Source organism: Apium graveolens, chromosome 5, assembly GCF_009905375.1.
Source record: "Apium graveolens cultivar Ventura chromosome 5, ASM990537v1, whole genome shotgun sequence".
In the NCBI taxonomy this organism is placed as follows: Eukaryota; Viridiplantae; Streptophyta; class Magnoliopsida; order Apiales; family Apiaceae; genus Apium; species Apium graveolens.
The window spans coordinates 11,721,756-11,865,934 of NC_133651.1; the positions used below are offsets into that span (position 1 = coordinate 11,721,756).

A 144,179-nucleotide genomic window follows, 5' to 3' on the forward strand; every position below is an offset into this window, starting at 1 on the left:
CTCATCAACTTTGTTATCAATGAGTTGTCAACAGTTTAGGAATATGTGATTTTTTCCATTTGCAGCTAAATTACTTTTGATGTGCAATCTTTGAAATTTTAAGTTTGGTGTTTTAAATTTTAATTGTATTGTTTATAAAATGTTAATTTTTTATGTTATGTTCTAAAGAAAAAAGTGTAGTTTTAGTTATAATTTGTCAATTTATTTTAATTAAATTTATAAAACAAAATATGCATTTATTCTATCATCTTTTTATGATTTTATTTATTTTAAAAATAATAGTTTGTGCTTTAAAAAAATCACAACATCACAATTTTATTAAAAATGTGACAACCACATTTATTTAATAACATTTATATCTTCAATATTTCATACATTGCATCCATATTTCTAATACAAAAATAATAAGAATACTTAGACAATAGATATAACACCTATACTCGCTTATTCTTCTTGTTCACCTAATAATCTTTACTAGTAGCAACAACCTGAAAAATAATCGTGAGATCAATTAAAATCTACATATTATTAAATTACAATAATTGAGATATAAATATTCTTAACCAAAATATTGTATTTGAATATTTATAAAGAATAGGAAAATTTTAATAATTTATTTAAAGTTTTAAAAAGAAACAAAAGAAACTAACCATCACAGCAAGATATGAATATGCTTAACCATTACATGATAAACTGCTACTTCTCAATAGATATGTTTTCAAGTGGCTCAGGTTCATTAGCCTCAAGTATTTTGGGTACCTGTGGTGCTTCATTGAGATCAAAAAATATTTTTATCTGTGGTTCCATTTGATAATGTGTATATGGAAAAAATAAAATTTGTGTTTGTTTGAATACACACCTACGTGCATGTATTTATATAGACTGTTATATAAAATATTAGCATATCAATAACTATTTACATTATTCCAAGAGTCAAGTAAAAGTTCCTAGAAAATTCATTTATTGGAGATAGTAGTAAATTATGAAAAAAAGACGCTTATTGATTAAGATGAGAAGACTTTATAAGTTTTCTTAAGCTATGTGCACAAGTCAAATCAGCCAAGAAATATGGGACGGAGGGAGTAATAAATTTAAGACCATGCGTTGACGGAGGAAAATGGTAAAAACAAATTTGGAGGTTTCTCGCCGAAATTAAGATATGTGACAGTGGTTCTTCGACGGAAATTAAGCGGTGTGTGGTGTTTGTGCGTTAATTGGTGGTTGAGATTGATTAGGGTAAATGGTGGCTCCTTATCAGCTCTAAACTTCTTTCCCCTCTCAATATGCCTATTTACCCTTTATATAGGGATCAAACCTGACGTAGTTCTTGGAGAACAAGATCTAATGGGTTTAGACTATTATTCATAGGCCAGGTAGTAGTCCCTCCAGAATTCATCTTTCGCTAGCTTTAGGAATGTCCAACTATGAGGCCCAACCGCGAAGTCCCAAGGCTCGTTAGTAATCGTAGGACTTCACGGATAGCACATCTCCCTGCGTAAGGATAACAATCCGCTACAACTATCTCCCTTGATTTATGAACGCAAGTATAGCCACGGTTCACCCCAAATGCCGGACGCGTCCTTGTCCCCCGAATGAGGATAACCCACCAGATAGCAGGACAGGTGATCCTAAGCTCTTGGGTGTAAAGTACAGGATGACTCCAAAGTTCTTCAACGAGGACACCAGTTGAATGCAAGAACATAGCTCCCAAAGCACACACCAAAGTTAACCCCGCATCCCCAACAAGAACACCGTTGAATACATGACGAGGCTTTCAATCATCAGGCATACCTCTGGAGGCCTTCGAGTTGTTCACGGACATCTCCCTCCTTGACCAACTCATGGAGGGAATTCTTCAAAGAGTACCTGCAACAAATACATTAGTGAAAATAATCCTCCATTGTTCCTTCCATGCTTGCCTCGTCCTGAACTTATCTTTGTTTGCCTTGTCCTAGGTGAGAACAAGCCCAAACTATGCAAGTGAATCCAAAACCATGCATTTCATTAAGCCAGGACGCGTCCTCACCTTGTGGAATGCACACTTCTTCCCTGACTTACACAGACAATCCATCTTTTATTCTTCATTTCATGAAGGCGCGTCCTCACTCTATAAAATGTATCTACTTCTTCCTGTATCACAAACTTACTCCCACGTCAAGTATTTCTCGGCTTAGGGTGCGTCCACCTAATTCTTCATTCTTTTGCCCTAATTTGATTCCAATCGACCCATTATTGACCCGAAATGACCCAATGCCAAAATTTAGCTATAACACCATCTACTATTTAACCCTTTCAAAAAACTAACCGAAATAACGGACTAAATATGAATTGGACTGAAACGTTAAATATATTGCAAACAAGTAAAACAACTCAGGCTAGGGAGGTAAACAAAAATTCAAAATTCGAAAAGGTACGGACAAATCAATATACATGTATATGTGTTTCTTCAAGAGAGAACCTTCTTATATAGAGAATCATAAATAACCTTGTTTTTATTATAAAATTTCATCAAATTCGTTATTTTTGTAGAATAATATTTATATTTAAATATAATAAAATGTTTAATAATTAAAATTTGAAAAAAAATGATTTTAAATTTGACTCTATTGTAGAATAATTTTTGATAAGTATGATTTTACTGTGATTCTACTACAGAACCACTTTAAACTATTTTACCAAATTTCAATCATTTTTAAGTAAAAAAATTGTGCAACTTTATTTTTAATTTGGTAATTAAAATTTGTAACGATATATGATGAAAAATAAAATTAATTTTATATTTATATTTTTTAAATAATGGTTCTCTACGGACCTAGCACTCCCTAGATTTCCACCCATATAATTTCTGAAATAACCCATCTTTACAAATGATCAAATTATGCCATTGAGTTAAGTTTAACCATAATTAATTTTAATTATAATCAAGATTAAAAATGTCTATTCCATTTTTATTTTCTACTCTCATTCATTCTCTCTCTTCTCCAATCCAACTCTATACTCATTCACTCCCGCTCCCCATCTTTTAATCACTCTTTCACTTATTATCTCTTTTTCATTTATTAATCACCCCTCCACTTATTTTGCATATTCCATTTCTAAATTAGTTTTCATCCACTTATTTTCTCTCTTCCTCATTAGTGAATTATCATTTAATTAATTTTTTTTGTTCTCCATATATATCCAAATTATCCGCTAACTCAATAACTTTTTTTTTTAATATTCTTCTATCTTTCGCATGTCTTATTTTTCTTCTTTATTATTAATTAATATTAATATTAATATTTAATCAAAATACATGTACCCACATTTCTCAAATTATCATTTTTATAATAATCATCTAATTAATGGAATAATAGGAAATCATGTCAAAGAGCGTTTTTCAAAAAACAATCAGTCAAAAGGCGGGCGACACATGATTAAACGGTCGAATCGGGGGAAAAATTGGTTGAAATAGTTAAAATTTATAATAAATATTTTTTTAAAATAATTAAAAAAAGTTTTAATAATCAATATTGACTTATTTATTTACAACTGTTGACTAAGTTTTTGATGGGTACCGAAATATTTGTTAGCTATACAAGAACTTAGTTTATAATAGTAATGCACAAGTATAAACTACTTAAATATCACGTATGAAATAATAATATACGGGTTTTGATATAGATAGAAATAATGTCTAAAGACACAATAAATGTCGCATTAATTACTCTTAAAATTCTTGCCCAAAGCCCAATACAAATGAGGTTGATCAAGACCTGTCACAGACTAAAGACGACCCAAGTAGTCAAGGCCCACAAGCCAAGGTCGTTAAGACCCACGAGCAAAACTGGTCAAGGTCCACAAACACAATCTGTTCACGGACTAGGCCCAACACAGCTAAAAGGCCAAAGACATACCTCCAACATGGACACTAACTCCTACAAGGAAGAATCTAGAATCCCTTACCTTACAAGAGTCCTAATTACCATCTAAGTTGGAGACTTGTCCACCAAGTCTCCCAACACGAGTCTAATCCTAGACTCACCTCTATATAAAGGGCTCTAGCCCTTAATCTAGAACTATGTTTTTGACTTGATTCTCTACAACATAGAGATACGTAGCCATCTTGCGAGGGCAGGCGGTCCACGATCGCGGGAACAACCATTAAAGCTCGAAGTTCACAAACTCTAGAATTAAATATTAACAAACCCTGGTGTTTATTCCACAATATTTGGCATCGTCTGTGGGAAGACAACACAAACCATGGTGAACACACGGAGCAGAACTACTGGGGGAACCACCAATGCAATCCTTACGAGGACACTTTCGGCCTCTATTGAGATTCATTCACACTTGACCTATGCCACTCAAGGTGGAACAATTCCAGCGGCGACTGCTGACACCCAAACTTAAGGGACGAATCCCCCTGATCCTCAAGGGACGAATCCCCCTGCTCCTCAAGGGATGAATGCCCATGCTCATTAAGGGCCGAATCCCCCTCTTCGACATGTGTAAGCGCAGTTGGGCTCCCAGCCCATCGGGTACGAGTACTCAACTGTCGTGACTCTGGGGACTACCAACCCACCTTATGGGATGCCTCTATACCCAGAGGTTGAAGGAAGTGGTCTCTCTAATCAAAGTGAAGGATAAGGGCGGACGCCCCAATACATTCGTGGCTTGGCTCTCATCCCTAAGAATCGAGAGTTCTCTGGACCCTACTCTGCTAGAGGCTCTGACTCATCGGACGAAAAAGTCGCTCCAAGGAAGAGACGTGCTAGTAAGAATCCAATTCCTAGTGATTATCAACAGCCCATGAGCATTTATGTGACGGTTTCCCAAGATGTACAAGAGAGGATCAGGGCTCATGAAGCTGAGATCCAAAGGCTGAAGCGTGATCTCGAGATGCACTAGACACCAAGGCCCCAACAAATAGGAAGACAAATGGATTTTCCCTCCTTTCATAGACTTGGAATGTCCAATGCCAAGGCGGGGAGCTGCAACCCCAAGGGCTGATTCAAGTGATTTGATGCCCCTAGGAGACCCCGATAATCCAAACCCGCCATTCACTGAAGAGATAATGGATGCCCACATCTCAAGAAAGTTCAAGATGCCCCCCATTAAAGCATATAATGGTATTGGTGATCCTACAAATTAGGGCATGACGTTCTCCAACACCCTGTTACTACAGCCCGTGAACGACACTATTAAATGTCGGGCCTTTCCCCAAACTCTATTTGGCATGGCCCAAAGGTGGTACTGCTATCTACCCCCCAACTCGATTGGGTTGTTTAAATATTTGAGTCAAGCTTTCATCAAACAGTTTATCAGTGGCAAAGTGCACGAAAAAAGCTCAGCTTCCCTCATGAGTATTGTTCAGGGAGAAAATGAGTCCCCTATAGATTAACTAAATCGATTCACAAAGGAGGCCTTGAAGGTCCCAGATCTTGATTATAAGGTGGCTATGATCGCTTTACAATAAGGGACTAAAAAAGACTTTTTCAAGATGTCTCTAGCTAAGCGTCCACCAGAGAGAATATGTTATAGCTCCATAGCAGGGCCGGAAAGTATATCCAGGTTGAGGAAAGTATGAAAAAGACGGTAGTAGGCAACGAGGACAATGATGGTAAGAAGCGAAAGATGGATCAAGAGTATGACGCCAAGGACAAGTATCCTCGAACTGGCAAAATCTCTGACTCCACTTCCAAGAAGAATCAACCACCAAGATTCACTGAATATGCAAAGGTTGAATGCTACAATGAGCCAAATCCTTATGAAAATTGAGAAGGACAAAGAGTTCAGATGGCCGAAGCCACTAAGGGGAGACTCCGAAAAAAGAGACAAGGACCGGTATTGTAGTTTCCATAGAGATGTTGGTCATGTTACCGATGATTTTAGGCAACTCAAGGATGATATTAAGTATTTAACCAGAAGAGGAAAATTCAGACGCTTCACCAAGGGTGAAGAGGTTGGAGGCCAAAAAAGAGATAATGATCGAAGAGACGACGACCGAATGGGCAACGACCGAGATCCTAACCTACTGCACCAAGGGCCAGTAATTAACATGATCTCAGGAGGCCCAACATCAGCCGAGACTACAAGGAACTCTCAAAAATCTTATGTGTGAGAAGTAATGAATATAGTCAGGGAAGTGCCTAAGCGTTCTAAGACATAGATGACGCTTGAGTTCGGCGACCCCGACCTTGAAGTTTTGAAGTTTTCTCAGGATGATCCTTTGGTTATCACACCACTTATTAGAAATTATCCTGTCAAGAGAGTACTAGTCGACAATGGAGTTTCTGTGGATATTTTTTTCCATGACACATTTCTGAGAATGGGGTACAATGACTCCCAACTCACCCCTTCAGATACACCCATCTGCGGGTTCAATGGAGTAGAGTGCCAAGTCGAAGGAATAATACAACTTCCCATGACCATTGAGGAAGAGCCAAGAGAGGCCACACAAATGTTAAATTTTCAGTTTGTGAAAGTTGTCTCTATTTACAACGCTATTATAGGAAGAACATGAATTCACGTGTTCAAGGCCATGCCCTTAATGTTGGATTTTAACGCAGCGGGGTCATGGCAAAACACTTTTACACATACAAAATCCAAATAAAAACATATAAATCATGAATAAAAATTCGAGGGATCGAATCTAACCTTTAAAAATAATTCAGAGACAACGATCAGAGATCCTTAGCAGTTGCTCCTCAAGTGTGAAGCACTCCACCGGTATCCACCAAGAAAACGATGTTAAGGAGGAGGAAGGAGGTGGAGAGAATTGGGTTTTCCAAACTTTTTGGGTTTTCGGGTTAGAATCAAATTAGGGTCTATAATAGTGTATTTATAGGCAAAATTTTCAGCTGAAATTTTTCCATAAATATTATTATTATTATCCCATTTATTATTCTCATTAATAATTAAAACACCTTTTAATCATTAATCCTTTTTCTAAACACTTTAGAAATAATTCTCTCTCTTGATTTAATTTCCAAAAATTAAATCCTTTATTAATAATATTAAGAACTTTTCTTAATTAATTTATAATCAATTAAATCTCATTTAATCAATTATTAAATGTGCCAATTAATTATTTATTTCATAAATAAATAATTATTAGCCATTATTAATTAATTCCTCCACCATTAAATCATTCTCTTTTTATGGTGTGACCCTGTAGGTTCAATATTAAGCCGGTAGTAGAAATAAATAATAATAAAACTATGTTATCATTATTTATATAAATTCTCTAATTTATTAAATATAATTAATTAATTAATCACATTTATTCTACATCGTGAGTGATGCTTCTCAACATATCGCGACTATCCGGATAACATGAATTCACTGCTTAGAATACCAAGAACCTGTCAGTGAATAGTTACCGTACAATAAACTCCTTCTACCCTATAATGTCCCGATTAAATACAAGACATGGATCTCGTATCAAGCCTATCTAATTCAATCACTTGCTTACCATTTACTATGCGTAGTTCTATGCAAATTAGAAACTCCTTTCTAATTTCATTTACTCTGGCCAGAGATTCCTGAACTAGCATAAGTGGATCAGCCTTGAACATTCGCTTCCTTCACTGGAAGGGGTAGATCCTTTATTGATCATACACTATCTTCGTGTACAAATTCCTATACCCAGAAGAGCCCTAATAATTGTCCCTGGAGACTAAGAACTAAACCAAAGCATAGTTCAGTGTACACAAGATGACTATGATGACCTCAAGTCTAAGGATACTTGTACAACTATCACTATGTGAACAACTGCTGACACGTGAGTGAATTCCATCAGTTGTTCAGCTGTGCGAGTCATGTTCAGTGAACTTATTCTATAATAAGCACCTACATACTAGCTATAGTGTCACCACACAAATGTCTATGAGAACAGACATCCTTCATAATGAAGCAAGCATAGTATGTACCGATCTTTGCGGATTATTAATTACCAGTTAGTAATCCTATGACCAAGAACTATTTAAGTTTAGAGTTATCATCTTTTTAGGTCTCACTATTATGATCTCATCATAATCCATAAAAAGCTTTACTCTAAACTATGGTATATCTTATTTAAACACTTAAATAGATAAAGCCCGTAATAAAAACAAAACAAGTCTTTTATTAATATCAATGAAATCAAAACAGATTACATAAAAGTTATTCCTAAATCCTCATACATGATTGGACTTAGGACATATTCCTTTCAATCTCCCACTTGTACTAAAGCCAATCACTCTGGTATCTAATACCCATCTTGTCTTTATGACGATCAAAGTGACTTTCATAAAGTAGCTTTGTGAGTGGGTCTGCTATGTTGTTATGTGTGTCAACTCTAATTCAATACAATACAAGAAATGTTACCGCGCTCCCACTAACCCTTTTGTAGACGCATGGTTCATCTACGTTTTTGATAAAATCAAACACTTTGATTGTCTCATCAAAACGAATGTTCCATCTTTCGAGAAGCTTGCTTTAAACCACATATGGTTCGCAGTAGCTTACACACTAGGCTTTCATTTCCCTTGGAAAGAAAACCATCTGGCCATATGCCAGATCTCATAGTCGTAGTAAGCAGCAATCGCAAGCAAAATCCGAACTGATTTTAACAGGGCTATAGGTAAAAAGTTTCATCAAAGTCAATCCATTGCCTTTGTTTGAATCCTTTTGCCACAAGCCTGGCCTTATAGGTCTCCACCTGGCCATCTGCTATAATCTATCTTTTGTATACCGTATACATAGATTCCATTCTGGATTTCATGGCACTATGCCATTTCTCTGAGTCAACACTACTCATAGCCTCATTATAGGTCACAGGGTCGTCATCATCAATGATCGACAACTCATTGTCATTCTCAATGACAAGGCCATAATACCTCTCAGGTTGGCGAGACACTCTCCCTGATCTATGAATGGGCTGTTCCACAAAAGGTTGTTCAGTCAGAACAGGTGTTTCCACTCGATCTGTAGTAGTTTGTGCTTCTTGAACTTCATCAAGTTCAATTTTGCTCCCACTGTTTCCTTCAAGGTAAAACTCCTTTTCCAAGAAGGTAGCATGTCTGGAGACAAACACCCGATGATCGGTGTAAAAGTAGTACCCTAAAGTCTCTTTAGGATATCCCACAAAACTACATTTTACGGATCGATATTCCAGCTTATCTGGGTCAACTTACTTGACATAAGCTGGACATCCCCAAATCTTAACGTGTTTAAGACTCGGTTTCCTTTCTTTCCATATCTCATACGAAGTTTGAGGAACAGATTTTGGAAGGCACCTTATTCAGTAAATATGCTGAGGTTTCCAATGCATAACCCCATAGGAATACTGGAAGATTTGCATAGCTCATCATGGACCGAACTATGTCTAACAAAGTTCGATTTCTCCTTTCAGATACCAATCTGGAGGAGTCCACTGGGAGACTATACCATTTATTTTGAGATAATCTAGAAACACTCCATTAAAGTATTCACCACCTCGATCTGATCGAAGAGTTATAATACTATGTTTGGTTGTTTCTCCACTTCATACTTATATTCTTTGAACTTTTCAAAGGCCTCAGACTTGTGTTTCATCAAACACATATCCGAATCCAGATCTATCATCTATGAAAGTAATGAAGTATGAAAATCCACCCATGGCTTGCTTAGACATTGGTCCATATACATCTGTGTGTACCATTCCTAGCAAATTTGCAGTCCTCTCTCCATGTCTACTAAATGGAGACTCCAGTGCTACTATGAAGTGAGATTTTCATCATCCCTTTTCTTTTCTTAGTTTGTTCAATCTGAAGTAAATCATGTCACATTTATACAGACCATTATTTAAAGCACCACGTCCATAAAGAATATTATCTCTAAGAATAGAACATTCATTATTCTCAATAATAAATGAAAATCCATCCAAGTCTAACATGGGAATAATATTCCTCACAATCGAGGGAACAAAATAACAATTATTTAAAACAATAGTCTTGCCCGTAGGCATATGTAAATGAAATGATTCTACATCTACAGCAGCAACTCTTGCTCCATTTCCTATCAGTAGAATCACCTCCTCTTCCTCAAGAGTCCTACTTCTCCTTGGTCCCTGCAACAAATTGCAGATATGAGAACCACATGCGGTATCTAATACCCAAGTAGAAATTTGATTTAATGACATATTCACTTCTATTATGAACATACCTGAATCAGAAGCGGTAGTCTCACTACCCTTCTTCTTCTTCAATTCTGCAAGGTAAACCTTGCAGTTCCTCTTCCAGTGCCCCACCTTGTTACAACGAAAGCAAACAACTTTGCTCTTGGGGTCTTCAGCTTTTGGTGGAACCGGAGTTTTCTCACCTACTTTCTTCTTCTTGGAAGGGTTCCTCTTCCTTTTCTTAGGATTGGAACCTTCACCAATTAGAAGAACAGAACTCTTCTTAGGGGGAAAATTCGATTCCGCAGTCTTCAACATGTTGTGGAGTTCAGGCAGGCTGACATCCAACTTATTCATGTGAAAGTTCACAACAAACTGCGAGAACGAACTCGGAAGCGATTGCAAGACCAAGTCTTGGCTCAGCTCCCCATCCATGGCAAAAACAAGTTATCCAAGACGTTCAATCAAATTGATCATCTTAAGTACATGGTCATTCACAGATGATCCCTCAGACATCCTACAACCGAACAACTCCTTCGATATCTCATATCGAGCTGTCCTCCCCGCCACATCATACAACTCTTGTAGATGCATGAGGATAGTGTGAGCATCCATATGCTCATGTTGCTTCTGTAGCTCAATGTTCATGGAAGCTAGCATGATGCATTGAGCAACATTTGCATCATCTATCCACTTACGATACACAACATGTTCATCATTATGTGCATCACTAGCAGGTTCAGTAGGCTTAGGTGAGTCAATCACATATTCCAGCTTCTCAATCCTGAGAACAATTCTCAAGTTTCGAAGTCAGTCAGCATAATTAGGACCAGTCAATTTGTGAGCATCCAGTATGCTCCTGAGTGATAGTGCAGAAGACATAATGTATATTATAAATCTGTAAATGATAAACACATAACAACACTTAGCAAATATTCGATTTAATTTTAAAATACTATATGAATCGGGTCTTTATTCAAAAGTGGCTCCCACTAGTTTATCTAATTTATTCAACCCCCTACGTGAAAAATTAAGCATTCATAATGCTAGTGGGAATAGGGATCCTACATTCCATTACACAACCCCGGCTGTGGCACGAAACGCCATGTAATGTTCAATAGGCAGACAACTCTTGTCAATTACATCTAATGTTATTCCCTAATCAAACTTTAGCCTCTTGAATAATTGAGTCACGGCTGTGGCACGACAAACTCAATATTCTAAGTCAAGTCTAACCCAACATTCCGTATAATTGAATCAGTCCCCAAAGGCCCACGGTTGTGGCACGTAACGACCTTTAGATTCTTATTCAATGTACACATCTCTATGTAATAGACAAGTATTTCTTATTTCGAAATCAAAGCCCTCAGCTGTGGCACGAAACGACAATGATTCAAAAATAAGAACTACTTTCTACCATGTTGGAAGGCTATGACCGACACAAGCCCGTTGTATCATTGGCCAATTACTACTTGATATTATTTAATTTTAGAGGGATTATATTACGTTACAATCATAATCATATTATAAAGAAATTCTTCCTTTTAAATTAAATATTTCAAATCAATAATCAATAATCAAATAATTCCCAGATCGGGTGGAGCATTGTCAAGAGGCGTCACTTAATAACCCTTTCTTACAGATAGAAATCTGTTGTTGACAGAATCATCCTTTCTCTCATATCGAAAATTCATATTCAATTACGTGTTTCATAAACACAAGAATCTCATGATTGTATTCATAATATTGTTCTTAAGGTTATGAAATAATTTCACTATACTAGGTTGTCTAACAAACGCCTTATGTTCATTTAAGTTCACCTAAATCTATCATCGCATGATAAACTAAGTATATATCACATATATAAACATGAATAAACATCAAGGTAGGCATGTTACATCATCTAGCATATAGGTCTAAGCATTATACATCTCTATGTATCACATGAAGCATTTAAAAGCAACTAAAACAGTTAAAAATAGCTTTAAAACACTTCATGGAAATATAAACAGTTCAAAAATTTTATATAAACTAAAATTGATCACTCCATTAGATCCGTCTCGAAAAAACGAATCCAACGGTATATTGCACGCCTAAAACGGAGTTACGAAACTCCCAAAAAATCAATTTTAAAATTAACAGACGGGCTGTAACGCATTACAGGAACGCGTTACAATCCCTGTAACGCATTCCGGTGATGCGTTACACCCCTTTTAAGCCATTAAAGGTGTAACGCATTCCGTGAATGCGCCACAGGGGTGTAACGCATTCCCGAAATGCGCGACACCCTTATTTATTTATTTATTTTTTTTTATTTTTTTAAATTTCAGCAGCCGCCGTTGCTTGTCTCTCTCGAACTGCGCGCCTGACATTCCTGTTCCTTCTGTCTTTTCCTCGTGCAGCACAGACAATAGCAGACCACAGAAGTACATATATTGCAGATGATACAAATATATATATACTATATATACATATATTTACTTATTTAATTACAAATTTTAATTATAAGAACTTCAAAAATTCATAACAAAAAATCTATACATCATAAAATTATGAAACAAATACCCAGACGATCTACAACACTTGTAGAACACAGATCAACATTCAAAATTATTCTGAGAAACGATTTCTCATCAGACAAAATTAATTCATGATATAACTTGTAAAAATCATAATTAATTCATACAAGCATATAAAATTCTGAAATTTTTACCACAGATCTATATGCATACAACCTAGGCTCTGATACCATTGTTGGATTTTAACGCAGCGGGGTCATGGCAAAACACTTTTACACATTTAAAATCCAAATAAAAGCATATAAATCGTGAATAAAAATTCGAGGGATCGAATCTAACCTTTAAAAATAATTCGGAGACAACGATCAGAGATCCTTAGCAGTTGCTCCTCAAGTGTGAAGCACTCCACCGGTATCCACCAAGAAAACGATGTTAAGGAGGAGGAAGGAGGTGGAGAGAATTGGATTTTCCAAACTTTTTGGGTTTTCGGGTTAGAATCAAATTAGGGTCTATAATAGTGTATTTATAGGCAAAATTTTCAGCTGAAATTTTCCCATAAATATTATTATTATCCCATTTATTATTCTCATTAATAATTAAAACACCTTTTAATCATTAATCCTTTTTCTAAACACTTTAGAAATAATTCTCTCTCTTGATTTAATTTCCAAAAATTAAATCCTTTAATTAATAATATTAAGAACTTTTCTTAATTAATTTATAATCAATTAAATCTAATTTAATCAATTATTAAATTTGTCAATTAATTATTTATTTCATAAATAAATAATTATTAGCCATTATTAATTAATTCCTCCACCATTAAATCATTCTCTTTTTATGGTGTGACCCTGTAGGTTCAATATTAAGTCGGTAGTAGAAATAAATAATAATAAAACTATTTTATCATTATTTATATAAATTCTCAAATTTATTAAATATGATTAATTAATTAATCATATTTATTCTACATCGTGAGTGATGCTTCTCAATATATCGCGACTATCCGGATAATATGAATTCACTGCTTAGAATACCAAGAACCTGTCAGTGAATAGTTACCGTACAATAAACTCCTTCTGCCCTACAATGTCCCGATTAAATATAAGGCATGGATCTCGTGTCAAGCCTATCTAAATCAATCACTTGCTTACTGTAACACCCCCAAATCCGGGGTCGGGGATCCGGGTTGTCACGAGTTCCATTTCCCTTATTAACACCCAATCTTAATAATTACTCAACTACTCTGTACTGTGACCCCACAATAAACACACACACCACACGTTATAGTCTCAGAGATGAACATCCAAAATAACCACAAGTAATTTTATTCCACAATTATCTGCTAATACACCTTAAAAGGGTTCTGAATAAATTTACATTTCATTGCCATTATTTCAATTCATAAATATACATAAATCTGGTACATCAAAAGTTGAAGCCTAGTCTATTGGTAGTTCCCTACCTCAGCTACAGTGACTTCAATGCCTATAGGAAGCTGCGGAACGCTTCCTATCCGCTCGCGAATTGGGAGCTTGGTCCTGTTCATCTTATCTATCTGATGTTGTGTGATGAAAGAAGAAAGCAAGGGTGAGCAGCAAGCCCACCAAAATAATATGTATAATGATTAACAATATATGAACCTACTCATAATACTCACGAAAGTCTTGGTCAAAAGAAATGAACCAAGTTGATAACTTAATGCGATGAAGTCGCAAAATATTCAGTATATATATATATACATATATACTTTTCAAAATATTGGAAGTCCTCTTCCATGCATAATATACACAAAGTCCCAGTGTATAACTGTATATAAAAAAAATATCGTTGCAAGGTGATCTCATATATCTAACCTTGTCTCAACGTTTTTCTGAAAATCTTTGTCATTCATAAGACAATTATTAACTAGATATAAGTTTAAAAGATGAAGTTACAAGATACCCCAATATACTTATATCTTTCCCAAATACTACTTGAACTACCACCGTTCAAGTTATAATCAGTTTCAAAAGTTCATCACATAGATGAGACTACAAGACAAGATTTGAATAGATTCCATCTTTGAATATCATTATAAATAGTGAAGTTACGAGATACTTCAATAAGTCCCGATATATACATATATTCATATATATCTCCCATACATTTCCTGAAAACCTCCGTCATGTAAAGTATGAACAGAGTTTGAAACATCCAATGAATTTTGGAAAGGAAAAGAATTTTGGCATAAACCCGATATCTTGCTGATCAGGCAAAGATACCAATAAGTAACCTTTTCTACTAGTAGATGGATGAATCCCCCACCGGTCATCACCCTGGCCTCATAAGGACCTTGTGCTGGACCGCCACCCGGCCTCTTACGCGTTGATGGACTGCCACCCAGCCACTTACACAATAATAGACCGTACCCCGGCCTGTCGCTTATGCCGACTCAATTAGATGGGCTTACTTCCCGAACATTGGGCAAGTAATCAATTCATTTACCAAAACTGCAACCTCGTTGCGAATATAAAATACACCACAGAGCCGGATTCCCCAGGTTTTGAGCGAGTATTTAAATCCCCTTAAAAAAAGGAAGATCTTAAATATAAAAATGAGTTTTGGGATCCGCTCTAACTTTCAAAAATCATTTTTGAAGACTCGAAAACACTTTATAGAGTGTTTGGAGTAAAGCTGATTTAATGAAGTAAATCAGTCCCCAGAATATTTAGAAAATGACTGAATATTATTATTTAAATAATATTCCCATAAAGAATAATCTTTATAAAAATAATTGAAGTAGAAGTATTAAAACTTATACTTGAAACGAGTATTAAATAACCAAAGATATACTTATATGAAAGTATTATCTTTATTTGAATAATCAAAAATAAGTTTGATTATTGACACCTTATTCTTTAATAAAATAAAGAATATACCTCAGCAAATAATCGGAGTCATAGATCCTCAAATTAATATTCAAATAATATTCATTAAATATTATAAACTGAGTCATAAGCCTTCGAATGAATATTCAAATAATATTCAATAAATAATATAAAAGAGTCATAAGCCTTCGAATGAATATTCAAATAATATTCAATAATAAAATAAAGTTAAAGTTATCGAATAAACCTTATTCGATTAATAGTTTGGAAAACTATAACCATATATATATATATAAATATATATATATATATATCCATATATACAAAATCTACTCGGGATCCTCGACTCCCGGTTTTAGAAAATATTTTCACCTTTCGGTCCCTATACTAAGGGTATATGCAAGTTACCGCTATCCTCTAGCATAGGTATTATCAACTGAACCAACAGATATATATATGGAAAGAATGCGAAACAGGCATGCATATATATATACCATAGCAGCATGCTTCAATATATTGCATCATTTGCTAATTAACCAACATGCATCTATCGCAAGATAATGCAAATACATATATTCATCACAACAACAGTATAACGGGTAGAAAACTTGCCTGAGCGACTTGGGGTGATAAAAGGCTCGGGACGAGTTTGGTAACCTATAAACAACAAGTAAGTTGGAATTAAACCAAAGTCACTTGTAAATCTATACTTTAACTAACTTAGACTCTAACGCTTATTCTGCGCTTATTGATTCTCTTAAGTCACTCGAGTACCCTCGGCTCCACCATTTTTTAATAATTTAACCTTTACGAGTTTTAATGCGATTCCTTCGCGAGTGTCTTACCAACTGCCTAACACACTTACCATAAATGTTTCATACATTAATTAACCCTTTTTGGTCTTTAACCTATGTTTCAAAGTAAGGCGAGGGGAAAAGTTTCGTTCGCGAAACGCCGTTACTTGAAACGGTCGTTTCTCCTAAACCGTGCATCGGAATCGAACGAACTACATATCAAAACGAAGCTTGTAATATGAGCTATCTAGACATGGCAATTGTCATAATTTAGCAGGGGGTTCTCGGGTCCTAATGTTATGCACAAAAACAGTCTAAAGAAAATCGGACGTTACGACGGCTATGTTTACGCGATTTCCAATATTTTAAACCATTCAAAACCATCCCAAATCAACCTCAAATCCATCATACAACCAACATCCATCCTTATCACATCATAACAACCCCAACCAATTCAATTTAATCATTCATACTTATGCCTAAGCTTAACTTTAATCATACTTAAGTTCTTTTAATCAAAACAACAACATTTACCAATCCAACAACATCCCAAAACTCACTAATCTCTACATACACAACCATCAAGCCTCTCATGAACTACAATACTCATATTATGCTCTTAACATTCAATAACAAAGCTTGGTTAAGAGATTATACCTTCCTTGAAGCTTTTTAACACAACACAAGAGCTTTGAATGCCTAAAGAACCTTGATCCTTGCTTGTATAACCTTAATCTTTCATAAAAATTCAAGAAAACTAAAGTTATTTCTTGAAGGTTACTATTCACCATCTTCTTCCTTGATTTATTGGAAGAGATTGTGAAGGAATTAGGAGCTTAAACTTATAGCATATCCATATCTATGTACAAGGAAGCTTAGATAATTATCTTGTGATTTAACAATGCTTGGAACTTGATTTTTGATTTTTCTTCCTTTGAAAAAGATGAAAAGCCGAGAGCAATGTTTGAAGAATGAAAAATTTTGTGTTTGCTTTGATTTGTTTTGGCTAGCTAGGTTGTTTTGGTTTTGTTTTTGGTTAATTACCCTTCTAACCTTGAACTTTGTGTGGTTTACAATCATCCAACAATTCCTTCCTTTTTTGTCATGCCTATGTCACCTTGCACATGTCATAATGCTCCCACTTGTCCACACCTTGTGGTTTGATGATGTCACAATCCCTGGCTTCTTGTACAAGCTTGTCTCTTGGTCACTTATTTGTTTTACGGTTCGCTTATCTTTCGTTCTCGTTTATCGTTTGAGGGATCATACCCGGGATCTTATTACTTAGGGTCCCTTAACCTTTCTCAATATATTATATTCCTTTTATGATCCTCTCCTATAATCCTTTAATTTAAATCCTTTTTATCCTGTTACCTTTTTCTCAATTCTTTCCGTATCTAGTGGATTTCCGGGAAAAATCAAAGTGTTCGGAATTGGATTCTGACGATCTTTACATACACTTATATACCATATAGAGTACTAATAAAATCTCAGAATATCCATAACAGAACCCCTACATAGTGTGGCATGAAAAGTTTTCTCGTTCAGCAAAAACACTATTCATAAGGGTTTCAAAATTTCTCAAAAATTGGGGTTATTACAGTCTCCCCTCCTTAAAAGGATTCCGTCCCGGAATCAGATAGAAATGAATAGGGATACCTTCTTAATATTGCACTTTCTAACTCTCAATTCAATTTTCCCACATTGTGGTCTTGCCACCAAACTCTGCCTAGTTTGATAATCCTTCCCCTAAGCACTTGTTCCTTTTCACTCTATAACCCTTCCTGGTTGCTCCATATAGGTTACGTCGGGTTGCATGTCTATGCGCTCATATGCCCCTATTTATCTGGCATCTGAATTACAGTTCCTTAACATCGATACGTGAAACACGTTACGAACTTGTTACATGTTCGGGGTTAGGGCTAGCTCATATGATAACTTCCCAATATGTCTTAATATATCCAAGGGTCCAACAATTCGTGGACTTAGCTTTCATTTCTTTCCGAACCTCATCCTTCCTTTCCAAGGGAATACCTATAACAACACTAGGTCCCCTACTTCCTATTCTTTGTCCTTTCGTGTCAAATCAACATATTTATCATGTCCATCTTGGGCTACTACCTGCCGTCCTCTGATTAGATCTATTATATCCCTGGTCCTTTGGACAACTGCGGGTCCGAGCATCTTGCGCTCTACAACTTAATCCTAACATAAGGGAGATCGACATTGTCTTCCCTCAAGGATCTCATAAGGCGATACCTCGATACTAACATACGATCGATTATCGTGAGATAACTTAATCTGCGTTAAGTGATCATTCCAAATTCTTTCAAGTCTATTGCACCGGCTCTCATCATAGCTTCTAGCATTATATCTTTTGCTTCTCACTACCCATCCTTTTCCAGTTCGTAGTCGTTACTATCTTCCGTACATAATATTATACTGGTTACACTTTTGCTCGTTAGTGTTCTATAACCTTTTAATAACCACGTCAACCTTAGTATCATGAACGTGTTTCCATTCTGAATACCACCATAACTTTACTACTCCTTTTTCAGCTGCTTCTATCTTTGGAAGCTTAATCCTTCATATAGAAGTAAAGGAATTTGTTGAGAGATCACTATGATCATGAACACTTGTTATATCGCTTAGTTAGTACAGAAGGTGGCCAGCCTTTAGTACTTGACAAGCAATTAAATAATAGCTGGTATCCTACTAGGCTTCTATCACACAGATAGATAGTCATTCGGCAATACCTCCCCTTTCTGGAAGGGTTGTTCTTCTCAGCTTACATGAAATGAAAAGAAGAGAAAAGAACGAATTGAAGAGAATTGTATATATGAAAAAATATACTGCCACAAAATATCTGGCTTGGAACCTACCTCTGAACTATAGAGGTTTGTCATAGAAGAACAAAACATATAGGTATTTATATCAACATCAAGTATTATAGTATCGCATTTCACGTGCCTAAATATTTTCGCTATCCCGTCCATCATTCTATGGACCCATGCTCTTCCTCGAGCTTATACATAATCACCTTTGAAACTCCCTCGACATCGAAAATCGAATCTGGGATCTCATTCTATATATCACCGTTACTAGGATTCTATGCTCGCACCGCAACCTTCCTCGTATAATAATACAACTCTCTATTGATAAGAAAGAATAATTATTCACCAGGTAGATACTCTACTTAATTAGTCTATCAATGATAACTTATACACTACCACGACCCGATTAGTGGTACTCAATCTCAACACCCATTCCAATACAACTCTCATGGTTGTAATCAGCTCACTACTCACAGAATCATTGCTGCCTTACTATGGTCCACCACTGACCCACTATAGTCATTCATTTTCCCTGAAGTCTTAATAGATAACCATACAGAGTCCATACATCTCGTATCAAATCCTTCTAAGGAGGTAACATAATCACCATTCCTGATTCATGAAGAACACTCCTGATCCTGACATACATACATGACATGAAGCAGATAAAAGTGCAGAAGAGTTTCAATCAAAGCAACGATAGCAGGTTAATACCATTCTTAATCATACGCCCTAAATAGAAGAATTAACTCAAGGGTTCATCTAGTCCTTTTTGAAACATGGTCCTGGCTTATCTCAAGATAGGACCTTCTAAGATAGATAGCCCGTTCATGGCGATTACACGAATTAAACCTTTACCAACTACTATTACGGTTGGGTATTGCACAGTCATCAGAAGGAATGTCAATCTTCCAAACCATAATTCAACCTTCATATTTTTAACCATCATCACTGTATTCTTTTGGCACACGTGCCTATAATTATCCACTTACCTTTAAAGTGTCGGCCACCTCTTTGGCCTTTCCTGATAGTAAAATTTCCTTACAGTCAATGTCATTTTAACCACCTCTAAATAAATTTTCTACCTTATTTCCGATCACTGCTTGAGTGAAGATGTTTTCCTTAAAATCAGATGGGAAAAAAAATATCACCATTTTTCCATAAGTTATTGCCTCATTCTTTAGAGGCTAATCACTGTCAAGACTGACTCTCAATCATACTTAGAACATTTTTTTTTATCTTAAGTCCTAATTGCCCTGAACAATTTCGACCATTACTGGTTCGATCCATACTTTCTCGTGGTTTAACACGTGCCCCACTTGGCATCATTATAATTACGTCATATTTCCTTTATCCACATTTCTATTCTTGAGAATTTTGAATATTACCTTTTTCCTTATAAAACCTCTAAGGTTATCCTTCAATCGTTCCTCCTGTATTCCCTAGATACAGGGCATATCACAATACCATTTACTAATAGTAGAACCATTGTCTATATACTTCTGCAAAATTTCTCCACTGATTCTTAAAGGTTGTTGTTACCTTAACCCTTTCCCAATCATACTGTCAAAACTCATACTGTCCCTATTAAGGGTGACATGCCAACCTTTATGCAGTCCCCTATGATTCATTTTAAGTTACCAATGTTCTATCCTTAATTCCACCTTAAAAAGGTACCTGCATCCTTCCACGAATAAATCAAGTCATATATCCTTGATAGATTATCATATTCATCATTCCCACCTCGATAGTCTATACCTAACTTCATAATAGCATCCTTATTCAAATTGAGGTCAATCCATATGGCCTCCAAAAGATAACAACGGTTATCCGCTTGTCTTGCCTAATTTGGTAATGATAACAAGGATATTCTGGAAGATATTGGTCGTGTTCAACGTGAACTTCTTCTTAATAATTCCTTATTTACTTTTGTTGTTTATCTCAACAGTCACCTCAATGTTGGGATATCTTTCATACCTGGCGTCTCCCTTTCTGGGTATCAAGCCACCGGTCTTACACTTCACATTCTTGAAGGTCACTTCCTTCATCCAATTTTTCCTAATTTCTTACTTCCTTGTCTCCTCAGTCTATCCGCGTCTCATTATTTATCCTTCGAACTATTTCAAGGTTTCCTCGAATCCTCCCAACTTAAAGGGGGTACAATATATGTATCTCTTATGCCTTCAACCATCAATTTTAACTCATGGTGGATCATCAGCATCCTGACGATTACATACTTTTCTATTTCTATTGCTATGAGTCTTTAAGGTTTCCTCATACCGGACTCCCTTATCATACCTCAAACTCTTTTGCCTTTATATCCCTTTCCACTTCAGTTCCTTTTTATTTCCCTTTCTCTTATCATTATTTCATGAACCAACACAACATAAGCATTGATTTCAAACATCCTGTCATTCTGGATTCGTGTCCTTAGAACGAATCTTGACAACTTTTACAACTTAGATTCATAATTCATCATACTCGTCTGCCTTTGTTCTGGCTCTAAAGCTTTTACTCTATCTCTATAACCTTGGGAAGTACTTTCCTGAAAACAATTGACTGAACTTAAATCAGTTTATTATAATCTCTTGCTTTGTGCCTTCCTTGGTCTTTCACCAGCGGGTGGTCTCTCTCTTAGGAGGGTAAGTGATAAAAACAGTCTTTTATGATTCATCAATCATTTAGAATCTCAAATGATTCCTATATTTCCTTTAGCCAGGCTCTTGCCTCGACTGGGTCAGCTTGTTCCTTGGAACTCTGAGAGCTTAGCGACTTAGAGGTCCTGAAAGAATTTCACACCACATTGTTTCCTCAAGGTGGTGGTTGGGAATAAAATATAAGTTTTGTTTAGACAGGTTCATGAATTTCCGTATAGGAGTACCGTCTCGGGTCTCCTTATCTCGCTCGACTTCTGCTGTCTTAGTCTAAATATTTCTTCCTACTCCCCATAATTGGGGTCATCTTTTAATTTAAAATCTTCATTTTCCACTTTATTATATTCCGGATTCTTTATATCTTAATTGCGACCTCCCTGATTATCACATTCGAGGTTTGCCCCTAATCTTATTCCTTGTGGGGGCATATTACTTGGAAAATTTTGAGAATCTCCGGATATTTGTCTTACTTACTTTGCTTAAGTCTTCCCCTCGTTTAGTCCTTGCACGATTGCAAATTATGAATTCTCAAGTTCGATAAACTTCATGACACTCTCTTAAGTGTTAATAGAGCAATTAACAATGTGATTTTATCACAAACAAACTGATCTGAACTGAAATTAATGAATATATACATAACCATTTGTTCGAGGGTACAACAACTAAACATATTAAAGAGGATTACATCATATGAACTTATCGCTCCTATCCCAAAAGTACTACCATAGATAGTCATCTCGTCATTAAAACTAATCATTCATAACTTAGGCTAATCCTCCAAAAGCGGTGCTACATGAAACCCTTGTTTGATTTCTCTGGCTCTGCACACTACCGTGGATTAAGAGATGCGAGCACGCACGACATCCCTAACCTGCTCCATCACAGAGGTTATGAGGTCTAAGATAGTCGCAAGTAGAGCTGGATCAACCTAACCCTCAAGATGGCCTCTAGCTGTAACACGGGTGGTAGCCTCAATCCTTTCCATGCTATACGCTAATCCTGCCGGAAGTATCCCACCCTCAATCCTTGGTGCAGTAAGTCGATCCAACAGATCACTCCTAACATTCCGGGCCTCTGACATGCCACCCAAAATCATATGATAATCAGCGATAAGAGAAGCCTGAGTGGTAGCATCTAGCAGTCCATGGGGTGCAGGTGGTGTAGACCCAGGAGATCCAAATGGATAACCAAGCACGGTCTCAGGTGACAATGGTGCAGGGGATAAAGGTGGCATTTCCTCAGTATGTGCTGGGCTCTGTACAGGGGAGGGAACAGGAATTGGTGGAACCTCATGGATGTCTACAGGAGCCTCTGGAAGAGGGTCTGATACTGGTATAATTGGGGTCGTGGAAGGCCCCACTTCTTCTGCCCTCATTAACCTTTGTGCCCTTGGTAATTCTTCATCCTCTATTGCCACCCTCGCGGCCATTCTTGCTCTGATAGTCGCCCTGACTACGGTCATCTGTTCCTCAGCGGTCCTCTCTTCATTCTCATCAGGATCCTCCATGAGATCCTTCTCAGCCACAATCCTTTCCGGAATAACATCCCCAACCGCAATATTCTCTATCTGAACCTCATCCGGTCCCTCATTAGGGTACTCCATCGGATTCACAATTTGATCTCCAACTTGTAATAAAACATCCTCATGTTGATGCTCCTGAACCTCAAGGTTCGGTGCCCCGCTGCCCTATACGAGAACGAACTATGATACTATCACGATACTTATAAGGGTTCCCATAAGGGTTTTAACTGTCAGTGCTACGTTAGGTAGCCCGACTATGAACTTGGCAAGAGTTCTTATTATCTTAGTGAACTTATTATCTTAACGTCCCATCATCTCTGAGGTTTATAACGCTTAGCTCTGATACCACTTCTGTAACACCCCCAAATTCGGGGTCGGGGATCCGGGTTGTCACGAGTTCCATTTCCCTTATTAACACCCAATCTTAATAATTACTCAACTACTCTGTACTGTGACCCCACAATAAACACACACACCACACGTTATAGTCTCAGAGATGAACATCCAAAATAACCACAAGTAATTTTATTCCACAATTATCTGCTAATACACCTTAAAAGGGTTCTGAATAAATTTACATTTCATTGCCATTATTTCAATTCATAAATATACATAAATCTGGTACATCAAAAGTTGAAGCCTAGTCTATTGGTAGTTCCCTACCTCAGCTACAGTGACTTCAATGCCTATAGGAAGCTGCGGAACGCTTCCTATCCGCTCGCGAATTGGGAGCTTGGTCCTGTTCATCTTATCTATCTGATGTTGTGTGATGAAAGAAGAAAGCAAGGGTGAGCAGCAAGCCCACCAAAATAATATGTATAATGATTAACAATATATGAACCTACTCATAATACTCACGAAAGTCTTGGTCAAAAGAAATGAACCAAGTTGATAACTTAATGCGATGAAGTCGCAAAATATTCAGTATATATATATACATATATACTTTTCAAAATATTGGAAGTCCTCTTCCATGCATAATATACACAAAGTCCCAGTGTATAACTGTATATAAAAAAAATATCGTTGCAAGGTGATCTCATATATCTAACCTTGTCTCAACGTTTTTCTGAAAATCTTTGTCATTCATAAGACAATTATTAACTAGATATAAGTTTAAAAGATGAAGTTACAAGATACCCCAATATACTTATATCTTTCCCAAATACTACTTGAACTACCACCGTTCAAGTTATAATCAGTTTCAAAAGTTCATCACATAGATGAGACTACAAGACAAGATTTGAATAGATTCCATCTTTGAATATCATTATAAATAGTGAAGTTACGAGATACTTCAATAAGTCCCGATATATACATATATTCATATATATCTCCCATACATTTCCTGAAAACCTCCGTCATGTAAAGTATGAACAGAGTTTGAAACATCCAATAAATTTTGGAAAGGAAAAGAATTTTGGCATAAACCCGATATCTTGCTGATCAGGCAAAGATACCAATAAGTAACCTTTTCTACTAGTAGATGGATGAATCCCCCACCGGTCATCACCCTGGCCTCATAAGGACCTTGTGCTGGACCGCCACCCGGCCTCTTACGCGTTGATGGACTGCCACCCAGCCACTTACACAATAATAGACCGTACCCCGGCCTGTCGCTTATGCCGACTCAATTAGATGGGCTTACTTCCCGAACATTGGGCAAGTAATCAATTCATTTACCAAAACTGCAACCTCGTTGCGAATATAAAATACACCACAGAGCCGGATTCCCCAGGTTTTGAGCGAGTATTTAAATCCCCTTAAAAAAGGAAGATCTTAAATATAAAAATGAGTTTTGGAATCCGTTCTAACTTTCAAAAATTATTTTTGAAGACTCGAAAACACTTTATAGAGTGTTTGGAGTAAAGCTGATTTAATGAAGTAAATCAGTCCCCAGAATATTTAGAAAATGACTGAATATTATTATTTAAATAATATTCCCATAAAGAATAATCTTTATAAAAATAATTGAAGTAGAAGTATTAAAACTTATACTTAAAACGAGTATTAAATAACCAAAGATATACTTATATGAAAGTATTATCTTTATTTGAATAATCAAAAATAAGTTTGATTATTGACACCTTATTCTTTAATAAAATAAAGAATATACCTCAGCAAATAATCGGAGTCATAGATCCTCAAATTAATATTCAAATAATATTCATTAAATAATATAAACTGAGTCATAAGCCTTCGAATGAATATTCAAATAATATTCAATAAATAATATAAAAGAGTCATAAGCCTTCGAATGAATATTCAAATAATATTCAATAATAAAATAAAGTTAAAGTTATCGAATAAACCTTATTCGATTAATAGTTTGGAAAACTATAACCATATATATATATTTATATATAAATATATATATATATCCATATCCATATATACAAAATCTACTCGGGATCCTCGACTCCCGGTTTTAGAAAATATTTTCACCTTTCGGTCCCTATACTAAGGGTATATGCAAGTTACCGCTATCCTCTAGCATAGGTATTATCAACTGAACCAACAGATATATATATGGAAAGAATGCGAAACAGGCATGCATATATATATACCATAGCAGCATGCTTCAATATATTGCATCATTTGCTAATTAACCAACATGCATCTATCGCAAGATAATGCAAATACATATATTCATCACAACAACAGTATAACGGGTAGAAAACTTGCCTGAGCGACTTGGGGTGATAAAAGGCTCGGGACGAGTTTGGTAACCTATAAACAACAAGTAAGTTGGAATTAAATCAAAGTCACTTGTAAATCTATACTTTAACTAACTTAGACTCTAACACTTATTCTGCGCTTATTGATTCTCTTAAGTCACTCGAGTACCCTCGGCTCCACCATTTTTTAATAATTTAACCTTTACGAGTTTTAATGCGATTCCTTCGCGAGTGTCTTACCAACTGCCTAACACACTTACCATAAATGTTTCATACATTAATTAACCCTTTTTGGTCTTTAACCTATGTTTCAAAGTAAGGCGAGGGGAAAAGTTTCGTTCGCGAAATGCCGTAACTTGAAACGGTCGTTTCTCCTAAACCGTGCATCGGAATCGAACGAACTACATATCAAAACGAAGCTCGTAATATGAGCTATCTAGACATGGCAATTGTCATAATTTATCAGGGGGTTCTCGGGTCCTAATGTTATGCACAAAAACAGTCTAAAGAAAATCGGACGTTATGACGGCTATGTTTACGCGATTTCCAATATTTTAAACCATTCAAAACCATCCCAAATCAACCTCAAATCCATCATACAACCAACATCCATCCTTATCACATCATAACAACCCCAACCAATTCAATTTAATCATTCATACTTATGCCTAAGCTTAACTTTAATCATACTTAAGTTCTTTTAATCAAAATAACAACATTTACCAATCCAACAACATCCCAAAACTCACTAATCTCTACATACACAACCATCAAGCCTCTCATGAACTACAATACTCATATTATGCTCTTAACATTCAATAACAAAGCTTGGTTAAGAGATTATACCTTCCTTGAAGCTTTTTAACACAACACAAGAGCTTTGAATGCCTAAAGAACCTTGATCCTTGCTTGTATAACCTTAATCTTTCATAAAAATTCAAGAAAACTAAAGTTATTTCTTGAAGGTTACTATTCACCATCTTCTTCCTTGATTTATTGGAAGAGATTGTGAAGGAATTAGGAGCTTAAACTTATAGCATATCCATATCTATGTACAAGGAAGCTTAGATAATTACCTTGTGATTTAACAATGCTTGGAACTTGATTTTTGATTTTTCTTCCTTTGAAAAAGATGAAAAGCCGAGAGCAATGTTTGAAGAATGAAAAATTTTGTGTTTGCTTTGATTTGTTTTGGCTAGCTAGGTTGTTTTGGTTTTGTTTTTGGTTAATTACCCTTCTAACCTTAAACTTTGTGTGGTTTACAATCATCCAACAATTCCTTCCTTTTTTGTCATGCCTATGTCACCTTGCACATGTCATAATGCTCCCACTTGTCCACACCTTGTGGTTTGATGATGTCACAATCCCTGGCTTCTTGTACAAGCTTGTCTCTTGGTCACTTATTTGTTTTACGGTTCGCTTATCTTTCGTTCTCGTTTATCGTTTGAGGGATCATACCCGGGATCTTATTACTTAGGGTCCCTTAACCTTTCTCAATATATTATATTACTTTTATGATCCTCTCCTATAATCCTTTAATTTAAATCCTTTTTATCCTGTTACCTTTTTCTCAATTCTTTCCGTATCTAGTGGATTTCCGGGAAAAATCAAAGTGTTCGGAATTGGATTCTGACGATCTTTACATACACTTATATACCATATAGAGTACTAATAAAATCTCAGAATATCCATAACAGAACCCCTACATAGTGTGGCATGAAAAGTTTTCTCGTTCAGCAAAAACACTATTCATAAGGGTTTCAAAATTTCTCAAAAATTGGGGTTATTACACTTACCATTTACTATGCGTAGTTCTATGCAAATTAGAAACTCCTTTCTAATTTCATTTACTCTGGCCAGAGATTCCTGAACTAGCATAAATGGATCAGCCTTGAACATTCGCTTCCTTCACTGGAAGGGGTAGATCCTTTATTGATCATACACTATCTTCGTGTACAAATTCCTATACCCAGAAGAGCCCTAATAATTGTCCCTGGAGACTAAGAACTAAACCAAAGCATAGTTCAGTGTACACAAGATGACTATGATGACCTCAAGTCTAAGGATACTTGTACAACTATCACTATGTGAACAACTGCTGACACGTGAGTGAACTCCATCAGTTGTTCAGCTGTGCGAGTCATGTTCAGTGAACTTATTCTATAATAAGCACCTACATACTAGCTATAGTGTCACCACACAAATGTCTATGAGAACAGACATCCTTCATAATGAAGCAAGCATAGTATGTACCGATCTTTGCGGATTATTAATTACCAGTTAGTAATCCTATGACCAGGAACTATTTAAGTTTAGAGTTATCATCTTTTCAGGTCTCACTATTATGATCTCATCATAATCCATAAAAAGCTTTACTCTAAACTATGGTATATCTTATTTAAACACTTAAATAGATAAAGCCCGTAATAAAAACAAAACAAGTCTTTTATTAATATCAATGAAATCAAAACAGATTACATAAAAGTTATTCCTAAATCCTCATACATGATTGGACTTAGGATAAATTCCTTTCACTTAACCTACCACATGATACTTAAGTTCCCGATCAGAAACGTTGTTGAGAGGAGAAAGGAGATCTAAAATGGCTCACAGTTGCTATGTTGCAGCACTTAGGCCCAATGGAACCAGGGGCAGGTCCTCCCCATAGAAGATATGGTTGTCATCGAGAACGAAGAACTTTGAGGGAAGCCTTCTGAGGACTTAGTCCCAGTGCCCCTAGACTGCTTAGACCCGGATAAGGTCACATATGTTGGAGAATCTTTGGACAAACCCCTGAAGGTCTAATTGACATCTTTCTTGCAAGATAACGGTGATGTGTTTGCTTGGACAACAACTGATATGCCTTGGATAGACACCAAACTTATAACCCATAAGTTGAATGTCGATCCAACTCAGAAGGGCGTGTAGAAAAAGAAGAGAACTTATGCCCCTGATAGGCTGTAAGCCATTAAATAGGAGGTTGAGAAGCTCCAAGAAGCTGGATTCATAGAGGAAGTGCAGTTCCCTGAGTGGTTGGCCAACCCCATGATGGTCAAGAAGGCCAATTAGAAGTGGAGGATGTGTATCGACTTCACTGACTTGAACGATGCATGCCCTAAGGACTGCTACCCCCTGCCAAGGATTGACACCCTGATCGATGCCCCAGCTGGGCACGAGATATTAGGCTTCATGGATGAATTCAATGGTTACAATCAAATTAAAATGCACAAAGATGACACCTGAAAGGTATCCTTCGTAACTGAATTTGGTATCTTTTACTATCTTGTTATAACTTTTGGACTTAAGAATGCAGGAGCCACTTATCAGAGATTGGTGAATAAGATATTCTCCCATCTAATTAAAAAGACCATGGAGGTCTATGTTGATGACATGTTAGTTAAAATCCTAGCCAAGGCCGATCATATTAACCACCTCAGAGAGGCATTCGAAGTGCTAAGGCGCCATGAGATGATGTTAAACCCCGCCAAATGTGCTTTTGGTGTTAGGTCTGGAAAATTTATGGGTCACATAATATTAAATAGAGGAATTGAGGCCAACCCCGTCAATATCAAATCCATCCTAGATATGAAGCCACCACACCCCATCAAGGATGTTCAAAAGCTAACTGGAAGAATCACGGCTCTGGGGAGGTTAATCTCCAAGTCAAGAGACAAATGTCTGCCCTTTTTCAAAACTCTGAAGAAGGTGAAGAACTTCGAGTGGAAAGATGAGAGCCAAGAGGCCTTTGAGAATCTAAAAAAGTACATGACCGAGGCCCCATTGTTGGCCAAACCAAGTATGGAGGACATCATTTACTTATACCTCGCAGTTTCTAAACAAGTCGTGAGTGCCGTCCTGATAAAGGAATAACAGAAACTTCAGAAGCCTGTCTACTATGTGAGCAAGGTGCTTCACGGAGTGGACTTGAACTATTCCACTACTGAGAAGTTTGCACTTGTCCTAGTCACAACTTCGAGGAAGTTGAGACCATACTTTCAGGCTCACAAGATCGAAGTACAGATGGACTAGCCTTTGAGGAACATTCTTCATAGCCCGAAAGCAAGTGGAAAGCTCATCAAGTGGGCAATTGAGTTGGGTGAATTTGATATCAAATACAATCCTCGAACAGCCATCAAGGCTCAGGCCTTAACAAACTTCATGTTCGAATGCACCATTAACGACCAAGAAGTCGAGGGGTAAGAGATGATAACCCCTGAAGGAGAAGAGAAATAGAAAGATAAAGAGTATTGGGTTCTGCATTTTGATGGAACATCAAAAACAAAATCCAACGGTGCGGGCCTAGTCTTACAAAACCCCAAGGGTTCATGATTGAATATGCTTTGAAGTTGGATTTTCCGAATACGAAGAACGAAGCAGAATACGAAGCTTTGATAGCCGACTTAGGCATGGATAGAGCCATGAGACCAAGAATCTTAAAGTCTGTGGAGACTTGAGACTCTTTGTTGCTCAAGTTAATGTAGATTTTGAGGCCAAGGATGACACAATGGCCAAGTACTTATGAGTCGTGAAGGGAATACTGACTCAGTTTGATGAATGGTACGCTGAACATATTCCGAGAGAGGAGGACACTACGATTGATGCCCTAACTAAAGTTCGCCCTGTCTGAAATCAAGAACTATCTGAAAAGTATCTATTTTCAAGTCCTGAACACCCCTACTATACATTTCATAAATTTGATAGCACCAATAAGTATGGCGAGTTGTTGGATCGATCCAATCAAGACTCACCTTAAGATTGGATGGCTCAATGAAGATGCCCAGGAGGCACGCAAATAGTCGGTGAGAGCATTGAGATATTCGTTAATTGAAGGCCTCTTATACAAAAGGTCTTTCTTCATTCCATACTTAAAGTGCTTGAGACCTCTTGAAGTAGAGGGGGTACTTAAGGAATCCCATAAGGGGATTTATGGATAACACTTGGGGGCTAGGGCCCTTGCTCACAAGATAACTCGATTGGGGTTCTACTGGCCAACAATATTAGCCGATGCAAAGGCTTATGTGAAGAAATATGACAAATACCAAAGGCACACTCCTATAGTACGATGACCCCCATAGAAGATTATATTTATCAGCACACCCATCTCTTTTTGCGATATGGGGAATGTATATACTTGGTCTGTTTTCTATAGCATCGAGACAGAGGAAGTTCATCATGGTCTGGAATGCCACACATCCTTGTCACGGATAATGGGCAACAGTTTGATAATAAAGAGTTCAAGGAGTATTGCAATGATAACTGCATAGAGCTCCATTTCACCTCAGTTCAAACCCACAGGCAAACAGGCATGAGGAAATTGCTAATTAGATTATCCTTGATGGACTTAAGAAAAGGGTCGAACGTTCAAGGAACACTTAGGTAGATGAACTACCGCCTATACGATGGGCATATTGTACCACTTGCAAAGTGACAACTGAAGCTACCCCAATCATGCTGGCTTATGAAGCTGAAGTTGTGGTACCCATAGAGATCACCCATCAATCGCTTAGGGTCAAAGCTTATGAACCAAAGACCAACGAAGAAGGCATGAGGCTCGCTCTCGATCTTGTTGATGAGGTTAGAGATGAAGCCAACGCCCACAATGCAGAGCATCAACGGAGAGCCTCCCTCTATTAAAATGGAAGGGTTAAAGGAAGGTTCTTTTAGCAAGGAGACTTGGTATTGAGAAAGATTGAGGCATCAGGAGTTGAAGAGAAAGGGAAGATAACCCCTAACTGAGAAGGGCCGTATAAGGTCAAGAAAACATTAAGACGAGGATCCTACAAGCTGGAAACCCTGAGCGGTGATGAAGTGCCTCATACTTGGCATGCTTCGAACCAGAAGGTTTATTATATTTAGGACATGCAAGACAGGTTCCTAATACTTAGTAGTAGATGGAAGAATAAGGTCGACCAAGGTACAAACATCTAATGAATGAAAGTCCTGAAGGACCAAGTACCAAAAATAAAAGAGGAATATGAAGTTAAACTACAAATGCATAATATAGAAGATCCCAAAGGATCATAAATCAAGTCACAATGGACAATTAGGTTACACACCGGAAATGTTCAAGTCCACGAAGGACCGCAAATAGATCACTGCTGAATAAAAGCCACACACGACAAATAAATCCATACAAGACTAGAACACTGACGGACAATCTAGAGTCCAGAATCAGATGATTGGCCAATAGTGGCAACCTCAGAAACATCCTAAAGGCTAGGAAAGCCTCGCTGATTTACCATATCCGGATAAGAGCTATGAACAGAGCCAGTGGACATGTTAACAGAGCGCAACTCATCATCATGGGTGTCCATCAGTATGAGAAAGTCTTCTGACTGTTGATAAATGCCAAGAGAGCTCTAAAATCCCAATCTTGAAACTTTCTCTCAAGTTTCTTTATCAAAGCTTCCAAGGCCATGTGCTCACTCCTCAATCTCGCACTCTTAGTGAAGGAAGCTGCAAAGTAGGCGCTGGCCTAATAAAAAAGATATTAGAAAACTAACTTCACGAAATGCATTTGGTCACCTAAATTCTACACTACATACTCCAGCCAACCAAAGAAGGCCAATCAGCCTCCATAGAATGTCTTTGACTGACCGAACATCCCTCGGAAAGGACTCTAGCCGACCGGCCTCCAAGGAGGCCTTAAACCAGCCAGACTCCTCCTTGAACAATAAATTTGAAGTATTGAAAGCTCTAAAAAGAAGAAATGTACCTGATACAAGGCATGAGCCCTGCGCGTCTCCGCTTCAAGTAGTTGTTCGCCTAATAAGAAAAAATTTAACCAAGGGTAAATTAGGAGGAAGATAGGTACCCTCAATAGACTAGCCTCTAAGGCCAACTTCAACAAGCTTCCTTTAAGTTGTGGAGACCCATCACGAACACGAACATGGTAGTTTATGTTCGAGGCTCGCCACGAACATGACCGAGACATGTTGTCCAAGAAAGCGAAAAATATTTCCCCCTGACCGACCAGAGGGGTCACGAATGGACCCCTTAGCCGACCAAAGGGGGTCGAGTAGCCATTCATGGAGGTCTTTGGCCGTCTAAAGGGTCCTCGAACGAGGCCCCACCCGACAAGGCACTCCTCGAACAAAAAAGAAAGAAGAAAGGCTAAGGTATTAGTCTTAATCCAAGACTAATTACATTAATCATTATGATTAGTGAAAGTATTATGGTAAGAGCAAAGTTTAGCTCTTAAACCAACACTTATGGCTATCTTGAAGGGTTTTTATCACATAAACGCAACGAAAAAGTAAATTTAAATCTTAAAAAAAACTGAAACCCTCCGCAGGATCCATGCAAAAAATAATATTTAATTCGTAGTTCAGTATGTTTACCTTAAGAAGCTTTACGTTAATGGAAAGATGGAGGTCTTTAATAGCGATCCAAGAACGATGAACGGAAATCCCTAGCAGCTGCTCCTCAAGTGTGAAGCACTCCACCGGTATCCACCAAGAGTACAATGTGATGGAGGAGTAAGAGGTTGAGAGAATTAGTTGCCTCCCTCTTGTTCAACTTTAGAATTAGGGTTAATTATTTGGGTTGAGGCAAATAGGGTTTATAATAGTATATTTATAAGCAAAATTTTCAGCTGAAAATTTTCCATAAAATATTATTATTATTAACCCTTTAATTGATTATTCTTATTAACCAATTAACTAATAATTAAAACACCTTTTAATCATTAATCCCTTTTCTAAACACTTTAGAAATATAATTCTCTCACTTGATTTAATTTCCAAAATTAAATTCTTAATTAATAATATTAAGAATTAATTAAATCTCATTTAATCAATTATTAAATCAGTTAATCAATTATTTATTTCACAAATAAATAATTACCAGCCATTATTAATTAATTCCTCCACCATTAAATCATTCTCTTTCATGGTGTGACCCTGTAGGTTCAATATTAAGCCGGTAGTAGAAATAAATAATAATAAAACTATTTTATCATTATTTATTTAAATTCTCTAATTCATTAAATATGATTAATTAATAAATTAATCATATTTATTCTACATCGTGAGGGATACTTCTCAGCATATCGCGACTATCCGGATAATACGAATTCACTACTTAGAATACCAAGAACATATTCAGTGAGTAGTTACCGTACAATCAATTCCTTCTACCCTGCAATGTCACGATTAAATACAAGGCATGGAAATTGTGTCAAGTCTATCTTATTTAATCATTTGCTTTCCCATTCACTATGCTTAGTTCTATTTAATGTAAATTAGAAACTCCTTTCTAATTTCATTCACTCTGGCCAGAGATTCCTAAACTAGCATAAGTGGATCAGCATTGAACATTCTCTTCCTTCACTGGAAGGGGTAGATTCTTTATTGATCATACACTATCTTCGCGTACAAATTCCTATATCCAGTAGAGCCCTTATAATTGTCCCTGGAGACTAAGAACTAAACCAAAGCATAGTTCAGTGTACACAAGATGACTATGATGACCTCAAGTCTAAGGATACTTGTACAACTATCACTATGTGAACAACTGCTGACAAGTGAGTGACCTCCATCAGTTGTTCAGCTACGTGAGTCATGTTCAGTGAACTTATTCTATAATAAGCACCTACATACTAGTTATAGTGTCACCACACAAATGTCTATGAAAACAGACATCCTTCATAATGAAGCAGGCATAGTATGTACCGATCTTTGCGGATTACTAATTACCAGTTAGTAATCCTACGACCAGGAAATATTTAAGTTTAGAGTTATCATCTTTTAGGTCTCATTATTATGATCTCATCATAATCCATAAAAAGCTTTACTCTAAACTATGGTATATCTTATTTAAACACTTAAATAGATAAAGCCCGCAATAAAACCAAAACAAGTCTTTTATTAATATCAATGAAATCAAAACAGATTACATAAAAGTTATTCCTAAATAATCATACATGATTGGACTTAGGACACATATCTTTCAATCTCCCACTTGTACTAAAGCCAATCACTCGGGTATCTAATACTCATCTTGTCTTTATGACGATCAAAGTAATTTTGAGAAAGTGGCTTTGTGAGTGGGTCTGCTACGTTATTATGTGTGTCAACTCTCTTGACGTCTCCTCTTTCAATATAATACAAGAAATGTTACCGCGCTCCCACTAACCTTTTTGTAGACACATGGTTCATATATGTTTTTGATAAAACCAAACTCTTTAATTGTCTCATCAAAACAGATGTTCCATCTACGAGAAGCTTGCTTCAAACCATATATGGTTCGCAGCAGCTTACACACTAGGTGTTCATTTCCCTTGGAAAGAAAACCCTCTGGTTGTGTCATATACACTTCCTCTTCAAGTTTCCCATTGAGGAAGGCCGTTTTTACGTCCATTTGCCAGATCTCATAGTCGTAGTAAGCAGCAATCGCAAGCAAAATCCGAATTAATTTTAACAGGGCTTCAAGCAAAAAAGTTTCATCAAAGTCAATCCCTTGCCTTTGCCTGAATCCTTTTGCCACGAGCCTGACCTTATAGGTCTGTACCTGCCCATCTGCTCCAATCTTTCTTTTGTATACCCACTTGCACCCAATAGGCTTAACACCTTCAGGAGCCTCAACCAGAGTCCATACTTGGTTGGTATACATAGATTCCATTTAGGATTTCATGGCACTATGCCATTTCTCTGAGTCAACACTACTCATAGCCTCATTATAGGTCACAGGGTCATCATCATCAAAGATTGACAACTCATTGTCATTCTCAATGTCAAGGCCATAATACCTCTCAGGTTGGCGAGACACTCTCCCTGACATACGAATGGGCTGTTCCACAGAAGGTTGTTCAGTCTGAATAGGTGTTTCCACTTGAACCGTAGTAGTCTGTGCTTCTTGAACTTCATCAAGTTCAATCTTGCTCCCACTGTTTCCTTCAAGGATAAACAGTTTTTCCAAGAAGGTAGCATGTCTGGAGACAAACACCCGATGATCGGTGTAAAAGTAATACCCTAAAGTCTCTTTAGGATATCCCACAAAATTACATTTTACAGATCGAGATTCCAGCTTATCTGGGTCAACTTTCTTGACATAAGCTGGACATCCCCAAATTTTAATGTGTTTAAGACTCGGTTTCCTTTCTTTCCATATCTCATATGGAGTTTAAGGAACAGATTTGAAAGGCACCTTATTCAGTAAATATGCTGAGGTTTCCAATGCATAACCCCACAGGAATACTGGAAGATTTGCATAGCTCATCATGGACCGAACCATGTCTAACAAAGTTCGATTTCTCCTTTTAGATACCCCATTCAACTGTGGAGTATATGGAGGAGTCCACTGGGAGACTATACCATTTTCTTTGAGATAAGCTAGAAACTCTCCATTCAAGTATTCACCACATCGATCTGATCAAAGAGTTATAATACTATGTTTGGTTTATTTCTCCACTTCATACTTATATTCTTTGAACTTTTCAAAGGCTTCAGACTTGTGTTTCATCAAATACATATATCTGAATATAGATCGATCATCTATGAAACTAATGAAGTATGAAAATCCACTCATGGATTGCGTAGACATTGGTCCACATACATCCGTGTGTACCAATCCTAGCAAATCTGCAGCCCTCTCTCCATGTCCACTAAATGGAGATTTGGTCATTTTACCCAATAGACAAGACTCGCATGTAGGATATGATTCAAAATCAAAGGGGTCAAGTAACCCTTCCTTATGCAATGTCCGCTGTCTATTTTCACTAATATGACCAAGTCTGCAGTGCCACAAGAAAGTGAGATTTTCATCATCCCTTTTTCTTTTATTAGTTTGTTCAATATGAAGTAAATTATGCTCTACGTCACATACATACAGACCATTATTTAAAGTACCACGTCCATAAAGAACATTATCTCTAAGAATAGAATATTCATTATTCTTAATAATAAATGAAAAACCATCCAAATCCAACATAGGAATAGAAACATTATTCCTCACAATAGAGGGAACGTAATAACAATTATTCAAAATAATAGTCTTGCCCGTAGGCATATGCAAACTAAATGATCCTACAGATATGGCGGCAACCCTTGCTCCATTGTCCATACGTAGAATCACCTCATCTTCTTCAAGAGTCCTACTTCCCTTTAGTCCCTGCAACGAATTGCAAATATGAGAACCACAGGCAGTATCTAATACCCTAGTAGAAATTTGACTTAGTGACATATTAACTTCGATCATGAACATACCTGAATCAGAAGCGGTAGTCTCACTACCCTTCTTCTTCTTCAATTCTGCAAGGTAAACCTTGCAGTTCCTCTTCCAGTGCCCCACCTTGTTACAGTGAAAGTAAACAGCTTTGCTCTTGGGGTCTTCAGCTTTTGGTGGAACAGGCTTTTTCTCACCTACTTTCTTCTTCTTGGAAGGGTTCTTCTTCCTTTTCTTAGGATTGGAACCTTCACCAATTAGAAGAACAGAACTCTTCTTAGGGGGAAAATTCGATTCCGCGGACTTCAACATGTTATGGAGTTAAGGCAGGCTGACATCCAGCTTATTCATGTGAAAGTTCACAACAAACTGCGAGAACGAACTCGGAAGTGATTGCAAGACCAAGTCTTGGCTCAGCTCCCCATCCATGGCAAAACCAAGTTGTCCAAGACATTCAATCAAATTGATCATCTTAAGTACATGGTCATTCACAGATGATCCCTCAGACATCCTACAACCGAACAACTCCTTCGATATCTCATATCGAGCTGTCCTCCCTGCCACATCATACAACTCTTGTAGATGCATAAGGATAGTGTGAGCATCCATATGCTCATGTTGCTTCTGTAGCTCAATGTTCATGGAAGCTAGCATGATGCATTGAGCAACATTTGCATCATCTATCCACTTATGATACATAATATGTTCATCATTATGTGCATCGCTAGCAGGTTCAGTAGGCTTAGGTGAGTCAAGCACATATTCCAGCTTCTCAACCCTGAGAACAATTCTCAAGTTTCGAAGCCAATTAGCAAAATTAGGACCAGTCAACTTGTGAGCATCTAGTATACTCCGGAGTGATAGTGCAGAAGACATAACGAATATAGTAAATCTGTAAATGATGAACACATAACAACACTTAGCAAATATTCAATTTCATTTCACAACACTATATGAATCGGGTCTTTATTCATAAGTGGCTCCCACTAGTTTATATAATTTATACAACCCCCGAGTGAAAATTAAGTATTCATAATGCTAGTGGAAATAGGGATCCTACATTCCATCACACAACCTCGGCTGTAGCACAAAACATCATGTGATGTTCAATAGGCAGACAACTCTTGTCAATTACATCTTATGGTATTCCCTAATAAAACTTTAGCCTCTTGAATAATTGAGTCACGGCTGTAGTACGAAAAACTCAATATTCTAAGTCAAGTCTAACCCAACATTTCGTACAATTGAATCAGTCTCCAACGGTCCACGGCTGTAGCACGTACACCTTTAGATTCTAATTCAATGTACACATCTCTATGTAATAGACAAGTATTTCTTATTTCAAAATCAAAGCCCTCGGCTGTAGCACGAAACGACAATGATTTAAAAATAAGAACCACTTTCTACCATGTTGGAAGGCTATGACCGACACAAGCCCGTTGTGTCATTGGCCAATTACTACTTGATATTATTTAATTTTAGAGGGATTATATTATGTTACAATCATAATCATATTATAAAGAGATTCTTCCTTTTAAATTAAATATTTCAAATCAATAATCGATAATCAGATAATTCCCAGATCGGGGGGAGCATTGTCAAGAGGCGTCACTTAATACCCTTTTCTTACAGATAGAAATCTGCTTTTGACAGAATCATCCTTTTTCTCAATATTGAAAATTCATATTTAATTACGTGGTTCATAAACACAAGAATCTCATGATTGTATTCATAATATTATTGTTAAGGAAAGAAACGATTCATATTCTAGATTTTCTAGAGCACACCTTATATTGATTTAAGTTCACCTAAATCTATCATCGCATGGTAAACATAGGCATATATCTCATATATAAAATTAAATAAACAAGTAAATGTAAAGTGCAATAAAGTAAATGTGTTTGGTTATGGCCCCATCCTATGTGATCTTTATCAAGCTCATGATAAAGATCAAGGTCAATTTAATATGCTGATGGAAATAAATACAACTACTTATTACATAAGTCTTCTTCTTTGTTTAGACTTCTTGTATGCCTCGTCTTCTTCTTTGTATCACCTCCATTGGATAGTCTTCTTGAGTCTTCAATTACATTACATGATTGAAAGTAAAACTAATCTAATAAACTTACAAGAATAACTCAAGTTACATTCGAGATTTATGATTACAAAGATTGACGACATGCAAGTCCTATTTAAAATCAAAACCATTACACTAAGGTCGAAAGGCCATAACCATCCAACATGCTCATACAACACATAAAAGCATGTTAAAATACATAATGTGATCTTAACATATCATATTATCCATGATCTAATCATAAAAAAAATATGACAAAAATCATAAAAATCAGAATCAAATCAGAAAAACAAGAATCACTGTTTATGGGAAGTAAATGACGTCAAACGCCTTACAGACGAGTCGTTGATAGCTAAAGCTATCAGTTCTGTTCAGACGCTTGTTTACCTATGGAATAGGGTATTCGTTTGCGTAAATCGGACACCAGACCCAGATTTCAGCAAATCTGCAGCAGCCAATTCATAATCCGTATTTAATATGATTCTCATAATTAGAACAAACATAAATCATGTATATATCAGTATATATACAGATTACATAATCATCTTATGATTATACAACTCACATGAATATCATATATTCAAAACCATACATATATAAGCATATTATATCAACATCAAATCATGGTGAATCACGTACATGCTCATATATCAAAAACTGTTAAACACATAAACGAATTAAAAACTTTTCGCAAGTAGATCTGATGCCATTGAAGGGTTTTTAGCACATAAACGCAACGAAAATATAAATTTAAATCTTAAAAAAAAACTGAAACCCTCCGCAGGATCCATGCAAAAAATAATATTTAATTCGTAGTTCAGTATGTTTACCTTAATAAGCTTTACGTTAATGGAAATATGGAGGTCATTAATAGCGATCCAAGAACGATGAACGGAAATCCCTAGCAGCTGCTCCTCAAGTGTGAAGCACTCCACCGGTATCCACCAAGAGTACAATGTGATTGAGGAGGAAGAGGTTGAGAGAATTAGTTGTCTCCCTCTTGTTCTACTTTAGAAGTAGGGTTAATTATTTGGGTTGAGGCAAATAGGGTTTATAATAGTATATTTATAGGCAAAATTTTCAGCTGAAAATTTTCCATAAAATATTATTATTATTAACCCTTTAATTGATTATTCTTATTAACCAATTAACTAATAATTAAAACACCTTTTAATCATTAATCCCTTTTCTAAACACTTTTGAAAAATAATTCTCTCACTTGATTTAATTTCCAAAATTAAATTCTTAATTAATAATATTAAGAATTAATTAAATCTCATTTAATCAATTATTAAATCTGTTAATCAATTATTTATTTCATAAATAATAATTACCAGCCATTATTAATTAATTCCTCCACCATTAAATCATTCTCTTTTATGGTGTGACCCTGTAGGTTCAATATTAAGCCGGTAGTAGAAATAAATAATAATAAAACTATTTTATCATTATTTATATAAATTCTCTAATTCATTAAATATGATTAATTAATATATTAATCATATTTATTCTACATCGTGAGGGATACTTCTCAGCATATCGCGACTATCCGGATAATACGAATTCACTGCTTAGAATACCAAGAACCTATTCAGTGAGTAGTTATCGTACAATCAATTCCTTCTACCCTGCAATGTCACGATTAAATACAAGGCATGGAACTTGTGTCAAGCCTATCTTATTTAATCATTTGCTTTCCCATTCACTATGCTTAGTTCTATTTAATGTAAATTAGAAACTCATTTCTAATTTCATTCACTCTGGCCAGAGATTCCTGAACTAGCATAAGTGAATCAGCATTGAACATTCTCTTCCTTCACTGGAAGGGGTAGATCCTTTATTGATTATACACTATCTTCGTGTACAAATTCCTATACCCAGTAGAGCCCTTATAATTGTCCATGGAGACTAAGAACTAAACCAAAACATAGTTCAGTGTACACAAGATGACTATGATGACCTCAAGTCTAAGGATACTTGTACAACTATCACTATGTGAACAACTGCTGACACGTGAGTGAACTCCATCGGTTGTTCAGCTGTGTGAGTCATATTTAGTGAACTTATTCTATAATAAGCACCTACATACTAGCTATAGTGTCATCACACAAATGTCTATGAGAACAGACATCCTTCATAATGAAGCAGGCATAGTATGTACCGATCTTTGAGGATTACTAATTACCAGTTAGTAATCCTACGACCAGGAAATATTTAAGTTTAGAGTTATCATCTTTTAGGTCTCATTATTATGATCTCATCATAATCCATAAAAAGCTTTACTCTAAACTATGGTATATCTTATTTAAACACTTAAATAGATAAAGCCCGCAATAAAACCAAAACAAGTCTTTTATTAATATCAATGAAATCAAAACAGATTACATAAAAGTTATTCCTAAATCATCATACATGATTGGACTTAGGACACATCTCTTTCACATCTATATCCACAAATTAATATTGAGAAGATTGAAGTTCAAGAACTTCCATGAAATAGGGTCCCGAAGGGTCAAGAAGCTCTAGACATGGAGGTCCCGGCCGACCAAGACTCCTTGGAGCTGACTCCCCCACATGGAGGGGTTAGGCCGACTAGGACATCCTCGAAAGAATGTCTATAGATTTCTGGAACCAATAATAATGGCCCTCAAGTGAAGGTTCTAAGAAAACCATGAACTAGAGCCAAGGGATGCTCCTGGTGAAGTATAGATTGTCCACAGGAACAAGTTTCGTGAAGACTAAAACGTTCACGAGAACAAGTTTCGTGAAGACTAGAACGTCCACGGAAACAAGTTTCGTGAAGAGTAGAACGTCCACGGGAACAAGTTTCGTGAATAGTAGAACGTCCACGGGAACAAGTTTCGTGAAGAGTAGAACGTCAAAAGAATTAGTTTCGTGAAAACTAGAAAGTTCACGAGTACAAGTTACGTGAAGACTCAAACGTCCACTGAAACAAGTTTTGTGAAGAGTAGAACATTCACGAGAAAAAGTTTCGTGAAGAGTAGAACATCCACGAACCTAGTCGTCAAGACGACTCCCGACCGAATAGAACCCTCACGGAGGGAAACAAGTTTCGTGAAGTATAGAACGTTCACGAGAACAAGTATAGAACGTTCACGAGAATAAGTACAGAAAGTTCACGAGAATGAGTACAGAATATTCACGAGAACAAGTACGGAACGTCAACGACCCAAGTCGTCAAGATGACTCCTGGCAGACTAGAACCCTCACGGAGGGAAACAAGTTTCGTGAAGTACAGAACGTTCACGAGAACAAGTACAGAACGTTCACTCACGCAAACAAGTATAGAACGTTCACGAGAACAAATACAAAAAAGTATCGAGAGACTCCATGACTCGGCCGACCAGGACCACCGTGAAGGTGGCTTCTTGGCCTACCAAGAGCAAGAGGAGCCGAGTCCTCTGCATGGGGGATATATGCCGAGTAGACCCTCCTGCAAAAAAAATCGCCGAACGTTTACCACCCGGCTGACAAGGACCACCATGGAGGTGGCTCCTTGGCTGACCAAAAGCAGGATGGGTCGAGTCCTCCACATGAAGGCCTCTAGCCGACCAAAGACTCCATGGAGGTTGGTCCAAAGCCTCCTGGAGGACTTCCTGTGACCCTCCTGGCAATTTTTTGGAAAATTTGTGGAAAAAGTTCTATTTTTTTAAAATTTTCAAGATTTAAACTTAGCCCCGTTTAGGGCCAATTAGTGAAGATTAGCCCCGTTTAGGGCTGATTAGTGTATATTACACATATTTAACCTAAATTAAGGGTAATTAGTAACTTGAATGATAAAATTAGCCCAGTTTAGGTTTGTTTAACTTATTTGCGCACATGATTAACGTGGATTAGGAATACATAATGACTTACGCGTACCAATTAGTCATGATTAAGACCAATTAGCCCTTTTTAGGGCATATTAGCCTCAATTAAGCCCGATTAGAGTACTCTAGCTTAGAATTAGGTTATTTTAAGCCTATTTAACAGCTTGTACATGGGAATTAGACCCGTTTACGGCCGCTTAGCCCCAGTTAGGGCCTGTTAGTAGCTTTCACCCTATAGTTAATCTTGATGAAGGTTAAATGGGGTGAGAAACGCTCATGTTTTAGTCCCGATTAGGATTGTTTAGTGTCAAAAACTATTCAATTAGCCTGTGCAAAGGCCCTATGTGTTTACACTCACACTAAAAAAGTATCGGTCACTGTAAATGTGTAGGTCGCTCCACACTTTACGATTAAAATGACGATACCCATGAAGGGTCGACACCCGTGAAGAGCCAACACCCATGAAGGGCCAAAATTACCCCGAGTCGCGAATAAATCATTATAACTTCCACGAAAACTCGAGTAGTCTTCCTGGAAGTTGGGGACAAATGATATGGATATAACATACGTCTTAAAGACACATTAAATGTCGCACTAATTATTTTTGAAACTCTTGTCGAAATCCCAATACAAACCAGGTTGATCAAGACCTGTCACGGAATAAAGATGGCCCAAGTCGTCAAGGCCCCCGAGCCTAGGTCGTCAAGACCCACGAGTAGAAGTCGTCAAGGTCCAAAAATACAATATGTTCAAGAACTAGGCCCAATACGGCTAAAAGACCAAAGACATGACGTCTAATATGGACACTAACTCCTACAAGGAAGAATCTAGAATCCCTTGCCTTATAGGATTCCTAATTACCATCTAAGTTGGAGACTTGTCCACCAAGTATCCCAACACGAGTCTAACCCTAGACTCACCTCTATATAAAGGGCTCTACCCCTCAACCTAAAACTACGTTCTTGGCTTGATTCTCTACAACACAGAGATAAGTAGGCATCTTGCGAGGGCAGCTAGTCCCCTATTGCGAGAACATCCATTAAAACTCGAAACTCACAAACCCTAGCATTAAATACTAACAAATCCTAGTTTTTATTTCACTACAATTTTTTTTAAAATCTTACGCTTACATTAGGGGTTTAAATGAGGCAAACTGATCGTGAGCTACTCAAACTCGACTAGTAAAATATTTGAATTCGACTCAATAATAATCGAGCCGAGTACGAACTCGAGTTATTCGAATTTTTTACCGAGGCGAGCTCGAGCTTTAAATTACTCGGTTCGTAAAGTTCGCGAGGTTTATCGAGCCTTTACTATTTTTAAGTTTTTAATCTAAATATATTATTATATATAAATAATTTATATATTTAATCGATTCGAACTCGAGCCAAGCCGATCTTATTTCGAGTTTTTGTCAATATTTGGGGAAATCGAATCGAGTTTTCGAATCGAGTTTGAGCGTATCTAACTTTTTTGCGATCCGAGATTCGATCTTGAAATTTAAGATTCGGTGGAATTTGATCTCCCTGACAGTGTTCGATTCGACTCGGTTCGATTACACCATTAGCTTACGTACTAATATTAGACCAATGACGTGGATCATTTTTTAAAATCTTAAAATTTGATAAGGTTTATATAGAACTGTATATTACAATTGACTATAAAAGTTTAGAAACGTGAAGTTCAGTCAATGGAATTCAGTCATGTACACCCAAGCCATCTATTCTGTTAAGCAGTAATTTGAAAAATGAACCGCATTGGGGGCACTGATTTATTTTGTACTCATATTATTATTATTATTATTATTATTATTATTATTATTATTATTATTATTATTATTATTATTATTATTATTATTATACTAACTAATTTTCAACTCTTCTTATTTTTCATTTTTTTCTTCTTCAAAATAATCAATTAATGTTGTTATTAATACTTAATCAAAATACACATATCCTTTTATCAATTGTCATATACATGCTTTAGTTAAACCTAAATTAATTATTATTATAAAGGTTATTATTTATATAATTTAGGATAAAATTATAAATATTGAACTTTTTAGTGAGAAACTAAAATGATAATATATGATAAGTATGCTCTATTATATTTAATGACTTCTATGTATATATAATATTAAAATATTAATATTAATTTGAAAATATCCAAAATAATTTTAAATAATGACATAGAAATCGTTTTAAATAATAACAATAGAAAAAATTACGTAGAGGACGTAACGTAAATGAAAAGTAAAAAAAATTGTTGAAGTGTTGAGAAAACATTGTTAGAGCATCTTCAGGGTATTATCAAAAATGGTTAGCTAAAATAATATATAATAATTAGTTAAAATTTGCTAAACAAGGGGTTGTGTTCGAATGGAATTAGTTATAATTTAAAAATAATGTTTTAATATTAATTTTAAATTCTAACAACTATTTTTTTGCGGCAATATCTTTTTTTAATGACAAAATTTTAGTGATCATAAATACTATGAATTGATAATAAAATCGAGACCAAATAAAACATATATATATATATATAATGGTATAAATTATAGTGATATGTTATAGTTATATCTTATATATAACTTGAGTGAGTGAGTTTTGGTGGTACAGTTTGGTTGTCACCAGGGTGGATTTCACATGCTAAAGTGTAGGTACTGGGTTTTTTATTCATTCTAATATACCATTATTATAATAGCTAATAATTTGTATAATAAACAAAATAGATAACTAATTAACAAGTTAAATTATAAATATTTATTCTTAAATGATATAAAATGATAATAAAAGTATTATATTATATATAAATATCTAATACAAGCAACAATTATCCTAATAAAAATAAATATAAGTAACAATTAACAAATCATTTGTTAATTAAGTTAAAGTGGAATCATTTTTTATAAAAAATTGAAATATGTTAGTTTAATTTAAAATATTTTTGAATAGATAATTTTATTTTTATGTTATAAAATAAGAAAAACATTTAGATTATATTTAAATATAAATAATACATTTGTTTTATTTATTTTAAAAAATTTAGAGTACATCAATCCAATAAAACATAAAAATAAGGAAGAAATATAATAATAATAATAATAATAAACTATTATAATTTCAAATTTAATGCAAATTTAATAAATACATTATATACTATATTTATTTAATTTATTATAATATTCCAGTATAATACTTAATAATCTGTATAACAAACACGATAAGTAATTAATTAAGAAATTAAACTATAATTACACATTATTAAATGATATCATATAATATTAAAAATATTATATATAATACAAGTAACAATTATTTTAATAAAAATAAATCTAAGTAAGAAGTAACAAATTATTTGTTAATCAGGTTAAAGTCGATCATTTTTTAAAAAACAATTGAAATGGATAAGTTTGAAAAAAATTGTAAAAAGAAAATTTCAATTTTTATCATATATAAAATAAGAAACACATTTATATTTTTATATCGTATAATGAACTGAAATTTGAATTATAGGTGGGTTGCATGTGCTAAAGTGTAGATAGTGGATTTTTCATTTATTCTAATATACTATTATAATAGTGTATAACAAACAAAATAGATAACTAATTAACAAATTAAACTATAAATATATATTATTAAATGATATAAAATAATAATAAAAGTATTATATTTTATATAAATATTTAATACAAGCTACAATTATCTTAATAAAAATAAATATAAGTAACAGTTAAGAAACTTTATTCACAAAAAAACACAGTTAAGAAATCATTTGTTATTCAAGTTAAGTGGAATCATTTTTTTTATAAAAAATTGAAATATGTTAGTTTGATTTAACATATTTTCAAATTTTTATTTTGTAAAAGGGAAAAATTAAAACTGTCTTTTAAAAAAGTTAGAGTACATAATTTTATAAAACATAAAATATAGGAAGAAATATAATAATACTCATAAAAAATATTCTAATTCAAAATTAAAAACAAACTATTTAAATAAATTTAAAAGTACTGTGGCAAAAAAATGTAAAATATTTTTTTACAAAGTCATTACTAGAATTGAAAAATTATGAAATATTGTCACGGCAAGATGCAAACTTGACTAATTGTCCTTTAAAAAATTTATAGTACATCAATCCAATAAAACATAAAAACGAAGAAGAAATATAATAATAATAATAAAATTATTACAATTTAAAGTTGAAATACAAATCTAATAAAATATATTATATATTATATATATTTCATCTATTCTAATATTCAATTATAATACTTAATAATCTGTATAACAAACACAATACATAATTAATTAAGAAATTAAACTATAATTATATATTCTTAAATGATATAAAATTATATTAAAAATATTTTACATATAATACAAGCAACAACTATCTTAATAAAAATAAATCTAAATAAGAATTAACAAGGTATTTATTAATTTTTTTAAATTAGATCATTTTTTTTTTTTTTTTTTTGAATAAAAGCAGATTGCATTACTCAGAAATATCAGCCAAAAGAGCCTCCAACAACAGACCTGAAGGAGACGTAAGAAAGTTTTGGCAATTCAGAGAACAGGGTAATTTGGCTACTAAATGAGCAACCCTATTCGCTTGCCTTTTAACAAAAGAGATTGAATAGCCTGGTCTAGAAGCAAAAATAATACAGCAGGCATCCAAGATAAAACCCACTTCTAAAAAATTGTCTGAGGAAGAATTTATAGCTTGCACCGTGATGAGAGAATCTGATTCAATTACCACCTTATCATAGTTCATAGAGTTAAGCCATTGCAGACCTTCCAGAATTGCAAGAGATTCAGCTTCAACGACTGTGTTAACCATACTTCTGGCTAGAGTGATACCTTGTATAAGCGTCCCTGTATAGTCCCTAAGCACCAAACCAATAGAGAAAGCTTGAGTACCTAACTTTACAGCTGCATCAACATTAAGCTTTAAGACTCCCAACTCCGGTTTCGACCACTTTGCTGAACTCTGGGATGTACTGTGAGACCGAGTAACCCCATGCATTGCACTCTTGTCTCTGGCTTCCTTCCACTCCGTAATACCTTTGGTGCTCCATGCAATAGCTACTTCCGCTGGCGCGACCTTGTTTTCCCAAACCCGCTTGTTACGAAAAAACCAGATGCCCCAGAGGACTTTGGCAATTTTCAAAAACTCCTCGTCGGGACCTGTGCTTAGTTTGTTAATTAGCCAAGCAGGGACAGATACCTCCAGAGGGATAATGTAAACTGCATCAACCACCTGCCAGCAAGCCATAGCGAAAGGACACTGAAAGAAGAGATGACGGAGATCTTCCACCCCAGAGTTACAGAACGGACAGCTAACAGGAAGATTTACTCCCTTAGAACTCAACCGGCTTCTCACCGGAATGTTATTCCTGCAGCAACGCCACAAAAACAATTTAATTTTATGTGGAAGCTCTAGTTTCCAAAGCTTGCTCCAGCCTTCAGATTGCGGGACAGAACCCACTCCAATATTGCGCCCATGCCAAAACTGATAACCTGTCTTAACTGAATAAACACCATTTTTCGTCCTTGACCAAGCTAAACGATCAGTACCACGAACACCAGGGATACGGGTTGACAGAATCAAAGCAGCATCAGTAGCAGAAAACGTGGACACCACTTTACTAACATCCCAATCATTTGATCCGGGCAAAAATAAATCCGCCACTCTAATGTTTCTATCAACATAACTGTGAGTTTGATCGACTCGAAAGTCCGCTTTTGCAGTCAACCAAGGGTCCTGACAGCACTTTATTGTTTCCCCATCTCCCAGCACCCATCTGTAACCCTGCATAATCTCATTCCTAGCTGTAACAATTCCTTGCCAGATAAAACTAGAACCAGCACCCAATTTAGCCTGTAAGATATGCAAGTTCGGGAAATATTTAGCTTTAAAGAGACGTGATACGAGAGCCTGAGGCTTGTTGATGAACGTCCAAACATGTTTGGCTACAAGGGCAATATTATACCCATAGAGGCTGCGAAACGCTAAACCACCTTGACATTTGGACATGGATAGACCATTCCACGCTACCCAATTGATGCCTCTCCTATCAGAAGTACCTGACTGCCACCAATAATTATTCAACATAACCTCCATTTCATTACACATAGATTAGATCATTTTTTTAAAAAATGGAATATATAAGTTTGTTTTTTAAAAAATTTAGAGCACATGAATCTTATAAAATTCAAGGAAAAATTTTATTTTATCTTTTAAAAAATTTATAGCACATGAATCCTATAAAACATAAAAATTAGGAAAAAAATATAATAATAATAAACATATTACAATTCAAAATTGAAATAGAAATCTAATAAAATATATTTAAAAGTACTATGATAATTAGGTATAAATTAAAATTTTAAAATCATTACTAGAACCGGCAAATTATAAAATATTATTACAAACGCCGTAAGATGCAAATCCAAACAATTTTCTAATTTTTGATCAAACTTGACAAGATTAAGAAAAAATATATATAAATAAATAAATAATTACGTAAACACATTATATGATATGATTAAAATATTCTATTTACAAATTTATAATGTGAAAAAAATCAAACAATGAAAGAAATAAAATAAATTATAACATATATGTTATATTTAGATTATCAATGTCAAATATTAGAATACAATAATAACTTACTATATAAGTATAAAAAGTACAATTTTTTGAAAAATAGATTATTCATGAAAAACATAAAATTATTATAGCAAATAAAATTATCTTACTAAAAATTAGTTAAATAAAAATAAATATTTCAATAAATAAATTATATAAAAAATAATAATCAACCCGTGCATTGCACGGTACAAAACTAGTATGACTAATTTATTATTATCATTGTTAAATTCAATTCGAGCGAGGTGACAATGAACTAAATATTTATTGTCTTGAATTCCTTTCATGTGTATTTTTTCACCTTGTAGTTTATTAAAATAATTTTAATAAATAATTATGATAAGCAAAAGAAAAATAAAGTCTGTGATTAGAAATAATTGAAGAAAAGAACTATGGAGGGAATGTAGACGACGAGAAAGTAGATATAGAGCACCTACAAGCAGAGATGCACAAAAGACCCACCATACTGGATTTTGACCGGACCTTAAAAAACCCGGGCTTTGACCGAACCGAGATTTTCGGGCTTTGACTTTGACCGGTCCGGGTCGGACCGGGCTTTCCAAAAATGTGAGAGCCTGTTTGGGCTCTCGAGGCGGGCCTAACCGGGCTTTTTTTCGGGCCGGATCGGATCGGGCCGGGGTTTTTTCTAATTTAAATCGGATCGAGTTTTATTAGAGATTCCGAAGACTACGTGTGTTAGCAACTATATCATCTTAAAAATGTATTAGTTTACCTGGAATATATTATGAAAATATTATTTCGTTGAAAACATTTAAATTCTGCAAAAAATAAACATGTTTATAGAATAATATGTTTTATCATTGTTATCCAAATATATATAGTGTATTTACTATATCTTCTTTCATTATTTATGCAATGAAGTGTATAAATAATATTATTAATCACAAATATGTAGATATATACGTGTTTAAAGTATTATTTATATTTACAGTATATGTGAATTCATAAATATATAAGAAAATATATTAGAATACTCATATTTTAACCGGGCTTTTAATCGGGTCGGGCCGGGCCGGACTTTGCCTAAAAATATAGGCCCCGTCGAGACCTGAAGCCCGGGCTGGAAAACCCGGCCCGGGCTTGACCGGGTTTTGACCGGATCAGGTCGGGTCAGATTTTCGGGCCCAAACTTTTTGTACATCTCTGCGTGCAAGGGATCAACAAATTTGGCAACAGGGATTGGAGTGTGATTTTTTTAAAAAAATTTGTATATGTGTTACAATTTCGGTGCCAACTGAAAAATAGCTAACAGTAACAGGTCTATCGTTGTTAACTTATCGGTTACTACTTCCGTCCCGATAGATTGTATACATGTACTGTTTTCACGTATTTCGACACTTTTATAAACTATAATTTCATAATATTTTTTAATTTTTATTTTTTTAATAAAAATTTAAACATAAAACTTTTATTCAGATTTTTTTTAAAAAAATATTGTGAAATTATGTTTTAAAGAAATGTTGAAAAACATGTAAAAAGTGATATATAAAATATAATGGGATATATGAAGTATCAGATAAATGTTATATCGGGAAAATTTTAACACATCAAATTTTCAATCATAAAATTTTGATATTGACTAACCAGATGTACCTGTAAATGATTAAGGGGACCCCTGTGATGGCGTTTTTATGACCAACTCGATACATGGACTATTGCGGTGAAATTACTAACCCTAAGGAAAAAAAGGATTTAGCGAAAAAAAAGAAGGGAAAATACACAGGGTTTATGAAGGGTTCTTGAAAACGACGTCGGATAGCACTGAGCACTTCATCCTCAATTCGTATGCTCAACTTCTTTCGCTTTCTCTTTTTCCAGCTCCAACTCAAGTAAAAATGTCGAATCTTTTAGGTTTCAACACATCAATCTCCACTTCTACAAACAACCCATCTCACCTAAAATCCGCCTTATCATCTTTCAAGACAGAAATGCCCCCAACAATTCTCACAATACCAATCATGCCCTCTTCATCTCTCGTCTTCACATCCTCTAATCACTTCCTCTCCTCCAGACCCACAAAATTCACCAAAAGTAAGCATTTTTATTGGTTTTTTGTACAATAATTTAGTCTTTATCTGTTTATAGTTGATTTTAGTTGCTGAAATGAATAAAGTTTTGATTTTTTTTAATTGGATCAGAAATGTTTTCAAGAAAAGTGAGCTGTGTACAAGTGGAGGAACAAGCTGCTGAGGTTGAAATAGCAGAGGGTTATACTATGACTAAATTTTGTGATAAGATTATTGATTTGTTCTTGAATGAGAAGCCTAGGGTTAAAGATTGGAGGAAATATTTGGTCTTTAGAGATGATTGGAAGAAGTATAGGGATAGGTTTTACGATCGGTGTCATACGCGTGCTATGTCGCAAACTGACTCTGGTATGAAGCAGAAACTTATTACATTGGGAAGAAAAGTTAAGAGGGTAAGAAAAAAAATCAATTGTTGATCATTTTTAGTACAATTTGTTTAGTTGTTTCTTTGTTTTTTAGGTTTAAGTTTAACCAATAATTTAGTGGTTCGAAACTTTGGGGTGTGGTCTAGATATTGCATTATGTATCATCACACTCTACATTCGAAATCAGATTATTTAGCAAATGTTGATGCCATAATGCCATTGATATGTCTTACTTTCTACATAATCACATGTCTTAACTGATGGATATCTGTCTTAGATTTGCTAAACTGCAAATTTTAAATAAATTTATTCTATAGAACTTGAGTTCTTTAACTCATTTATAGTTTCAAATTTCCCTAAAACTTAGCGTATGAAATTAATGTTTCAAATTTCATTGCCAACTTTACAGCCTGGGCATGGTCCAAATTGCATCTTATGCAAGAGCATTCCATTTCAAAATCACATCGGTTTAGCATATACATATGTCATTATATATTAAACATTCTATACAGTGAAATTCATATTGGAGTTGCTAAATAGTGGATGAATAAGATGAAAAGTTGACAACTTTCCTATTAAACTGGTTTATTAGTCTATTAAAATGCGCATATTTTTTCGGATAGGAAAAAGTTACCTGCATCTATATTGTAATCACGTGCTAATTTTATGAATTTAGGCATGCTGCACTTTCTTTTTGCTTTTCCGTTTTGTGTTGACTTGGAATCAGTATTGCAGATTGATGATGAAATGGAGAGGCACACAGACCTTCTTAAAGAGATAGAGGGTAGCCCTTTGGATATAAATGCAATAGTTTCCAAGCGTCGCAAAGATTTCACAGAGGAGTTCTTCCGTCACCTCACTTTACTTTCAGAAACATATGATGGCTTGGAGGATCGTGATGGTAATACATCTTGTGCTGCTGTACTTAGTGAATGCCTAATTTTAACATACGTGACTTTATGAGTTTTTGATATGAAAGTTTGTTTTGATAATCAGTAAATCATTTAGTATATCAGAAAAATAATATGGTTATTGTAACAATGTCCTACAACTTTCAACAACTAATATTGCTCTTTTGTTGTTGAGCAGCTGTGGCCAGACTTGGTGCTAGATGCTTATCTGCAGTTAGTGCCTATGATAATACAATAGAGATAGTGGACACATTGGATTCTGCGCAAGCCAAATTTGATGATATTCTAAATTCTCCATCAATCGAGGAGGCATGCGAGAAAATTAATAGCCTTGCAAAGGCAAAAGAACTCGACTCGTCTTTGATTCTCTTAATAAATAGTGCTTGGGCTTCAGCAAAAGAGTCTACAACGATGAAAAATGAGGTAAGGATGACAGAGTATATCATGATATGCAATATAATATGGGTAATCATTTTAATTATTTGATCAGGTGAACTTATTAAAGTTGAATTCTGAGATATGATATGTTTGTACATAGAGATATGAAGTTTCCCTATTATGTAAATAGTAAATCATGCATTAAATTAGCCTAGGCAAAAGGTCAAGCTAATATTTGTTTGGCTTAAATTATTTACATAGGCAGTCGTTTTGACATCTATGTACGCCACACTTGTATTAATGTATTATTTGGTTCACCTCCGTGTTCGTGCACATATAACGGTTACAAGCAACATGTAAAAGAGCATATGGAAATTGATTTATATACATGAAATCTAAAGAAGGTTGGAATTTCACTCGCTAATAAGAAAATAAGCCCGCATATGCCGAAGCAATATCCAGAGTTATGTCTGTCACTCCGAATAGTCTAGACATTATACTAACAGAAACTATTAGTTTGTGCAATGCCACAAGGATGCTCACAAAATTTAAATCACAACCCGAACTGTAACATTTTCAAGATATTTTATTTAATGATGTCTTTCTTTTTGCACACCGGTTTTGTGATGTCTTTCTTTTTGCACACCGGTTTTGTGATGTCTTTCTTTTTCCTTGTTTATTTCTGACTGACCACTTCCTACCATTCCATAATTGGGTTTTGGTCCTGCCACCAAAAAACCCAGCAGTACTCTCCATCATAGAAATTATGCTATCAGCTACGATTAATATCAAATCCTAATAATTGACCCAACTCCTGGTGCTTTTAGACAGTTTCATCTTTATGCTAGTAGGCAGGTTGCTGGTTTCCCGGTTGGCAGTTTTTTAACATTTGTATTTTGATTTCATCATTTATTGTAGGTTAAAGACATCATGTATCGATTATATCGAGCCACAAAGATTAGTCTAAAGAGCATTGAGCCGAAAGAAATTAAGCTGCTCAAGTATTTGCTGAATATCACAGATCCCGAGGAGCGATTCTCTGCGCTGGCTACCGCTTTTTCCCCTGGAGATGACCGTGAGGCAAGAGATCCAAAAGCTGTATACACGTATGGAAACTTCATGCTGGTTATTATCATTGGTTTGTAACAATGACCTTCGGGTTCTTTTAATAAACCCCCTCATTTTATGTTCTCTTTGCAACAGAACTCCCAAGGAGCTGCACAAATGGATCAAGATTATGCTTGATGCGCACCACCTTCATAAAGAAGATACCGAGATCCGGGAAGCCAAGCAGATGACCCTGCCCATGGTTATTCAAAGGCTATTCATCCTTAAACAAACAATTGAAGAGGAATACCTTCAGCAAAATGTCAACAAGGAAAACCAAACAGAAAATTCGGAGGAATTGTAGTTAATCAAGTATAGGCGTAATCATCATGCGTTTATACCCCCTGGATTATCTGGCAATCTCTTCATTTTCGGCTTTAAAGAGCTTCTGTTTACCTAAGCAAAGGTGAAGAATAGACGTGTGTCTGTGTCATGACATCCTTGTTTGTAAACTCCTGAGGGTCTCTAGTGTTGTAAGTTTCTTACAATTCTATGAACTTAGTAATAGCAAAATATATAGGCAATTTAATATACTGTTGCCGGCCTTTTAACCATAGTGTAGAAGAAATGTAATTTGTCATGCTACAAAAAGTATTGCTTATTTACATTGTTGTTTAACTACTTTCTGAAGTTTATGAGAGGTAGCAAAGCTCTTTTGCTTATCACCCCTGTTTGAATTATGAAAGCGTCCCCACAGCAATATACAGAAAAACATCACGAAACTAAATTGTGAAGAGTCGTTCATGAAACAATTGTGATTCACTTAAGCGCCAATCTCATGAACGATATATTTATTAGTTAGATATATTTTTCTTCGAGCGTGTCTGGTTTTCAATTTTAATAATATGAGGGGAGTAAAAATTATTTTAATTATTCTCTTGCCAATAAATTTTAATAATATAAAACTGAGGTATGGGAAGAAATTTAATAGTATAGAAAATAGTGCTTCCAGCTTGTTTAGAGAAAATAAGAGAATTGGTTCCGGTTTACGACCAAAATAAAGAAAAATAAGAACAAATATTATCATGATTTTAAATCATATAGAGGTAGTATTGATTTTAATATTATCTGTTTTCAAGATGTACGAATATTTAATAACTTATTGTTAATAAATTAAAATATTTGATACCAATACTATTTTTTGTTCATATACACCAGACACTTGAGAAAAATCAAATACTTTTTGCACATACATTCTCAAAAAATCCAGAAGTTAATTAAATGAAGAAAAGTCTGACTTTGACAACTAATAAGAAACAGAAAAAAAAAATTTGGGTAACGGGGAAGGGCCCACTAACCCCTTGCCCAAGCTAAACCAAAACCTCCGTTGTTTTAAAAACCCCTAAAACCCTCACAGCCTCTCCCCTTAAACCCTTTCAATACATTTTTATTTTTCTTGTAGGTGTTTTAAACACACACAAATAAGAGGTGGGAGAGGCCATGGCCACGTCGATGCTATTGCGATCTCTAAGGCGTCGAGAGCTTCATACTTCTTCTTTAGCTGCTTACAGATCGGTAACTTCATTTATATTTTACATATCTTTTTACTCGGTTATTAAATACTCGATAAACGAATAATCTCGATAATTTTTTGTACTTGCAGACAATTTATTTTTTAATCATATTAATGAATTAAAATCAGTATTAATTCGGTGCCAGGTTAATTTAGCTACAGACTTGGTGAATTGTGTTTGTATTAGGCAAATCTTATTTTTGTGTTTAGTGAATTGTGTATTTATGTAGTAGTATAAGATATACTTTGCATTCGTATCATTAGTATGATAATTGTTTTTATTTTCGTTAAATTTCGTTATTATGTATCAGATCTCGCCCTTTTGTAGAATTTGTAGTCGAACTTGACCTTCGTATATATATGTGTGCTCAAGCTAATAGAATATTTACCTGCGAATTCAAGCTTCATTTGTTCTTAATTACCTCTTTTGATGCTCAGTTTACTGGAACCGCCAAGTCACCTATAGCCACTCAGCCTTTTGCTCATAAATTGACAAATTTTGCAAGATACTTCAGGTAATTTATCAGTTCTTTATTTTTTTTACCGTGTAAACTTTTGTTTGCAGTATCAATTGTGAATGTATGATTTTAATTTATTTTATTTTTTAATTAAACAAAATTCTTTTCAGCTCTAAACCACTTGGCAATGAAGTTATTGGTGTTGATCTGGGAACAACAAACTCATGTGTTTCGATCATGGAAGGAAAGGTCAGTTTATATAATGGATTTTTATTAAACCTTAGTTAATATTGTGTCCCTTCAAAAATGATTGTTGAAAATGTGTTATGTTTTCTGTAGTCCCCAAAAGTGATTGAGAACTCCGAAGGAGCTCGAACCACACCTTCCATTGTGGCTTTCAATAACAGAGAGGAGCTATTGGTTGGCACTACTGCTAAGCGTCAGGCTGTGACTAATCCAACTAATACAATTTTTGGAACTAAACGATTGATAGGGAGACGTTTTGATGATCCTCAGACACAAAAGGAAATGAAGATGGTACCATATAAGATAGTCAAAGCTCCAAATGGAGATGCCTGGGTCGAAATGAATGGGAAGCAGTATTCTCCAAGCCAGATAGGAGCATTTGTTCTTACTAAGATGAAAGAAACTGCAGAGGCTTATCTTAATAAGAGTGTGAGTAAGGCTGTAGTCACAGTTCCTGCCTATTTTAATGATGCACAAAGACAAGCAACTAAAGATGCGGGGAAAATAGCTGGTCTAGAGGTGCTTAGAATTATAAATGAGCCAACTGCTGCAGCACTTTCATATGGGTTGAACAACAAAGAAGGTACAGTTGCAGTTTTTGATCTTGGAGGTGGAACTTTTGATGTTTCTATTCTAGAAATATCTGGAGGTGTATTTGAGGTACAATTTTCATTTACTTTACATGGTTATGATAACTTATCGAAGCAGATTTAAAAAAAAAACTTATCTGAAGCGATATAATTAAGATTTTGGCAATACATTTAACAGGTTAAAGCAACTAACGGGGACACTTTTCTTGGCGGTGAGGATTTTGACAATACACTATTAGATTTCTTGGGTAATGAATTCAAGAGAACAGACAAAGTTGATCTAACGAAGGATAAACTTGCTTTGCAAAGGCTCCGTGAAGCAGCCGAAAAGGCTAAGATTGAACTTTCATCAACAAATCAAACTGAGATTAATCTTCCATTTATAACTGCCGATAGTTCCGGTGCAAAACATTTAAACATTCAATTGACCAGGTCTAAGTTTGAGACCTTGGTAGGTCACTTGATTGAGAGGACGCGAATCCCTTGTAATAACTGTCTAAAGGATGCTGGTGTCTCGGCGAAAGAGATAGATGAAGTCCTACTTGTTGGAGGAATGTCTAGGGTTCCAAAGGTTCAAGAAGTTGTTGCTGAAATATTTGGGAAGACTCCAAGCAGGGGTATTAATCCTGACGAGGCAGTTTCAATGGGTGCTGCTATCCAGGGTGGTATACTCCGAGGAGATGTGAAAGAGCTCCTTTTGTTGGATGTAACTCCACTGTCACTTGGTCTAGAAACCCTTGGAGGCATTTTCACCAAATTGATTAACAGAAACACAACAATTCCTACAAAGAAGTCTCAGGTCAGTCCGTCACATTTTAACATGCAGTTATGCTAGGAAAATAATAGTTAAAAAGAGGATGGACTTAGGGCTAAAGATGTTTTCTTAGATGTCATTCATGCTTCCGTTCCTAGAAAATAAACTTTAAATGTGCATTATATATTTCATCTATATTCTATGCATAACATAAAATTTGTCTATGCATTAGCTCATGTCAATTATATGTTTTGCTGGTCAAATGAAGCTGCTTTGCTCTGTGATGCACTTGTTACTTCTAGATTGAGCTTTTGTAACATTGAATTGCTTTTTGTTGTTAAATATTCTGATGCTATTATAAGGGTGTGCTATAGCGCTGAGAGCATGTTAAGCGATTTAAGTTGTCTTACCAGTGTACTTAAAATATTGAACATTATGATACACACGAATTTTGTGTTGGGTATCCGAGTACTTGAGTCTAGTTACTTTAGCAGTTAGATTTCCATCAAAAAAAAAGTTGATATCATATTAGTATATAACTGGGCAGTTTGTCTGCTCCTTGGCTTTGAAATTTGGATGATAAATGCTGGATTATTCACTTTGAACGTGGTATATGTATTTCTTAGGTCTTTTCTACAGCAGCTGACAACCAGACACAAGTTGGAATTAGAGTGCATCAAGGTGAGCGTCAAATGGCTGCTGACAACAAGCTTCTTGGAGAATTCGAACTCTCTGGTATACCGCCTGCACCTAGGGGATTGCCACAAGTTGAAGTGACATTTGACATTGATGCCAATGGTATTGTCACTGTTTCTGCAAAGGACAAGGCGACCGGAAAAGAGCAACAGATTACAATAAAATCATCTGGAGGGCTTTCTGACGAGGAGATCCAGAATATGGTTAGGGAAGCAGATTTACATTCTCAAAAAGATCAGGAGAGGAAAGAATTGATCGACCTCAAAAATAGTGCTGAAACTTCAATATATAGCATCGAGAAGAGCTTGGGCGAGTTCAAGGATAAGATTCCGTCAGAGGTGGTTACAGAGATTGAGGCTGCCGTATCGAGCCTAAGGACGGCAGCAGGCGGTGAAAATGCCGAGGAGATCAAGTCAAAGCTTGATGCTGCAAATAAAGCCCTTTCAAAGATTGGAGAGCACATGAGCAAGGGCTCCGGAGGGGATGCCTCTGGAGGGTCTCAGGGTGGAGAGCAGCCTCCTGAAGCTGAGTATGAAGAGGCAGCAAGGAAGTAGACTAGCCTCCCAGTCAACAAAATTCAATAAATTTTACATTTATATCAAATCATTCCATTGGTTCACTACCATCAGTTTTTGAAGTAGGAGATTTCCAAAGGTAACTTGAAGGTTCAGTATACAAGAATGAGATTTTACATTTACTTTACAACATTGGTCATTCAAAGACGTTTATAATTTTTTCGAAATTGTTTAGGGAGGAGACGCTCTTGGAGCTAAGCCTCTCCCGCTTGTAACCATTATTGGTTTTCTTTAGTGACTTCTTTTATTGTTCAGTCTTGAATGGTTATGGTATCGTGAACATCTGATATGTATAAATGGTACCTCAAACAGGCCAATATGACATAATGTACTTCACAGACATTAGTACAGTTATAACATGGACAATACGGATAAGATTTAACAATTGAACAACTTGTACTACATCACTTGGGTAGTACAATAATATACCATTATTATCCTTTGATTAGTTTAACCAGCTCTTTTCCTTGCACGCAAAAGCATTTGGTGGAATGTCTAATTTACCATTCACAATCCTTTTTCAGAATAAATTTTCTGATCTCTACTAGATAACCAGTATTTTCTATTTTGTTTTGCAAAATTTAATTCAACTATTTTTTTTTATTAAAACAGTTACGATTAATAAACGTCTTCGTATTTTCCGATATAAAATAGCCTTCGGTGTTTCGATTACTTTATGATTCGGTTATGAAAGGGTATTTTAGTCATGAAAGTATAACTGCAGTACTACATTCCACACAGCACACACAAAGTACACACAATACATTGACTAAGAAAGACAGAGACTTCATCATATTCTATTTATATTCATTCATGATCGCCCCTTAAAACCTGCAATAAAATTTCAAGATTTTGATATAAAAATCTGAATATCAAACACCCCAGAAGCCCATTAAAACGATCCACTCCATTCTGATGATCGCCTGAGCAATTTCTTGATTTCTTCGCGTTCTTTACAGTCATTAACCATCTACAATCAATCTTTTTCTTGTAAGAAAAATATATTATGTAGTTTTCAATTCAGTTATTGAAAAAAACCCATTGTGATTTCACGTTAATAATTGTCTTGACATTTATAATCTTTTTATTTACTTGTGTTTTTTTTGTACTAGGGGAATATTGATATGGAGAAAGAACAGGAGATAGAGTGGAGCAAAGCTCAACAGATTGTTGTTAGTGAGGATCTTGTGGCAACTGCTAAACAGCAGCTTCAGTTTCTTGCAGCTGTTGATCGTAATCGTTGGCTGTACAAAGGCCCTGCTGTGCAAAGAGCTATTTATAGGTATTTATGTTAATTGTTTTGTATTGATTATTGTTGTTATTTTTTTAATTATTTTTGCTAATTTTCGAACTCCTGACCTCCTGTAAGAAGTTTATAAGAGCTCAACCACCGCACCAACACCTTGTTGGCGATAATTGTTGTTAATTTTTTTTTTTGCTAAATTGATAATTGTGGTTATTACTTGTTTCTTTGTAAATAATACTACAATATTTAGTATATGTTGATCAGGTTGTTGGTTTATGGTATTAAATCATGTTAATTTTGTTGGTCGGGAGGAATGGAATGGAGACGGAATTGAATGAACTATTGTGATTAAAAACTCGAGGGAAAATAAATAATGTAAGAGGGAATGCAAAATTTAGTTACTATTTTTTTTTTGAAGAAAACGGGGATTTCATTATGGGTTTAGGTTTGAGCTCTAGTATAAATTGCTAGGGATGGAATGGAAAAATGAACGAAAATATGAATGTACTAATTTTGTTCTTTTTGGAATCCAACTTATAAGTCAAATGGTGAATATTTTGTTAGAAGTTGACAAATGGGGAATAAATTTAATAATTTGATTATTAGTCTTAAGTTACTATGCAGGCAGAACAAATTCATAACCCTTAGGAGTTAGGACTTCTGTTTGTTGCTATGCATTTTTAGCAGTGGTGGTTTTGCATGTGAACTTATTGTAAATTAAATTTCAGGTATAATGCTTGTTGGCTCCCACTGCTTGCTAGAAACACCGAGTCCGGGATCTCTAAAGGACCTTTGGTTGTTCCTCTTGATTGTGAATGGGTTTGGCACTGCCACAGGCTTAATCCAGTATGCTTCTGTGCTGTTTTGTTTTAACACATAGTTGTTCTATTCGAACATATTATTTAGGGACTGAAAGATGTGATTCTTTGTTTCTTCTTTAGGTAAGGTATATGTCTGATTGCAAGAAGTTCTATGGAAGGATTCTTGATAATAGCAATGTTGTGTCATCGATTGAAGGGGTTTCAGGAAGAGAGACAGAAGAGATTTGGAAAAGGTTGTACCCGGTTGAACCCTATAGCTTTGACCCCGATACATCTTGCTGGGATGAAACATTTGAGAAAGCAGCAGATGCTGAAAAGCACACCACATATGATCTTGTTTTAGCTATTGAGAGACAGAGTCCATTCTTCTACCAGGTAATATAGGGAAGTGATCGTGTTATCTATATTCAATGTCACAATGTTGGACACAGAAACTCTACATCTTTAATACAATTGTGACCTCCACGCATTATATATGTTTGTTATCAGCTTCACTGTTATAGAATTTTATGCATTTTTTTATTTTTCTACGTATTGCCCTCATTTAGCACTTCTAGCGGAAACAAAAAAAAATCTAGAACTTTGATTAAATGCTTTGGAAAATCTTTAGCAAATTTTATTGCATAGAATAGCAATTTTCTTGCCCTCTATTATGATCAACTGTGGTCCGTGCAAAGCTTGTGGTCAGCCTTTTAGTTCTCTGAGTTTAAGGATTTTGATTAGCCTAGTACTGAAACTGAAGAATCCATCTTGATTTATATCATTTAGGTAACAGAGAGTCAGAAATTTCAATTTTTTTACATTGCAAATAGATGTCGGTTTTAAAATAATTGTAGTTTATGCAGTTAATTCTTGCTAATATCTTTAAATATCATCCAATTTGCTTATTTACATTTGAAGCCATTTAAAAAGAAATCGACTATATCTAAAACATTGCATGTGTATTGTACACTATATCTTCTTTTTAACTAGTATGTTCACCAGGTTTCCAGACCTCATATGAAGAATGAGTTATTTCTTGAGGGAGCTGTGGCCAGATATAAAGGTTTCCTGCATTTAATTAAGAAAAACAGAGAGCATATGCTTAAACGCTTCTGTGTTCCGACCTACGACATTGACCTGATCTGGCATTCTCACCAGTTGCACCCAGTGTCTTACTGCAAAGACCTGGTTAAACTTATTGGGAAGGTTTTGGAACATGACGACGCAGACTCAGACAGAACGAAAGGGCAAAAGCTGGATGTTGGTTTTTCTGAAACAACAAGCCAGTGGGAGAAGACATTTGGCTTAAGATATTGGAGAGCAGGATCAATGTACAGAGGTGCTGCTCCATCTCCTCTAGTAAGCATTCCAGTTGTGTCAAAATCTGTGATCAATAAGATTATTTCAACCAATGTGCAGCAACAAATCATACGCCTTCCCGAGTTAAGGTCCGTGGAGGTAAACTCTTTTCCTAATTAGTACTTCCGTTTGTGTTGTTTCTCTGGTATTCTGGTGAGAGTAAGTTATACTTTGATGAATATTTGCTATGCAACTGCATAGAAGGAGTATAACATATTAACTAGATATATACTCTCTAGTCTTCGTTTGTGCAAGAATGGGACTGGTAATATGTTTGTGGGGTATACCACTATGTGCAAATTAGCAACATTTAGATTTGTCTTCTATATTACTTTTCAAGAATTTAGCTTCAGTGTCTCCAAATTTTTTTTGCTATACCTAGGTCTCAACTCCAGTTATTTCCTTGCGCTAAATACATTTTGTCACCAGTAACTATTGTACCCATAGTAGCTCCTTTCACAGAGCAGCAAAAAAGAAGTAATTTTTCACTTACTCCTATGTCCTCCACCCTATTTTTAGTTTACTGGATAATCTTTTTAACCAATCTTGTTGTAAGGACGCATTTAGAGTGGCATACTGAATTTGCAAAAGTAGAAATATTAATAGGGTTGACATGTTAATAACTTGTTTGACCTCATACATAGGCATGTGATCAGCAATCAGAGTACCCATGAGCCAGATCAATTGGATACATTCACCGTCTTTTCTATCTTTATATGTACTACTACGAGAATTTTTGTGGTCTCAGTAGAATTTGTAATAAACCGAATTATAATCTGTATTATATCCCAAGGTCATGCTGGAGTTTGTTGAGATAAAGAACTTACCTGAGGGACTCAAGGGAGGTGTCTACGTCTCTTTTAGCAAGACGCAGCCAGATGTAATATTTAACACGAAGAGGAAGCTCAATATTTATTCTGAATATGGAGAGAAACAAGTTGCTTTATTCAATTGTCAACCTACAGGACGCTTGCTTTTTGAAGTTTTCGCTCACTCAAAGTCTAACTTACCTAAATCAAAACCCAAAGCTTTAGGATCCACTTCTATCTCGCTGGAAGATTATCTCGTTCCTGTCTCTAGCCTCTCAGTGGAAAAATGGTTTGAGGTGGGTCCTCTCCCTGGCCTTGTCAGTTCAGATCCAATCTGTATTAGAGCAGCCGTCTCATTTAGTATTCCAAGCCCTGCAACACGTGTGCTTCAAATGGTTCGTTCTCGTCCATTCTTGAAGGGTTCTTGTTTTTCACCCCTTCCGGAAGTTAAATTTGCTAAGAGTTGGACACACATCACTGATGAAACTGGAAATGAGCTCATTAGCCTTCAAATGAGGTACTTATATTTGTGTCTACATGTGATAAATATTTGTGTGTTCAGTTAAATTTGATGAACATCTTTGAACTATATACTATATTGTTTTGAGTTTAATTTGATGAATGTCTTTGAACTAGATTACTATATATCATAACATGGATAGAAGGTGAACTTTTACATATTGGTTACTTAGCTAGGAGGGAACCGTATAACATTGACTATTGTATTTCAGAATTTTTTTATGCAACTTTGACATTTTTAAAAAAGTTAACATTCTCAGATGTAGAATACAGTTTATCATGTTGTTATTGCATTAGCAGTTCTGGATAACTGTCTGATTCCTTGCAATCTGCATTATTCGCTGTTGACACTAGTTAAGATCTAAGTAGAGTCATAAACTACTCTTAATTTATTGGTCTCTTGTGCACTACAGGGATAGAAAGTTGAAGGAACCGAATAATGAATTTCCTAAAAAAGAGGTGATCGGCATCACTGAATCAGGCGAAATGCGCACTCTTGCAAAGTTGGTGGGAACAAAGTGGTCTTTCGTAGACTCTTCATGGTCTGTTCAAATTTTTACTAATGCTGATGTCGGCATTCCCTTTTTTGAGCTTAAAGGCCACCATACGGTAAGTACATCTTGTTTTTTCATGCGAATCAACTAGATACATATTGTAATTCTCAAATCGCACAATTACATGACTTATTCTGGTTTATTATTCTTGTAGAAAGACTGTTAAGAACTCTTGCGTATTTAGGTCGGTAAGACTTTATTGAGTTGCTTATAAGCAGTCAGATCTACTTAAGTCAATTATGAATAACATAAAGTATTGCTCAACCTGTTGAAACAGCATAGTTGGTTTTATGGTTTAATCAGAAAGTTTGAGCCGAGAACATAGTCACTATGGCTATGATTGTTTCATGGGAATACTAATCCCTGGACTCTCTGTCTATTTGCTATATTATATAACCATACCTATCGTTTGAGTTATTCCATAAACTAGGTTTTAACCACATTGTTAATCATTTCCCATCATATTTGTATCACATAGGGAGAGAATGAGATCAAATAGTTTCCAGAAAAATAACTAGAAAGTGTTCAAAGATAATCAGTAAAATTTGTTACCACATCTTTTACAAGGGAATTATTCGAAAGTCCAAGTATATCATTAAATGATTAGAAATTGTAAACAGTCAGAATTTAGTCTTTGCCAGCAAACTTGAAATTTTAATGAGCAAAAAAAATCTTTCAATTCCTTTTTATTCTATGATGTATGTACCTAAATATGTTTTTCCCAACCAACCAGCACTTAGAACTCTCTATTATCAGAAGCAGTATCACCAGGAATCTTAACTTATAATCGATAATCATCAATAACCCAAATACTCCATAAGTTAGTAAGCAACCATGATGCATATACGTGAAGATTTTTGCTGCTAGTGATCTGGATGTAACATTCGGCTTAATAATACAAATATAAATATTATCATCATCTCTTGGAACAGGTGAGATATTTCCCTGGCAGAAAGCTGGAATATGAACCAAAGCACTGCGAGAAGAGAAGAAGTGACCAAGATTTTCTAACAGCAGTTGAATTCTCTGCAGAAGACCCATATGGCCGGGCAGTAGCATTGTTTGACTTAAAATCTGGAATTTTGAAGGTAAAAATCTTGTTTTCAAAATATACACGAGACTTTTACCATAATTTGTTAGTTGTGACAACATTAAATAAAAATTCTCTTAAATGTCAGGTACAAGAAGATTGGTTAGTGATCCCTGGTATTATATTGGGTTTCATATATTCTGAAACTTTGAGAAAGGAGGGGTATAGCGGCCTTGCTAATATTGCTAGTGAAAATCTGAAGGAGGGTGTTTTGACTCAAGGAGTCAATGAATGCCATGAAAAAGAACAAGAAACAGACTTCCTTGGTGAGGAGAAAGAAGCGGAGTTGAGCCCGGAAGGTGCTAAAGGGAATGATGTGGCACCTTTAACTGGAGGATGTGGAAGCTGTGGCAGTGAATGCGGTAATATGACAAGGACTGCGGATTCTGGTGGATGTGGTAGTGGTTGTAGTGGTGAATGTGGAAATATGGTGAAGAGTGGTGGTTGTGGAGGCTGTGGTGGAAGCGGAGGCTGTGGAGGTGAATGTGGAAATATGGTGAAGAGTGGTGGCTGCGGCGGCTGTGGAGGGGGTTGTGGTGGCAGTGGTGGTTGTGGAGGAATGGCAAAGAGCGGAGGATGTGGTGGAGGATGCGGTGGAGGCTGTGGAGGTGGTTGTGGAGGAGGTATGTTGAAGAGTGGCGGTTGTGGCGGCTGTGGTGGTGGTGCATGTGGAGATAAACTAGCACCTGCCAGCGTCAATGGCAATCAAGCAAACATGCAGGACTGTGAAGCAATGGCATGATTTTTTTTCCTACTTTGAACTTCCAGGGTCATGCTATGTCTCTGAAGAGCTGCACTTTGTAAAAATTTGTTAATTTTCGGTGCATCTAATAATCAAATTCCGCAAGTCTGTATAAAATTTAATCATTTACGATCTGGTGTTGTATGTTTCTTCCAGCCTGGTACCTATGGTATGGATGAGAACATTTTCAATTCTTCACAGTTGCAAGTGTTTATAAATAAATTGTTTTGCAACTTGTCATTGTAAAATAATCCCTTCAATATTACAATAATGGTTTGTTTATATATACTGCTTACAGATTGTTCTCTGTTTCATTTTTTTTGATAAATACGGCTTATAACCTTACAACTTACAAATGAGTATATGTCCTCACTCAAAAAATTTCAAGTTGAGCGAATATCGAACCGAGGACTGGGACGAGAGAAGATAAACTCATAATGACTTGAGTTATTCAAGCGCGCTCTTTTCTGTTTCATTTAAATATTTTTAGATAGATGGTAAAATAAAATCATTTGTCAGTTTTCACTTTTCATGGCTCATGCTGGTGCTGAAGTAAAAATGTGGGTGAACTTGTAACATAGATTCAACCTCATTCCAATATAATTCCACTTTATTGTGTGAACTTGGAAGTGGTATGTGGTCCAGTTGTGCACATCTCTGAAATCATCTCTCAGTGGCTCAAATTGAGACCACTTTTTTGACCTATCTTCAGTCCATTCAATCCTCAGTGCTTTGCTTGCATCATTATATAAAATATTTTCAATGCACGCACATACATTGTTTATTTACCCAGAAGAAGATAAAATGAGAAAATTTTATTTGCTATAGGGTAGATCTACTATGAATACTTTCACATCTCAAGCTTCTGCAAAATATTTAGTAGAACTGAGGGATCATTATATAGTTTTTTTGTCTTCCAATCTTGAATTATCAAATTTTAATTTTTAGCACCTTTTGATGCAATTGATGACCAAACTTTTTCTCCTTTTTCGATAAAAAAAAACATGCCTAAACCTTGTTAAACTATACAAGTAATAGTACTTGATAATCATACAAATTGCTTTGGAATCCCTTTTGCTTTTTTAATTCTCCTATGATTTTCGATTTGATTCTCTCAATCTACGCAGAAAATTAGATGCTTGGTGATACAGTTTTTGCTTGTTACCGGTCCATCTTTTTTAATCCGTGTCTACATTTTAGATGTTATTTTTTTCTAATCATAGTGCTAATTTCACATCACTGATGACTTTCTTTGGTGCAGGAACAACAGATATTCATTTCTAGCATCTCTCTCTCTCTCTCTCTCCATTCTCTCGTACTCTCTCTCTCTCTCTCCAAGGTCATCATTTCGATGGATTACTGATTGAAGCTTGACAATTCATCGAAAACCCCTGACAACAGGGATTTGGGTTATTTCTTACATGATTCTAAATTAAGGTAATTTTTCTTGTCTTGTGTTCAGTCTCTTGATTTAACGATGCCTATTTGACATGACTATATTAGCTCAATTTTGTGGATCTGTATAAAAAGCAACATGTGATATGAGTTTGACTTGTCTATATCAGATCCATAGACATCCATTGTGTTTATTTTGCTAATTTTTCAATTCACAAGTTTTATTGAATTGTAAAGATAAGGAATTAGTCAAGTCATATTTAGTTTCTGTTGAATAGGTCATTGATTCATTTGAAATCTGCAAACTGATGTCTGTTACTGAAACCTCTTTTTGCCGGTGAATGAAAGTACAGACTGCAGAGAGTCAGAGAGATTCTATTGCATTCATGTCTAGTACTAGTTTACAGTATATGTCTCTTGTTTTGTGTTACATGTATATGCTATTTGTTTGTTTTCTTATGTCACATATTTGAATCTGCATCCGAGTGTTTGAAGATGTATAGTATAACATTGGATTAGATAATTGGATTACATTACATTGCATTAGTACATTACATTGCATTAGGACTTCGCTTGTTGCCTTGTATTCCGTCAATCTTGTGTTGTCGGTTGTTTTTTTTCCAATTGGGTTCCGGTAGATCTTGAAACCAATTATTTTTAAGAACAACTCCGTCTTCTGAAATCAATCTATTATGATATGTAACCCTCTAGAACACACACCCTCCCCAAAAACAAACCTCTACTTTAAACACCATTGTCCATGTCTGCTAAAAGATCCCACCCTCACGAACACACACCCTCGGTAAAAACAAAACTCCCCTGCACATTTACCCGAATTTCAACGCCATTGTCCATGTCTCCTACAAGATCTCAGCCGCAGATCATTTTCAGAGAAGAATTTATAGGCAGTTCTGGTGTGCAAGAAACCTATTCGATGTTTTGTCTCAAAGAATTAGGGGTTTGAATTGAGGCACGCAACCTGTTCGATATTTTGTCTCAGATAAGTATGGGGTTTGAATTGGGGCACGCAGCCTGTTCGATGTGTTGTCTCAGAAAATCAGGGATTTGAATTGGGGCTTTTTCAAAATTAGGATACTGGCGCGAAAGATTGAGTTTGGGGTATCGAAATGAGTGCAATATGAGAAATAGAAGGGTCTTACGACAACTAATTTTGGCTGATGTGAATAGGTAAGTCCCATGTGAATAAAACCATGGGCGGAGGTATTGTCTCGATTACTTTTATTTTACCTACTTTTATATATCATTGTTTATAATTTTTTTACTTAGTTCACACATATTTGTGCACACACAAGCCGGGGGTCTTTTGAGGAAACAGCCTCTTCATTTTTTGGAATGAGGGCAAGACTGCGAACTGTACACCCTCCCCAGACACTGTCATAGGCGGTATTATAGGGTAAAATGATGATGATAGATTCGTTTGTAATGTTACTATGCAACCTATCTCTGGATAGTTAAAATTCTCAGGGCGGAGACCATGTTTTGACCTATGTTCCCCATCTTAGTTACCATTTGGAAAATCTGAAAATAAGTAACTTACGACTTAAGATGAATAAGTGAATTATAAGTGATAAGGAGAAGAATACTTATAAGTTAAATAAGTGTTTGGATAGTTTTACTTACAAGGTCAGAAACTTTTTTTCTTAATTGAACTAAAATAAATAATTATCAAATATAAATTTTCTAAATTCATTAATTTTAAGTTAGATTAACATTTAAAAATAAATATTTTAAAATTGAGGTTAATAAATCAGCAAAAAATCAAAATAAGTTAAAAAAAGTACGTCGTTACTAACATTCAACTTATAAGCTTATAAGTTATAAATTCAACTTATAAGTTGAGTCGACAAATACTCGCAGATAAGCTGTTACGGACTTATAAGCCATAAGTGGCTTATAAGTTATGTGCCAAATAGGCCTTTAGTTTGGTTGAAGCATACATCCTTATTAGGCCTGTCAATGGAGCGAAAATCCGATCCGACCCGATCCGATCCGAGACCATTTTAGCGGATATGGATCGACCTATTAAAAATACGATCCGGGATCCGATCCGATAAGAAATATCCGATTATATATGGAGCAGATATGGATTTAGGCTGATCCGATCCGTTAATAACCCGATCCGGTTATACATATATATATATAAAATATTTTTTAATAATTCTAATTTTAAACGTATTATCCTCGAGTCAAGTTCCATTATCTATATTTCGTTCGGTTCGGTCTCAAGCGTACAGTCCATTTCTATAACCTCATTTCTATAACCCTAGTTCTTTTACCTTTTAGAGCCGCATAACCCAAAGTCTCAATTCAAATAACACTTCCATTTCGCAACATCAATTTTTTCATAGTTAGCATTAAAATATTGTACAACTCGGTATGTTTTATTTCAAAAAGAGAATTTTAGTTTATAATTTATTTTTGAATTTCATTGTATTTTACTTGTATTTTAATATTTTTTGGAATTGTAAATTTTAAATAAATTTTGTAATAAGTTAATTTAAAAAATATATGGAGCGGATATCCGATCCGAAATCCGTGATCCGAACGGATCCGGATATGGATCGGCCTATAAAAAATCCGGAGTCGATCCGATCCGAATCCGAAAAAATAAATGGATATGGTTATGGATTTAGGCCGATCCGATCCAAACCCGATCCATTGACAGGCCTAATCCTTATATAATTAAGAAAACCACTACAAGATTTAATAAAGAAAAATAAATTTTTTGAGTGGAAAGAAGATCATACAAATGCAATAAGAGTACTAAAAACATACAAATGCAATAAGAGTACTAAAAATAAAGATATAAAATTTACCTAAACTACAATTACCCAAAGATACTGATCAATTAGAATTATTTACAGATGCTAGTGATATAGGATGGGGAGCAGTATTAGTAGCTTTTGAAAAAGACGATATTGATAAAGAAATCCTTTAATATGTGGATATGCAGCTGGAACTTGGAAACCGAATGAAAAGAATTATCATATTAATGAAAAGAAATTATTAGCGATAAAATTAGGAATTAAAAGATTTCATTATCATCTATTACCTGTAAAATTTGTTGTAAGAACAAATAACACTCAAGTAAGATCATTTATATTCAATAAAATTGACCCTTTACCAGAATTAAATAAGAGAAGAAATTGGCAAGCATTCTTTAGTTGTTATAATTTTATTATTAAAAATATATCAGGTACTAAAAATATTCTTGCAGATTTTCTTAGCAGAGAAAATGGACAGGGATAATAAAAATATTCAACTGATGGAAATGATATTAAAAGAAATCAAGAGGAAGAATGAACAAATTGCAACCTTGACCCAAGAAGTTAATAACCTTATAAAAACTCTTGAAGGAGTTATAAAGCTTACCAAAAATATTACACCCCAAACTTTTGTATCAAGACTAGATACACCTCCTACAATATCAACCCTTACCCAAACAGAAATATCCAAACCAGAACAACCAAAACCTCAAGTTTCTATATCAGACAGAATTAAATATCCAAAAGAGTATATAGAAGCCTTTGAAAAGATAACAAAATTTTATGACTACAAGTCCAATAATACCATCCTCAGAACTGGAAAGTTTAGTAAATATCCAAGGTATATCTGCAAAGAAGACGCTGATCCTAAAGTGGTAGAAATCTTATTAATGTTGGGATTTATTGATAAAATCATGGTTGATGAAACATTAAGAAACATATCAAAACTTCCACCACTAATAGTTTAAAGCGTTAATGCAATGATGCAATCATATGGACCAAGAGGAATATATGGAGTACAGGTATTTGATGCTTGTACTGACTTTGAAGGAAAACCAATAATAATATGTCAGATATTCAAGTATGGGAGGAATACTACTATAGAAGGCGATAATACTAGTCTCAAGTCTCCTATGTCATGCACAATAGAAGGATTTCAAGAATGGATGTCAAATAAAAGAGCAATAGGATTATCAGTTCTAAAATCCAAACTTGAAGATCTTATAGAAGGGAGGAAGGCATGTGTATTAGGAACAAGTATGAAAGGAGACGTAAAAGAAATACTAATATTATATTATAATAATGATGTTTTGTAAACAGATACAAGTGATTTAGTAGTCATGCATAACAGGATAACATGTGGAAATTACAATCATGGACCAAAAACCAAGGAGTTTTTTAAGGATATTATTACAGGACAAAGAAAGAAGACTGTAGTAGTTTTAAAACCCTTAGTACATGAAGGAGCATGTTCTAATCCTTTCTAGTAAAATTGTAATGCATCATGTTATTTCAACATGTAATATTAAAGTAATTTTATGGCCCAAACAAAGTTTGGTGACCATGACAGATTAGAAAATGTTTTTACGGCCCAATGAAAATTGGTGACTGTAATATATGATTCTACGGCCCAATGAAAATTGGTGACTGTAATATATGATTCTATGGCCCAATGAAAATTGGTGACTGTAATATATGATTCTACTGCCCAATAAAATTGGTGACTGTAATATATGATTCTAGCAAATATAAATAGCCAAAAATTATGGAATTCCAGACAAAAGACAAAAGACAGAAGGCATCAAAAGGAGTGGACGAAATAAAAAGAGGAAGCAGGAAGAATAAAAGCACAAAAGAAAAATTGCAAAAGTTGAAAAAGAAGACAGAATAATTCATAAGAAGTGGACACAAAGAAAAGAGAAAGCAGGGCAGAAGAAAAATTGCAAAAGTTGAAAAAGAAGACAGAAGAAAAGAAAAAGGAATGGATGAAAGAAAAAGAAGGAAACAGAAAGAATAATATGTCAGAAAAGAATATCATGTCAGAGAAATCTCTCCCATATGATTCTTTCTCACTTGTTCTACATTAATCACCTACCTATCAGTTTATTCACTACCCAATCTTTGTTTCTAGTCAGTTCATTTTTACACTGATTAACTATATATATATATATAACTTCGAATACCAAAATCAAATCAATTATATGCCTTGAGGAGCTCATGAGAATTTCTTAGGTGGCTTCATGAGATTGTCCACTTTCCTCAGACTCACTTGCGGATGAGCTATTAGAATCTGCTTCAACACACAAACAAACATGAAATACCCATTAGAAAGAAAATCCCTCTTTAAAGTACAAGCTACAGAGTTTCGAGACACTTTTTTCAAGAAATTGCGGTCCTTACCACTAGAAGAGTCGGATGTAGAACTTGAACTGCTAGAGTTGCTTGATCTGACATTGTTAGCTGGACTTGGAGCATCCCTTTCAATCTCTATTGGAGGGTAATCAATACTTTTTCAACTTTTGCAATTTTTGTGTCCCGCTTTCTCTGTTTCTCTTACATGATATTCTTTTCTGACATATTATTCTTTCTGTTTCCTTCTTTTTCTTTCATCAATTCCTTTTTCTTTTCTTCTGTCTTCTTTTTCAACTTTTGCAATTTTTCTTCTGTCCCGCTTTCTCTTTTGCTTGTGTCCACTTCTTATGAATTATTCTGTCTTCTTTTTCAACTTTTGCAATTTTTCTTTTGTGCTTTTATTCTTCCTGCTTCCTCTTTTTATTTCGTCCACTCCTTTTGATGCCTTCTGTCTTTTGTCTTTTGTCTGGAATTCCATAATTTTTGGCTATTTATATTTGCTAATATATTATAGTCACCAATTTTATTGGGCCGTAGAATCATATATTACAGTCACCAATTTTATTGGGCCGTAGAATCATATATTACATTCACCAATTTTCAGTGGGCCGTAGAATCATATATTACAGTCACCAATTTTCATTAGGCCGTAAAAATATTTTCTAATCTGTCATGGTCACCAAACTTTGTTTGGGACATAAAATTACTTTAATATTACATGTTGAAATAACATGAATTATTACAATCTTACTCGAAAGAATTAGAACATGTTCCTTCCTGTACTAAGAGTTTTAAAACTACTATAGTCTTCTTTCTTTGTCCTGTAATAATATTCTTAAGAAACTCCTTGGTTTTTGGTGCATGATTGTAATTTCCACCTGTTATCCTGTTATGCATGACTGCTAAATCACTTGTATATGTTTTCAAAACATCATTATTATAATATAATGTTAGTATTTGTTCTACGTCTCATGTCATACTTGTTCCTAATACACATGTCTTCCTCCCTTTTATAAGATCTTCAAGTTTGGATTTTAGAACTGATAATCCTATTGCTCTTTTATTTGACATCCATTCTTAAAATCCTTCTATTGTGCATGGCATAGGAGACTTGAGACTAGTATTATCGCCTTCTATAATTGTATTCCTGCCATACTTGAATATCTGACATATTATTATTGGTTTTCCTACAATATCGGTACAAGCATCAAATACCTGTACTCCATATAGTCCTCCTGGTCCATATGATTGCATCATTGCATTAACGTTTTCAACTATTAGTGGTGGAAGTTTTGATATGCTTCTTAATGTTTCATCAATCATAATTTTATCAATAAATCCCAACATTAATAAGCTTTCTACCACTTTAGGATCAGCGTCTTCTTTGCAGATATACCTTGGATATTTACTAAACTTTTCAGTTCCGAGGATGGTATTATTGGACTTGTAGTCATAAAATTTTGTTATCTTTTCAAAGACTTCTATATACTCTCTTTTGATATTTAATTCTGTCTGATATAGAAACTTGAGGTTTTGGTTGTTCTGGTTTGGATATTTTTGTTTGGGTAAGGGTTGATATTGTAGGAGTTGTAGCTAGTCTTAATACAAAAGTTTGGGGTGTAATATTTTTGGTAAGCTTTATAGCTCCTTCAAGAGTTTTTATAAGGTTATGAACTTCTTGGGTCAAGGTTGCAATTTGTTCATTCTTCCTCTTGATTTCTTCTAGTATCATTTCCATCGGTTGAATATTTTTATTATCCCTGTCCATTTTCTCTGCTAATAAAAATCTGCAAGAATATTTTTAGTACCTGATATATTTTTAATAATAAAATCATAACAACGAAAGAATGCTTGCCAATTTCATCTCTTATTTAATTCTGGTAAAGGGTCAATTTTATTGAATATAAATGATCTTACTTGAGTGTTATCTGTTCTTACAACAAATTTTACAGGTAATAGATGATAATGAAATCTTTTAATTCCTAATTTTACCGCTAATAATTCATTTTCATTAATATGATAATTGTTTTCCTTAGGTTTCCAAGTTCCAGCTGCATATCCACATATTAAAGGGTTTTCTTTGTCAATATCGTCTTTTTCAAAAGCTATTAATACTTCTCTCCATCCTATATCACTAGCATCTGTAAATAATTCTAATTGATCAGTATCTTTGTGTAATCGTAGTTTAGGTAAATTTTATACCTTTGTTTTTAGTACTGTTTTTAGTACTGTTATTGCATTTGTATGATCTTCTTTCCACTCAAAAGTTTTATTTTTCTTTATTAAATCTTGTAGCGGTTTCTTAATTTTTGTAAGTCTTTTATATAATCTGAAGCGTAATTTACTATTCCTGAGAATTGTTGTACTTTTTTTTATTTTCTAAAGTTTCTTTGAAATTCTTTATTTTTGTTGATATATGTTCTTGTAATTGAATTATTTCTGAATCTATAATATATCCTAAATATTATATTCTGTTTTTAAATATTTCTGATTTCTTTTCTGATAATAGGATTCCATGTTTTCTAATAATCTGAATAAATATTTCTAGATGTTTTGAATGATATGTTAGATTGTCACTAAATATTAATATATCATCTATATATACTAGAATAAAATCTTTCATTTCTCTAAATATTTTATCCATTCTTCTTTGGAATATGTGTGGGGTTGTTCTTAATCCAAATGGTAGTACTATCCATTCATAATGTCCTTGTGGTACGCTAAATGCTGTTAAACATCTAGATTCCTTAGTTAATTTTATTTTTCAGTATACGCTTTTACAATCAAATTTACTAAACCATTTTTTATTACTTGTTTGATTTTTTTAAATTTCTTTTATATTGTAGGAAATATCCATCAAATATAGTCTTTTTATTTAGTTCTCGATAATCTATTACCATTCTAGCTTTTCCTCTTTTTACTTCAGTATGATTTCTTACTAAAAATGACGGGTTACTATGGGGATTTTTACTTTCTTGTATTAGTCCTAAGTTTAATAATTCTTTTATTTGAACTTCTAACTCCTTTTGATCTGTTGGACTATATCTTATTGGTTTGTTTCTAATTATATCATTAGGATTTATTAGTTTTATTTCAGTGTATATTTTTTCTTTTTCCCATAGCTTCATTGGATGTTCTCCAAAATTTATTTCTAAGGCTTTTAAATATTTTTGTTTTAATATTTCTAAATTAGTTTTTCTTTCTGCTTTGATATTACTTATTTCTATTGATTTTACAAGTACTATTCTTTTTAATACTATCCATTTTTTGCAAGGTGTTACAAACTTATCCTATCTTGTTTTATTATTTGAGTTTTAAAAGAATCTAAAAAGTTATTTTCTAGTAACATTTGTTGTTTCATATTATTTTCTTGGTATATTATAGGTAACCTAAACCTTGTTTTTTCTAATATAAATCTTACATTTTCTGCTATTATATCTATCTCTTTTTTATGGTTATTGAATCATGTTACTATTATTCTATTTTTAGTACGTTTTCATTTGTGTTGAGTAAATACTTCTTCTTTAGCTAAACAGATATCTGCTCCGCTATCTATAAATATCTTTTGTTTTATATATTTAGTAGGTTTATACTCTACATGTGCTTCAATATATATAGCTACCATTTTATTCTATTCAGTAGTTAAACTTTCATTATCACTATCATTTTCATTTATATAATTTATTTCCTCTGGTTCTGTTTCACTTATATAGAATACTTCTTCATCATACCAGTTATTATTATCTTCTCTTATATATTATAATTTCATTATTAATTCGGTAGTATCTATGTATTTTACTCCTTTTTGTTGTAATTTATGACACTTATATGCATAATGTCTTTTTTCATTACAATTCCAACATTTACAATCTGCTATTTTTGTTTTATTTCTTTTTCTAAACTTTCTCTTATATCTAAATCTCTTTCTATTTTCAGGAGTATTTCTATATTTTTTAAATTTTCTTCTTTTAAATCTTCGATTAAATGGTTTATAAGGTCTATAAGTTTTATTTTGTTTTTTATAATATTCATTTTGATTACTATAATATGTTTTTCTATATTTCCTATATTTCTTTCTAGTTTCATAATTTTGATTTTCACATCCAAATATTAATTTTTTCTCTGTGAAATTACAGATTTCTTTTAATCCTTATTTTTTATCCTTTTAAATTCTCTGTTAAATTCTATATTCCTCACATTTTCGAGTTAAATATGCTCTTAATAATCTAATTCTTTATCCTAATGTATTTTTCTTAGGTTCTAGATTATTATATTCTTTAGTTATTTCAGTATTATAAGGTGAAGGTAAATGATCATAATACAGTTGTTGATATACTAATCTTTCATTAGGTAAAAACTTAGCTTCATAAAAGAATTTAGTAAAACTTATAGTATATTTTGGTAATTTACTAATCCTACAGCATTTCATATTATTTAGATACATTGTTATTTCTAATTTTCTTTCTACAGTTATATTTTCTTGAGCTACAAACCATCTTTCTCCTAGAAATTCTCTTTTTAATAATATATCAAATGCGTTTAACGTATCTTTCCAGCTTCTAGCATACGTTCTTACTTGTCCCTTTAATTCATAAATAATATTTTCTAACCAAAATGCTGCCTTTCCTACAATTGTTTTTTATATTAATTCAAAAACATAATCCGGATCTTCTATATTTTTTGAATTCATTAAGGCTATATACATCCCTAAATTCCAATCTTTTATTCTTCTACTTATTTCTTGATCATCGTAGACATTGTCTAAATCTTGAAAATATCCATTTATATTTATTCCTTGGTTCATCGATCCTATGAAATCTTGAAATCTTGTACTTCATTTTGTTGTCCTATAGATATATTTCCTGGCATTTTAATAGTATTTTTAATTATTATATGATCTTCTATTTCTTCTTCTGGGTATGCATCTTCACCCATTATATTATCTGATTCGGTTTCATAATTTGTTTGTTTATGCGAAGTTTCTCTTTCTTCTATATCACTTTCATCGCTTTTTTCTTCATTTGTTATAATTGCATTTACGGTTTTTCCAAGGGTTTCTAATATTTCTTTATTTTCTTTTATTATCATTTCATTTTCCTCATTATCTGATTCTTCTAAGCAATTTAATCCTTCTTCTCCTAGATTACTATCTGATTCACTTGAATTACTACTCTCACATTGTTCTTAATTCGTTTCTGGATTACTATCGTCAAAATTAATAATTTCCTTTCCTTTTAGTTCTATCTTTAATTGATTTATCTCATTTTTTAAATTATCTATTTCTTTTAATACATTTATTACTTCTACTTTGTTTCTTTTAATTCTTTCTTTTGAGTTTTATATTTTCTTTTATAAAATTTATATTTATTTAACCACTCTATATTGGTTTTAGTTTTTAATTTAGCATTTTCTTTTCTTAATTCTTCTAATTCATCTTTTCTTATTTCTTGTTTTATAGGTTCATATTTTTGTCTTTCTTTTTCCATTAACTCTTTTCCATGTTTTTTAAAAAATGTTATAGCACTATGTTTTGTTATAGACATTTTTCTAGAATTTTCCAGATTTATGATTTTAACCCCTATAGTCATTTTATGTTTCGATTTGCTTATATCCATTAATATAGGTTCTTTAGTTCTTCTATTACCGTTATACGTACTATTTCTGGTTCTTCTGTTTCGTCTTTAATTACTTTGTTTTCTTTATTTTGTTCTAAACTATTTTGTATTAAGATTAACTTATCTAATATTTGTTTAAAGATTGAGATTTCTGACATATTCCATAACGCTGTTATTTCTTCCTTAATTATTTTTCTATTAATTTCTTGATTTTCTTCCATCTTTTTCAATATAGCGTTTAAACTTTCTTTTATAAATATTTCGTTCCAAATATCTTTTATTTGGTTTTCAGTATTATTCATATTTATATACTCGTTTTCTCCATTCTTCTTCAATTATCCATGTTTTTTTTTCTTACCTTTTATTTTCTCTAATTCTTTTACTTCATCTAGTTTTTCTTTTTCTTTTAAGTATTGTAATTCTTTTTCTTGAGACATAATTAATTGAAGCAATTATTGAAGCGTACATCCTTAAGAACATAAACACTTGAGTATATATATGTGGTACCTGGGCATCATCTTGGTCTGCAGCTTATCCACATGTTTATTATTTGGTTGTAGACTGGCAATTAATATATACTGGACTAAGCTTTGATTGTAGAATGGTACATTTCATATGGTTAATTAATTTGAATCAATGTTTATTTTGTCGCTGACTGGCAGCTCACGTTAGTTTTCTTTCTCGGTTTCAGGCATCTTTTTTCGCATTAGATTCTCCCCTCCGTTCTCTCTTATTGTAATCTTTCTATCCACTTTTATTCTTATAACCGATTCTATCTGTTCTAATTGCTTCCAGCCCATGTTTCCCTTCTTCTCTTTATATTTGTTTTGCAATTCCCTCACAAGTCAGAACAAAAACTATTAACAGACTTGGAGAGTAGAAAGTAGAAAGAGTCAAGTGCAACAAGGGTTTATGAGGCTTGATTGATATATATATATATATATATATTTCATATTTCATTTGAAACTACTACTATGTACATCTTCTCTGCCATGCTTTCATCCTTCAACCCACTAAACAAAATCACTCCCAACACTTGCCTTTTACTACTATTCAGCCATTCCCCCCAAACTAACAACTCTGTCTGCCTACCATATTTCTCACTTGTTCTACATTAATCACCTACCTATCAGTCTATTCACTACCCAATCTTTGTTTCTAGTCAGTTTTTTTTTTACACTGATTAACTATATATATAACTTCGAATACCAAAATCAATCATATGCCTTGAGGAGCTCATGTTCCCGGGAGAATTTCTCAGGTGGCTTCCTGAGACTGTCCACTTTCCTCAGACTCGCTTAAGGATGAGCTATCAGAATCTGATTCAACAAACAAACAAACATGAAATACCCATTAGAAAGAAAATCCCTCTTTAAAGTACAACAAACTACACAGTTTCAAGACATTTTTCAAAAAAAAAAAGCGGTCCTTACCACTTGAAGAGTCGGATGCAGAACTTGAACTGCTAGAGTTGCTTGATCTGACATTGTTAGCTGGACTTGGAGCATCCCTTTCAATCTCTATTGGAGGGTAGTCAATCATTGGTATCTCATCGCCAATGTCAATGTCCTCCTCGACCTTCAGCATTGTTGGAACTTCCGGTTCTTCCATTATCACGACTGGGGACTGCTGTATACAAAGTACATTAGCCAAACAACAAATATATAGGGGTACATTACAAAATACACTACTGTTTTACTATTACGAGTTATAACCTTCTCGTTCTCCAAATTCAATACCAATTGATTCACTAACACCTCTTTCCTCATCCTATTTTGTGCAGCTTTTTGGTGAAGCCTCACAAATTTGTCCAAATCCCACATAGTCTCGTCGTCGAGAGAATGAACATCAAGCTCAACTTCCCCATCCGGCGGTGAAGTCAATTCAGAATTCCGCTTCGCCACAATCTGCAAAATCTCATGTAAATACTCCCCAGCCAAGTCCTGCAAAATAAGCCCCAACTTCTGCCTTTCCCCATCATTCATTTCTCTTCTTCTAGATGCATTTGGCTGCACCTCAGGCACCGTCTTTCGCTGCACACTCAAAGACTTCTCCGCAGCATCTTTAACAACTTTCCCAGCCACTTCCTGGACTAATGGCAACGCATTGGTAACCGCCGCTTGAAAATGCACATGCGAAGGCTCTTCCACTTTCACCTGAGCCGCCACTATCTGTGCTTCCTCTAACTTAGGCAAAGGCTTACTATGATTCTCTTGTGCAACAATAATCCGCTGCCTTTCATCCTCAAACTTATGATAAGCCGGAACAAACAATTCCTCAAACATATTAAGCAGAACAGTAGCCATAGTATGAGCATCATCTCCTTTCGGATTATAAGTCATAGCATTATCGAAAATCAATCTCACATCAGAAGCAAACTCAAGTGGTGTTCCATAATAATGCTTACCAAGCCTCGTCTTCACCGTACCAAGATCCATCGGATGCTTAATCACTTGATGATAATTATGAAGCCCTAAAGCAACCGCATCCACCGGCTTATTAAACACCCAACCATGCTTATGCTTCATCAATTTCGACAATATCTGCCCACATTTCCTCATCATTCCCGCCTCAACCTTCCTCATCGCTGTCGAATTCAAAACCACATTCTTCACAGGCCGCTTAACTTCTCGCTTAATTTCTCCACTCGAAGATACCGGCATTGTCCTCTTTTGCCCTATAACCTTCCCACTCTTCTTCCCCACACCGCCTTTCTTAACAGAACCGTTAACTTGACCCGAAGACGGAACGAAACCCCGGTTCAATCGAAACTCAGACTCACGTGACTCGACTTCGTAAATGACTCTCCTGACCCGTTCAAGATCGGAGACAAACCGAGTCTTAAGCTCCCTCAACTCACTCCTCGAATACGAGTCTAAACGAAACACCACGTGACCGTCACGTGTACTCTCCTTCTCCACAACACAACAATCCGTCTCCACATCCACCGCCGGTGAGTAGTACATCGGCGGCGCCACGTCAGCATTCCGTGCATAGCTTCGATTACTCACATTCTGAACATATCTGCTAGGGTTAGGGTTTTGAACATATCTGTAAGTAGAATTAGGGTTAGGGTTTATAGCATTGTAATTATTGCCATGATGTGTGTAATTCCTCCATTGCCCCTCATTTATACTCGGTAACACTGCTGACGTCATCCGTCGGAGAATTGAGGTTCCGGCGAGTGGTGAATTGAGAACTCGCCGGCGGACGGCGGAGAGAGTGATGAAATGAAAAGAGGGGCGAGGGTTTCAAGGGCGTGTGTGTATTGTATATATAGGACTCTTTTTGTGATGATATTTTGTGATGGCAACACCGCCTTCTTAAAGAGAATCAGATCTGCCCGTGGGAGTTTTGGGCAGCTTGTGAGACGTTGATTGGGTTTTTAACGGTGGAGATTGATTTGTTGGGCAAGTGAGATTTTGTTGATCTGACCGGTAATCTGTAACGGATGGTTGCGATGTGGGGCTGGGGACACGTGGATAGTTTGATGGACGTAGATTTGCAGATGAACGTTTTTTTAGGGAATTAAAATTCTATTGAGAAATTTAGCGAAAAATAATGGTGAAAGAATTATTTCGGTTTAATTGCGTTGGATAAGGATTTGTAATGCCAGCTGATTGTAGTACTAATGAATTCAAATTGCATTTGATGTACTAATTTTTTTATTTGATTTTGTGATGTGAAGTTGTATGAGATTAAAGTGTGTTTCTTTATTTATATGTTTATATTTTCGATACTTTATTAAAATGTTAACCAAAATTGTCTCTCATAACCATTTTTTAAATTGAACTTTTTTACTATATTAAATAATCAGCTTGGTCATTTGGTTTAAGATTTGGTATCGAGTTGAAATCAAGATCGAGTTAAACTGGTATGAATATCATGTATCATATCTGAAATTATGTGCTTGATTGAGTGTTTTAATAAATATTTTAATTTAAAATATGTTAAGTCAATATTTTAATTTAATTAAATATATTTATTTTAATATTATTTAAATATTTTTAGGTTTATAGATTTCTTTTAGTACTAAACGTTTATATTTAATTGTTTTAAAAAAACTAAAATAGTGAAATAAAAGTTGATACTCGTACCCCTCCCTACTTAGTTATAAAAAATACATATCTTGGGTTTGAGAAATGAATATTAAATTTTAATTTTTTGAACCAAATATCAGGTATGAGGTTAGAATGACTGAAACACATATTTGATTTCAGAATATGTCGTACTAAACGACCCCTTAAAAATATTAAAGTAATGCATTTTTCATGATTTTATATTAATATTCTAACATATTAACCTATTATATTCTAAAAATTACACCAATTACTTTGATACTTTTAATAATGATTGGCTTTGATTTTATACCTAATTTAAAATTTCAAAACAAACCTTTTCTGTAAGAGGAATATTTTATATCTCGAAAATGATCCCCGATTAATATATTACATCTATTTTTATGTGAAGTCATATGAATACAGGCAAAGTTTTATATTATTAATAAAAAAGAACACATATATATGCACTATGAGTCCTATATTATTAATAAAAATAACTAATAATATATGGATTAAGTAAATATTTGGGAACCATTTTGAAAACTGTTCTGTAACTTCCCCTTACAATATTTTAAATAGAGTAGTACAGTTACATGGAGGCAGGGCAGGAACAAAGGATAGAGAATTGATGACATGGGGAGGGTTTGTCGTCTCCGACTACCAAATAAAACACTGGTTCCTTCCTCATCACAATTCTTGATTAATTAACTGATTTTTTTTTTTGAGGAAATATTTGAATTCAGTTACTCCCAGCTCATTCTTCTAGCAACGAGACATATAAATTTGATCAAATAGCGAATGTAAATTATTGCAAATCTGATTGAATACTTGATTCTGGTTTGTATTCGAATTACAAAACAGGTTAAAGTTTGTTTAATTATTTAGGAAAAAGGGAAAAAAGTATAAAAAGTACGGTCAAATTGATGCATTTCAACAAGAATAAAAACGGCCCATTAATGCGATTATTCGCTTGAGAAGAATACAGGTTTTTCTATTCACGGCTGTGTTTATGAAGTAATTATAGTATAGATATGTCAAGTATCTAAGTATGAAATACAAGAGCATCTCCATGATATCATACTATAAATAAAATACAATTTTTTTTTAAATCAAATAAAAAACAAATTATGTATAAAAATCCATCTCCAATATACATTCCTTTTATTTATTTATTTATAAATATAATAACATTTTCATGTTGATTATATTTGTTGAACCACTGCAGACGCGTAAAAAATCTGTAAAAAAAATTAATCTATTGAAGTAATTTTTTTTATTTATAATAACATATTGTTTTTATAATATAGCTAATCAATATAGCGAATATCATCGAAATATAATATTTTACAGATTCAACAAATTATTATTCTACAGGTCCAATTTAGTCCAACAATTATAGTAGATATCATTGGAGATGCTCTAAATGCCGATAACATGAAAGTCGGACTTTTCAAAAGTCATATACAATGGATTTTTTACATGTAAAATTAAAATAATCTATGTTACTTTTGTACGGAATTTTTATAAAAAAATATTTAAATGAAAAATTGGCTGAATGGTCTCCATTGGACCCTTGTACCTAAGATTAAGATCAATTTATCATATTTTAGAGAAAGAGCTAGGTAAAATAAGTGAGAAAATAAATTGTTACTAAGATAGATGTGACCAGTGTTCTAAAAATGTTTGATATTTTAAGAAAATTTTGATTAATTCTCGATTAATTTTTAAAAAATATTGGACCAATTTAAATTTTAAAATCTGATTAATATTTATCAATTATTTTTAAATTATATATTTCATAATAAATAAGATGGTTATGTTAAATATTATTAAAACATTTAAATATATCTGATTTTTGTTCCGATTAATCCCGTTTTATCGATTAATCCCTAATCAGTATCTAAATCGATTAGTGCTGATTACCGATTTTTACAACCATGAATGTGATGTATGTAATAATTTATTCCCTCCGTCCTATATTACATTTCCCGTTTTGACTTGTTACACTATTCATGATAAGCGATTGACTATTAATTTATGTCTAATTTATAATATCAAATATAGTCATGAGTGATTTTGTTGGATTCGTATTTATGAATATTATAATACAATAAAGTTTTTATATTTAATACTAATACGAAATTAAAAATATTAATATCAAAAGTATGCATTGAGTTCAACACAAATAGTAAACATTTTTATGGAGGGAGGGAGTAACTGATACTCATAAATTCTTACTTAGGGAGTTGGTGCACACTGGTGCATAATATAGCTAAGCAATGAGTCAACTCAGGTGACAACTACTCCATTGCGCCTTAGACTTTTAGATGCTTGATCAAACGCATATCACCAGTTAAAGGGGAACTGGGAAAGCAAAGTTAGAAATGTGGGTAATAAAGACTATTTAAACATATCATAATAGATAATTTTACACGCTTAAATGATTAATTTTGATAAAAATGCATTCCAGTTGTTCATCGGATGTGCTTAATAACTAGAGTTCTAGTCTTATACACAAGGAGGAAAATGATGGATTTATAATCAACCGATGAAGATAGAGAGATCGCAGCACTCCTCAAAGAGGCAACAGCAACACAAAGCTGCAACACTGCAATACCACAGATAATCAAATATAAATCAACATTAAGACTAGTGTGTGCATGATTTAATTCTTAGACCTGATCATACTCATTTTTGTGCTTTTAACATAGATTTTGTTGACAAAAAGTTATTGTTTGGACTCCTTGTATGTACTATGTATTTGTTTTTTCCGTTTGGATCATGGGATTTGAATCCGGTTAACGTGAATCAGAATAAGATTTCAATACAAGCTCCAATCTCATGAACCAAAAGGCACGTTACTTATTTCGTCAACTACCAAACACTCTGTGACAGATTCGGGGGTGCTGTGGGAAACAAAGATAGCAAAATAATCAAAATAAAAATGGTAAAACACTTACCATCCCTCAAGGAAACCTGGTTCCCTCCTAGGCGGCGGAGCTGTGTAGTACTGTGGTGGTGCCATTACAGGAGGACCATAATAGTTACCTGCAATTATCAACTCTTCATTTTCAGGTATCTGCAACTATACTTAAATAGTCTAATACTCAAGTTAACAGCAAAAATAAACAGGCTAATTACAGGTGTTTACCTTGAGCAGGGTAGGGATAAGCATACTTTGGTGGTTCATTCATCTCTTCTCTCTCTCTCTCCCTCCCTCCCTCCCTCTCTCTATCTCTCTATCTGGCACAGTTGCACTTCACAAATCAATCTATTCTGCCTTAAATTTCGGTTTAAGAAAAAGAAAGCACAAAAGCAATGCATTTATGCCTTTTTACTCGGTTTAAACTTTGATATACTCCCTCCCTCCCCTCTCAAATATTTATCAATGTTTTGGACACGGAATTTAAAAATAAATGATAAAGTTGTAGAGAAAAGTTAAAAAAGTGATCGGAGAGAAGTAATAAATGTAGTTATTTTAAATATTATAAAAAATTTACTATTTTTAAGATTTTTTAAAATATAAACAATCGGAAGAAATATTCCAAAAATAAAAATGTAAAGTATTGAGGAGTATTCTACAAGGTGGGACCATATGATGTACCATTCTCCTTTCTTACTTTTTAAGCTGGTGTCTGCATGTTTAATTTTGTAGTACTCGAAATTAATTGGACAAAAAAATAAATGATTCAGTGGCATAGTCCATGTCCACCTAACAGATAAGTTCTGAGTGGATCTTATGTTTTCTAAGATTTAGTAAGTAAAAATTTAAGGACTGATAGGGATTAGACTGTGATTAATGAATCAATCACTATGGCATTATCACCAATATAACGAATCTGATTTAATTAACTCTTAAAATTACATTTTCGTTGTAGTAAATTATGCACGATAGAGGTTTTTGACAGAAATAGAGAATGGAGCAGTTGACAAGTTGCCAAAAAGGCAATGGAGTTGTTCGCTCCAAGCCTCTGATGCTGTTTAAAACATTAGAGCAAGTGTGACAAAAAATGGTATTTTAACAATATTTTAGTAATTCCTTAAATTACTAATAATTTTTTGTCCATAACTTTTCAAATTTATTAATACAAAAATAATAATAATAATAATAATAATAATAATAATTGGGATCATTAACATTAAGGTAATACACTTGCATTAACTAATATCACTACCAGATTAAGAGATCACAAGTTCAGTACCAAAATACAGTAGCAAGACTAGTATTATAATTGTAGTTATCAATATCCGCAAACACCAAACACTATATCATCCTCGCCACAAAATTATAAGAAATATAATACAAATTCGCAGACCTAAAATTAACGTTACTATCACACGGCTTTGTTTTCGTAATTCCTCGGGTCTCTTCTGTTGTGACATGTTTCTTCTCTTCAACCTGTTTTTTTTCTGTTTCTCCTTCTGATTTTTAACATGTTTCTCCTTTTCTTTATCCTAATTCAACCTGAAATCACGTTTATCTTGAAACTCAGGAACATATTGAGAATTAGGCGTAGGTTCTAGCACAAAGAGCCTAATTATTTGAGGCACAATGGTAGTGATGTTATGATATGCATCTATCATATTTCTGGACATCTTCATCGCAGTCCACGGATACCAAGTCGTTTAGATCTTTATCTCCGGGACATAAATACTTGAACTTACATGGAGTGTTTGTGTTCAAGTTGCATGAAGAAACTAGCATGGTTACTGTCACGAGGTCAGATTTTTCAACCCTGGAATCTCTGATCTGTGCGGCATACTCATTCGCCCACCAATGCGCCCAAGCAGTCAGCCTTCCGAGAGGTTGTCACCAGCAGCCCCAGCAACACCAGCAAACCCAAGCACAACGGATATGATATTGAACCAACGCACAACAGGAACCAATCGTGTGTGCTAAGTGTGTCTAATTACCAAGCAAATATAAGACACAGCAAATTACGAGCCTGAATGCCCAACCTTCTATTGACCAACAATATAAGAATATAACTCAATTATGCTTACAGACTTGTGCTACTGCCTAGCATAATAATACAACCCAACATATGTTTACAGACTTTTCCCTACTACCTAACATATGGATACATCTTTAGTACATACAAGACAACATGCATAGATTACATTCTCACAATGCCTATCTATTTATATATCGGAGTCTGATCCACACAACCCCAACAAAGCCAACTGCCCACGCAGCCCACACAGTCCCAGCAGAAGCAACTGCCGGCGGTTACAAGCAGTTTCCTGATTTTGAATGCCTCCAATCAGTTATTTCCCACCAAGTCTTGAACCATACCTGCAAGGTAGTTATCCCAGCCACCCACTAGTACATATTCCAGAACTTATGCATATATATATCTCAGCCCCCATGTGCCACACATGTGCCTACAGTTTTGACCATGCCTTAGTCATCTTGGACTCCCAACTTAGCTCCCAGCTCAGTGTTGCCCACCAAGGCCGGCCCTTGGGTAAGGCGACCAAGGCGGCTGCCTAGGGCACCACCGCGCACAGGGGCACCAAAATATTTCAATAACATATGTATATAGGTGTATTTATTTTTTATATTATTTATTTTTTTATTTTTTTTTATTTTAAAATACAAATTTTAATTAGAATACATTAACATATATGTGATTGGGGGACATATTAAAATTTTAAAATATATTATTATCTTTGTGATAACTTTATTTTAAAATTAAAATATAATTTACTTTAATTTACTTTAAAAATATAATTAATAAATTTATTTAATAAACGAAACAAAGTAAAAATGTGAAAGGTTTGGAGAAATTGAGTTTTTGGACTATGCGCGTCTATACCCATTACCCCAGATGGCCAGATGAAGTCATATAACAAAAGTACAAAATCCTCTCCTTCACTCTGCTTAGCTACCGAATAAAATACAGAACACAGATTGTTCTCTGTTCATTCTGAATATCAATTATCAAATCACTGGAAATCATCGACTCATCGTGAAGATCAGATCATCTTTGCTTTGCAATTCAGCAATTATAACACATGTATGGTTTAAAGATTTCTATTCTAACTACTTTTTTAATAATATTGTAATTTACTATTTGTTTATTATTATTTTTCAATTTAAGGATTTGATGTGAATAATTAGAGAATAATTGAGATTTGTTTTTGTAAAAAGTAGTATGTCTTTTGTGATTCACTGATTTGGGGTTGGTGACTAAAATTAATTACATTATTTTGTTTGATGACTAGATAATTTGAAAATGAAGCGTAACCAGTTATCGGGGCATCAAAAAAGGCAAAAGAAATTGAAAGCGGCGGAAGCAGAGAAATTGCAAATGGGCTCTCTTGACAAGTTTTTTGGGAAAAAAACAACTAATAGTGGTGATATTGGGGTTCCTATTGAGAATATAGATATTAGAAAAGAATCTGAGAATGAAGCTACATATACTGAATTTGAGCAGGAGACTGAAACTGAGGAGCCAGAAACTCAAAATTTAAAAGATGGGCTTGTCGAGAATAATGTAGAAGAGACTGAGAAAGAAATTTCAGATGTTAGTATCAATTATGATCCTGGTACGTGGAAGAAAATTGATCAGTGGCTACGAGATTCATTGGTAAGAAAAGGACCTATCAGAATAAATCTTGTGCTTTGTGATATGGCAAACTGTTGTATCAAGGGGTCTAATTTTGTTGGGGTTATACAAAGATTATACACTTTGTTTTCATCTTCAACACAGCGATGGGAAATTCTCAAGAAATTTGTTAACGGCCTAACATTAAAGCCACTGTGTGCAACAAGATGGGAAAGTCACATCGAAAGCGTGAGAGCGGTAAGATTTCAGACTTTTAAACTAAGAGATGCATTGGTTCATCTTAGTAATATAACTCAAGACTCTATGATAAGGTGTGAAGATAGAAGTTTAGTTGAAAATGAAATTGAGAGTTTTGAGTTTCTATTTTCTATGTGCATCTGGTTTAACTTGTTAAATATAATTAATGCAGTTAGTAAATTCTTACAACTTGAAGATATTGATATTGATATTGCATTGTCAATATTGGAAGAACTTATAAATTTCTTTAATGAGTTTAGAGAAACTGGTTATGACTCTTGTAAGAAGGAGGCAAAAGAGTTAGCTTTGGAGTTGGATGTGGAGCATGTGTTTCCTGAAAAGCGAAAAATTCGTAGGCTTGTTCATTTTGATGATCTTGGGTTTACTGCAGCTGATGATGATCAGAACTTGAGTGCTGAACAAAAATTCAGAAGGTATTATTGTTTGTATATTGTTGATCAAGGTGCTTTTCAACTCAAAGAACGGTTTAAACAGTTTCAAGATTATAAGGAAAAATTTGGGTTTTTATTTAACTTGAAGAAGCATTTATCTGGTGATGATGAGGCGTTAAAATCTTGTTGTATGAAGCTTGAGGGATTTCTTAGACATGAAATGCGATATGATATTGTTGGCGCAGAGTTGTTTAACGAGTTACTAGTGCTTCGAATGGTAATACCCGATGAGATAACAAAGGCAATAGATGTGCTTAATTATTTAAGTTCTAGTTCAAGACAAATAAATTATCCAAATGCTTGGATAACTTATAGAATCGTTGTGACCATTCATGTTACAGTGGTAGAGGCGGAAAAAACATTTTCTAGATTGAAACTGATCAAATCTTATCTCCGCTCTTCGATGTCTCAAGGTAGACTTAATGGATTGACTTTATTGTCAATTGAAAGTGAGCTGGCAAGTTCTCTAGATTATAGCAAAATCATAGAGAGATTCACATCTCAAAAGCCTAGAAAAAAGTTTCAAAATCAATAAAGTTAAACTCATTTTTATAACTTTATTTTGACATTGTTGTGTACTAGTAATGATGACTGATCTATATTCATGATACTACATCAGTGGCTTGCAGGAGATTATTGCAGGAGGTTGAAAACTTGGATATTTAGCGTACAAGAAATTCATTATATTCACTTGCTACTTTAGATTCAAGTAAGTTTTCTTTTATACAATGAATATATCTTATTGTGATTTATTGGTTATGAATATGGGGCACCATTTTTGAATCCCGCCTAGGGCACCCAAATACATAAGGCCGGTCCTGTTGCCCACAATTAGACCAACCAACAATCCCACATAAACACAGCAACTTAAGTTTGTGTCACCGCTTAGCGACTAGTCTGTGTCGCCGCCCGGCGCCCAATCCTTGTCCCCGCCTGGCGACTAGTCCGTGTCACCGTCTGGCGCCCAATCTCGATCCCAAAATGAGATCCAGCCTAAGGGTCTTACAAACCCTCCCACACCTCTTGAGTTTGAACACCTCTTGAGTTTGATGTCCTCATCAAATCAATAAAAACTCTGAGAAGTCCGTCTCCCCTAGTAGCGAAACCAACGCCTATGAACCAAGGCTGCAAATCCGTCTGCGGTTCCTGCCACTGCCAAAACCAATCAGCTATCACCAGTTGATTAGATTAACCTCCAAGGTTTCTCCCCTTTAGTCACCAAAATTTCAGATGACCATGTGTAGTCGCACCGTCGTCTACACATCCAATACCATTCTGACTTAGTTCCAGCAGCGTCTCTCACCCTTAGAGACATTGACTTAGGCCCCGTCCAGAAAATTACCAAGTTTGCTGCCTTGTAGATGTGTCCCAACACCAATCTGATCCCACAAACCATGTTGCCGACCAACACTTGAACATCCCACAACTTCTGCATTTTCTTCTTACCCTTTTCAAACCAATAGGAACTCAGCCATCTCATAACATGAACATATTTCAACCATGATCATGTTCCTCCAAGTCACTTCCATCCATATGAGAGACCATAGGCCAATATAGCCCAACAATGTTAACTATCCATAAGCCAACATAACCAAAACCCAAGATCAGCGCTCTTCCCTTAACAAGGCATGTCCCCGGAAGAATCATATGCCCATGATGCACGCCAATCGCCATAAACAAATCAGCCACCACTGATCTGCACACCACATAACCGTGGTTAGTTTTTCCAACACTCGTCACCAAATCTGTAACATAGTCCAGCCCCTGTTGTTGAACCATGACGCCAACGCCCCCACGCTACGCCACAGTCGCCATGACTACCTCAAAAATCAGATGCGCCTCCACCAAAGAGAGACGACTTTTGTGCAATCCTTGCACTTTCCCCACATTGAACAGAAGTTTCAAGCCCAGAGTGATCTCCATCATCACCCAACGAAATGTCTCCAGCATCCCGCCTTGATAACTCCAAGTAAAACTCAACTCGTTCTACTTCGCTTAACCAACGACCAGCCAACATCCCAACTCGAAAAGAGATCTCCTCGAACCTTCTCTCTATGGCGTCAAACTGATCCCCAAGAGCATTTTTAAAGTCACCAAGATCATACTTCATGGCCCTGTATTTCCTTATCAGTGGCACCAAATTTCTGACCATGGACTCGCCCAACACTTTTTGAAACCCAACAAAATCAACTTTGCTCCCACATGATCCAGCCATAATGTCAAATCCCGAACTGATCAACGCAGCTCTGATACCACTTGTTACGGGGTCAGAATTTTCAATCCTGAAATCTCTGATCCGTGCGGCCTACTCAGGCGCCCACCAATGCGATCAAGCAGTCAGCCTTCCGAGAGGTTGTCACCAGCAGCCCCAACAACACCAGCAACCCCAGCTAACCCAAGCACAACGGATATGATATTGAACCAACGCACAACAGGATCCAATCATGTGTGCTAAGTGTGTCTAATTACCAAACAAATATAAGACACAACAAATTACGAGCCTGAATGCCCAACCTTCTATTGACCAACAATATAAGGATACAACTCGATCATGTTTACAGACTTGTGCTACTGCCTAGCATAATAATACAACCTGTCACATCTCTGTCCGAGAAGCACACACGAGCATGCATTTAATATTTTAATAATAAGTCGTTTATATTTTATTTAAGATTTTAATTGTGTTACTTGTTATTATTAATATGAGTTGATGGAATTTAGTATCTAATGTGCAAAATATTTATATATTACAAAGTGTATGCATTTAGTTGTTTGACGTTTATGTGTTAACTTAATATCATTAAGAAAGTAAATGCTATATTCTATTTCATAAAAATAATTATTTAAATTATAGATAAAAATTGAGTTACTGAATTGTGAGTTAATTGTTAAAATAACAATTAGAGCAATTTTTAAGATTTTAAGTTGGCCATGCATGCATGTCCATTCACACTTGGTGGCATACTCTTGTTAATTGGTTATATTATAATAATAATAAAAAGATTATTGTAATATCCGGGATATATCGTGTAATTATTTTTGCTATTATACAATTATTATGTGTGTTCAGTATCTATTCTGTGAGTTAATTGTTAAGTGTTATCTGTACTTGAATATTCAAAAATAATATTAATTGAGTATTTTAATTTTTATATGTCCAAAATAAAATATAGATAATTGTCATATCTTCCTAATTATTTTTATGTTGGTTTATGGATTTATAAGAATCATATGAAATTTCTAAAATCTTTTTTCGGGTAATTAAAATCTATTTTATAAAAACGGGAACCAACCGACGTCAACCGTTGTTACGTTTTTGGAACCCGAAACTCGTTCGAGAACTCCTTCCTAACCAAATTGTAATATTCCGAGCATATTCCATGTTTCGACTTTTTTCGATCCGGCTTACGGTTTGTCCTGCGCGGGTCCCGGCGCAACATTTTCGATACAATATTCGTTTCGGTAAATCAATAAAACCCGTATTTTCGATAAATGGGAGCTTTTTATTAAACTATCCCAATTATCACTTCGTAATACGTGTAACCAGGTGCTGAGACCAAGACCGCAGTACAAATTGTACTAATTTGGATAATTATCCCGAAAACCGATACCGTTTGGATCAGTTTTTACAGATAAACGTACTGTTTTATATCCGGAATGATCCAACGGGATACAAATTTTCCATAATTATAAATAGCCTTTTACCGTATTTTTTTTCGTATCAAAATCATTTGCAGATAGTTAATTATATAATTTTCAGAGAAAAGCCCTAATTTCTTAAAACTGTTCTAAGAATCAAACAGCAAAACGAAGGCGTTACCGATCTCTGTTTTTAAAGCTTGAGTAACCAAAATGAAGGATTTGAGGTGTTCTATCAGATTCTGAGCTTTATTTCACTGCAGAAATCAAGGGTATTTTTCTAAAAATTTATTTATTTTCGAATTTATTTTATTGAAAATATGAATTTTTGTTCGGATGATTGTTTGTATGATTTGATGATTGCATGTTGTAGAGCTTATTTTCCTGATGATTTTCATATGTCATACGTCTGATTTGGAGTTCAATAACATGCTCAAAAGTGGGTTTAATTTTCGAATTTCAAAATTAGGGTTTATAACCCGTATGAATGTTTTCAATTGAAATTTGGGGATTTTTGATTCAGGGGTTATTAACTGTTGATTTATAGTGGGTTGTGTTCCTTATAAAATTTGCAATCGATTGATATATAGCTCGTTAACAGAGGATGCTTGAATCGAAGGGAGTTGTGTTTTAAAGATTTGCGATGTTCGCCGGAAACCGGCGATGTTCTTGGTCAATTTCCGGCCAGAACAGGGATGATTAGAATGTTTTGAATGCATGAACAAGTTCCTGGTGTTGTGTAGTGTTGATCTGGAGGTGTTGGTGGGGTGAGGACGCCGAGATCGTTTTCTCCGGCCACCCCCGATTTTCCGGCGACTGAAACTGCAAAATTGCAGTTTAGTCCCTGTATTTTTGAAGATGGTGAAGTTTAGTCCCTGTAGTTTGCAAAGTTTTCAAAAATAGGATTCCTGTTTATAAAATGTTTAAAAATCATATTTCCTATTTATTTTTATTATAAAAATTCATTTTTAATTTCTGAAAATTCTGAAAATTATTATTTTAATTCCGAAAATTATTTTTAATTCACAAATAAATCTGAATTAATTAGTTAATTAATTTCAGTTAATTTATAATTGATTAATTGATCAATTAATTCAAAAATTAATTGATTAATTGATTTAATTAATTATTAATTGATTTTAATTAGTTATTTAATTAGATTTAATTATTTAAAAATGATTTAAAAATTCTGAAAAATAGTTTCGAGCTTTAAAATATTATTCTAAATTATTTCCAAGGCTCGATAATTATTCTAAAATTATTTCGGAGCCAGAATGGGCCAACCGAACCCTGTTTATTAACCCGAAATTGATCCAACGACCCGTTTTAATTCCGAAAAATGTTTTAAAAATCATTTTAAATACCCGAAAGCATATTTATGACCCGAGACTTCTTTATAGATGATATGTCATTGATTACGTGATGTATTATGTGTTATACATGACCTGTTGTTTGACTATCGGTCTATATATTCGGTGTTTACTTGGTTATTGCATAGATTTCAATCCGTTAATCGGATTTGGGTAAAACGAAGGGTAGATAGAAGTATGTGTTGAATAGAATCCTGTGAGTTGATGATTGATAGATGCTTATGATATGTGAGCAGAAGAGGCAAGGCGTAGGAAAGGGAAACAGGTAGTTGAGGAGTAAGACGATTGAGATTGAAAGCAAGTGTAGGATAGTAAGCTAATATCAGGCAAGTGTTCTGAACTCTCTCGAGATATTGTAATTCTTGATAGTCTTGTTGACATTACAAGTGCTTTGAAGCACGGAAACCTAAATCCTGATTTCAGTTATTGTTCTTGAGCTATGAACCATATTCTTTCTAATCCATTGATTATTGTATACCCAAACAAGAACCATAAATCTACGATACTACTCCACAAATACATACAAACTAAATACTAGACACTGAACTGAATTATTATATACTCAATCCATGATATCTTATGCTTTGAAAGACCAAATCCTTGAAACCCTGAAACGTTGTTTCCTTTGTTATCCAATTCTTTCATTACCCAGCATTCAAGCTTTGAAAGTACCTTGTTGATCTTTACAAGGATTGAAACCCTTTCATTGTTAATCATTTATTGTTGTTAATGATTTCGGTTATTTTTTATTATTGCATATTCTGTTATTATGTTAGAATTGGATTGTTTTTATAAAATTGTGGACCAGATTCGTGGTCAGACCATATAATGGTCAAGTTAGGCCAATGTGTGCCTTGGATCCAGTAGTTAGAGCAATGTTGTGTGCCTTGCTCGGGGTTAGTGCGTGACTGATCAGCAGCCTAATCTTGGTTTTTAAATTAAAAGTATAATATCCAATTCTAAATCATAATCCATTGTTCACTTGATATCATAACCATATTCACCTGAGGATCATTATTCTCAGTTTTGTCATTGTGACTTGCTGAGCTAGTTAGCTCATTTGTGCGATGTTGTTTATATTCTTTCCAGTTAAAAAGGAACCAGTTGGTAAAGAGGATCCCCAGTCCAGCGCGAGAGCTAGGGGTTCATGTTGAGAAAGCTGAGCTAGTAGGATTCTTTTGGAATAATTTAAGTTTGTAATAATGTTTAATACTCAGTTTGAATTTGAAATAGTTGGGATTTGAACGGTTTGTAATATATTAGTGTGTTTGGCTTGTGTGCATACTTTAACCTGTTGCGGTCCGTGGTGGTTGGTAAGTAGGGTCATTGCATATATTATTAGTATCTTTATTATTGTTATAAGCAGGTTATAATTAAGGTATGTGTGTGGACCCCAAACTTCTGACCCGGGTTTGGAGGGCGCCACAGGTTTGGTATCAGAGCTACAGGTTATAAGTCACTGACACAAGCCTAGGTTAACGGGAATGGGTAGAGGGTTAGGATTAGAAGTAAGGCATAGGATGATAGAACGTTGAGAGGTTGAGTGTTTCTGTATATCAGGTATTAGTGTAAATTGCGTTATGGTACGAGATTCTTATGTTACGATATGATTTCAGATAGCAGAGATGGTCGACTCTTTTATTCCCGTATCAGCTGATCACTCAGAGCCTTCAGTTGGAGCACCAGCATCGGATCCACGTCCTGTCATTCCACCAGCATTGGCTATTCTACCTCCACCGGTATTGCAGCCCGTACCATTGCAGGCTATTCCACCTCCAGGCATGAGGCCACCTGTCAGAGGACCCCCACCTGCTGATTCAGGCTTTACTAGTCATTTAGTCACAGGAGTACCTTTCCAGTTCTCTTCCTATCCTGTTCCATATCATCAGTTTGAGGCTTGCCTTATGGAGCAGCAATTCCTACAGGGTCAGATCCAGGAGTTATTGCATATCATGCGTACCAGAGAGATGGGGAGTGGTGAGAGGCGACTTAGGGAGAGGCTCCAGGCGTTTCGTAGAGCAGCTGCTGTGAGAATTGCTGAGGCTACACATGAGGACATCACCCCTGATTTCCTAGTGGAGTGGGCTAAGTGGGTTCTAGAGGAGCTTGAGGAGATAGGAGGTCCAGATTTGCCATGAGCCAGAGATTCTGAGATGGAGATGCTGAGCAGTGTTGTTATGATTATGTAGTATGGACAGTAGTGTGTAGTGTGTATCAGAAGACTTTTGAGTTGTATTTATAGACTAGCGATGCTGACTAGTGAGTAGGTTGCTGTACCCTTTTTGCTTTGACTTTCGAAGCGTCTTTACGCTTGTACTACCCTAAAACTTTTGATCTATATATATCAGTACCTTTTTCCTTTCCAACACTGTCATTTATTTTATCGCACCTGTTTTACCTTACCTTATTTATTGCACCAGTTATACCCTGTGATACCATGTGCCCTGTTTTCCATAACTGTTTATATTCTGTAAAGAAGCATGCAATTTATTTAGTCACAACTGTTTTCAAAAAGAAATATTTCTGTTTTGCAAAACTATTCTTTTATGTAAAAGATTGATTCAAAAGCTAAATAAGTTGATTGATTCTTTACAGAAAATGCCTCCCAGAAGAAATACCCGCACCAACACCCAGAATGAAGAAACCAACAACAATAATAACCAAGATGATACAACCCAGAATGTGAACCCAGGACCCATGGACCCAGCAATAGCCCAGATTCTTCAAATCTTGGCCCAACAAACAGTTCACCTGGCACAACAACAACAAAGACAGACCAATCCCCAGGTAACTTTCAAAACTTTTTAGGCAATAAACCCACCAGAATTCAAGGGTTCCTTAGAGCCAATTGAAGCAAATGTTTGGTTAAAGGAAATAGAAAAGGCATTTGCCTTAGTGAAAGTGAAAGAGGAACAGAAGGTTGAGTTTGCAAGTTACTATCTGAAGAATGAGGCCACCTATTGGTGGGAAATGGTGAAGACACTGGAAGGCACAAATGTTATTAGTTGGGAAAGGTTCAAAGAATTGTTTTTAGAAAAGTATTTTCCTCAGTTTGTTCAGGATCAAATGGAGCTGAAGTTTTTAGAATTAAAGCAAGGGAATATGTCGGTAACAGATTATGAGGGGAAGTTTGAGGAATTGTCAAGGTATGTGCCGTCGTATGTTGATACTGATAGAAAGAAAGCTAAGAGATTCCAGCAAGGCTTGAAGCCATGGATCAGGGGGAAAGTAGCTATTTTTGAATTGGATACCTATGCCGGGGTTGTCAGAAAGCTATGATCGCAGATACAGAGAGTGAGACAGAAAGATAAGGAAAGCAAGAAAAGGAAAGTTGAGGGAAGTGAGGGTCAGTCACAAACAGGGAAGTTTCCAAATTTTAAGAAGGGCAAGTTTCAGCCAGGGAGAAATTTTAATTTCATGAGACAAAATGCAGGAGACGGAGGCCAGGGCAATCGTCCAGCTAATGTGAATCCGCCGAATCAGTTGAGATTAACTTTTACAGATTGTCAAGTATGTGGAAAGAAGCATGGAGGAGTTTGTAACAAGTTGAATGTGGTATGTTTTAAATGCAACCAGAAAGGGCACTACTCGAGGGAGTGCCGAAATCAGCCAGCAAGAGAGCCAACAAATAAAGATCAACCTATCCGGAATCCAGCAGTGAAAGTTCCAGTCATTGGATTTACATGCTTTAAATGTGGGAAGCCAGGACATATGGCCAGGTATTGCAAGACACCGGCCCCAGTTAGTAATGCATTGAGAATTATGGGATCTATTTCAACAGTGAATGAGACTCCGAGGGCTAGAGTTTTTGACATGTCGGTGAAGGATGCGATCCAGGATACGGATGTCGTGGCAAGTACGCTTAATGTGAACTCTTTATGTGCCAAAGTGTTAATAGATTCGGGAGCAACTCGATCGTTTGTTTCACAAGATTTTGTTAGTAAATTAAATTGTCCAGTTGAGTGCTTAAATGAAATAATGACTGTGGAGTTAGCAAATCAAGAACGTGTAGCTGTGAATCAAGTTTGTGAGAATTGTGAGGTTGAGATTTTTGGTAGTAAGTTTTGTGTAGATTTGATACCATTTAAGTTAGGAGAATTTGATGTGATATTAGGGATGGATTGGTTATCTAAGCATGATGCTCAGATAGATTGTCGAAATAAGAAAGTAATGGTGAAAACGCCAGATGAAAGAATAGTAACGTTCAAAGGTCAGAAACAAGTAAAGAAGTTCTTAACGATGATTCAAGCTAAGAAGTTACTACGGCAAGGATGCGAGCATTTCGTAGCATACGTGATTGATAAAAGTCAGGAGCCAGCAAAACTTGAAGATATCCCAGTAGTGAATGAATTTCCAGACGTATTTCCCGACGAATTGCCAGGACTTCCTCCAGATAGAGAAATTGAATTTGCGATCGACTTAGCACCTGGAATAGAACCAGTATCCAAGGCCCCGTACAGAATGGCGCCTGTTGAGATGAAAGAGCTAGCAAAGCAAATGCAGGAATTGTTAGAGAAAGGAGTAATCAGACCCAGTGTATCCCCGTGGGGTGCACCGGTATTCTTTGTCAAGAAGAAAGATGGAAGCATGAGACTGTGCATCGACTATAGGGAGCTCAACAAGTTGACAATCAAGAATAAGTATCCGTTACCCAGAATTGATGATTTGTTTGACCAATTGAAGGAAGCCAAGTATTTCTCCAAGATCGATTTAAGATCGGGATATCATCAACTGAAGATCAAACCAGAAGATATACCAAAGACAGCTTTCAGAACAAGGTATGGACATTACGAGTTTTTAGTGATGTCTTTTGGATTGACCAACGCCCCAGCAGCGTTTATGGACCTGATGAACAGAATTTTCAAGGAATATTTGGACAAGTTCGTTATAGTATTTATAGACGATATTTTAATCTATTCAAAGACGGAGGAGGATCATGCGGAACATTTAAGGACAACTTTGGAGATTTTAAGGAAAAAGAAGTTATATGCTAAATTATCGAAGTGTGAGTTTTGGCTACAAGAAGTTCAGTTCTTAGGACACATAGTCAGTAACGAAGGGATCAAAGTGGACCCGGCAAAGATCGAAGCAATTACGAATTGGGAGAGACCGAGAACACCCATTGAGGTAAGAAGTTTCTTGGGATTGGCAGGATATTATCGACAATTCGTTCAGAATTTCTCAAGGATTGCCACACCATTAACAAAGCTTACACGAAAGAATGAAAAGTTTATATGGAATGACAAGTCCGAAGAAAGTTTTCAGGAATTGAAGCGGAGATTAATCACAACACCTGTTTTGTCACTTCCAGACGATCAAGGGAATTTTGTAATTTATAGCGATGCTTCCTACAAAGGATTAGGATGTGTTCTTATGCAGCACGACAAGGTGATTGCGTATGCGTCAAGGCAATTAAAACCACACGAACAAAAGTATCCTACTCATGACTTGGAGCTAGCAGCTATAGTTTTTGCTTTGAAGATTTGGAGACATTATTTGTATGGAGAAAAGTGTGAGATTTTCACGGATCACAAAAGTTTGAAATATATATTTACCCAGAAGGAACTTAATATGAGGCAAAGGAGATGGTTAGAATTGATCAAGGATTATGATTGCTCGATTAATTATCATCCCGGTAAGGCGAACGTGGTGGCAGACGCATTAAGTCGGAAGGAAAAGTTAAATGAGTTATCAGTACCTGAAGATATATATAAGGAATTTCAGAAATTGGAATTGGAAATTAGAGTTTGCGAACCTGAGGAAGCGAAAGTGTACAGTATGACTTTCCAGCCAGAGTTGTTGGAGAAAATAAAGAAATATCAGAAAGATGTAATGGATCAAGATATAAATTGTTTGGTAGGTGAAGAATTATGCACGCAGAAGGATGATCAAGGCATTTTGAGATTTTCATCTAGAATCTGGATTCCACCAGTGACGGAGTTAAAGAATGAAATTTTACAAGAAGCACATAGTTCAAGATATTCCATCCATCCAGGGAGTACCAAAATGTACAGAGATTTAAAGAAGAATTATTGGTGGCCAGATATGAAGAGAGAAATTGCGGAATGGGTTAGCAAATGTTATACCTGTCAGAGAGTTAAAATAGAGCATCAAAGACCAAGCGGATTGCTACAGCCATTGGAGATTCCAGAGTGGAAGTGGGAACATATTACCATGGATTTCATAGTTGGATTACCAAGGACAAGGGCTAATCATGATGCCATTTGGGTTATAGTAGATAGACTTACCAAGTCAGCTCATTTTCTGCCTATAAATGAAAGATTTTCGCTCGACAAGTTGGTCCATATGTACCTAAAAGAAATTGTAGTTCATCATGGAGTTCCAGTGTCTATCGTATCTGATCGAGATCCAAGGTTTAATTCAAGATTTTGGAAGAGTTTTCAACAATGTTTGGGAACAAGACTGAATATGAGTACAGCTTATCACCCCCAAACGGATGGCCAAAGTGAAAGAACGATCCAGACAATCGAGGATATGTTATGTGTTTGTGCGATTGATTTCAAAGGAAGTTGGGACGAACATTTACCTCTGGTAGAGTTTGCTTACAACAACAGTTATCATGCCAGCATTGGAATGCCACCCTATGAAGTCCTTTATGGACGCAAATGTAGATCTCCAATATATTGGGACGAAGTAGGAGAACGCAAGATACTTGGACCTGAACTGGTACAGCAGACAAAGGAAGTTGTTGAACTTATCCAGAAAAGATTAATAGCCGCTCAAAATCGTCAGAGGAAATATGTAGACCAATCAAGGAAAGACATGGAATTTGAAGAAGGAAGCTTGGTATTACTGAAAGTATCACCATGGAAAGGACTAACGAGGTTTGGAAAGAAAGGGAAGCTAAGCCCAAGATATGTCGGACCTTTTGAGATCCTAAAGCACGTTGGCAAAGTAGCTTATGAATTGGCGTTACCTCCGCACATGGAGCACATTCACAATGTTTTTCATGTATCGATGCTCAAGAAATATAATCCAGACTCCAGACATGTAATAGAATATGAGCCAATAGAGCTTCAGGCAGATTTATCATATGTAGAGAGTCCGATAGAGATTCTAGAGGCAAGAGAGAAAGTATTGAGAAATAAAGTGGTAAAGTTAGTAAGAGTATTGTGGAGAAACCTAAAGGTTGAAGAGTCAACGTGGGAGTTAGAAAGTGATATGCGAGAAAAGTACCCTCATTTGTTTTCTTAGAGATTCTGAGGACAGAATCCTTTTAAGGGGGGAAGGATGTAATATCCGGGATATATCGTGTAATTATTTTTGCTATTATACAATTATTATGTGTGTTCAGTATCTATTCTGTGAGTTAATTGTTAAGTGTTATCTGTACTTGAATATTCAAAAATAATATTAATTGAGTATTTTAATTTTTATATGTCCAAAATAAAATATAGATAATTGTCATATCTTCCTAATTATTTTTATGTTGGTTTATTGATTTATAAGAATCATATGAAATTTCTAAAATCTTTTTCCGGGTAATTAAAATCTATTTTATAAAAACGGGAACCAACCGACGTCAACCGTTGTTACGTTTTTGGAACCCGAAACTCGTTCGAGAACTCCTTTCTAACCTAATTGTAAAATTCCGAGCATATTCCATGTTTCGACTTTTTCGATCCGGCTTACGGTTTGTCCTGCGCGGGTCCCGACGCAACATTTTCGATACAATATTCGTTTCGGTAAATCAATAAAACCCGTATTTTCGATAAACGGGAGCTTTTTATTAAACTATCCCAATTATCACTTCGTAATACGTGTAACCAGGCGCTGAGACCAAGACCGCAGTACAAATTGTACTAATTTGGATAATTATCCCGAAAACTGATACCGTTTGGATCAGTTTTTACAGATAAACGTACTGTTTTATATCCGGAATGATCCAACGGGATACAAATTTTCCATAATTATAAATAGCCTTTTAACGTATTTTATTTCGTATCAAAATCATTTGCAGATAGTTAATTATATAATTTTCAGAGAAAAGCCCTAATTTCTTAAAACTGTTCTAAGAATCAAACAGCAAAACGAAGGCGTTACCGATCTCTGTTTTTAAAGCTTGAGTAACCAAAACGAAGGATTTGAGGTGTTCTATCAGATTCTGAGCTTTATTTCACTGCATAAATCAAGGGTATTTTTCTAAAAATTTATTTATTTTCGAATTTATTTTATTGAAAATATGAATTTTTGTTCGGATGATTGTTTGTATGATTTGATGATTGCATGTTGTAGAGCTTATTTTCCTGATGATTTTCATATGTCATACGTCTGATTTGGAGTTCAATAACATGCTCAAAAGTGGGTTTAATTTTCGAATTTCAAAATTAGGGTTTATATATCCCGTATGAATGTTTTCAATTGAAATTTGGGGATTTTTGATTCAGGGGTTATTAGCTGTTGATTTATAGTGGGTTGTGTTCCTTATAAAATTTGCAATCGATTGATATATAGCTCGTTAACAGAGGATGCTTGAATCGAAGGGAGTTGTGTTTTAAAGATTTGCGATGTTCGCCGGAAACCGGCGATGTTCTTGGCCAATTTCCGGCCAGAACAGGGATGATTAGAATATTTTGAATGCATGAACAAGTTCCTGGTGTTGTGTAGTGTTGATCTGGAGGTGTTGGTGGGGTGAGGACGCCGGGATCGTTTTCTCTGGCCACCCCCGATTTTTCGGCGACTGAAACTGCAAAATTGCAGTTTAGTCCCTGTATTTTTGAAGATGGTGAAGTTTAGTCCCTGTAGTTTGCAAAGTTTTCAAAAATAGGATTCCTGTTTATAAAATGTTTAAAAATCATATTTCCTATTTATTTTTATTGTAAAAATTCATTTTTAATTTCTGAAAATTCTGAAAATTATTATTTTAATTCCGAAAATTATTTTTAATTCACAAATAAATCTGAATTAATTAGTTAATTAATTTCAGTTAATTTATAATTGATTAATTGATCAATTAATTCGAAAATTAATTGATTAATTGATTTAATTAATTATTAATTGATTTTAATTAGTTATTTAATTAGATTTAATTATTTAAAAATGATTTAAAAATTCTGAAAAATAGTTTCGAGCTTTAAAATATTATTCTAAATTATTTCAAAGGCTCGATAATTATTCTAAAATTATTTCGGAGCCAGAATGGGCCAACCGAACCCTGTTTATTAACCCGAAATTGATCCAACGACCCGTTTTAATTCCGAAAAATGTTTTAAAAATCATTTTAAATACCCGAAAGCATATTTATGACCCGAGACTTCTTTATAGATGATATGTCATTGATTACGTGATGTATTATGTGTTATACGTGACCTGTTGTTTGACTATCGGTCTATATATTCGGTGTTTACTTGGTTATTGCATAGATTTCAATCCGTTAATCGGATTTGGGTAAAACGAAGGGTAGATAGAAGTATGTGTTGAATAGAATCCTGTGAGTTGATGATTGATAGATGCTTATGATATGTGAGCAGAAGAGGCAAGGCGTAGGAAAGGGAAATAGGTAGTTGAGGAGTAAGACGATTGAGATTGAAAGCAAGTGCAGGATAGTAAGCTAATATCAGGCAAGTGTTCTGAACTCTCTCGAGATATTGTAATTCTTGATAGTCTTGTTGACATTGCAAGTGCTTTGAAGCACGGAAACCTAAATCCTGATTTCAGTTATTGTTCTTGAGCAATGAACCATATTATTTCTAATCCATTGATTATTGTATACCCAAACAAGAACCACAAATCTACGATACTACTCCACAAATATATACAAACTAAATACCAGACACTGAACTGAATTATTATATACTCAATCCATGATATCTTATGCTTTGAAAGACCAAATCCTTGAAACCCTGAAATGTTGTTTCCTTTGTTATCCAATTCTTTCATTACCCAACATTCAAGCTTTGAAAGTACCTTGTTGATCTTTACAAGGATTGAAACCCTTTCATTGTTAATCATTTATTGTTGTTAATGATTTCGGTTTTTGTTTATTATTGCATATTCTGTTATTATGTTAGAATTGGATTGTTTTTATAAAATTGTGGACCAGATTCGTGGTCAGACCATATAATGGTCAAGTTAGGCCAATGTGTGCCTTGGATCCAGTAGATAGAGCAATGATGTGTGCCTTGCTCGGGGTTAGTGCGTGACTGATCAGCAACCTAACCTTGGTTTTTAAATTAAAAGTATAATATCCAATTCTAAATCATAATCCATTGTTCACTTGATATCATAACCATATTCACCTGAGGATCATTATTCTCAGTTTTGTCATTGTGACTTGCTGAGCTAGTTAGCTCATTTGTGCGATGTTGTTTATATTCTTTCCAGTTAAAAAGGAACCAGTTGGTAAAGAGGATCCCCAGTCCAGCGCGAGAGCTAGGGGTTCATGTTGAGAAAGCTGAGCTAGTAGGCTTCTTTTGGAATAATTTAAGTTTGTAATAATGTTTAATACTCAGTTTGAATTTGAAATAGTTGGGATTTGAACGGTTTGTAATATATTAGTGTGTTTGGCTTGTGTGCATACTTTAACCTGTTGCGGTCCGTGGTGGTTGGTAAGTAGGGTCATTGCATATATTATTAGTATCTTTATTATTGTTATAAGCAGGTTATAATTAAGGTGTGTGTGTGGACCCCAAACTTCTAACCCGCGTTTGGAGGGCGCCACAATTATAATCATAGTGTGACCTAGTGACCAAGTTGAAGGTCAGTTGGGTCAGCTATACATGGTTCCCTAATTGATATGATTTGATTAGAATGCGTTTAAAATAGAAATTAAATCTATAAAAAATTTAAATATTAGAGGGGATATTTGGAAAAAAGAAAATAATAATAATAATAAACAATAAACAAGAAAATGAGATGTATTTAAGAAAATGTAAAACTTTGCATTCAAGAATTTATTCTAGACATAATAGATTTTAATTTATATTAATTTTAGAGCTTTAGTTGAAAAAAATATAGAATTTAAGACCTAGTATAATTTTTAAATTAAAAAGGAAAATTTTGGCAAGTGAGTGATGCAGAGGTGGGAAGGTTACTACTTGTTTTATAAAATCAAATAAGTAAGTGTATTTAGTAAAAAGAAAAACGTGTACAAAGCAAGAAAAATGGGCCATGAGGCATTGATTAATAAAATGAATAAAACAATATTAAGTCAATATTATCATGGAACACTAGTATAATAAATAAATGAATAAATATATAATTAAGAATTCTAGTCCATGCGAGTAGATTGAAAACTATTAATTAATTAATTAATTAATTAATTAGTTAATTAATTAATAGAAGTAGTAGTGACACTACGGAAGAATAAGGTGACCAAGTTGAGGTCACTTATTTTATTAGCATAAGATCTTGTTTATAAAGAGATGATAAGCTTGAAAAAGAAAATAAAAAAAAGGTAGCAAACGTGGCTATCAAATTGATAGTATGAGTGTCCTATTCAAAGGTCATATAGATTAACATAGTACGCAAACATATAAAAGAAAAAGAAACACAAGTAGAAAAAAGACCTTTCAGTTAACTTTTGGGTATCAATATATATGAGAACAAAAGGGGGTATAAGAACAGGGGAGACGATCAAAAGAGAGTTTGGCGGATTAGTGAACCTAGTAATTTCCGAAGAGCTCAATTAACAAGGAAGATAGGAGATCAACGACTCCAGCGTTTGACACCGACTAGAGGTTCTTGAAATTTATTGGATTAAAATCGTATAAGGTGAGTATAAATCGGAATATGATTCTAATATAATTAACTTTATGAATTCATTTTAATTACTTGATTATGAGAATATTACTTGAATATATTGTTTAATTATATGTGCATGTTGTAAACTGTTTATATTATGTGACTGTATACTTATTGTGTTGTACTGGCTGTAAAATAGTTATAATCGTATAACCTGCTACTTGGATTCTTTTTAACATGCTATAAAGATGAATAAGCACTTCAATTAATTAAAGGCGCTGTGACCATCAATATTATAGTATCAAAGATAGGTCTAGCTAGCCTTTAACATGAATTAGTAGCCTTTGTCGCTATCAATATGAATTTCCAGCCTTTTTGGCTATTAACGAGAATTATGAGCCTTTGAAGTAATAACGTGAAACAATGTGAATTCCGGAATGATACTAAAAGATTGATTGGTCACAACAATAAAAGTCAAGGGAATATTAGCACATATGTATTCATGTACATGGCACAAGTATTTTATTGTTCTTTTATATTGTTAAATTTATTAGAGTAAAAGTTATAATGATTTATTCTTATTGAGTTGCAACTCATATCAAATACAAATACTTTACAGGTTATCCAAAAAAATAGACTTTTGCGTGATATCAAGTTTGGAGTGGTAAATACAAGTTTAAGTCACAGTTCGGCCAGCTAATGCTCCAGACTCCCTACTCTTCAGCACTTATATATATAGCTATACTTAGCTAAGTCTTTTGGGAAACTATTTATAATTTTTGTGTCGATTCTATTTGTATAAGTTAAGGAAGAATGTGGGTTTGTAATATTAATACATATGCTTGTGTGTATTTAAAATTTGAGCGCTTGAACCTATCTAGTTTTTACAAGTATATATTCAATTAGATTAAATCATATAAATACAATGAGGTACAAGGGTGTCACATTTAGTTGGTATCAGAGCAGGGATATGATTCTTAGGACATATATTGATTCATGTGCATATGATAAGTTATTTTATATAATTTTAACCTATATGCATATATTTATAGGTCTATGGATATGAATCAAGATATTCACGTTCCTATTGCACAAGGGAGTTGAGGAGTAGCTGGCCAACAGTCTAAAAGTGGATTACATGCTCCACAAGTACACTTGCATGCACAAAATGTAGATATAGAACAGGAAGTGGAAGGACCTAGGATTGTTCCTGGAGATGAACATATAAAACGTGACTATAAAGAACTTAGGAAGTTAGGGGCAATTGACTTCTATGGCACTGTAGATCTCGCTGAAGCAGAAAAATGGTTGAAAAGAACTGAAAGGATATTCATTATGATGCGTTGTGCTCCAGAGGAGAAGTTTGATTATGCAGTGTCATTGCTACAAGAAGATGCATATGATTGGTGGGAGACCGTTCCGGACTCAGCTGTACAACCACCAATATTGACTTGGGATGATTTTCTACGTGAGTTCAGAGACAAGTATATGCCTGAGATATACAGGGATGAAAAGCAAAGGGAGTTTTTGACTTTGAAACAAGGGATTATGAGTGTGGCTGAATATGAGGTAAACTTTACACAATTATCCCATTATGCAATGGCTATGGTCTTAACTGAAAGGGATCGATGTAGGCATTTTGAAGAAGGTCTCAAATATGATATTCGAAGCAAGATTACTCCTGGAGATCTTCGTAGTTACATTGACTTGCGAGCTGCCGCCATTAGGGCAGAACGTTTAATCAAGTAAAAATCAACTTTCTTTCAAAGGCCCAAAAGAGAAGGATCCGGATTTTCTGGTGGATTTGGTGGGAGACCAGGCAGACGTCAGAATTTTAGTTCACCCGCACAATCATTTACAAGAGGAATTACTTTCGTATCTAGGGGTGGAAGGTCCTATTTTTCAGGGAATGCTAACAGAAATCAACCGGCAACAATGCAAACAAAAACCACATGTCCGCACTGTAATAGACAACATCTTGGGGAATGTCGAGGAATTTCTGGAGGATGCTATTTTTGTGGTGAACAAGGACATTTTGTGAGAGAATGTCCCAGAAGAGTAAACAGTGGGCAAGCTGCATCAGAGACAACTGTTCAGAACAGAGGAACGGGAACATCTTTTGGTAGAGGTCGAGGAAAAGTTACTAACGCTGGTGGTGGTATTGGCCAGTCTGAAGCACAGAGCTCTAGGGCACCTACACATGCACGAGTTTTTGCGTTAAACAGAGATGAAGCCGCAACAACACCTGAAGTAATCACTAGTAAAGTTCTTTTCAATAACTTAGAAGTTTGTGTTCTTATTGATCCTGGATCTACACATTCAGTCATATCATCTAAAATGACATCACATATGCACAAGAATCCTGACACGTTAGATTCTAAAGTGAATGTTTACACTTCACTGGGTGAGGTAGTAGTTGTAGATAGAATATATAGAGATGGTTTTATTCAGATAAACGAGGCAAAGTTACATGCAGATTTGATAGTCTTATCATTTCGTGAGTTTGATATAATATTAGGTATGGATTGGTCATCAAGACATCGTGCAAAGGTTGATTGTTATACCAAGGAAGCTGTGATTGATTCTCCTGGTCAGAATAGAGTATTATTTTGTGTTGATCGTCAAATGATACCAAGTTGTTTAGTTTCTACTTTGAAAGCTTTTAAGATGATTAGGAATGGTTGTGATGCTTATTTAGCACATGTGGTTGATACTAATGCCACTACAAGTAAATTTGAAGATATTCCCATGGTTAAGGAATTTTCATAGGTATTTGCAGAAGAATTGCCAGGAATGCCACCGGATAGAGATATAGAATTTTCTATTGAGCTTCTTCCAGGTACAACACCAATTTTCAATTCTTCATATCGAATGGAACCAGTAAAATTGAAAGAGTTAAAGAAACAATTGATAGAGTTACTAGAGAAATGTTATATTCGTCCAAGTGTTTCACCTTGGGGTGCGCCCGTATTATTTGTTTAAAAGAAAGATGGTACCATGAGATTATGTATAGACTACCGGAAGCTTAATCAGGTCACAGTAAAGAACAAGTATCCATTACCAAGAGTTGATGATTTGTTTGATAAATTACAAGGTGCATGTGTTTTCTCAAATATTGACTTGAGATCAGGTTACCATCAGTTAAAGATTGCAAATGAAGATATTCCCAATACTGCTTTTCGCACACGATGCAGTCATTTTGAATTTCTAGTTATGCCTTTTGGATTAACTAATCCACCAGCTGTATTTATGGCGCTGATGAATAGGGTATTTCAACCTTTTCTTGATAGATTTGTTATAGTATTCATTGACGACATACTCATTTACTCCAAAAGTGCACAAGATCACGAACAACACTTGAGGACGATTTTGCAAACCTTAAAAGATAAACAATTATATGCCAAGTTCAGCAAATGTGAATTCTGGTTAAACCATGTGGTATTTCTAGGACATGTTATTTCTAGTAGAGGGATAGAAGTTGATCCAAAAAAAATAGAGGCGGTACTTAATTGGGAGGCACCAAAAAGTGTCACATAAGTAAGAAGTTTTCTGGGTATGGCTGGTTATTATAGACGTTTTGTAGAAGGATTTTCGAAGATTGCAGGACCAATGACTAAGTTACTTCGAAATAATGTGCCTTTTCAATGGAATGAAGCAGCACAACAAAGTTTTGAGGAATTGAAGCATCGATTGAACTCAGCTCCTATTTTGGCTACTCCATCAGGTCAAGGAGGTTTTGTTATTTATAGTGATGTATCTCACCAAGGATTAGGATGTGTTCTTATGCAGCATGAAAGGGTTATTTCATATGCTTGAAGACAACTAAGGCCACATGAAATTTCATATCCGGTTCATGATTTAGAGTTAGCAGCAGTGGTATTTGCTTTTAAAATTTGGAGGCACTACTTATATGGTGAAACATTTCAGATTTTTACTGATCATAAGAGTTTGAAGTATTTAATGAGTCGGAAGGATTTAAATATGAGACAAAGGCGGTGGGTCGAACTTTTAAAAGATTATGATTGCACTATTGAGTACCATCCAGGAAAAGCAAACACAGTGGCAGATGCATTGAGCAGAAAAAGTAATAGCAGTTTGTCAAGTCTTCAGGTATCTTCCCTACCATCCTTGATTGAATTGAGGGCAATGAATGTAAGTTTAGATATTGAGAGTATTGGAGTGTTGCTTGCTACATTAAAAATACGACCAGTGTTGAAAGAGAGAATACAAGAAGCACAACCACGTGATCTAAAATTGGCAGATATTATCGAGAATGTGAAGCAAGGAAAAGATACTGATTTTAGATTACAAGACGATTGCCTTATGTGTGGTGAGAGAATTTGTGTTCCTAATGTTGATGATCTACGTCGAGAAATTTTGGATGAAGCTCATAATGCACCATACGCTATGCATCCTGGAACAACCAAAATGTATCAGACTATGAAACCTCATTATTGGTGGCCTGGAATGAAAAAGGAAGTAGCAGAATTCACAGCAAAGTGTTTGACATGTCAACAGGTGAAAACATAACATCAAGCTCCAGCTGGTAAGTTGCATCCTTTATCAATTCCTGAATGGAAATGGGAACGAATTACTATGGATTTTGTAATGGGTTTACCTAAGACTCAGAAGGGAAATGATGCTATATGGGTTATTGTTGATCGTTTGACAAAGTCGGCTCATTTTCTACCTATTCGTTGGCGCTGCACACTTAATCATCTAGCAAAGAGGTATGTCAATGAGATTGTGAGACTAAACGGGGTACCTTTATCGATTATTTCTGACAGGGATCCTACATTTACATCACGATTTTGGAAAAGTTTTCAAGATGCCTTGGATACTTGGTTAAATTTCAGTACATTGTTTCATCCTCAAACTAATGGTCAATCAGAAAGGACAATCCAAACTTTGGAAAGTATGTTGAGAGCCTGTATACTTGAATTTAGAGGTTCGTGGGATGAATATATCGCTTTAATGTAATTTGCATACAATAATCAGTTTCATAGTAATATTGGCATGGCACCTTATGAAGCATTATACAGAAGAAAGTGCAGAAGTCCATTGTATTGGGATAAAGAAGGTACGACAATCTTGGAGGGACCTGGCATTGTTCAAAATACACTTGATAAGGTTAACATCGTGAAGGAAAAGTTGAAGGCAGTTCAGGATCGTCAAAAGAGTTATGTTGATCAACACAGACGAGAAATGGAGTATCAGATGAGTGAAAAGGTGTTCTTAAAAGTATCTCCTTTGAAAGGGATGATGAGATTCGGCAACAAAGAAAAGTTAAGTCCGCGGTATATGGGGCCGTATGAAATTATTGAGAGAGTAGGACCCATAACTTATAAGCTAGCATTACCTTTAGAGCTTTCTCAGATTCATAATGTTTTCCATGTTAGTATGCTAAGGAGGTATTGTTCAGATCCTACACATGTTTTAAAAGATCCAGAGATAGAGATCTATGAAAATGCAAGTTATGTAGAAAAACCAGTAGAAATTACGGGTCAAAAGATCAAACAGTTAAGGAATAGAGAGATACCACTAGTTAAGGTATTATGGAGGAATCATTCTCGAGAGGAAGCAACGTGGGAAACAGAGGAAAGCATGAGACGTCAATATCCCTACATATTCAACAATACAGGTATCTAATTTCGAGGACGAAATTTTTATTAGGAGAGGAGATTTGTCACATCTCTGTCCGAGAAGCACACACGAGCATGCATTTAATATTTTAATAATAAGTCGTTTATATTTTATTTAAGATTTTAATTGTGTTACTTGTTATTATTAATATGAGTTGATGGAATTTAGTATCAAATGTGCAAAATATTTATATATTAAAAAGTGTATGCATTTAGTTGTTTGACGTTTATGTGCTAACTTAATATCATTAAAAAAAGTAAATGTTATATTGTATTTCATAAAAATAATTATTTAAATTATAGATAAAAATTGAGTTACTGAATTGTGAGTTAATTGTTAAAATAACTATTAGAGCAATTTTTAAGATTTTAAGTTGGCCATGCATGCATGTCCATTCACACTTGGTGGCATACTCTTGTTAATTGGTTATATTATAATAATAATAAAAAGATTATAATCATAGTGCGACCTAGTGACCAAGTTGAAGGTCAGTTGGGTCAGCTATGCATGGTTCCCTAATTGATATGATTTGATTAGAATGTGTTTAAATAAGAAATTAAATCTATAAAAAATTTAAATATTATAGGGGATATTTGAAAATAATAATAATAATAATAATAAACAAAAACAATAAAATGAGATGGTTTTAAGAAAATGTAAAACTTTGCATTCAAGAATTTATTCTAGATAGAATAGATTTTAATTTAAATTAATTTTAGAGCTTTAGTTGAAAAAAATATAGAATTTAAGACCTAGTATAATTTTTAAATTAACAAAGGGAAATTTTGGCAAGTGGGTGATGCAGAGGTGGGAAGGTTACTACTTGTTTTATAAAATCAAATAAGTAAGTGTATTTAGTAAAAAGAAAAACGCGTACAAATCAAGAAAATTGGGCCACGAGGCATTGATTAATAAAATGAATAAAACAATATTAAGTCAAAATGATCATGGAACACTAGTATAATAAATAAATGAATAAATATATAATTAAGAATTCAAGTCCATCCGAGTAGATTAAAAACTAGTATTTATTTAATTAATTAATAGGAGTAGTAGTAACACTACGGAAGAATAAGGTGACCAAGTTGAGGTCACTTATTTTATTAGCATAAGATCTTGTTTATAAAGAGTTGATAAGCTTGAAAAAGAAAAGAAAAAAAGAAAAAGGTTGCAAACGTGGCTATCAAATTGATAGTATGAGTGTCATATTCAAAGGTCATATAGATTAACATAGTACGCAAACATAAAAAAAACACAAGTAGAAAAAAAAACCTTTCAGTTAACTTTTGGGTATCAATATATATAAGAACAAAACGGGGTATTAGAACAGGGGGGACGACCAAAAGAGAGTTTGGCGGATTAGTGAACCTAATAATTTCCGAAGAGCTCAATTAACAAGGAAGATAGGAGATCAACGACTCCAACGTTTGACACCGACTAGAACTTCTTGAAATTTATTGGATTAAAATCGTATAAGGTGAGTATAAATCGGAACCTGATTCTAATATAATTATCTTTATGAGTTCATTTTAATTACTTGATTATGAGAATATTAATTAAATAAATTGTTTAATAATATGTGCATGTTGTAAACTGTTTATATTATGTGACTGTATACTTATTGTATTGTGCTGGCTGTAAAATAGTTATAATCGTATAACCTGCTACTTGGATTCTTTTTAACATGCTATAAAGATGAATAAGCACTTGGATTAATTAAAGGCGTTGTGACCATCAATATTATAGTATCAAAGATAGGCCTAGCTAGCCTTTAACGTGAATTAGTAGCCTTTGTGGCTATCAATGTGAATTTCCAGCCTTTTTGGCTATTAACGTGAATTATGAGCCTTTGAGGCAATAACGTGAAACAATGTGAATTCCGGAATGATACTAAAAGATTGATTGGTCACAACAATAAAAGTCAAGGGAATATTAGCACATATGTATTCATGTATATGGCACAAGTATTTTATTGTTCTTTTATATTGTTAAATTTATTAGAGTAAAAGTTATAATGATTTATTCTTATTAAGTTGCAACTCATATCAAATGCAAATACTTTACAGGTTATCCAAAAAATAGACTTTTGCGTGATATCAAGTTTGGAGTGGTAAATACAAGTTTAAGTCACAGGTCGGCCAGCTAATGCTCCAGACTCCCTACTCTTCAGCACTTATATATATAGCTATACTTAGCTAAGTCTTTTGGGAAACTATTTATAATTTTTGTGTCGAATCTATTTGTATAACTTAAGGAAGAATGTGGGTTTGTAATATTAATACATATGCTTGTGTGTATTTAAAATTTGAGCGCTTGAACCTATTTAGTTTTTACAAGTATATATTCAATTAGATTAAATCATATAAACACAATGTGGTACAAGGGTGTCACACAACCCAACATATATCTACAGACTTTTCCCTACTGCCTAACATATGGATATATGTTTAGTGCATACAAGCCAACATGCATAGATTACATTCTCACAATGCCTATCTATTTATATATAGGAGTCTGATCCACACAGCCCCAACAAAGCCAACTGCCCACGCAGCCCACACAGTCCCAGCAGAAGCAACTGCCGGCGGTTACAAGCGGTTCCCTGATTTTGAATGCCTCCAATCGGTTATTTCCCACCAAGTCTTGAACCATAACTGCAAGGTAGTTATCCCAGCCACCCGCTAGTGCATATTCCAGCACTTATACATATATATAATGCATATATATCTCAGCCCCCATGTGCCACACATGTGCCTACAGTTTTGACCATACCTTAGTCATCTTGGACTCCCAACTTAGCTCCCAACTCAGTGTTGCCCACAATTAGACCAACCAACAATCCCACATAAACACAACAACTCAAGTCTGTGTCATCGCCTAGCGACTAGTCTGTGTCGCCGCCCGACGCCCAATCCTTGTCCCCGCCTGGCGACTAGTCCGTGTCACCGCCTGGCGCCCAATCTCGATCCCAAAATGAGATTCAGCCTAAGGGTCTTACACTTACTATGTCAACATACCCCATGTAACTTATCACAGTTATTTGAAATCGAAGATTGATAAAAAATATTTGACTTGCTTGATAAAATTTGTTAAATTCGTGGATTTATATTATCGTTGATGAATTACAAATTGATACATAAACTAATTATTTTCGAATTTTGAAATTTGTAATTACGACCGAAATCAATATTAATCAATCAATTCGTGAGACAATTGCATGACTAATAGGTAATTAATCAAAATAATTAATTAAAATATAAATAATTAAAATATTACCGGGGTATGTCAAAATAGAAAAATGATATTTTAAATTACATATTTAGTTTAGGAAATAAATAACCAAATTTCATAAGTTGAATTGGTTGAATATTTTGTAATAACTCTTGTAATTAATCAGGTGAATGACCAGGTTAGAATATTTTTATATAAAATTATTAAAATGATTAATTTTTCGAAAAAATTGATTCCTTTTCAAAATGACTATTTTGGTTAAATTTTTAAAAAAACTGGATTAATTTGTTATTTTTTGTAGGGAATCTAAATTTGGAACTTAAGAGTTTCAGTTAAAAAATGGAATAAGTAACGTTGAGAGTTTAAACTGGGTAAAAATAAGTTTTCAAATTAATATAAAATAGATCATTTATAGAGTGGAGTTAAATGTTTAAAATTTATTTAGCAAAAAAAATGTTTAAAATTTGATACCAAAAAAAGTTTTAAAGTGATAAATTATCATTACGTGTGATGTGATGAATTGAACTATTTTAATCAATAGACTTAATGTGTATAGTTTGGGTATATTATTTAATTAATTTGTGACTAATTATAATCTGTCATCTAATGTGAAATCAAGGATTTATTTTAAGATCCAATTTAAAAATCTAGAATTTCTTTTATTTTTGAATAAGTGACTTATAAGTGACAAGTAGATTGATACTTATAAGTTAAAATACTTAATGTCAGAATATTTTTTACTTAACTTAGCTAAAATGAATAAATTTTAAATATAATTATCTTAATTCGTAAATTTTAAATTAGAAAGATATGTAGAAAAATAAATTTTAAAACAACAATTAATAAAAAGGCAAAAAATCAAAATAAGTTGAGAAAAAGTACGTCGTTGCTAACATTCAACTTATCCGCTTATAAGTTGTAAATTCGACTTATAAGGTGGTCGAGAAACACTCATCAATAAGTATTTATTAGCTTATATAAATAGCTTATTTTTTGTAGCCAAACAGGCCTTAACGTGTATATTTTGGGTATATTATTTAACTAACTAGCTTTATTACCCGTGTAAGGCACGGGCTAGCTTTATTTATAAAAAAATTATTATTTTTGTGTACTTTTATGATATTTGCGTGTTATTTCATACAATATTGTGTGATTCATGTTAGAAGGACTACTGTAACGACGAACATCCTTAAATTTATATTGTGTCGCGAATGTAAAGTTTAGAGTGCACTCTTACGATTAAAAATAATGGTTTTCTATCAAGTTTCAATGATTTTTTCAACCGGAGATACCAAAAATATTATAATGTTTAGGTATCATGTTTATCAAAATATGGGGGCAAAATAGTGAATTTTTTTGCACGGTCGAACTCGATCTTCAAATTACTCGGCTCATAAGGTTCACGAGTCTTATCGAGCCGATATTATTTTTTAATAGAAATATATTTTTATCTAAATATTTAATATTTTATTAATATTATATATATTTATTAGAATCGAATTCGAGCACAACCTATCATATTTCGAGTTTTGTCAATATTTGGTGAAATTGATTCAAGTTTTCGAGCCGAACTTGATGCTACCGGACTATTTACGACCCGAGTTTCATGCTTGATTTAAGATTTGGGTGAAACCGAGCTCGAGCTCGTTCTCGTGCCCAAATATTTTTAATCGACTTCAGGTCTGAAAGTTTTCGACTCGGCTCGACATGATTATACCCTTAGTTGTTGTAAAGTTGGTATTTCGAAGTGAGTTAATTACCCAAGTATCGATATTTAATAAACTATTATTAAATGGTAATATATTATCAATAAGTTAATATGGTAACATAATATCAACAAGTTATTTATTTAATATTCGTAATTTTTTTATAAATAAAAAAATAATTAAAATCACGTGGTTGTACATGAGTATAAAGTTAGTATATTGTGGTGAACTAATTACTCAAGTCTTAGAATAATTTTATTTTATATCAATATTAGATTATATAGGTTTAGCCATCCAATATAAAGAAACAAATATATAACTCGGTACTTGATGTTATTAAAATATAATCAAATGAGCCTCTAGCTCAATCGATGGAAATAAAATATTTGGATATAGGTGTCACAAGTTCAATTCTACATGCCAATAATATTTTTCCATATTTATTTAAATAAGGGCGTAAAATATTAATTTCGAATTATATGTTTTCCCTAAAAAAATTGACCCTATCGAACTTTTTACGACCAGAATTTCGAGTTTAAAATTTAAAGTTCGGTTGAACTCGAGTTCATGCTCGAACCCGAACATTTTTAATCGAGTACGAGCATGCCAGTTTTCGAGTCGACTCGGATTGATTATACCCTTAGTTGTTACACGAGTATAAAGTTAGTATCTCGATTTGAGTTAATTATCCGATTTTCGATAATTAATAAATTATTATATGTTAAGATATTATCAACAAATTAATATGATAATATATTATCAACAAATTAATATGATAATATATTATCAACAAGAAGTTATTTTTTGAATGGTAAATTAAAAAAAATTATAATCCCGTTGTTGCACATGAGTGTAAAGTTATTATATTGTAATCAGCTACTTAACCAAGTCTTAAAATAATTTTATTCTAAATAAATATTGAATTATATAGGTTTAGTCACCCAAAATAAAGAAAGAAGTATGTAACTCAATACTTGATTTTATCAAAATTTAACTAAATAAGCTTGCTCAATTGTTTGAAGTCATATGTTTATTATAAGTGTAAAGTTAGCATATTAAAATGAGTTATTCAATCAAGTCTCAAATCATTATGTTTTATATAAATATTAAAAAAAATATAAAATTTAATATAAGGCAACACACCTCGTGTAAATAAATAATTTCTAAGTCAATACTTTTTTTTTTGCCAAATTTAAAGTAGATTTCATTAATGACTTGAAAAAGATTCAATCGGTACAAACCCCCGACTGGTCATGCAACCCGGTTGAAAAACAAATAGAGCTAAATAATTAGCCGTTTTGTTTCCGGATTGCTTAACAAACTGAATACAAATATTCTGAAAATTAGAAATGAAGGTAATGGTTTCCTAGACAATCCAGCACGGATCTCCCCCGAAAACAGTAGCTTCACAATTGACCCTCACATTAATTCGATTGATATTGCAACGTTCAAAGGACTCATTTGCAACAAGGCCATATTATGAACAAATATTTTTTGTGAGAGGTGAGCACATGTGATTTTCACTACCGTTCCAGACGTACCCCAGCTATCTACCTGCCGGACACCAGTTATAGAACTGCCGAAAGTGTTGTTGATGCGAGATATCCAGATCTCCCAATACACCATCCAATTCATTTTCAACACAACCACCACATCGCACAAAGCGAGACACATCGCATAAAACGAGACAATCAAACACACAAATAATAATTTAAACAGAATAATACAAAAAAAACCCAAAATTCAAAAATCTCGGAATAACACCAAATTGTAATATGTTGTTAGACCAGAGATTTTGAATCCAAAAACTGAATTTTATTATAAAATCCAAGCTCTTACCTTAGTAGATCTGAAAATTAAAGTGAATAACTGTAATGGATTTTTCGAGTTTTGTAAAACAAATCTCGATTTTATTAAAGAAAAAGTGAATAAAAGGAGAAGATGAATATGGAGATGGAGATGGGTAGAAAAGGTGAAAAAGAAGTTAGGGTTTCTACGGTTTGATGAAGTTAGGGCGGCCGACTCTCATGCGGTCCAATCTTATATTAATTGTATGATGACCAATTAGAACATGTTCTAAGTCAATACTTAATGTTATACAAATTTAACAAAAAGTGTCTCTAACTCAAGTGGTTGATGTGTTTAATTTGCAAATAATTGGCATAGTTTGATTTCTATCAGTAACAACTGCAGATTACAAAGATAATAGATTTTGTATAAATATTAAAATAAATATAAAATTTAATGTAAGGCAAGACATCTCTTGTAAATAAATAAGAAGTCAATACTTAATCCTATAAAAGTTTAACCAAAAGTGTCTCTAACTCAAGTGATTGATGTGTTTAGTTTGCAAATATTTGGCATAGGTTCGATTCTTATCAACAACCGTTAAAATACATGGACAAAACAATAATTTCGAATAAAATATTTTCCCAAAAACTTGATGTTGCAGTATTATAAAGATAATAGATTTGTGACTAATTATAATGTGTCATGTGAAATCATGGATTTATTTTAAGATCCAATTTAAAAATCTAGCATTTCTTTTATTTTTTATTAATTGCATTAATGTGAAAATATAACAAGGCCATCTTATTTAATAATATAATGACCAATAGAAAGATATCAAGTAAAATTTAAATTATTTTGGCATCAAATTTCCGATATCTGACAATTTTTTGGCAAAAACTACAAACCGCGGAATGTATGAGCCCAAATGATAATGGGTGGCATCTATTGGGCCTAAATAAAAAGCCCAATAGTCAGTCTCTTTGAACCAAATCACAAACAAATAAAAGGTGCTCGAAGAGCAAGATCCATGATAATTTGCTCCTCTGTTTTAGTATCTGGTATGTTTTTACTCTCTTCACATATAATTCTTGTAGCAACAATTACGATAATTCTGCATACATGTTTATATAGATATATATTTATACATTTATTGGTAAGTTGAAGTGATTGATGTATATTTGTTTGTGTGTGTGTTGTTTCACATTGATTATGTGTGTAAAATTGTTTTTTTTTGAAGATGGTATGTGGAAAGTTTGAATCTTTATATTCATAGAGTGTGAAGATTTGATTATTTTTATGGGTTTCTTGAATCTTGTAAAATAGATTGTGATGGAAATGTATGTGTTGTTTTAGATGGATTTTGTGTGTGATATTGTTTTCTTTGAAGATGGTATGTGAAAAGTTTGAATCTTTATATGCATATAGTGTGAAAATTTGATTATTTTTACGGTGTTCTTGAATTTTGGAAAATAGATTGTGATTGAAATGTATGTGTGTTTTTAGATAGATTATGTGTGCTGTAATGTTTTTTACTGAAGATGGTTTTCGAAAAGATTGAATCTTTATATGCATAAAGTTTGGTAAATTGATGATGTTATGGGTTTCTTGAATCTTGGCAAATAGATTGTGATGGAAATATATGGGGGTTTTTTACATAGATTATGTGTTTGATATTATTTTCTTTGAAAATGTTATGCAAAAAGTTTGAATCTTTATATGCATTGTGGGTGATATTTGGTGAATGTTCCGTAGTTCGGCAAAAATCTGGATTAGTATTATGTTCTATGTATTTCTTGAAGAGGGTGTTATTTTAAAAAAATACGATAAATATGTATATTTGTTGATATGTTGAAGTTGTGATTGAGATAATGTGTGTAGTGTTGGTTTAGATAGATTATGTGTGTTATATTGTTTTCTTTGAATATAGCATGTTAAAAGTTTGAGTCTTTATATGCATAAGTGTGATTATTTTGTTAATGTTATGTGTTTCTTGAATCTTGGCAAATCGATTTGGATTAGATGTTCTATGTGTTTCTTGAATAGGGTATGCGGAGAGGAGTGAGGGGGGGGGGGGGGATAATCTTGCTACTAGGCTATCTACGAAACTTATGTTTCAGTTTTTATTTGTATCGGATTTGAGTTGTATTGGTTTTGCGTTATGTGGCCGTATATGAAAATTAGATATGTCAAATAAAAGAGATATCACATCGTTGTTAAGGTGTTGAATGTTGATGATAATGAGAAGTAGGAGAAGAGTGAAAGATTTGAATTCTGTTTTCGAGTAAAGAATTTGTTCTGATTTAATTGTTATAATAACAATGTGGTCTGGGATTGCTGATGAAGGCAGACAATGTGTATATAATTTGATGTAATCCTTCAATTGTATGGGTAAGTGTGTTTTTATGAATGATTAAATTAACTACATATATGGCCAGGACCAACTGAGAAGAACATACATTTTTTTGAAAAGGGTAGATTAATTGTTTACTGACTTGTAAGATCTTACGATCTATGTTTTTTGTCTGCTATTACAGCATCTAAAATTTAGCGTTTTCCGAACTCCTAACATATCCATTATGTTTTTTGTGTGAGCCACAAGTCTTTTTTTCATTCATATGCAGTGAAGCTTCCTATTGTCAACAATATTTTCTTTATCAGCATTTTATATTCTTTCATTTCCGAATTATGTTATCTATTAAGATACGTTAGTTTATTTGTGTACTGAATTTACTTGTACCTTATTTATTTCTTAAGGCATAGGTTGAAGGGGCGACTTTGCGAATTTAATTTGAGCTGAACATACAAGAAATTGGAATTATCGATACTTAAGCAATAACTGTTTTTACTGATCTAGAGAAGATGAAGGAAGAAGAAGTAAATAGATGCCAAATTCAAGAATGGTACCCGAAATTTAGATCTGCCTCCATAAAAACCATTATTCATGAACTTCCTGAATCCTTTGTTCAATACCTTCTCGATGATTACGGTCCATTTTTGCTTCCTCTTTCCATCTCAAATGAGGATGCTTTGCCGAATAGGATTCATAATCCTGAAGAGGAAGAAGACTTTGTAGTGCAAGAAGGATCTGAAGATGAAGCAGAACAAACTTCTCCTCCACCTTCTTTCGAAGAACTAGAATTGAAGATCAAGGAATCAATTGAATCCCTTGGGGGTTCTGTCTTCCCTAAGCTGAATTGGAGTGCTCCCAAAGATTCTGCCTGGATAAGCTCAACCGGAAGTCTCAAATGCACTTCTTTCAGTGAGATTGCGCTTTTGTTCCGCTCCTCTGACTCGCTTGTTCATGACTTGTGCCATGCATATGATTCATGCTCTGAAAAGACCTTGTCAAGACCCTCGTCCTTTTTCCTTGCCCTTCGTAAGTGGTACCCATCCCTCCGACCTGAGAGGGAATTTCGTTGCTTTGTACGCGATAAGATCTTAGTTGGAATCTCCCAGCGCGAGGTCACTGGATACTACCCTACCATTCTTGAGGATAAAACCCATTTGGAAATGTTAATACTAGAATTTTTTAGAGATAAGGTAAGCGAGAACTTCGAATTGGAGAAATATACCTTTGATGTGTATGTTACCTCTAGTGGGAAGGTAAAATTGTTAGATTTTAACCCCTGGGGTGCATTCACATTGCCGTTGCTGTTTGATTGGGAAGAACTGGAACAAATTTCTGGTGAAGAGGAGAATGGGTTGGAGTTTAGGATTGTGGAGAGCCAGTGTGGAGTACGACCAGGTCTAAAAACTGCTGTTCCCTATGATTACATCGATACCAGTCAAGGAAGTGGGTGGGATCAATTTCTTACAAATGCCGACGAGGAAAGGCAGCGACAGAGAACTTCTACCGAGGCAGGTGCATAACAACTTGATCTTGATCACTTACTGGATGACAGTAAATTGTTGTCCATTCATCATTTAAGTGGATATTTTCTGTGGATTATAACCATATCACCGGAAGCATGTAAGTAATACAGCAGAGCTATTTTGACGTTCTTTTGTGGTCTCTTCTGTAGTGTAATTGAGATGGATTATTTTTCATACTTTACAGTTTACCCTGTTCTTTGTATTGGTAACATCTCTCATTTCTTGAATTTTAATTGAAATTCTACTTTTAAGGATGTTGTGAATGTTCGGTCTACTTATGCGATGCTCATAATTTTTAATGGAGAATTTGTGGGTTGATAGTGTAACTTAAGCAGTAATATTCAAGTCTCAGTATATCATAAGTTCATGCAATGCATATCACTCAAATCTCTGTGGTTATATGTCCTCCTTGTTTCCTATGTTTATTTGGTGCTAAAATAACAAGTATATCAATTAGTACCACACCATTGATCCTCAAAATATTATATTTTCTTTGAAGGAAACTTTGACAAGTCTCTCTGTTACTATTAAGTGAATGCAGAGTTAACAAACAATTCAGAGTTGACGAACTTCCCATCATAGGTCTCTTGAAATGCAGAGTTAACGAACTTCCAGTCGCAGGTCTCCTTTTGTCTGGGATCTCTACAAATTTGTAGGTAACAGAAGAATCACACATTTATTGTAACAGAAGAATAAGCTCAGGTTCTTTTCAGAAACATTTCGAAGCTTAACAATCAAGGTGAGGATCATGTATCCGGGTTGTTTAATGACTTAACACTAAATATGTTTGTTACTAGTATATTGTGATTTAACAGAAGAATGTTGTGATTGTTCATTCTACTTTTTGAGTGATCTGCCCATAAATTTTTATAGAAATTTAAGGGGTTGTTAGTTTCACTTGTTAGTGTAACTTAAGCAATGACTGAACTTTTATTCATGTTTCTTGACCATTATTATAGTTGTAAACAATTTAATTCCGAGAATAAGCTTGAAAGAAATGAAATTTTAAGAAACAAATTGTTTCGGGTCATTTTTGAGTAAATCAGATCATTTTTGCATTGTTTTTGGCCAAAACAGAGGACACAGTTCACATAGCACAAATGTTTATTTAGCAAAAACCTATACGCAAATGGATTAAAAAGTTGAACGAGAAATTGTTATTAACAGCTTAATCAGAACAAATGTTTATATAGCACCAATGTTCTTGAGCCCAAGAACCACTCCAACTCCAATAATGTGACCAACAGTTCCACAAGCCAATGTATCTGCAAGAGTGAAACCAGCAGGGTCCCCTGTTTGTAGTCCAGAGTCCCTCGCTTCAAGCTTTAAGCCTGCAGTCGCCTTCCTGTTTGCGGATGGTTCTGTGCTGTTTTGTTTTAACACATAGTTGTTCTATTCGAACATATTAGTTAGGGACTGAAATATGTGATTCTTTGTTTCTTCTTTAGGTAAGGTATATGTCTGATTGCAAGAAGTTCTATGGAAGGATTCTTGATAATAGCAATGTTGTGTCATCGATTGAAGGGGTTTCAGGATGAGAGACAGAAGAGATTTGGAAAAGGTTGTGCCCAGATGAACCCTATAGCTTTGACCCCGATACATCTTGCTGGGATGGAACATTTGAGACAGCAGCTGATGCTGAAAAGCACACCACATATGATCTTGTTTTAGCTATTGAGAGACAGAGTCCATTCTTCTACCAGGTAATATAGGGAAGTGATCGCTTTATCTATATTCAATGTCACAATGTTGGACACAGAAACTCTACATCTTTAATATAATTGTGACCTCCACACATTATATGTGTTCGTTATCAGTTTCACTGTTATAGAATTTTATGCATTTTTTAATTTTCAATGTATTGCCCTCATTTAGCACTTCTAGCGGGAAAAAAAATCAAGAAGTTTGATTTAATGCTTTGGCAAATATTTACCCAATTTTATTGCATAGAATAGCAATTTTCTTGCCCTCTATTATGATCAACTGTGGTCCGTGCAAAGCTTCTGGTCAGCCTTTTGGTTCTCTGAGTTTAAGGATTTTGATTAGCCTAGTACTGAAACTGAAGAATCCGTCTTGATTTTTATCATTTAGGTAACAGAGAGTCAGAAATTTCAATTTTTTACATTGCAAATAGATGTCGGTTTTAAAATAATTGTAGTTTATGCAGTTACTTCTTGCTGCTATCTTTAAATATTATCCAATTTTTATTTGCTTATTTACATTTGAAGCCATTTAAAAAGAAATCAATTATATCTAAAATGTTGTATGTGTATTGTACACTATATCATCTTTTTAACTAGTATGTTCACCAGGTTTCCAGACCTCATATGAAGAATGAGTTATTTCTTGAGGGAGCTGTGACCAGATATAAAGGTTTCCTGCATTTAATTAAGAAAAACAGAGAGCATATGCTTAAATGCTTCTGTGTTCCGACCTATGACATTGACCTGATCTGGCATTCTCACCAGTTGCACCCAGTGTCTTACTGCCAAGACCTGGTTAAACTTATTGGGAAGGTTTTGGAACATGACAACACAGACTCAGACAGAACAAAAGGGCAAAAGCTGGATGTTGGTTTTTCTGAAACAAGCCAGTGGGAGAAGAGATTTGGCTTAAGATATTGGAGAGCAGGATCAATAAGCATTCCAGTTGTGTCAAAATTTGTGATCAATAAGATTATTTCAACCAATGTGCAGCAACAAATCATACGCCTTCCCGAGTTAAAGTCTGTGGAGGTAAACTCTTTTCCTAATTAGTACTCTCGTGTGTGTTGTTTCTCTGGTATTCTGGTGATAGTAAGTGAAACTTTGATGCATATTTGCTATGCATCTGCATATAAGGAGTATAACATATTAACTAGATACATACTCTCCAGTTTTCATTTGTGCAAGAATGGGACTGGTAAAATGTTTGTGGGGTATACCACTATGCTCAAATTAACAACATTTTAGATTTGTCTTCTATATTATCTTTCAAGAATTTAGCTTCAGTGTCTCCAAGAATTTGTCTTCTATATTACTTTTCTGCACACTACTTTCTGCACACTACTCAAGATACATTGATAATATAGTAAAAATATTATTTTTAAAGTTTTCTTTTTATAAATAAAAGTTTAAGTTATAAATTTTTATTCAGAAAAAAAAATTAAAATTATTATTTTAACTTTGCAGTTAAAGTACTTAGAAATGAGTCCAGAAAAGTATAGCGATTATTAAAAAGAAACAGAGAGAGTAACATAATTTTTGTGTAAAGTCATATGTATGCACGAAGATTTTTGATAAAAAAACTTAGAAATGTTATTATTTTTGATAAATTCTCTTAATAATATATTGACAACTAAATATTTGGGAACGGTTTCGAGATTTTTGCATTTCTCTTGTTTTATGTACAATATTTTATATACAGGACTACAGTTACATGGAGATGGAGGCAGGGCAGGAATAGAGGATACAGAATTGATGACATGGGGAGGGTTTGTCGTCTTCGACTCTACCAAATATTTTTCCTGCCAAAACACTGGTTCCTTCCTCATCACAATTCTTGATTAATTAACTGATTTTTTTTTTTTGAGGAAATATTTGAATTCAGTTACTCCCAGCTCATTCTTCTAGCAACGAGACATAAATTTGATCAACTAGCGAATGTAAATTATTGCAAATCTGATCGAATAATTGATTTTGGTTTGTGTTCGAATTACAAGCCAGCTTAAATGGGAAAAGTTTGGAAACTTGGAATAGATCAGTAAGGAATTATTAATGCGATTATTCACTTGAAAAGAACAGGCCTTTCATTCATGGTTGTCTTCCGTCGTCTAAAAAGCGGAAATTGGAATTTATGGGTGAAAGCATTATTCAAGAATTAATCCGAATAATTAATCCAGTCATTAATCGGAAATTAATTTAATATTATATATAATTATTTTATTACTTTGACTATTCAGTAATTATTTTATTATATATATTCATACAACTAAATTTTAAATATGTAATATCATTAAGGTAAATATATTTTTTAAGATCTAACCCGTAAGGGTTGACTCAATTATTTTAAAAAAAGATAATTATTCACAGGTTCGAATCCCACAGGAGGAGAATTTATGATTATGCCTCTTGAGTTAGAGTATGTCACTTAAATGCGGTTTACCTTAATTCACGTGGTTTGCAGACTATTGCGTGAACCCGTAGAGTTTACTCAGTGCGCACCCGAAGGGTAGCGGCGGCGGGTTATCTACGATAAAAAAAATTAAGATCTAGATTATGAATTGAGGTTATTTGAGATGAAAAATTTAGAAATTTCATTATTTAACCTTTTAAAATAATAAATTATGCATACTAAAATAATTTTTTTTTTTATTTTTTTTAAGAATTTATACCTTTTTTAATTTTTTTTATTTTTTTATAAACCTTTTATTTTTTTACCAATGAAATCGTTTTTTGACTGATTAACCTGATTTTTGACTGATTCTCGTAAAATAATTTTTGACCCAATTTTCGCTTGTTCTTTTTTTTTATCGTAGGTAACCCGCATCCACTATTCTTCGGGTGCGAACTTGATAAATCCTACGGGCTCACGCAATAGCCTGCAAATCACGTGAACCAAGATAAATCACATTTAAGCGACAGACTCTGGCTCAGGAGGAATAGGCTCAATTTGGGAATGCTGTTGAAAACTGCTGTGCTGTGAGAAAAAGTGCTGCTAAGAAAATTAGATGACTGTTTGGTAATTTTTTTTAATTTATTTATATTTTGATATATAATATATAAAAATAATATTTTTTAGAAGGTTTGATGGTGAAACTGATAGCTATTTCTTATGAAAGTTGAAAACAGTTTTTTCCAAAAGCATGGGGGAACATGGTTTTGCTAACGACAGCTTTTACACCAAAAACGCTTTTACGGAAAGTAGCTTTTAGAATTTACCAAACACTTTTCTGAGAGTTTTTCAGCAGCTGTAACTGTTTGCAACAGAAATACCAAACGGGACCATAATCATAAATTCTCCTCCCCTGAAATTCGAACATGTGATCAGGAGGATAGTTATCCCCTCTTTAACAACTGAGACAACTCTTGTGGGCAAAACATGTGGTTTGTGAGAATCGAGCTCGAGATATTTCATTTACCTATACAATCTCATGGCACTACATCATATTGTTACATCGCTTAATCTTTTCGTTTTCCTACCGAATAGCGATTAATCTCGATTAATCGCCGATTTTTAGAACACCGATTGTTTTTTTGAAAAAATTATAAATATATCAAGTATCTAATAAGAAGTTTACAAGAATAAGAGTATCTTCGATCCGATGCTAAAATGTAAAATGATTGACAAAAATAGTGTATCATCGGTTTGTAAAATTTTAGTCAAGAAAATTCATATATACCTCTAATGATATATTATCTATTATTTTGATTATAAAAAATTATACCTGATCGTATAAAAATATAGTCAATCAAAAATAATTATCTATATTTTTTGTTAATTGAATACGTGGTAGTAGAAGTACAATTTTTTTACATAATTTTCTCAAAATGCCACGTATATGACTCTTATGTCATTGCCACCTTGATTATTTAGCTAAGAATTTTCTAGCATCTTAGAATTTTCTAGATAAAAGGTGGACTTTTTGTGAATTTCATAAAAAAAAAAGGAACTTTTTTAAAATTTTACTGAATTTTAAAAGAGAATATTTAATAAAAGATTGTCTCAATGGTGCAGCTTTCGGTGTAAACCGATTAGCGATCTAATAATTTAGAGAAAATTCGGCACTTCTGATTTTACAAATCACTCATACCAGCTTAGCAAATACAAATTCATAGAGAATTGGTGGCTACAAATACAACCATACTCGTGGATGATAGCTTAGCAATGTGTCAACTCAGGTGACAACTGCTCCATTGCGCTTTTGACTTTTAGATGCAGAAAAAATTAATCAAACTCATATTACCAGTTGAAGGGGAAGGGGAGCTGGGGAAGCAAGTGAGAAATCTAGCAATAAAGACTACTTAAACATATCATACTAGATAATTTTACACGCTTAAATGGTTAATTTTGATAAAATGCATAACAGTTCATCAGATGTGCTTAATCACTAGAGTTCTAGTCTTATAGACAAGGAGGATTGATAAAGGATTTATCAATTAACCGATGAAGATGAAAAGGTCGCAGCACTCTTCAAAGAGGCAACAGCAACACAAAGCTGCAAGACTGCAATTTCAGACATCTTTGTCAGTTGGTGTTTTTAACATAATTCTTTTTTGCCAAAAAGTTATTGTTTGGATCTCATGTATGCCATGTTTTTGTAGACTCCCATTACGACTTAAAAAGTTAAAAAGTTTCTGAATCGATTTTTTGCTCTCTGGCTTTCGATTCAGTTCACGGCAAAAGATGAAATTCAAATACAAATTTGCATTCTCACATCCGTTTAACAGGATCAAATCTCATGAACCAACATGCACCTTACTTATTTGTCAACTATCACACCCTCTGTGACACAGATTCGGGGTGCTGTAGTAAGCAAAGATCGCAAAATAATCAAATAAAAATGGTAATACACTTACCATCCCTCGAGGAAACCTGGTTCCCTCCTAGGCGTCGGAGCTGTATAGTACTGTGGCGGTGCCATCACAGGAGGACCATAATAATTACCTGCAATTATCAACTCTTCATTTTCAGGTATCTGCAACTATACTTAAATAGTCTAATACTCAAGTTAACAGCAAAAATAAACAGGCTAATTACAGGTGTTTACCTTGAGCAGGGTAGGGATAAGCATACTTTGGTGGTTCATTCATCTCTCTCTCTCTCTCTCTCTCTCTCTCTCTCTCTCTCTCTCTCTCTCTCTCTCTCCCTCTCTCTCCCTCTCTCTCTCTGGCACAGTTCCACTTCACTTCACAAATCAATCTATTCTGCCTTAAATTTCGGTATAAGAAAAAGAAAGCACAAAAGCAATGCCATAAAATGCTCTTTCACTCGGTCTGAACTTTCATATATTCTACAAGGTGGGACCATGTGATGTACTATTCTACTTTCTAACTTTGAAGCTAGTGTTTAAACTTGCCTGCATGTTTGATTTAGTAGTAATCGAAATTTAATGAACAAAAATTTGTGTTTAATATAAATGATTTACTGGCATAGTGGTGTCCACCTAACAGATAAGTGCTGAGGGGATCTTATGTTTTATAAGATTAGTAAGTAAAATTTAGGGACTGATAGTGATTAGACTGTGATTAGTGAATCAATAACTTTAGTTGGAATATTTGAATTCTCTCATTATAATTCTATACTTAAATGTCTACTACTATGGCATTATCACCAATATACAGAATCTGATTTAACTAATTCTTGAAATAACATTTTCGGAGTAGTAAATTATGCATGACGATATATGCTGGATAGAAATGGAGAATGGAGCAGTTGACAAGTTGCCGAAAAGGCGATGGAGTTGTTCGCTCCAAGCCTCTAATGTTTTTTAAAAGATGACTTCACTGATGTATTATTCTCAAACAACTTAGCTGAAGGTCTTTTCTTATTAATTATCATCATAATCATCATATTATAGATGGTTTTATCTAGCACTAATCCCCCAAACTCAAACGATAATCCTGTCCTCTTGGTTCACTGTTTGTACTTTTATTAAAGCGTTTGGCCATATTTTAAAAGTGTTCATTCATGTTAAAAATGCCGGTAAGTGGAAAGTTTATTGAGAGATATTCTTGGTTAGCATTTTGAAAGTGTTTATCTACGTCAAGAAGTGCCCCCATTATTTTTTAGAAAATTATTGTGTAAATTATAATTTCCATCCTATATTTTATCTATAAAATCAAACTTTTAAAATTAAAAATTCAAATGTTAAAAGATTTTAAAATATGTGTACAAAAACTTCCTTGAACCAAGTAACAACTAGCAGCTTGCTTTCCTTTGAATTTTGGATGCAAGTCTGGAATGATGGTTTGTTCGTTTTCTGCATATCTTGCTTTCTGACCTGAAAGAATATACTAATGCAGATATGGAGTAAACAAATTTGATGCCAACATTTCATTCCTTGCCTTGGTCATGGTTTAAACCATAGCCAGTTTTTCTGTTTAGGACACCTATACTAATGCAGATTTATTGCGTTTGTCACATGTAAGAGCCAACATCGTTGTTAGTCCTAGAATGAAAAATTATTGATTTGTACAGTGAGATTTGATATCTAAGCCTCTCAATCTGTGTGCAGTTACATGGTCAGAGAGTGCAAGAATTCAATCTGTGTGCAGTTACATGGTCAGAGAGTGCAAGAATCCGATCCTAGATTATCATGGTTGGATAGTTACTAGTTCACTCAAAGGTGGATCATAATAGGGGTAAGCCGACCCCTCTTGAAAAAAATTCAAGGAGCAGCACAGAGAGACATGCTGCTTCTTTGCAAGCCAGAGTCAATTTTTCATCACAATCCAAGACCAGGAACTTTGCTGACAATAAATCTAAAGCCTCTCTTCACTGCAATTATTACAAGAAACCAGGCCACTTGATTCACAAGCTAGGAAGCAAGAAAACATGTGCGAGAGTGCGAGTGCGTAGTGCGAGATACGGGATTCAACAAATATAAAAATGTGGGGAGTGCGGGGGACACGGGAAAAATAAACAAAAAATTTATATATATTTCATGTTAAACATAATAAAACTTACTAACAAAATCAGAAATTGCTTGAAAAATAAATCAAATGCATCATTTATTAATCTAAAACACAAAAATACAAGTAAAATTTTTTAGTTTATACAAAAAAGAATACGATAATCAATATTTCTGTAGTAACTAATAGACATGGATACTTAATTTTGTAAATGTAGTTTGCTAAAATAGATTTTAACTACAATTTTTAAAGATAAAATTTCATATTAGTATCTTAGAAGAATCCGTGTGTCCGATAAGGAGATACGTGTGTCCGAAAATTCGATACGGGGATTCGGCAGCGACCCAAGTGTCCCTACTTCTTAGTTCACAAGTGTTACAGACTTCGTGGCTTTCCTAATGACTTCAAGTTCAACAAATCTAAGAAGATTGCTGCACATGTGGACACCTCTGGTTCTTCTGAACTTGCTCATAATTCTAATGCTCTGCCTCCAGGTATTAAATTCGATGCAAATCCTTAACCAAAAATTATCCAACAATTTAAACTTATCTAATATTTTAAACTGATCTACTATTGATATTGGAATAAAATAAATCATGATTCTTAATGACTCTTGTAATTTTTTTTATTACAATCCTGATAAATATTACAATCCTGATAAATAATAAAGTTATAACTTATAAGAATGTTGAAATCATGTTGTAATTATAATTATTTATTATAATCCTGGAAAATTTTATTATAAACTATATTTTATTATACAAAATCATTCATATATTATTTTATGGTTAATGAATGTTGTTTACACCTATACATTTGTCTTGCATTTCTAATTGAATTAAGGGGGCCGGTGTACAACAAACGTTTGTTGTAGACCGGTTCACAACAAACACAATTGTAATCGTTGGATGGGGAAATAGAAGGCTGAGATCACAGCGGACCGCTGAAATTTTCCGCGGTCCAAAAAAATTACTAAAATATCCCTAGCCACGGGCCGCGGAAAATTTCCGCGGTTGGTGTCGTTTTTTTTCCCTAATCCCTAGCAAACACAGACTCTTCACAATATACAAACACAAACACAGCCGCAGAAAATTCCAGCAGAAGCAGCAGAAGCAAGAACCAGCAATCCAAAAGCTTAAATCATTCACCTTTTTCGTCATTAAGGTATATATTCGATTCTTTTTTGTTATTTACAGTTTTATTGATATAAATTTATGTATTTTTCTTGTTTTATATCTGATTTTATTTATGTAATTCAAATTTTTAGGGTTAATTTATGTATGAATCTTTGTAATGAATTAACATATTAATCGTAATATGATTAAATTCGAATTTTTAGAATTTATAGGGTTCATAATTTGGAATTGATTTAATTCGATTTTTAGGATAAATTAGTGTTAATTTAGAATTAATTAGTGTTATTTTCGTATATTTTAATTCGTTTTTTAGGATTTAATGATAAAATTAGTGTAAAAATTCGAATTGAATTAGTGGAAAATTCGAATAAAATTAGTGTAAAAATTCGTTTCATTAGATTTCATTTATTTAAAATTCGTTTAATTAAATTTTAATTTCGAATAATTTTCAGGATAAATTAGTGGTAAAATCAAAAATAACTAGTGATAATTTCGAATTAATTTAGTGTATAAATCGAATTAATGAAAAAATTAGTGTGAAATTCGAATGAATTAGTATTAATTTCGAATTATTTAGTGTAAAAATAGAATTTAATGATAAAATTGGTGTTACATTCGAATTATATTAAGAATTTATAATTATGAAATTAGGGTTAATTTAGGGGTTAAATTTTGGTGCTTAATTTTTGGGGATGTAATTAATTTTTGGGATGAATAATTACGAATTGCGAATATAGTGGTTAATGTATTATGTACTTGGTGTTTATATATGTGGTGATTGTTTTTATTGTGTACGTTGTGGTGTTTTTATTGTGGTGATTGATGAATTTTGTTGGCAATATTTTCAGGTATGGATAATTTTGATGATTTCGGGAATATGTTGCCGGGTCCTAACGCACATAATATTATTTGGGACAATCGGTATCACGTCAGTGAGTATGTTTGGGATGGTGCAGGGAGAGATGAGTTGCAGAGCTATTCGGGGAACAAGTCATTGCACTTGTGGAAGTTAAGGAGACCACAGCGGGAATTGCTACACATGCTTGGGTTTGAGATTTTTGCAGACCCTGCTGTTGTCTTGGCTACTGACACTCGGTTGATATCTGCTTTGGTGGAGCGTTGGAGACCTGAGACCAACACTTTTTTCACGAGGCAGGGCGAGATGACTGTTACATTGGAGGATGTGGGGTTTATTTTAGGGGTGCCAGTTCAGGGGGATGCGCTGACTTGTGGGGTGATAGAGAACAAGGCGGCGTATTTCGCTAATAATTGGTTTGAGCCTTTGACCGAGGAGGAGGTGAAGGAGGCTTTGTATCGGAATAACATCAAGCTGGGGTGGTTGTTTGAGAGATATGGTGCACAGAAGCCTGAGAAGAACAATATGAGGGCCACGGTTGTACATACCAAGGCATATCTGCTATTCATTATGGGTTGTATCCTCTTCCCCAGCATCAACCGCTCTTTTGTTCATGTTCGGTATATGCACCCTTGATTAATATGTGGGAGATTCCTTATTATGCTTGGGGTGCAGCTGTGTTAGCTCATATATACCGGGGTTTGGAGATTGCTGCAAGGAAGGGCAGCAAGAACATTGCTTGTTATGTCTGGGTGTTACAGGTTTGGTCTTACGAGAGATTTCCTCGTATTGGCGTGCCTTTACGATCTCCCGGTCAGGAGGATTATCCGGTTGCTGAGGGATGGGCCTATGCTAGTGATACTCATGTCGGGATTTCGAAGAAGCGCAGGATGTCAGGCCCTCACCACGGCTTACCGTTCTATAGGGGTGAGTTTGATGGTGTTGCTGGTGATGAGGTGGTCTGGAGGCCGTATGCTAGGTTCGAGGATGTTATGGACAGCGAGATGATACAGGCACAGTTAGCTGGGTGCGGTCGAGTTCCCCTTGTATGTTACGACGTGGTCGAGTGGCAGCATCCGGACAGGGTGTCGAGACAGTTTGGTTCTAGTCCCCAGATTCCACGGGCACCGGTGAACATGGTTGGTTACAGGGGGGCTAAGGATGCCACGTTTGCAGGGGAGGATTGGCTGGTGCGGTGGTTTATTGATATTGGCAAATGGGCCAGGTTCTGTTCAGATTTGGATGGCCTTGTTGATGACTCGGTAGACATAGCTTCGGAGGCTGATTACATGGCGTGGTATGCTGATATATCTCGTATGCGCATAGGGAAGCCCGATCCACAGCCTCAGCAGCAGTACAAGACGAGGGAGTTGTATGATAGCCTCGAGGGCTATGAAGTTGTAAGTGTTTTACAAATATGCATATTTCACATTACACCCCCACACACTATAAAATTTGCATTCACACGTATTTCATCTTGATGATATGATATTCTTGTGGAATTAATGAAAAAATGTTTGCTTGTTTTTGTTTGTAGATGGTTGCCGGGCTTAATATGTTGAAGCAGCTGGATGCTAAGGTTCCTCCTGAGTTTGTGGAGGAGTTTGGGAGGATTTCTGCTACCTTCCTCACACCATTCTCTCGGTTGATGAAGAAGATCAAAGGACCCGCCTACAAACCTCCCACATTTCAGAACATAAAATCAGATTTCATTGCACCTTTGGCTGACGACTTTGACATTCCAGCCATTCCTGCCCAGGATGTCGTTGACATGACACAGCCATCCCAGCATGTGTCTCAGCCACCCCAGGCTATTGCCTCATCTAGTAGGCCCGCGAAGCTTGCATCCCGCAGGATGAAAGAGGAGAAGTGGAGTATCACTAAGAGTCTCAGCATGACAAAGAAGAATGTTATATATTCAGATTGGGGATGGGGCTTTGGGATGGCGCCGAGGAATCCCGGTGGTCTTAGTGTTCAGGACTATCACGTCCATGCATCAGCTATGCAGAGTCTGGCTCCAGGAACATGGGTTGATGACATGATCATATACACTTATATGGTATTGTTCGTTGTCTAATATATTTTAGTTTTTGCATTTATTTTACTTGTTGCATTTATTTTACTTGTTGCATTCATATATACTTGCAGAGATTGCTAAGGACTCGGGAGGAGGAGATTCACACTGGAGGTATATGGGAGAGGAAACCCGTCTATTATTTCATGGATCCCTACTTCATGGTTCTTGGGAAAGGACATGTGAAGAAAATCAGAAAAGCATCGAGGGTCAGTGGAGATACATTGCAGAGGGCATGGAATAAAGCATTACGTAGCTTTACCGGGTTTTCCAGTGCTACTGTTGGTCCTTCCGTTCTCGAGGCGGACTACATATTCATCCCATGTTGTGTCGGAGATGTGCATTGAGTTTTGTTCATGTTCGGTACTAGACGATTTGAAGGTCTTATCATAGATTCAATGAATGACGAGCCGGATTATCGTGAGGATATACGAGTGGTGGTATGTTCCTCTACTATTACTGTCTTCTATATAGTCCTTACCAATTGTATATTATATTCATTCTCGGATCATAATTTCATTGCAGTCATGGTTGTTGCCGAGGCTATTGCATATGGTACACCCAGTCGAGGGGCTTGACCCTACTTCAGCCGAGGTCCTAGCTCTACCGTCCAGGCCAAAGCAACGAAACTCTAATGATTGTGGTGTTTATGTGATGAAGTACATGGACTACTTCACACAAGGATATGACTTAGCTGAGGTACCAAATTGGTCGCAGGAGGAGGTGGATACCTTTAGGTATCGGATAGCCAGGGAGCTTCAGTTAGGAAGGCAAGGGGGATTCCCGGGATTCGTATGCGTAGGCGTCACGAGGCTTCGTAGTTGAATTTCATAGTGTTTTAGTTTGTCGGATTATGTAGTTGGATTGCATTTCATTTTAGGTTGTCGGATTATGTAGTTGGATTTCATTTGATTTTAGGTTGTTGAATTATGTAGTTGGATTTCATTTTATGTTGTCGGGTTTTATTTGGTTTATTTGGTTTGTTTGGTTTGACGTTGTTTAATTTTGTTGGATTTTTGTTATTTTTGAGCATTTTGGGTTGTTGTGGATTTTGGTGGAATTTGGTAGATTTTGGTGGAATTTGGTGGATTTTGGTGTTGGGATTTTGGTGGGATTTGGTTGTGGATTTGGTTGTGAATTTGGTTGTGAATTTCCTGGCTGCTCTGTTTTCAATCTGCAAAAAAAACAATTTAATGGCCCCAACCGCGGAAAATTTCTGCGGTCCGTCTACAGCCCAACCGCGGAAAATTTCCGCGGTCCATCAGTTTTGTTTTTTGCACCTGAAAACAGAGCAAAAGACAGGGGAAACAGAGTATGTGCAAATTAATCTTCTGTTGAAATTGCTTAATTTTTGGAAGTTAGTCCTAAACTAACTTCCACTAATCCAAACTACTCTCAAAAGTCTTAAAATATGGTAATGAGTGATTTTCAAAAAAAAATTTATTTTTTTTCATTTTTTACGATAAATTGAAAATTCCTTAAAAAAGTCAACGAAAGTCAACGCTTGTCCAAATATTGAAAAAAACTTTTCAATACATTTCATAACAATTTGTAATGTATAGTTCGACTTGTAAACTTTACTTTTCAATCTCAAATTTTTAGGTACACTTTCAATCTCAAATTTCATACTTTAATTCTTAGAAGATTCATATAAATTCATATAAAATTCAATGAAAATACATAGATTCGAATGAAAATTAGACGATCAATACAATCCACTAAATTTTATGAAATATATTGGTCCTAACCAAAAATACCTAGTATATTAGAAAGAACACCGGATAACCGGTGTTGAGCAACTCCTTGCGTAGTATCCACGAAGCATGCAATATGGTAGAGAACAAGTACACAACCATCACGGATATGGCCTTCCGTAAGTTTCCAAGGGTAAGGGTTGGAGTCGTTCCAAATGGTAACCGGAATCGTATTCGAGCCATCGTAGAGACGAAATCTTGCAAAACATGTCCCGCGTTCCCTCTCCGTCCCTCCCGTTAGGTGTGAAACCCAACCCTTCACATATTCGATGCGTATTTGGTCCATATTACAACCCTCACGAGGCCTCAAGTTTACAATATCGGCTATCCGATCACATTTAACAAGCTTACTGCCATTCCATCCGGATTTTTTCCATTTTCCATCGGGCGTGTTGTTGCCCAAATTCAAGATCGGAAGGAAGTACGGATCCGGATGAGAGTTCACCAATCTCCACGCTTCAGTACCCTCCATCCAATTGCATGCCTCGATCCAATTTTTGGCCCTATAAGCCTCCTCATCGGGTGGGTACAAGTCCGTTTCCTCTTCCTCCACATGGGGCGGCTCGTCATTGTCCACAAGGGGCATCAACTCGGCACATGCATCTTCCATCTCACTAAAGGTTGGTGAGACCACATCTTCCTCATCATTGTCCTCATACCACGAGTCGCTTGGTAGGGAGTCCGAGAATGTGTTGCTAACGTGGGAAACCGAATCACAACTATGATCGGAGTTGTTCTCACCACTATACTCGCTAGTCATGTTACCTATCACAATAAAACACAATTATATGATAATAATTGGCAATTATATGACAATAAAACATAACAAAAAAGAAAACAATGTTAAACACTTAAAATTGAAATCCATTTAAAGATTACAACATTCGGTTATAAAATGGTACACCACTAATTATATTGCGATTCTTGAACATTTTTAAGATCTTCTAGTCTACTAGCACACTTCCTTTTATCATGGCCTTCCATTTGACAATAAGTGCACCTTCTTGGCGGCTTCTCCTTTTTACCAATCGATTCTATTGGACTTTTGAAACGAACGTCCTTCTTCCTCCCTTTAGTTTGAGACATAATAGGGTCAAGAATTGTTTCTTCATGAGCACTTGTATTTGGAGCTTGCGAATTGCTTTCGTAAGATTTAATTCCATTAACGCTCATTTTTTCGAGAATTGGTATTTCTCGATTCATCACTCCAACGGCATAATCATACCGTTCCTTGGATGCAATGCTACTTTGACAAAAACTCATGGTTAACATTGTCATGCTATTAAATCGATCGGTTGAGGTCATCTCATGACTTTGTCCAACATCCAAATTGTAAGGCAACACACCATCAACTCTATTGGCATGCATTGTCCACCTCCGGTTTATGTAATACGGGGGAATTTCCGAAACCCGTTTCTTAGTGAAGACCGCCAATAGGTGTCTACAAGGTAGCCCCGAATGTTCAAGCATTCTACACGTACACATTCCCAAAGAGCTTGCTTTCTTGAATGCCACAAAATAAACATTTCTTCTCGTAGGCTCGGACATGGGCCTATAACAACTATAGTACGTATAAACATCCCCCATTCTCTCCCCTTCTTCACTAGCTCGTCGGTCTTTTTCAACAAAGTATTTTGAAGACTCGACCAATTCATCTTGAAATCTTCTAAACATTTCCTTAGTGTAGATACAAAAAGCATGATACTCCAATGTGGTATGCAATTTCATGGGACGTTTTAGATTAATGGTGACATAATCTTCTTCCTTCTCCCTCATGAATTGCCTTGCCAATGCTTTTTGGGCATTTTCAATGAATTCCTTTAAACCCGTTGCCGAACTCACATACTTATCAAAGAAAGAATTCATCCCCTCACTCCTCGATGTACTATTTTGAAACGCCGAAAATTTGTTTCTAGTATATGCAGGAATCCACTTGTGCTTCAACTCATATAACCCCTTTAACCATTTATGATCTTGCAAGTGATACTTTTCCACAAACGACGCCCATCTAGCTTCAAAAATACATTCGGTAAGAGATTTATAAATGCAATTGTTGAAGTCCGTCTTGAATTCCGGAAAAGCCGAATAATAATGAGCTAATTTTTCTGGGAATTTTTGACTAATGTGCCAAAAACACAATAAATGGGTAGTATTCGGGAGTACAACCGCAATAGCGCTTGCCATGGTTTGATCTTGATCCGTGATTATAGTCAATGGAGGATTATTCCCCACACCTTCAAGCCAAGTACGAAGAATCCACTCAAAAGTCGACGCGTGTTCATCCCGCATCAATGCAAACCCGAAAATTACCGATTGATAATGATGATTGACTCCGGTAAATGGGACAAATGACATTGCATACCTATTTGTCCGATAAGTGGTATCAAAAGCCATAACATCGCCAAAATTTTGGTAAGCCATTATACATCTCGGATCAATCCATACTAGACACTTCAAGCGATTCTCTTCATCGACTTCAGTCCTAATAAAATATTTAGAACCATTTTCTTCATTCAACCTATGCAACAAGTCCAACCCCGCTTGGGCGTCACTAATCTCAAACCTTTTCATCCTCTCGTCTCTTAACACATTCCTAACATGTTGAACATTGAAACCAACTTTGTCATTACCTCTATGAATGTTACCAATCACATTCATCACTTGACAATTACGAACCCCCGAACCATAAAGCGTTTTTATCAAACTACGGGTCGCGGTGTTGACATGTCTTTCTCGTTGTACCAAATTCATCTTACTAGGGGAAACAGGACCGTGGTTGTGTACCAATTCAAGGCTAGTTACCTCCCAGTGACGTTTTTTCTTTTGATAATTGACATACATCCTCACCTTGCACTCGCTTTTAGGAAGAACCTCTCTACGCCGTTTATTTTGACTACTCTCGGCGACGACACTTTTTCCATAAAGCCTACAAACATATAAACGACCATATATCTCGTTGTCTTTATTACGATGGCTAGCTTGAATTTTAATCGCAAATCCATTTCGTAAAGCATAAGCCCTAAAAAAATGACCGGCCTCATCCACACTTTGAAAAATTTGATTCAAATATGGAACTCCCCCCATCAACATTTTCATACAAATTTGCATCCTCTACATTATCAATTTCATCCTCACCCTCAACATTATCACTATCATTTTTGACCTCATTTTCAACCTCATTTCCATCACTTTCATCTTCAACATCAACCAAATTGTCATCTAAATTAATAAATTGCTCATTTCTATCTACAAAATCATCATCTTCAACATATACAGGGGTTTTAGGTTCTTCACTACTATTTAAACTATCAAGATGTAAACTACAATCAATAGCCTCTTTTTTTTCATTTTGACGTTTATGACGAAACATGCGAGCAAATAATTTATCCGCCATGAAAATGAGAAATTTAAGACAAGAAATATACCTTGAATTGACAAAAAAACTTGAAGTTCTTGATGAAAATGCCCCAAAATCGCCTAAAATGTAAACTTGGAGAGAGTAGAATTTTTCTACAAAATTTTGGTGTTTTTGTGGTGAAATGAGGTGATGTTGGGATGCTGGGGATAAGGGGACAGCACCCAACCGCGGAAATTTTCTGCGGTCCGTCCAGACCAACCGCTGAAACTTTCCGCGGTCCGAGTACCATCTCACCCGTTAATCTCCCATCCAACGACCCTTAAACTGTTTGTTAACAACCTAATAATAGCAAACAGTTGCTACAGATTGGTCCCCTTTAATTAATGTGCAAAGACCGTCTTCATCTTTCACATGAACTATAAATTTGATATCAATTTTAATTACTTTTCATATATTTTTGAATTTGTTTTCTTAAAATTTAATTTTCTAAATTTCAATTATAGATATTAATAGGCTCAGAATATGTTTGATTAATCAATTAAAATCTTCTGATCCGATCCTGAGCAACACATCAAGGAGCTTTAATTTAATTTTGCACTGCTCAAATCAATTGCCATAGTTTAGTTGCAGATAGAATTTAAAAGCCACAAGTCTACCATTGAAAAAGCCATCATATAAGATGTATAGTTCGTCATCGGTTCTGGTCACTGAATTGTAATGTTGGAGTGTGATTGTGATTCAAGAAGAGAACTATTCTACCAACATTTAAAGTTTTGACCGAAAGTTAAGAATGCAATGACCGGGAAGTAGGAGGTCAAGTTGTGATATGTTGGAATGTGCAGGATGTGAACTAGGTTGTAAACATATAATGAGAAAAACCAATAGTTTGGATTCTCAGACAAACACAGAATCATTGACCTCAATTTGTAAAATTTGAGCAACCGCGGCCGCACATGGTTGGTTATAAATTTACAATACAGCTACTCCCCTGGATTTATATTCTGTGAGATTCAGCAAAAGAATTGCTGCAAAAAATGCAGAAATATGCTGAAATTTGTAGCAGAAAGCGGCAGAAAATCGCTGCAGAAATATGCGGAATTTTGTAGCAGAAATGTGCAGAAAACTGCAGAAACTTTAAAGTTAGAAACTGTTGCAGAAATGAGGAACTCTGTAGAAATTTGTTCCAGAAAAATACATTTATACATGTAGAAAATTAGTAAATCTGCAGAAATTTGTTCCAGAAAAACACACATATAAATACATTTATACATTAAAAAAAATAAGATGATTAAACTCTAGTTAAAATTATATGAATGATACTCGAAATAAGGAACATATAACACCAAAACATATAACAAGCTCTCAATCTCTACCCATCCCTTTCCCTAGTGCAGAGTCACTTTTCACATTAACTGCAGAGTGTTGATTGCAAACTGATTTAAAAGCAAAAAAACCAAAGTTTTGCTTTTACCTGATCCATTACGATATTGAGTAATAATTAAAAGCCTAAGAACTACAAAGTGCAGCAGAGTCTTTCTATATAAAAATTTACAAACAAACCAAAAATTCAAACAGGCGCAACATAATACATTAAAAATGTAATGACCGCGAAGTAAGAGATCTAGTTGTGATATGTTGGAATGTGCAGGAACTGAATTAGGTTGTAAACTTATAATGAGGAAAACCAGTAGTCTGGTTTCTTAGACAGACAAACAATTATTTACCTCAATTTGTAAAATTTGAGCAACCGCGGCCACACATGATGGTTATAAAATTACAATACAGCTACTCCCCTGGATTTATTTTCTGTGAAATTCAGCAAAAAAATTTGCTGCAAAAATATGCTGAAATTTGTAGCAGAAAACTGCAGAAAATTGCTACAGAAAACTGCAGAGAATTGCTTTAGAATTATGCGAAAATTCGTAGCAGAAATGTGTAGAAAATTGCTGCAGACAACTGCAGAAACTTCAAAGTTAGAAACTGCTGCAGAAAAATGATCAAATCTGTAGAATTCTGTTCCAGAAAAATACATTTATACATGTAGAAAATGAATTAATTTGCAGAAATCTGTTCCAGAAAACACAAATATAAATACATTTATTATACATGGACAAAATATGATAATCAAACTCAATGTCACTCAAAATAAGTAACATAACACCAAAACATATAACAAGCTATCCTACTACATTCTCTAATTTCTACCCATCCCTTTCCCTAGTGCAGAGTCACTTTTCACATAAACTGCAGAGTTGCTGATTGCGGACTGATTTATTAGCAAAAAAACCAAACTTTTGCTTTTTCCTGATCCATTGCGATATTGAGTAATAATCAAAAGCCTAAGAACTACAAAGTGCAGCAGAATCTTTATATATAAATTTTTTACAAACAAACCAAAAATTCAAACAGGCACAACGTAATACATTAAAATTTCTTATAGACTCTTTACAAATTATAATCTGGTGATAAAGGAAAAAATATGGTCAGAATTCTTCTAAAAAATTAAAGATCCCATCAGATATAAGTACTACTTTAAACTGCAAATCGCCTACATGTTCAGTGGCCCAAAAACGGATACTAATTAGAAACTTTTATATCCAATGCGTGTTACAGACTTGCATTAACTAATATCACTACGAGATTAAGAGATCACAAGTTCAGTAGCAGACTACACTAGAAAAACTAGTATTACTATTGTAGTTATCAATTTCCGCAAACACCAAATACTATATTATCCTCATCACAAAATTATGAGAAATATTAGTCTGGCGTACAACTCTAAGAACTGGTGCCGAGTAAGAAAGCGGCGTTGGTTGTAGTGTATGTTCTGTGTATGCAGAAGTACTAGCAACAACAGGTCCACTTGTAATTCCTCGGGTCTCTTCTGTTGTGACATGTTTCTTCTCTTCAACCTGTTTCTTCTTCTGTTTCTCCTTCTGATTTGTAACATGTTTCTCCTTTTCTTTATCTTGATTCAACCCGAAATCACGTTTATCTTGAAACTCAGGAACAGATTGAGAATTAGGCATAGGTTCTAGCACAAAGAGCCTCATTATTTGAGGTATAACAGTACTGATGTTATCATATGCATAAATCATATTCTGTACATCTTCATCGCAGTCCACGGATACCAAGTCATTCAGATCTTTATCTCCGGGGCATAAATATTTGAACTTACATGGAGTGTTCTTCAAGTCGCATGAAGAAACTAGCACGGTTACAACGTCAGCATACTTCATGTTACGATCAACCACTATTATTATCTTTTCGCCTCCAACATAAGACAATAAATTTTCGGGATTTCTTCTAAGTTTGCCCCCGTAACTGATCATAAGTCTTACCTTGTTCAACCCGAATGAATAATCTGGATTCAGTGAATGACTCCTCTGTAGTGGCACAGATTGAGAATAAGTCGTAGGTTCTAACACAAAGAGCCTCATAAGTTGCGACATAATTGTAATAGGGCTCAGGTTATTGTTATTGTACGC

At 34.7% G+C, this 144,179-nt stretch overlaps 11 protein-coding genes and 3 long non-coding RNA genes across 25 annotated transcripts; 10 read left to right on the plus strand and 4 right to left on the minus strand.

Moving 5' to 3' along the window:
• The first annotated feature begins 51,411 nt into the window (after nt 1-51,411).
• Nucleotides 51,412-55,126, plus strand: LOC141723389 (uncharacterized protein At4g37920). The gene is made up of 6 exons (XM_074525172.1): nt 51,412-51,764; nt 51,872-52,152; nt 52,861-53,026; nt 53,215-53,459; nt 54,333-54,520; nt 54,618-55,126. Exons 1-6 carry the CDS (start codon nt 51,569-51,571, stop codon nt 54,823-54,825), a joined length of 1,284 nt encoding a protein of 427 aa, XP_074381273.1. The 5' UTR covers nt 51,412-51,568; the 3' UTR covers nt 54,826-55,126.
• Nucleotides 55,127-55,839: 713 nt separating this feature from the next.
• Nucleotides 55,840-59,640, plus strand: LOC141723390 (heat shock 70 kDa protein, mitochondrial-like). Its single transcript, XM_074525173.1, has 6 exons — nt 55,840-56,036; nt 56,473-56,549; nt 56,663-56,741; nt 56,832-57,398; nt 57,507-58,127; nt 58,709-59,640. Exons 1-6 carry the CDS (start codon nt 55,962-55,964, stop codon nt 59,330-59,332), a joined length of 2,043 nt encoding a protein of 680 aa, XP_074381274.1. The 5' UTR covers nt 55,840-55,961; the 3' UTR covers nt 59,333-59,640.
• Nucleotides 59,641-60,139: 499 nt separating this feature from the next.
• On the plus strand, nt 60,140-66,763 carry LOC141723391 (glycine-rich domain-containing protein 2-like). Its single transcript, XM_074525174.1, has 9 exons — nt 60,140-60,343; nt 60,466-60,635; nt 61,328-61,445; nt 61,541-61,795; nt 62,405-62,860; nt 63,555-64,087; nt 64,503-64,698; nt 65,576-65,731; nt 65,822-66,763. The coding sequence occupies exons 2-9, from the start codon at nt 60,478-60,480 to the stop codon at nt 66,473-66,475; spliced, it is 2,526 nt and encodes an 841-aa protein (XP_074381275.1). The 5' UTR covers nt 60,140-60,343; nt 60,466-60,477; the 3' UTR covers nt 66,476-66,763.
• A 547-nt stretch (nt 66,764-67,310) lies between these two features.
• Nucleotides 67,311-83,551, plus strand: LOC141723399 (uncharacterized). 3 transcript variants are annotated; one of them, XR_012576268.1, is made up of 2 exons: nt 67,311-67,912; nt 83,264-83,551. It is a non-coding gene; the product is annotated as an uncharacterized LOC141723399 (long non-coding RNA). The 3 variants fall into 3 exon arrangements; XR_012576270.1 differs by having other exon boundaries at nt 83,274-83,551; XR_012576269.1 differs by lacking the exon at nt 83,264-83,551 and adding an exon at nt 68,149-69,094.
• Nucleotides 79,551-81,781, minus strand: LOC141723394 (transcription factor GTE7-like). Its single transcript, XM_074525184.1, has 3 exons — nt 80,339-81,781; nt 80,057-80,252; nt 79,551-79,942 (listed from the first exon to the last, which is right to left on the minus strand). Exons 1-3 carry the CDS (start codon nt 81,779-81,781, stop codon nt 79,881-79,883), a joined length of 1,701 nt encoding a protein of 566 aa, XP_074381285.1. The 3' UTR covers nt 79,551-79,880.
• A 1,520-nt stretch (nt 83,552-85,071) lies between the features above and the next one.
• LOC141723397 (uncharacterized) lies at nt 85,072-85,986 on the minus strand. Its single transcript, XR_012576266.1, has 3 exons — nt 85,836-85,986; nt 85,645-85,732; nt 85,072-85,292 (listed from the first exon to the last, which is right to left on the minus strand). It is a non-coding gene; the product is annotated as an uncharacterized LOC141723397 (long non-coding RNA).
• Nucleotides 85,630-90,290, plus strand: LOC141723395 (uncharacterized). 2 transcript variants are annotated; one of them, XM_074525186.1, is made up of 4 exons: nt 85,630-85,759; nt 88,913-89,277; nt 89,401-89,493; nt 89,754-90,290. In XM_074525186.1, exons 2-4 carry the CDS (start codon nt 88,924-88,926, stop codon nt 89,766-89,768), a joined length of 462 nt encoding a protein of 153 aa, XP_074381287.1. In that variant the 5' UTR covers nt 85,630-85,759; nt 88,913-88,923; the 3' UTR covers nt 89,769-90,290. The 2 variants fall into 2 exon arrangements, with proteins under 2 accessions (XP_074381287.1, XP_074381286.1); XM_074525185.1 differs by having other exon boundaries at nt 88,913-89,493.
• A 272-nt stretch (nt 90,291-90,562) lies between these two features.
• On the plus strand, nt 90,563-97,273 carry LOC141723396 (uncharacterized). Its single transcript, XM_074525187.1, has 2 exons — nt 90,563-90,654; nt 96,571-97,273. Exon 2 carries the CDS (start codon nt 96,580-96,582, stop codon nt 97,090-97,092), a length of 513 nt encoding a protein of 170 aa, XP_074381288.1. The 5' UTR covers nt 90,563-90,654; nt 96,571-96,579; the 3' UTR covers nt 97,093-97,273.
• A 10,309-nt stretch (nt 97,274-107,582) lies between these two features.
• LOC141659805 (uncharacterized) lies at nt 107,583-108,406 on the plus strand. Its single transcript, XM_074466730.1, has 2 exons — nt 107,583-107,655; nt 107,832-108,406. The coding sequence occupies exons 1-2, from the start codon at nt 107,583-107,585 to the stop codon at nt 108,404-108,406; spliced, it is 648 nt and encodes a 215-aa protein (XP_074322831.1).
• A 3,267-nt stretch (nt 108,407-111,673) lies between these two features.
• LOC141659806 (uncharacterized) lies at nt 111,674-112,306 on the plus strand. Its single transcript, XM_074466731.1, has one exon. It carries the CDS (start codon nt 111,674-111,676, stop codon nt 112,304-112,306), a length of 633 nt encoding a protein of 210 aa, XP_074322832.1.
• Nucleotides 112,307-120,023: 7,717 nt separating this feature from the next.
• LOC141723392 (uncharacterized) lies at nt 120,024-126,594 on the plus strand. 9 transcript variants are annotated; one of them, XM_074525181.1, is made up of 6 exons: nt 120,024-120,086; nt 121,783-122,998; nt 123,401-123,640; nt 124,350-124,604; nt 125,214-125,636; nt 126,307-126,594. In XM_074525181.1, the coding sequence occupies exon 2, from the start codon at nt 121,888-121,890 to the stop codon at nt 122,896-122,898; it is 1,011 nt and encodes a 336-aa protein (XP_074381282.1). In that variant the 5' UTR covers nt 120,024-120,086; nt 121,783-121,887; the 3' UTR covers nt 122,899-122,998; nt 123,401-123,640; nt 124,350-124,604; nt 125,214-125,636; nt 126,307-126,594. The 9 variants fall into 9 exon arrangements, with proteins under 9 accessions (XP_074381282.1, XP_074381281.1, XP_074381283.1 ...); XM_074525180.1 differs by having other exon boundaries at nt 123,434-123,640; XM_074525182.1 differs by having other exon boundaries at nt 123,443-123,640.
• Nucleotides 126,595-128,885: 2,291 nt separating this feature from the next.
• LOC141723398 (uncharacterized) lies at nt 128,886-129,862 on the minus strand. The gene is made up of 3 exons (XR_012576267.1): nt 129,650-129,862; nt 129,459-129,546; nt 128,886-129,105 (listed from the first exon to the last, which is right to left on the minus strand). It is a non-coding gene; the product is annotated as an uncharacterized LOC141723398 (long non-coding RNA).
• A 4,284-nt stretch (nt 129,863-134,146) lies between these two features.
• Nucleotides 134,147-135,926, plus strand: LOC141659807 (uncharacterized). Its single transcript, XM_074466733.1, has 3 exons — nt 134,147-134,905; nt 135,043-135,564; nt 135,654-135,926. Exons 1-3 carry the CDS (start codon nt 134,147-134,149, stop codon nt 135,924-135,926), a joined length of 1,554 nt encoding a protein of 517 aa, XP_074322834.1.
• Nucleotides 135,927-138,239: 2,313 nt separating this feature from the next.
• On the minus strand, nt 138,240-140,727 carry LOC141659808 (protein FAR1-RELATED SEQUENCE 5-like). Its single transcript, XM_074466734.1, has 2 exons — nt 140,381-140,727; nt 138,240-140,259 (listed from the first exon to the last, which is right to left on the minus strand). Exons 1-2 carry the CDS (start codon nt 140,725-140,727, stop codon nt 138,240-138,242), a joined length of 2,367 nt encoding a protein of 788 aa, XP_074322835.1.
• Nucleotides 140,728-144,179: the final 3,452 nt, after the last annotated feature.

Coding starts and splice junctions, on each gene's coding strand:
- LOC141723389 (XM_074525172.1), top strand. CDS start 51,569: ATGTCGAATCTTTTAGGTTTCAACACATCAATCTCCACTTCTACAAAC. Junction 52,153..52,860: donor TGGGAAGAAAAGTTAAGAGG/GTAAGAAAAAAA, acceptor TCAGTATTGCAG/ATTGATGATGAAATGGAGAG. Junction 53,027..53,214: donor TGGCTTGGAGGATCGTGATG/GTAATACATCTT, acceptor GTTGTTGAGCAG/CTGTGGCCAGACTTGGTGCT.
- LOC141723395 (XM_074525185.1), top strand. CDS start 88,924: ATGAAGCGTAACCAGTTATCGGGGCATCAAAAAAGGCAAAAGAAATTG.
- LOC141723394 (XM_074525184.1), bottom strand. CDS start 81,781: ATGACGTCAGCAGTGTTACCGAGTATAAATGAGGGGCAATGGAGGAAT. Junction 80,253..80,338: donor TGAATTTGGAGAACGAGAAG/GTTATAACTCGT, acceptor CTTTGTATACAG/CAGTCCCCAGTCGTGATAAT. Junction 79,943..80,056: donor TGCATCCGACTCTTCAAGTG/GTAAGGACCGCT, acceptor TTGTTGAATCAG/ATTCTGATAGCTCATCCTTA.
- LOC141723392 (XM_074525175.1), top strand. CDS start 121,888: ATGAAGGAAGAAGAAGTAAATAGATGCCAAATTCAAGAATGGTACCCG. Junction 122,891..123,433: donor GAGAACTTCTACCGAGGCAG/GTGCATAACAAC, acceptor GTTACTATTAAG/TGAATGCAGAGTTAACAAAC.
- LOC141723391 (XM_074525174.1), top strand. CDS start 60,478: ATGGAGAAAGAACAGGAGATAGAGTGGAGCAAAGCTCAACAGATTGTT. Junction 62,861..63,554: donor CCGAGTTAAGGTCCGTGGAG/GTAAACTCTTTT, acceptor TTATATCCCAAG/GTCATGCTGGAGTTTGTTGA. Junction 64,699..65,575: donor AGCTTAAAGGCCACCATACG/GTAAGTACATCT, acceptor CTCTTGGAACAG/GTGAGATATTTCCCTGGCAG.
- LOC141659805 (XM_074466730.1), top strand. CDS start 107,583: ATGAGGTACAAGGGTGTCACATTTAGTTGGTATCAGAGCAGGGATATG. Junction 107,656..107,831: donor TAGGACATATATTGATTCAT/GTGCATATGATA, acceptor CACAAAATGTAG/ATATAGAACAGGAAGTGGAA.
- LOC141659807 (XM_074466733.1), top strand. CDS start 134,147: ATGTGGGAGATTCCTTATTATGCTTGGGGTGCAGCTGTGTTAGCTCAT. Junction 134,906..135,042: donor GCCTCGAGGGCTATGAAGTT/GTAAGTGTTTTA, acceptor TTTTGTTTGTAG/ATGGTTGCCGGGCTTAATAT. Junction 135,565..135,653: donor TGATCATATACACTTATATG/GTATTGTTCGTT, acceptor ATATACTTGCAG/AGATTGCTAAGGACTCGGGA.
- LOC141659808 (XM_074466734.1), bottom strand. CDS start 140,727: ATGGCGGATAAATTATTTGCTCGCATGTTTCGTCATAAACGTCAAAAT. Junction 140,260..140,380: donor TTTGAATCAAATTTTTCAAA/GTGTGGATGAGG, acceptor ATATGTTTGTAG/GCTTTATGGAAAAAGTGTCG.
- LOC141723396 (XM_074525187.1), top strand. CDS start 96,580: ATGGTCGACTCTTTTATTCCCGTATCAGCTGATCACTCAGAGCCTTCA.
- LOC141723390 (XM_074525173.1), top strand. CDS start 55,962: ATGGCCACGTCGATGCTATTGCGATCTCTAAGGCGTCGAGAGCTTCAT. Junction 56,742..56,831: donor TTTCGATCATGGAAGGAAAG/GTCAGTTTATAT, acceptor TGTTTTCTGTAG/TCCCCAAAAGTGATTGAGAA. Junction 58,128..58,708: donor TTCCTACAAAGAAGTCTCAG/GTCAGTCCGTCA, acceptor TGTATTTCTTAG/GTCTTTTCTACAGCAGCTGA.
- LOC141659806 (XM_074466731.1), top strand. CDS start 111,674: ATGGCACCTTATGAAGCATTATACAGAAGAAAGTGCAGAAGTCCATTG.